Source organism: Zingiber officinale, chromosome 1B (assembly GCF_018446385.1).
Source record: "Zingiber officinale cultivar Zhangliang chromosome 1B, Zo_v1.1, whole genome shotgun sequence".
Taxonomy (NCBI): domain Eukaryota; kingdom Viridiplantae; phylum Streptophyta; class Magnoliopsida; order Zingiberales; family Zingiberaceae; genus Zingiber; species Zingiber officinale.
In genome coordinates, this window is record NC_055986.1 from 50,341,557 (window position 1) to 50,485,735 (window position 144,179).

Genomic DNA, 144,179 nt, shown 5'->3' on the forward strand with positions numbered 1-144,179 from the left:
AGAGAGTACATTGAATGTTTAATTTCCTTATGAGGCTTTGTCTAGAAGTGGTTGATGTTCCAATAACCAAGAAGGTCTAGTGCTTCGCCACAACCTGGAATCCAAATATTGAAATAAAATGTTTAATTGACTAACTGATAAAACGTTAAATTGAAATTAGATAATGCTTTAAAAAGTTTTTTCAAATATTTTTTTTGGAAATTTCTTAACAAATAGTTACTCAAATTTTTTTCCCTTCTTGGAAAATCCTCAAACTTTTTTTGCAGATTTATTTAACTTAAAAAAATCTTTTGTAAATTTGTTTAACTTAGGATTTTTTTTAACGGGTAAAACTTAGGATTTTTTTTACTTATTCTATAAACTTTGCTTTACCAAACTTTATTTTTACGATGCACATTTTTTTAAAAATTCTTTTTGCTTGAAATTTTCTTACTTAGAAATTTTTTCTGCAACACTTAAAAATGTCTAAAAATTAGTGCCAAAACTTTATATATATATCAAAATAATTTTCAAAAATTTTTCTAAAGTTCTCCAAAATTATTACCCTTAGATTTTTCTTTGTACCCCATTTTTATGTGATCAAAGGGGGAGAAGGAAAATATTAAGTCTAGGGGGAGGTAGATTTCAAATTAAATAATTCTTTTAATTTTTGTAATTTATTACATAATTATTGTTTTAACTTTATGTCTGTTTACCTTAACTTAACTTAGGTTGCTCACATCAAAAAGGAGGAGATTGTTGGAACCCCAAGGTTATTTTGATGTGATTAAACAAATTAAGTTAGGTCCTGTGGTGTTTTAACCTTGTGTCTAAGTGTGTAGGAGCTTAGGAGCACAAGAAGTCGAGCAAAAGATGCAGCTAGCAAGAAGGATGACACGGGAGAGAGCCAACGGGCTCGGTGCGCCTGAGGTACGAGGTGCTGCAGAAGAGTACGCGGGCGGACGAGAAGGAAGAGCGTGACATTTCCGAGGGACGAGATGTCGGAGCGGAAGGTTGCTCGAGAAGGCTAGAAATTGGATTCGGGTGAGCCCTATTCCGGATGGCCGAGATCACCCAAGCGAGCGGAGACGGAGTGGAATATCTGGACCAAGGCGAGCAAAACTGGAGTAGAGGGCCCGAATTGGAAAAAGTCAACCATGTTGACTTTAAGGCTTCGAGCGCCCGGACCCAATCCGGGGGCTCGGACCAGTCCGGGTGCCCGGAACGATTCTGGGCGCCCGGAGCGATTCCGGATGCCCGAAACCCGATTCTATCCAAATCACATTTGACCGCGATCCGTTGTAGAGGGGATAATGTTTTATCCCCCTCCAGGCGCCTGGAACCCTTCCAGGTGTCCCAACCAAGGCTGTAAGCATAGCCTTCGTCCAAGAAGACAAGTGCAACAAGCAATTTCATTTACAACACTTATGCACGTCCCTTTGTTAGTTTAGCTTCATCTATCTATGCTTTCACTATTGTAAGAGGCTTCTCTGCTTGAAGGAGTATTTAAAGCACTTCACTTCCTTGGATTAACAACCTCCCCGGTTGTAACCAAGTAAATCTCTTGAGCCTCTGTTTTTTGTTTATTCTAATTTTATTTATGCAATTATTCATTTAAGTTCGAGAAGGGTATTTTCTGTTTTATTTTGTGTTGGGATATTCAACCCCCTTCTAGCCGGCCAACCGGGGACCAACATCCTCAACCCATAGGATTTTTTTCTTGATGTCCTTAACCTGCTAATACTTCTACTCAGTCCCTCAGACCAGGGCTTCCTTGCCTAGCTACAACTAGAGTTTTTCACCTGCCTAGTATCACTAGGACTTTTACCTTGCCTAAGCTCACTTAGGACTTTCCTGCACATTCAATCATATATATTAGAACCACAATAACCCTTAAATTTTAACCCTTTGTTATTATCAAAACTTGAGTTTGATCATCTGGTACTTCCTGCACCAACAATTTCCTTGCTCTAGAGGTAGACGGATAGATTCGGTGGCTCTTGGATGAGATTCTAGAGTTTCCCCTAATGGGAGAACCCTTCCCCCAAGGAGCGGGGCGGAGCCCTAAACCCAAGATATCTCAAAAAAGGGATAAAATCCCCTTTTATAGTTGGAGGACACGCACCCGACTCCATGCCACACGGTCGTGCCTAAGAGGTATGACCATGGCGTGTATACCATAGGAAGGTTGAACTACTGGCTTATGGAAATCTCTAGAAATGGAGGCATAGCTGTGACTTTGGGAAGTTCTAAAAAGGAGTCTTGGCCATGCCTCTCAAGCATGGTCAAACCATGGGAGAGTCTAGATTGAAGCACAGTCATGTCCTTGAGACACAGCCTTGGTGTTGGTCATGTTTGAGTGAGACACAGCTGTGCCTTTAGGTATGGTCGTGCCATGTATCTTTCTTGCACAACTCTGGTTGGATCTTGGGAGAGACAATCATGTCTCATGAGACATGCCCATGTTAGCTAATAAAACATGGTCATGCCAAGGGTCACAACCATGTTTTGCTATTTTTCCTCTAAAGCTGCTCTAATATTCATTTTTACTCCATTTTCACTCTAAAATACATCCTATCGATGACAATACATAAAGAGAAGTTCTTCAAATCAAATGAGTAGCTATGCTGATATAATAGAAAAATAGGGTGCAATAATATAAATCATGCTCTTAAAGTACAAGTAAATATGCGTCAAACAATGCATAAAAATATATATAATCTATGCACATCAAATAGTTGGCCCTTTCAGCTCTTCCTCTAACTTAATTCTTATTGTCAGGTTGCTTTGGCTATTGGACACGAATGGAACTTTGATCCCTCTCTCAGATCGCTTTATTTCCGATCGTTCGACTAATACCGAAGACGGAGACATGACTCATGGCTTTGTGAAGCCATCTTGACAACCGCTTGGCATGAATATGGATAGAGGCAAGGTTCGTGAGGGTCGCTTGGTTGATGCCTTTTCCACTCCATGTTATCCATTAGGTATAACTAGAGTAAATTTATTTTTCATAAGATTTTATTTTATGATCATGTCTCATGGATGTATTCTCATATGTATATGGTGTGTGTGATATAATAGAATAATTTATTATTAATTTTTTATTTTCCACTATGGATGTTTATGAAACATGTTTTAGCACATATCCACATTGGGCTCCAACACTCGCTTCATTAACAAATATATTGATCAAACATCAAAACTCAAATCGAGTTAATCTGGTCAATCTTGATCAAAGGTCGATTGCACCAATAGTTCTTAGGAGATAGAACTGAGTAGTTTAGATTTAGAGATAGAGCTGAGCTAGAGTATTAGGAAGGTAGTTGAGTTAGAGATCTTGGGAGACAATAAGAAGAATGAAATGGGAAACTGAGTCGGATGGTCTAGAAGTTGAGCTATTGAGTGACTCAGGAGGTTAAGTCAGAAGCCCAACAGGCTAGACCATTGAACAACTAGAGATGCTAAGTTAGAAAGTTAAACATGCGCTCTACTAAGGACAATTGAGGCTTGTGATACACATAGTTTCTTTAAAACATCCTATTTCCGATAGTGCTTAGAGGTTAAGTGGACGTTTGATTACGTGAGCAACCAAGCACTAGTTCTTTATGTTGAATCAAACATTATATTCAAATATTATCATCAGAAAGCATAGAAAGAACAGAGATGGACAGAGAAAGATCATGGACGAGAAGTTGCCTACTTATGGATTATTGTTTGCTCGGGAAGAGCCTCTATTTATGGACTCAAAGTCAAGGAAGCCATTAATCTTACCTCTTAATGATCATTATTTAGCATTAATCTCAGCTTGCTAGATTAATGGTTGTCCATTCAATCATCAAATCACTTATGCGTTTGTGACAAGCAGCAAGAAATTGTTAGTTAGAGCCCTAGAGCCAATCATTTGATGATTGTTGTATGGAATCGTTGTATCATATTCTTATATATATAAAGACATTTATTTATGGTTATTATGCTTACTTGTATTGGTGCCAAATAACTAAGTATAATAGTGTCCTTGAGTAAAAGGTTCTTACCTATATCAATTAGTTAGTTGAATCGATAGTGAGATGATATAGGGAACACTACTCTTAATCATTCCTAGTCAAGTATTAGCATTCAGGGACAATGTTAATGCGACGAGACTAGCATGTAGGTCAACTCGATGACTTGATCTCACAAGTCATGGATATAGAGATATCAAGTTGACACATGAGTATGCATTGGAGAATGTATACTGAATGACCCGCCATGAGAAAGTATCATGGATCGTTATATGAGTGTCATATACTTTCTCATGTGGCTATTAGTATGACTATTAGTCCTTGGACCTGAAGTCACCATGGTTCCCTACATAAGGAGTTATATACTTTGGCTTCGTCAAACGTCACCCGTAACTGGGTGGACTATAAAGGCGATTACTGGGTATGTAACAAATTATGCGGAGGGATGTGAGTAATGCAGATGGGATCTATCTCTCCTATATGACGGGAGAGACATCGATATTCTTGATAGAGTGAGACCACTAAGTGCATGACCATGCCCAAATGAGTCAATATGAGATGTTGAGCTCATTTGATTAAGTTAGACTACTTGAGATTCAAGATTTAGATTGATTAGAGGATGACACGGTCTATGCCTCACATTGATCAATCTAGATGTCAAGGATAGAAGGACACTTGTCATATATTGTGAAGAGTCACAATTAGTAGTCATAAGGTGATGTTGGATCTCAACATTCTTATAACTTGGGTAGTAATGATGTGTTGCTAGATACCGCTCATTACTTATGCTTCTAAATAGGTTTAGGAGCATTGCCAATGTTATAAGAACCTATAGGGTCACACACAAAGGGTAATTAGATGGAGATTAGGTTTATTTGATGAACTTAAATGATTAGGTCCATGTGACGAACCAAATTGGATTAACAGTAATCCAAATTAGGCTAATTGAGTTGGACTCAATTTGGTTCGTGTGTTAGATGAGTCTAATTTGGACTTAAACTCATTGAGTCAATTTAATTCAATGAATAGAGATTCATTAAATTAAAATTGACTTGAACCAATGGTTAGATTTGATCAACCATGGGAGAGAAGTGGTCAAGTTTGACTTGACTTGAGAGGAAGATGAAGAGTCAAGTTTGACTTGACCATTTGCCACCTCATTGGTGAGTTGGCAAAGAGTCGACCAATGATGATGCTCCACATCATCATGATTGCTTAAGTGGGATGTCACCTCATGGGAGTTACCAAGAGTTGTGACTCTTGGTATTCCATGGAGGTTATTAACCTCTTAATGTGACCGGTCACAATTCATTCAAGAGAGGAGTTTTTCATTTTGTGTGTAACTCTCATCTTCTTCCTCAAGCTCTCTCCTCTCCCTCTCTTCCTCCATTGCCGAGAGCCACAAAGGGTGCTAGCACACTCTAGTGTCTTTTATCCATCTCCTTATTCGTGTGGATACACATAGAGGAGTGTCTACTTTGATATTCTCGAGATCCGGCATCATTTGGACGAGCGGGATTAAGCGAAGGGCATTGCTTCAAAGGTATACCTTCTGATCTTGTAGATCTAATGTAGATCTAGGAGTAGAGAAACTCGTACACGAATTTTAAACTTCGCACGGATCCGGTGGCATGGGATTCAGGGTTTCCGCAACGCAAAAAGACGATTTTTGTGGCCCGAAATTCCCAATAGAAAATTGTTACAAGCAACAAGAAAATAATCCTGAGTGATAAAATGATAGATTTTTTTGCCTCAATTGGTCTAACATCTAATAAGAATAAATTGTATTCACACACGAGTCAATTAAGTTTCATACAATCCAAACCTTAGATTTGTAACCCCTTTACAATTTGTGATTCAATATAAATTCGTCATGTTGTCATAAGACTCCCAATGTGAAACTATTCTCTCATTAATATTGAAACCAAATTTATCAATTTTCCTTTCAATATGGGATTATTCTCCCAATCATGGAGTTAATTTCATTCATTATTCTCTTTCAATGTGGGACTATCATATTGGAGCTAATTTCCCATTTCCTTTTTCCAACAAATCTGTAGTCAATAGATCCATAAAATTCTTATTCGAATTTACATAATATATTATTCCATTAGAGGTATCCTCATAGCATTTTGTCTCCCATAAATGTGCCAAGCATGCAATATATATATTGTTTCCAGTGAACCCCTATTTATACCAATAAACTAAACTTCAAACTATGGATACGACTGCTTCTTTTTTATTTTAATCTATTCAAATCATTTCGGTTGACACTAAAATAATATTTTTACCAAATATTTAATAGAAAAGAAGAGAAATATTTTTCATAATTTTATAATTTTATAATTTTATAATTAAATAAAAAACATTCAAATTATTTTCAACGAGGCCTCTCTAATGTTGATATCACTCAAACCTTTGGGAGCACGAATTTTCATGACTATAATTTATAGTCTAAAGGATGGATCAATTTATTCCTAGGTGGGATTCTATAGATCCCACCTATTATACAGATGAGATCCATAAAATTCTACCTATAAACGACCCCTGATCCATGAATAAATCAAGGGTTACGGTCCATAAGATATGGACTGAATTTTTGAAGTTTTAAATGTCAAGCCGCATTAAATTATTTTCGCTAATATCACCTTCAATCGTTAGAACTTTAAATAATTTTTTTTATTCCCATTATGCTCATCAAAAGTAAATAAATTACTTTTCTCTTCACTAAAAAAAAAAAAAACTTTCCAACAACTATTTTTGTATGGATCCTACATATAGCTGTCAATTTAGGTTGTACTTGATAGATCAGATGCGAGCGATAGAGGGGGGTAAATATTGCTTCTTTTAAAACTTTACTTTTCTTTTTAAAATACAAAGTTAAGCAGCGGAAATTAGAAAGAGACACGTTTGTTTACTTCGTTCAGAGCCTAACTCGACTCCTACTTGAAGGTCCGCGGTCCTTGACCGCACCGATGGACAAAGCACTATAACTCTTCTTTTCGAAATCCTTCGAAAAGAAGTAGATCATACAATGAAACAAGATCGTAACACCCTACTATCTTGCTTAAATAAAATTACAATGCAAGCTTAATTTAAATTATACCGACAAGTAAATTGCATATGAGGCTTAGGTCGGCACTTCTGGATGATGTAGCTTGCTGGGCTGATGAAGACGAGTCGTTTGCAGAATAGAATTTTTTATCAGAAAAATTGTCTCCCGACCACAGACTTCGAGCTGCATTTTATAGGCCTTGGGCGTTCGGTCGACCGAACCCGCTCCTTCCTTCCTTCCTGGCTAGAGTCTAACGCTGGCTCGATCTTTGACATTAACTGATCTTTAATGGTTCGGTCGATCGATCATGCCTTCCGGTCGACCGAACAAGCTTTTTCCTTGTTCGTTGCCAAGATCTTTATTTATTGCACCATTAATGTTGATTGGATTGGTCGACCGATCCTCTGGTTCGGTCGACCGATCAGCCTTTTTCCTTTTTCTACTGATCGATGCTGATGATCTGTTCTGTGCTGAGTCACCATGGTTCGGTCGACCGATCTTACTGCTCGGTCAACCGATCAAGCTTTGATCGGGCTCGAACTCTATTTTGGTTCGATCTGAATACTGAACTGAACTTGGCTGGTTCGGTCGACTGATACTCTGGTTCGATCGACCGATCGTGTAGTACCTGCAGGACAGTGTTAGGCAAAACATCCTGCAAAACAGAGATTAGCACAGTAACAATATAATGCAAGAGTAATATTAAAAAACAGTAGAACTGTCTTGATCTCAACTTGGAAACCTTCCCGGTTTCTTCAGTTGGATCAGCGACCTAAGGTTGTTCCCTTCGGGAACCCGACCTCACTGTCGCTCCTCCAGTTTGTTTACCTCAACTTACCTGCTAAACTTTGATCCTCCAAATCTAGTTTGGACTTTTCACTCAGCCTTGATCGGCTTGCCAGAACTTTTCCCTTGATCTTAGGTCCTCCAGACCTCTTGATCACACTGCCAAGCGTCTGGTCCCCTTGACCCACTTGGACTTTCACCTGGGTTCCACGATCTGCTAAGATTTTTCCTGCCTAGCCTCCAACTAGGTCTTTCCCGGTTGAGTAAACATCCTGCACACTCAGTCAACTTGTTAGATCATAACAAGACTTAACTTGGACATTTGACAACATCAAAACTTAGGTTTGATTCTGGTGCAACTTGCTCCAGCAATCTCCCCCTTTTTGATGTTTGACAACTAAGGTTCAGAGTTAAGTAAAAAAATATGCAACAATTAAATAAACATGCAATTTAACTTTTAATTCTCCCCTTGAGTTGAATAGCTCCCCCTGAATTCACTATCTCTCCCCCTTTGACACACATCAAAAATAGGGGAAGACCAACAATCCAAAAGAGTTGAAATGTATAACCATTTCAACTAAGTGCTAAAAAATTACATGAAAATGAAAAGGTAATTTTGATATTCGAAAATATTTTAAAAATTTTACTAAGTTAAAAAAGCTATAAATAATTTTGAAAAGAATAATTTTCCTAAGTTAAACAAATACTTTGAAAAAGAAATTTTTTTACTAAAATAATATTAAAGAAACCAAATTTTGAAAAATATTCCTAAGTAAAATATTTTAAAGAGAGTAAATTTTACCAGTAAAATAATTTGACTAAGTTAAAATTTCAAAAACCAACTTTCAATGTAAAATGTTTATAAAAAGAATTTGAAAAAGATTTTCAAAAATAATTTTTAACACTTTTAAAAGTCGAAAAATATGAAAGAATTTTACTAAGTGTAAAAATATAAATATTTTGAAAAATAAAAATTAGGATTTTAAAAAATTTTGAAAAATGGATAGTTCAAGGCTCCCCCTAGAATTGATAACAACCTAAAAGTCCAAGCATGGGCAAAAAGACTAAAAATGTCCTTATGATGAAATGCCCAACTTTTGTACACAGCTAACTACCACAAGATAGTAGCAATAGACTCAGGTTGGTCAATTTGAGTATTTAGTACTAACTAGGTTTTTACTAACTATTTAACCCAAATTGATTCATGTATGTTGTTTAAAGCTCAGATTTATAGCGATACACTGACATAAGCATATGAAATCTAGGGCTAAGACCTAAGCATCTCACCCATTCTAAGTTATCAAACAAGGGATCCTATTGTGCTTGTGAGATATTGGCTCCTAGATCTATAAGATCATGCAATTCTACGGTAGTACCTAAGCTACTCCAGAAAAAGAAAATATCTTTGAAATAGTTTTGAAACCATACTTTGAAGGAGGGATTTTTACAAAAATAATTTTGAAAAAATAAACTAAGTAATAATTTTCAAAATGAAAGAAAAACTATTCTATAAAATTTACCAAAAGACATTACTAACTAAACATTACTTAAGATAAACTTAGTCATAATCCAAGTCAATAGATACAATGTCATAAGCAACAGATCCTAAAATCACTCATCCTCATCCCCATCATCTCGATAATAGTCAAACATCCTCCACTGCTCCTTCTCTAAAGCATCAGTATGATCCATCATCTCTTGACAAAAATTTGCAATTTACCCCTGAAGAGAGCTGTACTGATCATCCATTTTTGTTTCCAAGGAGTTAAATCAACTAAAAATATCATCTCGCAGACGGGTAAAGAAGTTACTAGTTGGAGGAGGAGGAGCATATGAACTGCTCTGAGAAAAATCAAAGTAGGGTGTCATGGCAAATCCTGGATCAATATATACTGGAGGAGGTACAGTAACTGGGATCGGATCATCTTCAGCAATAGGATCTTCGACAGCCGGTGGAATGTAGTGTGGATGAGTCCGTTTATACACAAGACCCTCGTTGCTAATCTTAATCCCAGCCAAGGACAACTGTCTAACCCCGGCAAGATCAAAATCTGATAACTCAATCAACTCACCCCGATGAACCCCCACACCCAGAGAAGCAATATAGGCAGTAAGAACATGACACTGGATCATATGAACTTTATTCGAGGTGCTATACCCCGAATAATAGATAATGGACCGAAACACCCAGTAGCCTATGTCAAACTCTAGTCTATGTTGTAATGCATACATCAGAAAAAGATGGACTGATCGTAAAACACCCTGATCTCTAGATGACAGGGGATGAATGCAGGAGACAACCATCTTATAAAAAGCATTGTCTTTCAGACTAAGTGGTACAGTAGACATCTTTTTAGGACGTGGTCCCTCAAAGAAGTCAGCATACATAATATCAAGAGTAAGATGTGCAAATGGAGCAGGTAATTGATATGGAATAGAAGCACTGAAAAAGATACGATTAATTGAGGGTCGTATCCGTAAAAACCTAAGAAACATATCCAGATCAAAGAGCATCTCTCTAGTGATGACCCTAGTCCTATAGTGATGAGGATCAAGCTCGCACAAGTTGTGGTAAAATTCTGAACAGAGAATAGGATTGTATGCATGTCTACAAAAAATAATGTTATTAAGTTGATAGTGTTGATTGATCTCTATGGCTTCAGGACAAAAGGTTTGATAGAATTGGAGATCTAGACAACGAGTACCTATCACCTTAAATTTTTTATATGGAAAAGATTGCCTTAACTCTTCAGTAGAAAATCTAGGGTCCTGACTGGGATTAAGAGAGCTAGCCTCTCGTTGCGCAATAGCTCTACTTTTTTCACTATATATAAAAAAATAGCAATAAATAATTGTGCATAAGTATTTTAACAGAATTAAAATAAAGAAATGGTTACCAAGGCATTGTCGGGCTGTTGGACAAACTGAAACATGCGTCTAATGCAAGGAGGAAAGCAAAGGAATTTGGGGAATGAGGCTTTCGGCTTGCCGAAACCTGTATTTATAGAGGTTGATCGGTTGACCGATAAGGGGTTCGGTCGACCGATAAGGGGTTCGGTCGACCGATCCCTTAAATTCCACGTCCTTTTGATCAGTGAGCAAATGTTCGGTCGACTGATAAATCGGGTCGGTCGACCGATAAATTAACTTTGGCACATATACAAGGTAGGTGGAGAGTAGTTGAACGGATGAGAATTTATTTGTTCGGTCGACCGATTAATTTATAACAATTTAGGTATCGTTGACCTGTTCAACATTGGTTCGGTCGACCGATAATTTTGTTCGGTCGACGGAACACAATTTTTTTTTATATTTTAATTATGTTTAAAAGGAATTAAGTTTTAGTCGTTTTTAATTAAGTCATTAAGTTTTTAGAAAATAATTTTTAATAAGTTCAAAGATAATTTTTAATAAGTTTAAAAATATTTTTTAATAAGTTTTAATAAAGTTTAAAAAAGTTTTTAATTAAGTTTTAAAATAAGTTTTGATAAAGTTTCCTTTTAAAAAAAAATTAATTAAGTTTTAATAAAGTTTAAAAAAGTTTTTTTTAAAATAAGTTTTTAAAATGTTTAAAAAAAATTTTAATTAAGTTTTAAAATAAGTTTTAATAAATTTATTTAAAAAAGTTTTAAATTAATTTTTAAAATAAGTTTTAATAAAGTTTTAAAAAAGTTTTAAATTAAGTTTTAAAATAAGTTTTAATAAAGTTTAAAAAAGTTTTTAATTAAGTTTTAAAATAATTTTTCTAAAATAATTTTTAATATGTTTTAAAAATAATTTTTAATAAGTTTTTTTAAAAATAATTTTTAATAAGTTTTAAAAATAATTTTTAATAAGTTTTTTTTAAAAAAAAATAAATTTTTTTAATAAGTTTTTTTTAAAATAAATTTTTAATAAGTTTTTTTTAAAATAAATTTTTAATAAGTTTTTTTAAAATAATTAGGTTTGGAATTTAATTAGGTTTTAAATTTAATTAGGTTAATTAGGTTTGAAAAAGGTTATTGAACCCGTGTTAGATTCAAACTTAGCTTTGGGTTAATCAAGCAGGCTTCATAAGGATAAGTTTTCAGTTCAGTGGCAAGACGTATGACCTTCTTGTGTATCAACGGTGGACCACTTGCTGAAGACTTTCCAAACTGTTCCCGCCCAAAAAACTTAATACTAAATTTTGGTCTAACTAGCCCATGTTTGACTGGGGTAGCTTCGATCAGATCCACTAAGTCTAGTGCACCAGGTAGAATTCCATATTCAGCCTAGACATGCCTTCGACAAATTTTTCTTGACGTACTATCATCCCAATCCATTCCGATGTTATGTTGTAGGGTTTGGGAAACCTTTTTCAACTAACCATTCTAAGCAGAAAATAAACTTAATCCTAAGTGTTGAGTTTGGTTAATCAAGTTGGTTGTATTATTTTTCTACTTGCTCCCCCTGAGTCATAGCTTAGATAAGGTCTATCTAAGTAATGAATATGACTCTTGGGGATTAAGTATAGGTTTGGTTCAATTTGTTTGGTTAAAAGTTTTGTTTGAACCCATGCTTGGACTTGACTTCTAGTATTTTGACTGATTAAGGATAAGTATGATTTGTTTGTTTGTTTGGGTTTATAACCGAGTCCTGATTTGTTGTACACGGCTCGTTGCGATCCAAGTACCATATTTAGACACTTGGATCCCAATTTAAACCTTTCCAACATTTTCTTGAGTCGCTCGACTTGACCTTTCAAATCAGAATTTTCTTTCTCAAGTTTTTCAACTTGAGTTGAAATTCCAATTTGAACTTGGTTAGTCGAGTCACTCAAGTTAACTTGTTGCTTAAGGTGGTCTATTTCCTTAAGTAACAAGTTATTTTGTTTTTATGATTTTGCTAATTTTTTAAATAAACACTTAACTACTTTAAGCAAATTAGACTTAGAATAAATCGTTACCATATTTGGATCCTCTGATCCGTGACTTTTTTCGGAATCGAGGTCGATCTCGGACTCGTACTCTTCGTCGGACTCGGAGTCGGAATCTTCGTTTCTTGCCATAAATGCAAGATGGCTCGAGTGCTTCATTTGCTCCGTGTCGGATTCGTCGGAAGAAGTCTCGTCCCATGTCGCTTGAAGAGCCTTCTTTCGTCTTGTTGATTTGGGTTTTTCTTCCTTCCGGTTCAGGCAATCGATTTTGAAATGTCCTTTTTTGTTGCACCCGTAACAAATCACTTCAGATTTGTTTTGGGTCTGGTTGAGTGGAGTCTTCTTGATATTTCTTTTGAACTTCTTCTTTGTCAGAAGTCTCCGCACCATGTTCACCAACTCTTCATTTGTTGAGTCAGAGTCTGTCTCGCCTTTAGACTCGATCTTGGTTTTTGATTTTGTCTCCTTGCTTTGACCTGCAAACAACGCTACACCTTTCTCGACATGGCTTATGTTAGACTGTTCGTGTAATTCCAATTCGCAAAATAACTCATCTAACTTAAGAATTGAAAGATCTTTGGAAACTTTGTACGCATCTACAATTGATGCCCACAAAGCGTTCCTCGGAAAAGCATTCAGAGCATACCTTATCGTGTCGCGGTTTTCCAGGTTGTTTCCGATCAGGTGGAGGCCGTTAAGTATGTCCTTCAGTCGAGCATGTAATTGCGAGGCCGTTTCTCCAGGAAACATTTTTATATTAAATAAATTATTTAAAAGTAGGTCCCGTTTATTTACCTTCGAGTTATCGGTTCCTTCGTGTAGTTTGACTAGAGAGTCCCACAATTCTTTAGCGTTGTCGTAGGGACCGACTCGATTCAATTCCTCCATTGTAAGCCCGCACTGAATGGTGTTGATCGCCTTGTAGTTCAGTTGCGCCTTCTTGATCATTGGGTGAGTCCAATCTTTAGGTTCAAGAGGCGTTCCATCTTTTGTCAGGGGAGTGTAGCCTTTCAAGATTGTGAACCAGAGCTCGATATCGGATTTCAAATAACACTCCATTCTATTCTTCTAATAACTGAAATTCTCTCCTTTGAATAGTGGAGGTCGGACAGTACTGTATCCTTCTTGATACGAATTCGACATCCTTGCAAGACAAAAATTTAAAAGAAAAATATTTCCAAGACTTTCGTCTTAGGGTTAGCAGTGCTTGAAAGAATAATAGAAAAAAAATATTAAAAGAAAATAATATTAAAGAAAAGAAGAAGTTTTTAAAAATGCTTTAAAAAATGGTTAAGTTATTTCAGAGGTAACGAAGCTTTGATACCAATTGATAAATCGGATGCGAGCGATAGAGGGGGGGGGTGAATATCGCTTCTTTTAAAACTTTACTTTTCTTTTAAAATACAAAGTTAAGCAGCGGAAATTAGAAAGAGACACGTTTGTTTACTTCATTCGGAGTCTAGCTCGACTCCTACTCGAATGCCCGTGGTCCTTGACCGCACTGATGGATAAAGCACTATAACTCTTCTTTCCGAAATCCTTCGGAAAGAAGTAGATCGTACAATTGAGCAAGATAGTAACACCCTATTATCTTGCTTAAATGAAATTACAATGCAAGCTTAATTTAAATTATATCGACAAGTAAATTGCAGATGAGGCTTAGGTCGGCACTTTCAGATGATGTAGCTTGCTGGGCTGATGAAGACGAGCCGTTTGCAGAACAAAATTTTTGATCAGAAAAATTGTCTCCCGGCCATAGACTTAGAGCTCCATTTTATAGGCCTTGGGCGTTCGGTCGACCGAACCCGCTCCTTCCTTCCTTCCTGGCTAGAGTCTGACGTTAGCTCGATCTCTGACATTAACTGACCTTTAATGGTTCGGTCGACCGATCATGCCTTCCGGTCGACCGAACAAGCTTTTTCCTTGTTCGTTGCAATCTGTCGAGATCTTTATTTATTGCACCATTAATGTTGATTGGATCGGTCGACCGATCAACCTTTTTCCTTTTTCTGTTGATTGATGCTGATGATCTATTCTGTGCTGAGTCACTATGGTTTGATCGACCGATCTTACTGCTCGGTCGACCGATCAAGCTTTGATCGGGCTCAGACTCTGTTTTGGTTCGATCTGAATACTGAACTGAACTTGGCTGGTTTGGTCGACTGATACTCTGGTTCGGTCGACCGATCATGCAATACCTGCAGGACAGTGTTAGGCAAAACATCCTGCAAAACAGAGATAAGCACAGTAACAGTATAATGCAAGAGTAATATTAAAAGATAGTAGAACTGTCTTGATCTCAATTTTGAAACCTTCCCGGTTTCTTCAGTTGAATCAACGACCTAAGGTTGTTCCCTTCGGGAACCCGACCTCACTGTCGCTCCTCCAGTTTTTTTACCTCAACCTACCTAACAACTTTGATCCTCTAGATTTAGTTTGGACTTTTCACTCAGCCTTGATCGGCTCGCCAGGACTTTTCCCTTGATCTTAGGTCCTCCAGACCTCTTGATCACATTGCCAAGCGTTTGGTCCCCTTGACCCACTTGGACTTTCGCTTGGGTTCCACGATCTGCTAAGATTTTTCCTGCCTAGCCTCCAACTAGGTCTTTCCCGGTTGAGTAAACATCCTGCACACTCAGTCAACTTGTTAGATCACAACAAGACTTAACTTGGACCTTTGACAACATCAAAACTTAGGTTTGATTCTGGTGCAACTTGCACCAACAGTACCCATCAGGTTGGCCCGTTTCGCCAAATAATTTAAGCAGGTTGGATTGAAATTTTATCAACCCAAGTTCACCATGGGTTGACCCGCTTAGGCCCGTGGCCCACGCGGGTCGGTCCACGACGAGCTTGGGTTAGCCTACGGGTTAAGAAACATATATAACCTAAGTTTTATACCAATTTATTATCTTTTTTTTATTATAATTATGAAATAAAAATACTACCTTTCATCCAACATAAGTACTAGTTTATGTTCATTTATATTCAAAATACATGTTTATGTATACATTTGATTGATGAAACCTTTCCGAAGTAAAATATTGAAGATATGAAATAATTTTTTTATTTTTTTAAAAAAATTTGATGGGTCTGCGGGTTGGCCCGTCAAACCCGCAGTCCGCTTTAGATTGGGTTGGGTTGGAAATTTCCTAACCCGCCAAGTTGACAGATCGATCCACCCCATCCTACCAAATGATCGACCCGCCATGAACCGACCCACCCCGCCACGAATTGGTCCGTCTGACCCTCTAATCCTACACTACCAAATCACACCTCTTTATTTACTATTTTTTTTTCATATAATATCTCTATGACCCCATTTTGAGAGAAAAAATAACTTTTAAATTTCACTATTATTTTTAAAATAAAAATCTCAAACCTAATACTCATAATGCTTCGAACTTTTTTATTCATACTTTTTGGTTTTCTGAACTTCGCCAAAAACTGAGTTGCCCTAAGAGTATAGTAATGGATAATGTAAACAAAAGAGTATAAAGTTAGAGAATTTTATCCTTTTACTTGACAAACATACCTTGATAAACTAATAGAAACCTACGAAGATTGTGACCATAGTCTCCAAAAAAATAAAAAAAATAAAAAAATAGGGAGTATTCAACCATCCAGTCATTAATCTCATCGATTATGACCATTATTCTAAACTATCAATCATTTATCTAAAAAATGATCACGTGGCAGTCAACAAAAATTGTTATCATATACTCCAAGAAATCAGGGATCATGGCGGGATCGTATATAGGTCTTAAAGCATGTCTAGTTACAGTCGATAATTGCATGTGTTGTTGGATATTAATGTCAATGTTAATTAATCTAACAGTCAATGTTCGATGAGTCAGCAGGTCGATAAATTGATGGCTTGAATTGGTGGAGGCGTGGAGCTCCAAGTGTTGACATGAATCTTTTCTCATTTATATTCTCGAACATCCTTTAAAGGATGAAGGATTAGTATTAAATGGCCAGAAAATTTTTTCCAAGAGGTGATAAAACGTATACTGCATGAAAAGGATTGGAATATCAAATTGTTCTTCCCTAAGCACTTGAAATATCACAACGACAACATATTATGTTTCATAGCGGTCAATTCAACTTGATGATTATGAATGCAAATGATATTTCTTGGTAACAATTGATATTGACCATGGATGCCTACTCAGTTGAGTTGAGACAATTGACAACAACAATTGAGGTATGGTGGTGAGCCAGCTTGGCAAAACCCTGAACCTCTACAATAATTGGAGCATCTCTCGTCGGTACACAATGGAAATGGGCTACATGCGACTATCTTCCCTTGCACAGCCCCTGCCATCTCTTCACCATGGAAAAAAAAAACACAAGTACATAAATGTTAGTAACCATGTTTAACTCTTGTCAAGTCGATAAATACTCTAAAACTTATTCTTACAATAAGATCCTTGACTTGAAAATCCATTTTTATGAAATAAGTTTACGTATATAATCACCTGCAGGTATCAAAACAAAGAGAAGCGCGAGGAGGAGAGATGCAATGATTAGCTTGGAGGAATTGGCTCGAGACATTTTGGTGAACACCCTTAGCTCAGATGCTTTGATCTAGTCTATGGATTTATAGACTCGATTAATTTGTAGGTCAATTGATCTAAAGGTATTAATTAATTTTGTTTCCAAATATAATTTGTACATGGAAATAAAAGATTAAAATATCACTTAATTTTCAGCATATAGTTATGATATGTATTTAATTTTTTTACTTTTATGCAAATTTTAATTTGAACATAAGAGAAATTTAATAGGATAATTTTAACTTAAATTTTATAAAAAATTATTTTTCATTTTTAAGTAAGTTATAAATGAAAAATCATCTTGTTAATTTATAATTTTATATTAATGTGATAAATTAAAATTGAATTACTTTAAAAAATATTATTCTCTATTATGATTTTTTTTTAAGACTTATAGTTGCATTACTTTTATCTAATTAAACTAACATAAAATGTGTAATATGTCTAAATATTTAAGAAAAATTGCCTAATAACAAGTTATATATTTACAATGGCAGCTATAAAAATAACATGGCTAAAATATTATTCAAAAGAGTATGATATTATTTAAAAGTAACATATTTAAACATCTTAAAATATTTGTTTTTGATATATATATATATATATATATATCAGACAGAAAAAAATTAATTTCTCTCGTTAATTTTAAAATAATTTAACCAATAAATTTTTACTCAATTTAACTTATTTATATATTTCGTATGTATGAAAGGGGCATAAAAATTTGTATGTATAATTCTTAAATATTATAAATAATTATTTGATAGTTTTGAAGTTGATTTTTTTTTATTATTATTTTCATGTGAAATGGCTCTAAAATAAAATGAACTTTAAGAATAAACAGTGACAAAGCTAAAAATTTCATATTGAGGAGACGAAAGATGTGTATCTTGTTAGTCAATCTTTCACAATAAAGATTGCTCGTTGGAGATTACAGAAAAAGTTGCTGAATTAAAATAAACTCAAAATTTAACTTTAGACCTGTTGAAATAATCAAAGTTAATAATATCATGCTATCAAGCAGGGAAGGATGAGTTGCTTGGATGACTAGGTTGCCTGGAAGACTTGGCCGAGACCCAAGGCCAAGATGTATGCCGAGACACGAGGCAGAGATGTCTATCGAGACACTAGGCGAAGATGCCTACCGAGACACAAGGTCGAGATGTCTACCAAGACATGAGGTCGAGATGTTCATTGCGACATGAAAGGACGATTCCAAGGCCTGCTTTTGACGCAATTTCTTTAAAATATATTTGTTCCCCCGACAATGCTTTAAGGTTACAATGGACGTTGTTTCCCACGATACAATGAGAAGACCATGTCAACAACCGAACACTGGTTGTTTGTGATGAACTGAGAGAGTATCCAAACACTATCATGGGTAGTTGCCAAGCAAGTGCATGAAATAGAAGAAAGATGGGGAACCTTGCCCTCAAGGTTATGACCTCCTCTTATAGGGCTTCTATGCCTTTGTTGCATTGAATGACTTGAGTAATGATCATTCATTGTCTCTAGCCATTCGATCATCAATAATGATAGTTCCAAATCGATGATTATAAATTCTCCATTAATCATTGATAATGCATCAGTTAGTAAATAAAAAGATTTAAATAGTAAAATATCGGTTGATTCACTTAGGTAAAATTTGCCCCAATCAGTTTGACATTCGATGCGTGTAGGTCATGCTCGTACATGAATCAACTTAATTCAATACAATCCAAGTCCTTGATTTACACCCCCTATGGGACCACACATAAGAGAGAGTTTCTCTCCATATATTTGCTCTGAATATCAATGCTTGTGAATTAATATATATAGCCAATAAGCTTTGAAACTCCTAATATGAGACTAAAGTCTTAATCACAATGGAGCTATTTTTTTCTCTCCACCTTTATTTTGTTCATTTATATCCAACAATCCTCTACATGAATAGAAACAAGGTATGTGATAATATTCAATAGTTGTATCTAGTATAGGATATGTTGGTTTTATCCTTAGAACCTTCTCTTAAAAAGATTTATTTGCTTACTGCATGATAGTAGATACAATATCCTTAAACTATTTTGTCATCTATGTAAGCATTGACATACCTCACCTAGGACTCTCCCTGATAATGTGTTCATTCCTGGTCATGAACACACATAGTTCTGTGAGAGGTGCTAAGAATTGTGCCTCTAATTTTTTTTGAAACGGCCCTACTTCTTTCCTACATAGGTAATCCCCTAGAAGTATTCCATATTACTCTACTAGATCATTAAAAGTTGTATACTTAACCTCCATCCTTTCATTGAATAGTTCTCACACTTAATCAGTATAGTTAGGTTCTCCCATTAAACATTTTCCATCGGCATCAAACCTATCTCTCACGATGAGCTTGCAAAGAGCAGTTTGTCGTCGACCTCTGTTTTCCTATTCACCCTTTCTTCTCTGACATGAGTCATTACTTTTGCATTTCCCTTTGTCAACTTACTCCCAATTCCATGCAGATTTTGTGTGGGTTCGTTCTCCTTTGTGAAGTGTGTGACGTCCCTTGGACTCCCTGTCTATTCCACTACTTCTTCACCCATCGTCGCCATAACGAGGGTCTTTTCCGTCTCCAAGCCTGTTCTCATACTACCTTCTTTACTCCCCTCTCGTCCTCAAAATCATAACAAAAGGATAAATATTTTTTCCTGTGTTTCCCCATCGTCGTGGAGTGGTCTACCCAGTGGCAATCACCCTTCTTTTGGCGCCCTATATGGGGGACTATCGGACAGACCCTAACTTTTTGGAGGCATCCGCGCAACTGGAAGGTTGGCGCTTCAAGTTGCTCATGCTTCTGACGGAAGATGTGCTATTTCTGTTTAGGTTGAGTCACATGTCTTCAAAGCTACCGCATTCTCTAGGTAAGGATTACCCTGCCCTGTCCTACCTTTGCCATCTTATTCTAATTATGGCGCTCTCTTGCAGCGAATACTCTGACTCGATCATCCTTGACTAGACCTCTCCCACTAAGCGACTTGGAAATAAACCGCTGAGGATGCATAATTTTGGATAGGCGGGGTCTTTCGCATTCTACTCCACCCGCTCTAAGTGCAACTGTCCCAACTGTTTCTTATCCTGCCGCTCAGGCAACCCCGCATGTCTGTTCTATTCCTAAACCTATAAGGCACACTCCTCCAATTCCTCCTGCTCGTTGGCCCCTGACTCCATCAGAGGAGTCAGACTTGGATGAACAGCCGCTTTCTCGGCGGCCTAAACGTAGATCTGCAGAGTCGCGTCTGGTAGCCGAGGGCCCCAGTTTGACTCAAATGCCCAGGTTGGCTCCTCTCCTGCTCTGGCTTACCGAGTCCCGGTCAGCTCTACCGCTCCTTCAGAAGGCCAACTCGGGAACCCTTGAGGTAAAAACCCGATTGTTAAAGAAGAGATTACTACAGAGAGACCCTCTGCACCAGCATCCCAAGCTGCCCCAGCTTCTCAAGCCAGGCCTTTCTCCTCCACAGAGCGACCTTCTGAGCCAGCATCCCAGTCTACCCTAACTGCCCAGGCCAGGCCTTCTATGCTAGCCTCCCATGCTACCCTAGCTGCCCAGGCCGAGGCTTCTTTCTCCCGACCATCTACCTCTACTCAACCTGACCCCAGCAAGACCACTACTGGGCCATCGCAATCTCAGCCTTCTTGCCATCGCCATTTTCGATCCACTAAGCCCTCAGAATGGGGATTGTGTCGTCACCCAACTACAAAGGATAGCACTATCCTACTGCGGGGACAACTAGCGACTCATTAGGAGGAGAGTTTGCATCAAATGTATACTTTTCACCCATCGGCTTGTTAGGATGTATACTAAAAGCCTAGCTTTTGGTATAAACATTTATCTAGAAATAAGAATTATATTGGTCAAATGTCTACATTTATGATAAATGTAGTTGTTCAATTAATTTATATTGTTGATAACATGGTGTGTGGTGTCACACACAGAAGATCATGTTATCAGTACCTTATAAATTATAAACAGTAGCTCACGACCAAGATGGAAAGGAACAAACCATTGGAAGGTCGTAGTGTAATTAGGTATTAGTTTATCTTAACTATATAATTACACTAGTACACTTAGAGTGTATTGAGTAGGACCATTAGAGGTCGTTTCTTTTATATTGACTTTATAAAGGAACAAAGACCTCAGTTATTATGGAAGTGTGTGATCTTAATCCTAATATAATAACAAGCACATATATTTGATATTTATTTCTTTAATTTATCAATGGGTGAGATTTAGTTCGATAAATCAATAAGCCTGATAAGTTGGGAAATGATATCAATTATAGTGTGTGTTGCTGATTATAGAAGGAAACTGTGTCCTAATAATCTAGGTTGAGAATGTCCCCAAGAGGAGCTCATAAGGACTGTCATGTTAAACCCTACAGGTGGACTTAGTCCGACATGACAATAAGGTTGAGTGGTACTACTCTTGGACTAAGATATTAATTAAATGAGTTGTCAGTAACTCACTTAATTAGTGGACATTCGACATCTTAAACACAGGGAGACTAACACACTCATAATAAGAAGGAGCCCAAAAATGTAATTTGGGATTGGTGTGGTAGTTCAATAATAGTTCTCTAGTGGAATGAATTATTATTGATAAAATTAAGTTGTGTGTTCGGGGCGAACGCGGGATGCTTAATTTTATCGTGAGACCAAAACTAATTCCTCCTCTCGGTCCATATCGTAGTCTCTTAATTATAGAGTACTATACCCACATATACCCACCTTCTTACCCATCCTATAGGGGCCAGCCAAGCTAGCTTGGAGACTAAGCTAGGGCCGGCCATGGCTTGGTTCATGGGTGAATTCATGTGGCCGGCCTTAGCTTGAACTCAAGCTTTGGTGGCCGACCCTATTAAAATAAAAAAGAATTTTAATTTTAAAAATTTTTCTTATGTGGATAACATGATTTAAAAGAGAGTTTAAAATTTTAAATCTTTCCTTTTATAAGATTCTACAAAAGATTAAGAGAAGAGCTAAATCTCTTTCCTTATTTGTAGATTAAAAGGTTGATTTTAATTTTGGTAAAAACTTTTCTTTTAATCATGTTCATGATTTAAAAGAAAGTTTAAAAATTAAAAAATTCTCTTTTATTAGTTTCTACAAAAGATTAAGAAAAGATTTAATATCTTTCCTTATTTGTAGATTGAAAGGAGATTTTAATTTTTAGAGATAACTTTCCTTTTTGGAAATTATCCATATGTTTAAGAGAAAGATTTTAATTTATAAAATTTCCTTTTTATTAACCAATCATGAAGGGATAAAAATTATTGGAGAAATTTTTAAATTTCCGGAAACAAATTAGGAAGTTTTAATTCTTGTTTTAATTAAAACTCTCCTTGTTTTGGGGAAAGAGGTGGCCGGCCATTGATATTATGAAAAGAAAATTATTTTTAATTAAATAATTTTTCCTTTTTCATGGCAAAGGAATTAAGGAAGTTTTTATTAAAATTTCCTTATTTGCCAAGACCAAGGATTATAAAAGAGGGGGTAGAGGTGCCTTCATGGTGAACGACTCTATTCTTTTTTTTCCTCTCTTTTCTTCCTAGGTGTGGCCAGCCCCTAGAGGTTCCCCTTCCCCTTCTCTCTTCTCCTTCTTGTGGCCGAGACTTCATCACCTCTTGGAGACATAGAAGTGGCCGGATCTAGCTTGGAGAAAAGGAGAGAAAGGAGGCTTGTTTCTTGCATCCCTTGGAGCTTGGTTGGTGGAAAAAGTTCTTCATCCTTTGGAAGTTTTTGCTTGGCCGAAACTTGAAGGAAGGAAGAAGAAGGTGCCTTGGTGGTTCTCATCTCGAAAGATCATTACCCACACAATGTCCGAGGTTAGAAGAGGAATACGATAGAAGATCAAGAGGTCATTAAAAGTTCACAAAGAAAGGTATAACTAGTAATTGTTTTCCGCATCATACTAGTTTTATTTCTTTGTAAAAATACCAAATACAAGAGGCATGTGATTCTAGGTTTCGAATTAGTTTTTGATGTTGTGTTCATTTGTTTTCTTTTAGAACTTGTGCTTCGATTGTTCTTTTTTGTTAACCTAGAGTTATTTAAGGAAATTAAATATTAACTTTCCTTAAGAGGCTTTGTTTAGGCGGTGGTGGTTGCTCCCATATCCAAGAAGGTCATGTGCCTCATCATGCAGTCCTGGAAGCCAAATTTGGAAATTAATATTTAATCAACTTTGTGACCTAGGTGATTTGGATCGAACGTGTTAAGTTCCGTAGGAGATCCAAGTCTAAACCTAAAAGAACAAATAAATTAAACTTAGGATCAAACGTGTTATGTTCCGCAGGTGATCCAAGTTTAATTTAAAAGAACACATGGTAGCTAGGAAAAGGTTCAGACCTTTGTACAAAATTTTTGTACAGTGGAACCGATAGGTTTTCCGAGTAGCAACCAACAATTGGTATCAGAGCTTGGGTTTTGCCTCTGTGTATTTGGTATTAGTTTAATTATGCACATGTCATACATAATTTAGGCAGGATAATAGTAGGATGTGCTAACTTTGTGGATGCAGGATCCAACTATTATGACTTATAGATATTGTGTGTGTGATTGGACCCTTGAACATGTTAAGGGCATTTTATTGTGTGTGCATGATTGTATTATAAAATACAACAGGAGCTGTATTTAGTTTTATTTGGATTTATTTTTTTTGATCTAGTTACATGTACATTCCTTTTATGGAATATAGGATCGATGGATGTAAATTTTATTTTATGTTCGATCTAGTTTACATGTACATTCCTTCGAGGAATATAGGATCGAAAAATGTAAAATTCTATTTATGTCGTGGATCGAATCTTGCAAGGCGTGGAACCTTTTGAGGACCAGAGGCGCAGCGGAACAAGGAGTAAGATGGATGCGACAACTAGACCCGGTGGTGGTGGCCAAACATGGCAGTAGCTAGGGTTGGCGACACACGGAGGACAACAATAGATAAAAGCCATAATAGTTAAAAATTAGTTTTTCTATTTATTGCTTTTTATGCTGTGTTGTGTGTGCTTGTTAGTATGCATGCTAAGTAGGCTAGCATAGTCAAAATTCCTCACTTTAAATAACTAAGTGGGAGAGGGATTTATTTTTTAAATAAATTCCATGGTCTCCATTACTGGTTTATAAGTGATGCAACATGCTTGCGCGTTGGCTCTGAGTGCCTTCCTCCATATCGGATGAGCTTGTTTGCGGATCACTAGCTTAAACTTCCATTTTGGATGACTATAGGAAGTTAATTAAGAGCGTGTGATCTTCCCATCGGAAGGGGCACAATCTTATTAATGGACTTAGTGTCAAGTAATGGTATACACTTAGGCACGTCTAATAGTATCCTCCCCATCGGAGTTACTGCTATTATTTGTGTGACCGAAGAAAACCAACTATTAATTTGTCAAATAAATAGGTTGACAAGATAATAAAATTAAAAACTCCTCTTACAAATGTTTGATTTTGTATACGTCCACACTATCGTGGCATACAAAATTCAACGGTGTTTGAGGTAATTTTATTTTGTCATAAAGATTTATTGACAAGATAATTAATGGGTAAAACCCTCCTCTTACAAATGTTTAAATTTTGTATACGTCCACACTATCGTGGCATGCAAAATTCACGATGTTTGAGGTGTTGGTGAATTTAAATAATATTGTTTGAGGAATCAATATTATTTTAAATTCAAAAAGTTTTGACCAAATATTTGATCAAAGACAGATCAACTATTAATTTTATTCGTCATAAAGTAAAGTTGACGAGATAATAAAATTAATGGATAAAATCTCCTCTTTGATTTTGTATACGTCCACACTATCGTGGCATACAAAATTCATGGGGATTTTAAAGAATTGATCTTGACCAAATATTTTTGTGATTCTTAGGATTTAAAATATTTGTCAATCCCCTAGTTGTTATACTATAGAAAAGACTTAGTAGTCCTAATTGTAATGATTAGAAATAGGACTTGGACATTAAGGTTGACTGTCTTCTTAGAACTAAGAACAATATAGGTGTATTTAATTCATTAGTTGAAACATGTTTAGTGGTGTTATCTACCAGAACCTGGAGTGTGGATACAGATGCCATTAATCATGTCCGCAATTCATTGCAGGGTTCCAGGAAACCCGACAACTAAATCCACATGGGCACTGCTGTAAAAGTGGCAGCTGTTGCAGTGGGAGATGTTTATCCTTTGATAAGAATAAAACATGGATTTTTGAGTAATTGTCTTTACGTACCAAGTTTAGAAAGAACTAGTTTTCAGTTTCTAAACTATTCAAAGAACTTGATATTCTGCCTCTTTTAATAAAGTTGTTATCAAGAAAAAGAGGGAAGTTATCTGTTCTGGTACGTTGGTTGACAATTTATAAATCCAATAACTCTCACGATGCAACAAATGGAAATTTGTAACACATCTTCTAACTTTAAGAGAAAGCAACCTTCGGAAATGAACCAATTATATCTTTGGCATCTAAGGCTAGGTTATATTAACTTGAGTAGGATTCATTGGTAGCTGATGAACTTTTGGGTTCATTGGTAGTGGAAATATTTCCAACCTGCGAGTCTTACTTGGAAGGAAAAATAACCGAGAAGCTTTTAAGTATAAGGGGTATGGAGCCAAAGATACATTAGAATTGGTTCATTCTGATTTGTGCGATCCTATGACTATCCAGACAAGAGGTAGTATCGAATATTTCGTCTATTTTATAGACAACTATTCAAGATACAAATACATTTACTTAATGTGTCGCAAGACTAAGTGCTTTGATTAGTTCAAAGAGTACAAGGCTAATGCGGAGAAACGTTAAAGTAAAAGTATCAAGTCACTATGGTAAGATCGTAGTGGCAAGTACCTCTTGGGACAATTTAGGAGTCACTTATCAAAAGTAGGGATTCAATCCCAATTAACTGCACCTGGTACACCCCAACAGAATGGTGTAGTAGAAAGAAGGTATAGGACTCTTATGAAAATAATTAGATTGATGATGAGTTATTCAGAAAATTACCAAGTTCGTTTTAAAGATATACTCTGAAAAAGAAAGTGAACATAGTATCTTCCAAAGTCAGAACTCTCTACTTATATAGAATTGCTGAATAGGTGTAAGCCTATTTTGAAGCATATTCGGATTCAGGTAGTCCAGCACATATGTTGAAGAGAGACAATGATAAGTTGGATAGGAATTCACTTGTTTATGGGTTATCCTAGAGAAACGAAAGTAGATTTATAGTCTTAAAAATCAGAAGGTCATTGTTAGCATCAATGACTGATTTTTAGAAGAGGACTATATAATGAACTACACACCCATAAGTAAATTTGTTCTTAATAAAAGACACGTCTAATCTAGTACCAACTGTACAAGATGAAATATCACAAGAAACTGCAACACGTATCACAATTGATACACAATTATAGACAGTGCATCATCGTAGTGAGAGGATTGTCAAACAACCTAAAAGATTCATGTTTTGGAAAAATCTTTGGACTTGATCCCAAATGAACATGAGCCTGATCCCGGACATATGATGAAGCACTCCAAGATAAAGATGCAGCATCTTGGCAAAGAGCAATGAATACAGAATATATGTATTCTAATCAAATCTAGAAGCTTGTAGAACCACCAGATGGTGTAAAAGTCATTGGGTGAAAATAGGTCTACAATAGGAAAAGATGGATAGACAGGAAGGTGGAAAACTTCAAAGCAAGGCTTGATGAAAAAGGAAACTTTTTCACTGGTAGCCATGCTTAAGTCTATCCAGATTCTTTTATCTATTTGGCAAGTGGATGTCAAGACAACATTCCTTAATGGAAGTCTTGAAGAAAGCATCCATATAAAGCAACCAGAAGGGTTCATTGCAAAGGGCAAAGAGCATCTTGTGTGCAAGCTCAATCAGTCTATGGACTGAGGCAAAGCTTCAAGGTCTTGGAACATCCGGTTTATCAAAGTAATTCAGACCTATGGATTTATTTAGTAACTGGATAAGTTTTGTGTATACAAAAAGTGTGATGGAAACGTGGTGGTATTTCTTGTACTATACGTAGATAACATTTTTGGTAGTTGGAAACAATATCAAAGTGTTATCAGGAGTAAGGGTATGGTTGTCCAAACAATTCGATATGAAGGACTTGGGAGAATGTATATGTTCTTGGGATCAAAGTAATAAGGAATCACAAGAAAAGAATATTTTACTTATCCCAAGCTTCATATATCGGAAAAAAAAATCCTTGCTCATTTTAAGCATGTAGAACTCCAAGAAAGGTTTCTTACCTTTTGGGCTTGGAGTAGCTTTATCTAAAGAGATGTCTCTGAAGACATCAAAGGAGATAGAGGAAATGAAGGCAGTTCTTTATGCTTCGGCTGTCGGAAGCCTAATATATGCTATGCACGAGATCAGAAATCTGTTTTGCCAAGGGCATAGTTAGCAGATATCAAAGTAACCCTGGACAAGGACATTGGACTGCAGTAAAGCATATATTGAAGTACCTTAGAGGCACTTGAGATTATATGCTAGCTTACAAGGCAGTTAATTTGGTCCCTGTGGGTTGCACGGATTTTGACTTCCAATCGGATAGGGACAATAGTAAGTCAACCTCGGGGTTTTGTGTTTACTTTAGGAGGTAAAGTCATAACTATGGAAGAGTGATAAGCATAGGTGTTTTTCTGGACTCCACCATAGAAGCTGAGTATATGGCAAGCCTCTGAGGTAGTCATAAAAGCTGAATTACTCAATAACCTCAAGATAGACTTAGATATGATTTCTGGTTTGTTCAAAGATTATTACAATTTATTGTAATAATAGTGGTGCAGTAGCAAACTCGAAGAAACCATGAGTCTATAAGGCAAGTAAACACAATAGAGCGCAAGTACCACCCAATACGAGAAATCGTATAAACGAGGAGAAGTTGTTGCTGCCTAGATTGCATCAGATGATGACCTATAGATCTTTTCACTAAGGCCCTTAAGGCAAGAGCTTTTGATGGGCATGTTGAAGGGTTGTGATTCAGATGTATGGCAGCAGATATGGCAGCTTAGTCTTTTAGTATAAGTGGGAGATTGTTAGGATGTATACTAAAAGCCTAGCTTTTGGTATAAACATTTATCTAGAAATAAGAATCACATTGGTCAAATTTCTACATTTATGATAAATGTAGTTGTTCAATTAATTTATATTGTAGATAAAATGGTGTGTGGTGTCACACACAGAGGATCATGTTATCAGTACCTTATAAATTATAAACAGTAGCTCACGACCAAGATAGAAAGGAACAAACTATTGGAAGGTCGTAGTATAATTAGGTATTAGTTTATCTTAACTATATAATTACACTAGTACACTTAGAGTGTATTGAGTAGGACCATTAGAGGTCATTTCTTTTATACTGACTTTATAAAGGAACAAAAACCTCAATTATTATGGAAGTGTGTGCTCTTAATCCTAATATAATAACAAGCACATATATTTGATATTTATTTCTTTAATTTATCAATGGGTGAGATTTAGTTCGATAAATCAATAAGCCCGATAAGTTGGGAAATGATATCACTTATAGTGTGTGTTGTTGATTATAGAAGGAAACTGTGTCCTAGTAATCTAGATTGAGAATGTCCCCAAGAGGAGCTCATAAGGATTGTCATGTTAAACCCTACAGGTGGACTTAGTCCGACATGACGATAAGGTTGAGTGGTACTGCTCTTGGACTAAGATATTAATTAAATGAGTTGTCAGTAACTCACTTAATTAGTGGACATTCGACATCTTAAACACAGGGAGACTAACACACTCATAATAAGAAGGAGCCCAAAAATATAATTTGGGATTGGTGCGGTAGTTCAATAATAGTTCTCTAGTGGAATGAATTATTATTGATAAAATTAAGTTGTGTGTTCGGGGCGAACGCGGGATGCTTAATTTTATCGGGAGACCAAAACCAATTCCTCATCTTGGTCCCTATCGTAGCCTCTTAATTATAGAGTACTATACCCACCTATACCCACCTTCTTACCCATTCTATAGGGGTCGGTCAAGCTAGCTAGGAGGCCAAGCTAGGGCCGGCCATGGCTTGGTTCATGGGTGAATTCATGTGGCCAGCCCTAGCTTGAACTCAAGCTTAGGTGGCCGGCCCTATTAAAATAAAAAAGAATTTTAATTTTAAAATTTTTTCTTATGTGGATAACATAATTTAAAAGAGAGTTTAAAAATTTAAATATTTCCTTTTATAAGATTCTACAAAAGATTAAGAGAAGAGCTAAATTTCTTTCCTTATTTGTAGATTAAAAGGTTGATTTTAATTTTGGTAAAAACTTTCCTTTTAATCATGTTCATGATTTAAAAGAAAGTTTAAAAATTAAAAAATTCTCTTTTAGTAGTTTCTATAAAAGATTAAGAAAAGATTTAATATCTTTCCTTATTTGTAAATTGAAAGGAGATTTTAATTTTTAGAGATAACTTTCCTTTTTGGAAATTATCCACATGTTTAAGAGAAAGATTTTAATTTATAAAATTTCCTTTTTATTAACCAATCATGAAGGGATAAAAATTATTGGAGAAATTTTTAAATTTCCGAAAACAAATTAGGAAGTTTTAATTCTTGTTTTAATTAAAACTCTCCTTGTTTTGGGGAAAGAGGTGGCCGGCCATTGATATTATGAAAAGAAAATTATTTTTAATTAAATAATTTTTCCTTTTTCATGGAAAAGGAATTAAGGAAGTTTTTATTAAAATTTCCTTATTTTCCAAGACCAAGGATTATAAAAGAGGGGGTAGAGGTGCCTTCATGGTGAACGACTCTATTCTTTTTCTTCCTCTCTTTTCTTCCTAGGTGTGGCCGGCCCCTAGAGGTTCCCCTTCCCCTTCTCTCTTCTCCTTCTTGTGGCTGAGACTTCATCACCTCTTGGAGACATAGAAGTGGTCGGATCTAGCTTGGAGAAAAGGAGAGAAAGGAGGCTTGTTTCTTGCATCCCTTGGAGCTTGGTTGGTGGAAAAAGTTCTTCATCCTTTGGAAGTTTTTGCTTGGCCGAAACTTGAAGGAAGGAAGAAGAAGGTGCCTTGGTGGTTCTCATCTCGGAAGATCATTGCCCACACAATGTCCGAGGTTAGAAGAGGAATACGGTAGAAGATCAAGAGGTCATTAAAAGTTCACAAAGAAAGGTATAACTAGTAATTATTTTCCGCATCATACTAGTTTTATTTCTTTGTAAAAATACCAAATACAAGAGGCATGTGATTCTAGGTTTCGAATTAGTTTTCGATGTTGTGTTCTTTTGTTTTCTTTTCAAACTTGTGCTTCGATTGTTCTTTTTGGTTAACCTAGAGTTATTTAAGGAAATTAAATATTAACTTTTCTTAAGAGGCTTTGTCTAGGCGGTGGTGGTTCCCATATCCAAGAAGGTCATGTGCCTCGCCATGCAGTCCTGGAAGCCAAATTTGGAAATTAATATTTAATCAACTTTGTGACCTAGGTGATTTGGATCGAACGTGTTAAGTTCCGCAGGAGATCCAAGTCTAAACCTAAAAGAACAAATAAATTAAACTTAGGATCAAACGTGTTAAGTACCGCAGGCGATCCAAGTTTAATTTAAAAGAACACATGGTAGCTCGGAAAAGGTTCAGACCTTTGTACAAAATTTTTGTACAGTGGAACCGATAGGTTTTCCGAGTAGCAACCAACACGGCTCAGTTGGACCGATTCTCTGAAAGAGTTCCATCGGTAAGCCTTCACTCTCTCCTATTGGTCCTCTTTCTTTTATTCTAACTACATGCTTATCTGCACAAGCATTTGCCAAGTCTCTACTACTGAATCATATGCTCTCCCACATACATCAGTAGAATAAGATCTTAAAGGATCGTGCTGCCGACCTGGAATCTCAATTATCTGACCCTTCCTCGATTGTATTCCAGTTAAAAGCAGAAGTAGAGACTTTAATAAAAGCAAATGCATCCCAAGAATAGCTACTAAGTGAAGCCTTGATGGAGGCTAACCGGCTGTGGGATGATAAGAAGAGACTGGAGACTCTGCACCAGTCAGCTGAGGCTAAATGCCAAGAGGAGCTGACCCTTAAGGAGAAGGCCCAATCAGAGTTGACCCACTAAATTGTAGCCCTGGAGGACTTCAAGCTTATACATAAGCACGAGATGGATCACCTGACCCAGGAGCTGAACTCTAATGACATGCTCCTTATAGACCATAGAAGGGATCTAGAGTCTCGAGCAACAGAGCTGGGCTCCTTGCAGGCAGAGCTGTCTCAAGCCTAGTCTACCCTATCTAGCTCCGTTATTGCCTTAGAGACTTATAAGTCCAAGGAGAGTGATCGTCTATAAGTGAGTCAGGAAGAATACTTATGTTCTTCAGAGTTTGGCTCTCAAGTGGGGGATCGCTTCGTCCGGTCTCTTGCCTATGGTGAAGTAGGAGCGATCTAACAACTCAAGGAGGGAGGGTATCTGCCCCCGATCCTCCTAAGGACTTTCTAGATCATCATCGGATCCTCAAAGAAATGCTCGACGATGTGTTTTCTGAATTTAAATAACCCTTTCTATTGTATATGGCACATATGCCCGACGTACTTATAAAAGTTAATTTTCGCTATCCTTGCTACTACTCCCTTTTGGATTTTATGTCTTTTCCTTAGTCCTTACTCAATGGAGCTTGAGCTATTTAACACTAACACGGGGACCTGAGTAGGTCTTAAAGAAGATTCAACCATATTCTAGGCCGAGTTATCCCGACCAGGCATTTTATGTCCGAACAAGTCATGTTGTCTCGATCTCAAATCTTACAAAGGAGTGATCTGCTTAGGTATGATAAGGCTGGAGGTAGTAAGCACTCCATGGACGGTCCAACCTCCTACCTCGAGCGTCTTGTAGGTAGTAGGCACCTGACGCTAACCTTTTAATGACTTTATAAGGCTCGCCCCACAGAGGTGCTAACTTGGTTACCTCTCCTACAGGGTTCATCCTTTTCCACACTAAGTCCTCCTCTCCGAAGAACTGGGGAATCACCCTCCTATCGTAATTTTGACACATCTGCTACCGATATACAATTAATCAGGCAGCTGCTCATTCTCAAGTTTCACTGATAAAGTCCAGTTCTGAAAGTCGTCGCTCAGCATTTTTCGTGTCATACAGTAATCTTCTGATAGATGGCACCCCAACTTCTATGGGCACAACTGCTTCACTATCGTAGACCAAGTGAAATAGGGTGAGTTTGATGCTTTCTCGTGGAGTCGTGCGGTATGCCTAAAGGATCCTAGTGTTGGGTGCTATTTGGAATTCCATTCTGTTTCCCTTGTTCAAAAATTTGTACAAGAACAGAATTTTTCCTAGCAGCTCATGTGCTTTACAGAAGTTAAACTTGGATTGCAAATGAAACTCAACATTATTAATCCAAGATGTTCTTTAGAAGTTAAACCTGGATTGGAAATGGAACTTAACATTTTTACTCCAAGTTCAACCCATGTGTTCTTCAGAAGTTAAATCATATTACAGAAGTTGATTAAATATCTATTTCAAAGATTGGCTTCCAGGTTAAACATGGCAAGGCACTCGACCTTCTTGGGTATGGGATCATCCACCACTTCCTAGATAAAGCCTTTCAAAGAAATTGAATATTTAAACTTCTTACAGTAACCTTAGGTTTAACTATAGAGACCACAATAGAAACACAAAATCGATAGCCTCTTGTGTTGGTATTTCAAGATCTATACAAAGAAAAACTAAACTAGTTCACCGCGGAAACAATTAATTAGTTATACCTTTCTTTGTATCTTAAAGACCTCTTGATCTTCTGTTGTATTCCTCTCCTCCTCTTGGACGTCGTGTGGGTGACGATCTACCAAGACAACACCACCTGAACCACTTCTATGCCTCCAAGACTTTCGATCACCAAGGGATGCTAGAATAGGGAGCCTCCTTCTCTTCTTCTTCTTCTCCAAGAAATCGGCCACAAGGAGGTGAAGCCTTGATGTGCCATTGGCCTTAAGGGAAGAAAGCAAAGGGAGAAGAGGAGAAAGAGGGTCGGCCACCAAGGAAAATAGAAGAGGGAACTTTAGGTTGTGTTACTAGAGAGTATCCCCTCCTCCTGTTTTATAATCATTGCTAGCGGCTAATAAGGAAAGTTTTTAATAAAATTTCCTTTTATTTGCTATTGTAGATGGTTACAAAAAAGGAAAGATTTTAACAAAATTAAAATCTCTCTTTTAAACCATTGTAAATAGCTATAAAAAGAAATATTATAACAATATTTTATTTTAAACAAAATCTTCCTTTTATTCCTATAATGGTTGGTTTCAAAAAAAGGAAAGATTTTAACAAAATTAAAATCTCTCTTTTAACCATTGTAGATAACTATAAAAAAAGGAAAGATTTTAACAAAATTAAAATATCTCTTTTAACCATTGTAGATAACTACAAAAAATAAAATATTTTAACAAAATTAAAATCTCTCTTTTAACCATTGTAGATAACTACAAAAAAAGGAAAGATTTTAACAAAATTAAAATCTCTCTTTTAACCATTGTAGATAACTACAAAAAAGGAAAGATTTTAACAAAATTAAAATCTATCTTTTAATCCATTGTAGAAAGCTATAAAAGGAAAGATTTTAACAAAATTTTATTTTCAACAAAACTTCCTTTTCTCTTATTGTATGGTCGGCCCCAAGCTTGGGCACCAAGCATGGCTTAGCCGGCCCACATCTTGGGCACCAAGAGGGCTTGGCCGGCCCCTTGCTTGGGCACCAAGCAAGGATTGTAAAGGATCGGTGGCCGGCTAGAAGGGGGGTTGGATAGTTAGGTCACCCCCAAATCACGTTTCTTCTCCTACAAGTTAGTGCGCAAGCGGAAATACAACTAACTAATGAAAACAATAAAGAAAGAATACCAAATCGCTAAAAAGCTCGATGTAACATGGTCCGGAGATTGCTTGCTCCTACTCCACGACGTATCCTTGAGGTGGACGAACCCTTGATCCTTCGGTGGATCAATCCCTAGCAATCTCTGGCTAGAGCTTTCTCCTTCTCGGTGGAGCAAACCTCTCACAAAGGATCTCTTCCTCTTTACAATGATGAAGTTTAGGTTTTGGGAGGAAGAGAGTAGACTTAGAAGCTTTGGACAATTTCTAAGGAGTTATTCAACAAGCATGAGTAACCTCCTTCAAGCCCCAAAGCTTCCCATAAATAAGAGGAGAGAGTTGATCATCATATCGACTCATCTCGGCACCAGTCGACTGGCAAAACCATCAGTCGACTGGTGCTACCGTTGGAGGTAGCCAATGGCTACTTCGTAGCACTAACGGTTGGCCAACGGTCATTTACCAGTCGACTGCTAGTTTTAGCAGTCGACTGGTCGCTGCTGACTGAGCGAACAAAATGCTTCTATTCACTACCAGTCAACTGCTAAAACATGCAGTCGATTGATGTAGTTGACTGCTAAAAGTTGCAACCGACTAGACTGCACCTTGTTACACACTCACACTCATCCTCTCCGGAGTCACCCTTGAAGTCCTCTTCCTTGGCCTTTGTCCCTCTGATGCACCCGATCTCACGGCTCTTCTCTATGACATCCTTCACGTTGCCTTGAAGTCCGCTTCCCTCGACTCCACTCTGTTGCTCCTCGTCCGGCGGTCCCTCGGATGTCTTCCATACCATTCTTCACCCACTCAAGGATCTGAGCCCTAGGATCAGCTTCCCAAGCTTAGCTGCACCAAGCTTCTCATGTGTGTTTCACCAAGTCCTGCAAGACCCAAACACACATATCAAACACATATGAAAGTCTAACTTAAACTCTTTGACACACACATCAAAACCATGATCATATCGATCAAGCATAGGTCGATTTCACCAACAAGGATGTGGTCGGCCTCTCATTTGGGTAAGAAGTAAAATCGCTTTATAGAGGCTATAATAGGGACCGAGAGGAGGAATTGGTTTTGGCCTCCCGATGAGCTTGAGCTTCCTGTGTTTGACCCGAACACCCAACTCAAGTTCATCAATAATAACTCATACCACTAAAGAGTTATTATTGAACTACCGCATCAATCTCATATTACATTATGGGCGCCTTCTTATCATTAGTGTGTTAATCTCCCTGTGTTTAAAATATCGAATGCTCATTAATTAAATGAGTTACTGATAACTCACTTAATTAATATCTAGCTCTAAGAGTAGTACCACCCAACTTTATTGTCATGTCAAACTAAGTCCACCTGCAGGATTTACATAACAATCCTTATGAGCTCCTCAAGGGGGCATCATCAACCTAGATAACTAGGACACAGTTTCCTTCTATAATCAACAACACATCATATAAATAATATTATTTCCCAACTTATCAGGCCTATTGATTTAACAAAATAAATCTCACCCATTGATAAATTAAAGAAATAAATACTAAGTATATGTATTTGTTATTATATCGGGATTAAGAGTACGCACATCCATAATAACAGAGGTTATGTTCTTTTATGCAGTTAGCATAAAAAGAACAACCTCAAATGGTCCTGCTCAATACATACATAGTGTACTAGTGTCATTTTATAGTCAAGATAAACTAGTATCAAATTACACTACAACCATTCCAATGGTTTGTCCCAATCCATTTTGGTTGTGAGCTACTATTTATAATTTATAAGGAACTGATAACATGATCTTCTGTGTGACACCACACACCATGTTATCTACAATATAAATTAAATGGGCAACTGCATTTTCCTAAATGCAGATATTTGACCCATGTGATTCTCATTTCAAAATAAATATTCATACAAAAAGCTAGGCTTTTAGTATACATCCTAACAGCTAGGTAGCTCTTCCACCCAATCGTCACCTACATAGTCTAGCTTGACCTTTAGACCCCGAACTATCTCTCTGTTGGTGACCTCCGTCTGCCCATTACTTTGAGGATAAGCCATGGACGTGAAGGCCTGAGTTATTCCAAATCCTTGACACCATTCCTGGATCTTGCGTCCTTAGAGCTATCTTCTATTTTCTGAGACCAGCTTGTAGGATGTTCTTCCATATAAATTGAATAATGACTCCCTCAGTAATCCTAGCTAGGGCTTCTGCTTCCACCCTTTTGGATAAGTATTCCACTATTACAAGCAAGAATTGTCTCTGACCTGGTGTTAATGGGAATGGTCCTATAATGTCCATGCCCCATTGATCAAAGGGTCATGAGGCTATTGAGGTCTTCACCATATCGGTCAGCCAATGGGTCAGGTTCAGATTCTTTTTGCAAGATAAGTAGGTATTCACCAATCGTTGGGCGTCTCTCTGCAGAGTGGGCCAAAAGTACCTGGCCAGCAATACTTTTTGAACTAGCATCCTTCCTCTAACATGGCTACCGCAGCACCCCTGATGTATTTCTTGCAAGGCATACTCCACCTTATCCGTACTTAAGCATTTGAGCAATGGTCTAGAAAATGCCCACTTGTACAGTTGATCCCAGATCAGAGTGTATATGTGAGCTCTTCTCCTGATCAATCTAGCTTCTTCAAGATCGGGAGGTAGGACACCTTGTTGAAGATAAATGATAATTGAGGCTCTCCAATCGATCAGCTCTTCTATATTGTTCTGTAGGTCTATCTGAGCTATTAGGAAGCTTTGGGCTATCAACTTATCCAACACCCAAGTGACTAAAGAGCTGGCCATTTTTGCTAGTTCATCCGCCCTTTGGTTATTTGCCCAGGGAATCTTAGTTACTGTGACTTCCTTGAAACTCTCCTTCATTTTCTCATATGCTTCCCTAAATAGTTGTAGCTTGTCACTGTTAACCTCAAAGTTGCCCGCTACTTACTGAGCTACCAATTGGGAATCGGAATAAATGACTACCCGGGCGGCTCCAACATGCCGAGCTGCTTGTAGCCCTGCCAATAGCACCTCATACTCCGCCTCATTATTAGTGGCTCTGAAATTTAGCCTAACGGCCAGTTGCATGATATCTTCCTGAGGGAATATTAGAAATATCCTTACTCCACTTCCATGCTGGGTGGATGACCCATCTACATAGACCTTCCAAGTTTCTTCAGAATCAGGTTGATGGACCTCCATCAAGAAATCTGCCAAGGCTTGTGCTTTAATCGTCGTTCGGGGTTGATACTGTATGTCATATTCTTCCAGCTCAGTGTTGGAATGTATACTAAAAGCCTAGCTTTTGTAAACATTTATTTTGAAATAAAGAATCACATTGGTCAAAAATATCTACATTTATGTTAAATGTAGTTGTTCAATTAATTTATATCGTAGATAACATAGTATGTGGTGTCACGCACAGAAGATCATATTATCAGTTCTTTATAAATTATAAACAGTTGCTCACGACTAAGATGGAAAGGAACAAATCGTCGGTAAAATCTTAGTGTGATTAGGGATTAGTTTATCTTGACTGATAAATTACACTAGTACACTCTAAGTGTATTGAGTAGGACCATTTTAGGTAAGTTCTTTTTATACTGACTTGATAAAAGAACTAGACCTTAGTTATTATGGAAGTGTGTGTTCTTAATCCTAATATAATAACAAACATATATATTTAGTATTTATTTCTTTGACTTATCAATGGGTGAGATTTAGCTCGATAAATCAATAAGCCCGATAAGTTGGGAAATGATATTACTTATAGTGTGTGTTGTTGATTATAGAAGGAAACTGTGTCCTAGTAATCTAGGTTGAGAATGACCCCAAGAGGAGCTCATAAGGATTGCCATGTTAAACCCTGCAGGTGGACTTAGTCCGACATGACGATGAGGTTGAGTTGTACTACTCTTGGACTAAGATATTAATTAAGTGAGTTGTCAGTAACTCATTTAATTAGTGGGCATTCGACATCTTAAACACAGGGAGACTAACACACTCATAATAAGAAGGAGCCCAAAATATAATTTGGGATTGGTGCGGTAGTTCAATAATAATTCTTTAGTGGTATGAATTATTATTGATGAAATTAAGTTGTGTGTTCGGGGCAAACACGGGAAGCTTATTTTCGTCGGGAGACCAAAACCAATTCCTCCTCTCAGTCCCTATCGTAGCCTCTTGTATGTAGAGAATTATACCCACCTATACCCACCTTCTTACCCACTCTTTGGTGGCCGGCCAATCTAGCTTGGAACCCAAGCTAGGGCCGGCCAAGACCCAAGGATTGAGTCAAGATTAGTGGTCGGCCCTAGCTTAGAGTCCAAGCTAGGTATGGGCGGCCTCATATAATATAAAAAGTGATTTTATTTAAATTTTTTTTTATGTGGATAACATGGTTTTAAAAGAGAGTTTAAAATTTAAATATTTCCTTTTATAGCTTTCTACAAAAGATTAAGAAAAGATTTGAAATCTTTCCTTATTTGTAGATTGAAAGGTGGATTTTAATTTTAAAAAAACTTTCCTTTTTTGTAACCATGTTCATGATTTAAAAGAGAGTTTAAAAATTAAATATTTCTTTTATAAGTTTCTACAAAAGATTAAGAAAAGATTTGATATCTTTCCTTATTTGTAGATTGAAAGGAGATTTTAATTTTTAGAGATAACTTTCCTTTTGGAAATCATCCACATGTTTAAAAGAAAGATTTTAATTTATAAAATTTCCTTTTTACAAGCCACCATGAAGGGAAAAATTATTGGATAAATTTTTTATAAATTTCTAGAAACAAATTAGGAAGTTTTAATTCTTGTGTTAATTAAAACTCTTCTTGTTTTGGAAGCTTTTGGAGTGGCCGACCATATGGTTTAAGAAAAGGATTTTAATTTTAATTAATTAAATTTTTCTTTTTCATGGAAAAGGAATTAAGGAAGTTTTTATTTAAATTTTCTTATTTGCCAAGGCCAAGGATTATAAAAGAGAAGGTAGAGGTGTCTTCAAGGAGAACGACTCGATTTTATTTCTTCCTCTCTTTTTCTTCCTTGGTGTGGCCGGCCCTAGAGCCTCTTCTCCTTCTCTTCTCTTCCTCCTTTGTGGCCAGTGGCATCAACACAAGAGAAATCCATGGTGGCCGGTTCTAGCTAAGAGAAGAAGGAGAGAAAGGAGACTTTGTTTCTAGCATCCCTTGAAGCTTGGTGGTGGTGGCCGAACCTCACATCTCTTGGAGTTTTTGTGGTGGCTGAAACTTGCTTGGAGAAGAAGGGCTTGGGTAGTTCTCATCTCAGAAGATCGTTGCCCACACAATGTCTGAGATTAGAAGAGGAATACGGTAGAAGATCAAGAGATTATTTTTACTTACAAAGAAAGGTATAACTAGTAATTATTTTCCGCATCATACTAGTTTTCTTTGTATAGTTATTTTTGGAAATACCAAACACAAGAGACATATGATTCTAGAGTTTTCAGATTTGTTTCGAATTTGTGTTTCTTTTGTTTTATTTTTCAAATTTGTGATTCGATTGTTCTTTTTGGTTAAACCTAGAGTTATATAAGGAAATTAAATTTTAGCTTTCCTTAAAAGGCTTTGTCTAGGCGGTGGTAGATGCTCCCATACCTAAGAAGGCCATGTGCCTCGCCATACAGTCCTGGAAGCCAATTTTAAAAATTAATATTTAATTAAATTTATAACATAGGTTGATTTGGATCAATAGTGTTAAGTTCTGCTTGCGATCCAAGTCTAAACCATTAAGAACAAATAAGTTAAATTTGGAATCAATAATGTTAAGTTCCGTTTGTGATTCCTAATTTAACTTCTAAAGAACACAATAGGTTGTTTAGGAAAAGGTTCGACACTTGTATAAAATTTTTGTACAATGGAACCGGTACGATTCTCCTAGGATCAACCAACACTCAGTTGTGCATTTGATGAGACAGCCGACCATCTCTTGTTGGCGCAGCGGGCCCGGTAAGAGGACGCAGCGTTTGTAAAGAAAACAAAAGTCTTTCTCTATTTTTCCAACTAAGATTAGTAGCACCATCACAATAATTATAATCTCAAAAATAAACAACTAATAAAAAGAAGAGACAAACAAATTTGACTTGGTTACAACCTAGGTAGTTGTTAATCCAAGGTGGTTGCAAAGTTCTACTAGAAAAATCTCCTTCTCTGTAGGTGGAGAAGCCTCTTACACTCTTTGAAAAGCTTAGAAAAGACTAGAAAATGATTACAGTAGTTGTTCTCAAATTTTTATTCTATTTTCTAGCTCCAGGAACCTTTTTATAGCTCCTGAAAATCCTATCCTAAGCTTGAGGGTACATCCAAGGTGGATGGAGGGCGCCTCCAGCAAGGCAGCAGCGGATAAGGCTTTATCCGCTGCCAACGGTTAGTTTGACTAGCCTAAGGCTCCTTCCATAACCTTGGAAGGCGCCTTTGCACTATTCATCGAAGGCATCTTCCACAGAAGGCGCGCAGGCGCCTTTAACAGCCTTTGAAGGCGCCTCCAGCAGCACTTACAGCTCCATTTTGCTCCTTTGCTGCTGCAATTTCCTATGTGATTTTGGCCACCGGAATAGGGCTCACCCGAATCCAATTTCCGGCCTTCTCCTCGAGCAGGCTTTCGCTCCGGCTTCTCGTCCCTCGAACGTCGCATATGTTCTTCTTGTCCACAGGTATACTCTTCTACAACCCTTTCATCCCTCGGATACACCGAGCCCGTCGACTCCCTTCCCGTACCATCTTTCTCGCTAGCTGTGTCTTCTGCTCGACTTCCTATGCTCCTAAGTTCCTACACACTTAGACACAGGGATTAAAACAAAACAAAATCCAACCTAACTTAGTTGATCATATCAAAATAACCACGGGGTCCAACAATCTCCCCCTTTTGATGTGCATCAACTCAAATTCAAGTTAGGGTAATAACAAATAGTAATAAAAGAATTTACAAATAAAATATTTTAAATAAAAAGTTTGCAATAAAGAAATTGTAAACTGACTTATAATAGAGTTAGCAAAAAAATTTTAAAATTTTGATAAAATTCTAACTCCCCCTAGTCCCCTAAACTTGTACTTATTCCTCCCCCTTTGATCACATCAAAAAATATGAAAATTTAAGTTTTTTTTTTAAAAACTTGATTTGATAAAAAAAAAGTAACAAAATTTTAAAATAATTTCTAATTTATGGAGTTTTCTGAAAATTGACAAACATTGAAAGCAATTATCTTAATAGTTTCATAAGCTTATCAGTTTGTCAATTAAATATTTAATTCAATAATCGGCTTCCAGGCTATGGTGAGGTACTAGGCCTTCTTGGTTATTGGATCATCAACCAATTCTAGATAAAGCCTTTTTAAAGAATTTAAATATTTAATCTTTCTGGAAGTCTTAGAAAAAAATGTTTAATCTAAGTAAGACTTTGGAACCCAATATAGGTTCCTTATTATTGGGTTAACTAAGAATTTGGGGGGTACATATTCTCTGGAAATTTTTCTAAGTTGTCCTTGGTGATGTCTAATATACCAATTTATTCTACTATAAATTCTAAGTTTTGATTTTTGAAAGTTATTTGGTTTCAAACATGCATGGCCATTTTTTAATTTTTCGATTTCTATTTTTAATTTTCTAATTTTAGATTATCATACAATTCTAGATGGCATGTCTTTGCTATGTTCAATTTTAACTCAGGATTTTCCTTTTCTAGTTTCACTAGATCTTTAGTAAGACTTTTAATCAAATTAAAGGATTGCTTGGGAGATAGAGCACGTACCTCACTTACCTCAATTTCTAATTCTCCCCCTTCATTGTTGCTTTCTTCTAATGATCCTCCCCCTTCATCTATGCTCATTTCTGAGCTGGTCTCATCTTCTTCTTGATGGATTGCCATTAGGGCTAGTCCGGCGTATGCTTCAATTTCAGATTCGGAGGATGATGACTCGTCCCACGTGGCTTTGAGGTTATGTTTGGGCCGAGCTGGCTTCTTATTCTTTTCCTTGTCTTTGTTCTTCAGTTTTAGGCAGTCATCTTTGATGTGCCCTTTTTCATTGCAATTATAGCATCGGACAGTCCTTTTATTTCGAAGACACTTTCTCGTCTGTGATTTAAATTTATTAGACTTAATAAATTTATTGAACTTTCTTACCATAAGAGTCGCTTCGACTTCATCAATGAATGCTTCAGAGTCTTGATCTTCCGTCTTTGCTTTTAGGGCAACATTGAAATTTGTCTTTTCTATTTCTTTAGGATCTGCAATTCGAGATTCGTGAAGTTAAAAAGTGGAAAACAAGTTCTCTAGCGTACTTTCCTCAAGATCCTTAGAGATTCAGTATGCATCTACTAAGGATGCTCATTTTGAAGTTCTTGAGAAAGCGTTGAGCGTATACCGGATTGAGTTTCGATTTTTTACCGATTTTTTGAGATTGTTCAACTGAGTAATTAGTTCCTTGATTCGTGCTTAGAGTTGCGCTACCTTTTCTCCATTATTCATCCTCAGGTTTGTTAATTGGGTTCAGAGAATGTCTCGCCTTACTAAATTCACTTCTGAGATGCCTTTGAGGAATTCTAGAAACTTCTCCCAGAGATCTTTGGCAGAGTCATAGCTATCAATTTGATTGACCTCCTAGGGCAGAAGGACTCTGAGTAGATGGAATTCTGCTTTATCATTCACCATAAAGTCCACTTGCTCCTTCTTCGTCCACTAATATTCTTCTTTCTTGGCTCTGTGCTAATCTGAAGGTGCTACAAAATCGTATTTCATAATTAACAAAATTTTGAAATCTGTTTTCAAAAATACCTCCATCCGGCATTTCCATTGTACGAAGTCTCCCTCGAATTTTGGTGGGTGAATGCTTGCACCTGCCATTGTCTTGATCTTGATGCTTCAGTCGGCGGTTAGTCCTTCTGAGGTGGTTGGGCTTTGATATCACTTGTTGGCGCAGAGGGGCCGGTAAGAGGGCATAGCATCTGTAAAGAAAACAAAAACCTTTCTCTGTTTTTCCAACTAAGATTAGTAGCACTATCACAATAATTATAATATCAAAAATGAAAAACTAATAAAAAGAAGAGGCAAATAGATTTAACTTGGTTACAACCTAGGTGGTTGTTAATCCAAGGCAGTTGTAAAGCTCTACTAGAAAAATCTCCTTCTCTGTAGGCGGAGAAGCCTCTTACACTCTTTGAAAAGCTTAGAAAAGACTAAGAAATGATTACAGTAGTTGTTCTCAAGTTATTGATCTATTTCCTAACTCCAGAGGCCTTTTTATAGCTCCTGAAAATCCTATCCTAAGCTTGAGGGTGCCTCCAAGGTGGATGGAGGGCGTCTCCAGCAAGGCAGCAGTGGATAAGGCTTTATCCGCTACCAACGATTAGTTTGACTGGACGAAGGTGCCTTCCAAATCCTTGGAAGGCATCTTTGCACTATTCATCGAAGGAACCTTCCATGGTTGGAAGGCGCCTTCCACAGAAGGCGTGGAGGCACCTTCAACAGCCTTTGAAGGCGCCTCTAGCAGCACTTACAGCTCCATTTTGCTCCTCTACTGCTACAATTTCCTAGATAATTTCGGCCATCAGAATAGGGCTCACCCGAACCCAATTTCTGACCTTCTCCTCGAGCAAGCTTCTGCTCCAGCTTCTCATCCCTCGAACATCACATACGTTTTTCTCATCCACCGGTGTACTCTTCCATGGCTCTTTCGTCCCTCGGATGCACCAAGCCCATCGACTCCCTTCCCGTGTCATCCTTCTCACTAGCTGCGTCTTCCGCTCGACTTCCTGTGCTCCTAAGCTCCTGCACACTTAGACATAGGGATTAAAACAAAATAGGACTCAACCTAACTTGGTTGATCACATCAAAATAACCATGGGGTCCAACATCTCTATGTTAGTAAGGGCCTTCCCCATGGTACTATCGGTCAGGACCATGATCGGGTGTGCTAAGAAATAAGGCCGCAAGCGACGGTCCATGAGAACCAATCTGTAAATTAACTTCTCCAGGACCGTATACTGAGACTCAGCCCCTTTCAATAGATGACTGAAGAAATACACTGGCTGTTGTACATCATCCTGTTCTTTCACCAACACCGCCCCCACGGCCCTAGGGGTAGCTGATAGATAGACCCAGAACGCCTCCCCCGTAATAGGTTTAAACACTGATGGCAAGGTCTCCAGGTGCTTTTTCAACTCTTTGAAGGCTTGGTTGCATTCTTCATCCCATTGAAACTTGGTCGCTCTTCTGATTACCTTGAAGAAAGGTAGTGCTCGATCTATAGACTGAGATATAAACCTGGACAACGCAGTTATTCTGCCCACCAACTTCTGTGCTTCTTTCAGATTCTAAGGCACTTTCATGTCTTGAAGTGCTTGAACCTTCTCGGGGTTAGCCTCAATTCGCCGCTCAATAACGAGGTATCCCAGGAATCCCCCCCCCAGCTCCAAACAGGTACTTCAATGGGTTTAATTTTAGCCCATATTGTCGTAGCATGCCGCAAGTCTCCTCTATGTCTGAAATCAAATTTATGGCCAAGGTGGATTTGATGAAGATGTCATCCACATAGACCTCCACGTTCCGTCCTATCTGCTCTAAAAAGATCTTATCCATCATTCTCTGGTAGGTAACTCCTGTATTTCGTAATCCAAAAGGTATGATGGTGTAACAAAAAGTACCATCTATGTGATTAAGCTAACTTTCTCCTGATCTTCCAGCACCAGAGAGATTTGATGGTATCCCTGATAAGCGTCGAGCATGCAGATTCTTTCGCAACCCGAGGTTGAGTTTACCATCTGATCAATACTGGATAGCGGGAAACAGTCCTTAGGGCTAGCGCAGTTGAGGTCTCAGAAGTCAATGCAGACTCTCCACTTGTTTTTGGGTTTGGACACCAGGACCACATTAGAGAACTAAGGCGGAATTTTTACTTCTCTAATGAACTGTTTTCAAGAGCTGATCCATCTCATCTTGGTTGATCTTATTTTGATCAACCAAGAAGTTCCGCTTCTTTTGCTTGACCGACCGAGAATCAGGTAGAAGATGTAATTTGTTGCATCTACCTCGGGCTTAACTCCGGGTAGCTCCTCGGGGGACCAAGTGAAGACGTCCCTATTGCGTGTCAAGCATTTGACCAGATCTATCTTGATCTTGATCACAGGTCGCTAAATATTCCTGTGAGGTTTTCTGGACGCTTAGGATAGAGTTGGACCTCCTCCCAAGGGATGGGTTCCTCTACTATAGGTAGAGGTTCCTCTTGGATGACATGGATCCTGCCATCCTGGGTTCTTTGAGCCTTACGAGCCTCCACTTTCACCATATCGATGTAACACCTACGAGAAATCAGTTGCTCTCCTCTGAATTCCCCGACCTGATCTCCCACAAGAAATTTAATCTTCTGATGAAAGGTGGAGGTTGTCACCCGGAACTCGTGCAATGCTGGTCTTCCCAGGATGATGTTGTAGGAGGATGGCGAATCCACCAGAATGAAAGTGCTTCTTCACGTCCTCAATAGGCGCTTGCTACCTAGAGAAATTGCTAGCTTAATTTGACCCATGGGTCTTACTTCATTGTCGGTGAAGCCGTATAGTGAAGTGTTCATGGGCTAGAGCTCATTGGCATCAATTTGCATGTCCTCGAATGCATTCCTGAACAACACATTGACAGAGCTTCTGGTATCAACAAAAACCTTGTCCACACAACTGTTTGCTATAACGACTTTGATTATTATGACATCATCATGAGGGTGCTTCAACCCCTCCAGGTCTTGTGGCCCAAAACTGATATAGGCCCGGCAGCTTGCTCCCAACTGCATCCTACAATGTATATCTCCAAGTGACACTCATGAGAATTTCGAGCCCTGGCGGAATCTCCATCTGTGGGCCCCCAAGATATCATGTCAATCTCTCGGATGGCTACATTTCCCCTGTTCTCCTCCTCCAGGGATTCCCTTGGCTCCTTGCCCCAGCCTGGCTGCTGGCTTCCTTGACCTGCATTGTCGAGTGGGGATTTACCTGACTGACCTACCGCGGCCTACTGGCCCACCAGCAATCTCTGAAGTTGGGGTGCGATCTCAGGTGGAGGTAGGCCCAGTTCAACCGCGCGTCGGGAATCACGGGCGAGCTAGATGCAATCCCTGGTGGCATGAGTATGGGATTGGTGGTAAGTGCAATAGCGAGGTCCCCACTGACCGGGTCTTGGGGCTTGGACAACTTCTACCCTTTTGGCCATCCGAGAGTCCTGCCTGGGTGGGAATCCCGGTCGGGAATCTCTGGCGCGTAGAAGAGTTTTAGCCGGCGATTGGGGCGACCTCTTCTCCAGTTTATTGGTAGGAGCAGACGCCTTGTCCGCTTTTCGTCGAGCCACCTGGGTTTTTTCTACGTTGATGTAACTGGCGACCTTCCTAGCATCTCATCTAAGTTCTTCACAAGCTCTCGGATGAGGACTTGGAAGAACTTCCTTCTACCAGACCATGGGAAAAGGCGCTCATAAGTATTTTAGAGGTAGCGGGCAGGATGTTCTGGGCTATCTGGTTGAAGCATTTGATATAGCCTCTCAAGGGATCGGTAGACCCTTACTTGAGGACAAAGACACAATGGTTTGTCATCTGGTACTACCTGCTACTCATAAAATGGTGCAGGAAAACAGTCTTGAAGTCATGGAAGTAGGTGATGGACCCATTCAGCAGTCCATCCAACCATTTTTGTGCCAAGCCAGATAGAATGTTTAAGAACACTCAGCACTTGATGGCGTCGCTGTATTGGTGCAGCCGCGCAGCGTTCTTAAACTTTCGAAGATCCTCCGGATTCTTTCTACCGTCATACTCTCTAATAGCTGGGGGCTTGTACCCTTTCGGTAGCTTCTCCTCGAGTACCCTTAGAGAGAAGGGCACTTGCTCCTCAGACTCCCCCGGGGCTCCTCCCTAAGGATTATGACTTTCCCTTTCTTTGAATCTCTAGGTGGGGAGCTCTCCGCAATGGAGACCTGTGGTTACTCTTTCTTATTGTAACAGTCCAGACCCTTGTGGTAATAGTCTGGGCCAGGCTCCCGATAGAAGGCTTGAGGGAAATCCTCAGGCTGTTTTCTCTTAGATCACCTATCCGAGACACGAGTCGGGTCCTTGGAAATTGCATGTTGGGACTTTCGAGCCGCAAAAATCGCTTTTTGGGTTGCGAAAACCTTGAAGTCTTGTCACAGATCCGTACGAAGATAAATAAAATTCATGTGATGATTGTTGTATGGACTCGATGTATCATATTCCTATATATTTATAAAGGTATTTCTTTATGGTTATTATATTTACTTGTATTGGTGCCAAATAACTAAGTATAATAACGTCCTTCAGTAGAAGGTTCTTATCTATATCAATCGATTGGTTGAATCGATAATGACACTCATATAACGATCCATGATACTTTCTCATGGCGGGTCATTCAATATATATTCTCCAATGCATACCCATGTGTCAACTTGATATCTCTATATCCATGACTTGTGAGATCAAGTCATTGAGTTGACCTACATGCTAGTCTCATCTTATTAACATTATCCCTGAATGTTAATACTTGACTAGGAATGATTAAGAGTAGTGTTCTCTATCATCTCATTATCGGTTCAACCAATCGATTGATATAGATAAGAACCTTCTACTCAAGGACGTTATTATACTTAGTTATTTGACACTAATACAAGTAAGTATAATAACCATAAAGAAATGCCTTTATAAATATATAGGAATATGATACATCGAATCCATACAACAATCATCACATGATTGGCTCTAGGGCTCTCGCTAACAATCTCCCATTAGCACTAGTGCCAATCAGTGTAGGGTCTAATACCCAATGACCTAGTGTGACCATCATGTTTTCTCTGTGCCAAAGCCTTGGTCAAGGGTTCAGCGATGTTAGCCTCTGTGGGTACTCTGCAAATTTTCACATCTTCTCTATCGATGATCTCTCGAATGAGATGGAAGCGTCATAGTATGTGTTTGGTCCGCTAGTGTGAGCGAGGTTCCTTATCCTGTGCAATTGCTCCATTGTTGTCATAATAGAGCTCTATAAGATCAGCTATGCTAGGAATCACCCCAAGCTCAATAATGAACTTGCGGATCCAAACAGCCTCCTTTGCTGCTTCTGATGCAGCAATATACTCGGCCTCTGTTGTATAATCAGCAACTGTGTCCTGCTTCGAAATCTTCCAGCTCACAACACCACCATTCAAACAAAACAAGAAACCCAGACTGTGATCGATAATCATCCTGGTCAGTTTGGAAGCTGGCATCACTATAACCCTTTACAGCTAGCTCGCCATCGCCTCCAAATATCAAAAAAATATTCCTTAGTCCTTCTCAAGTACTTAAGGATATTCTTAACCGCTATACAATGACGCTCACCTAGATCTGACTGGTATTTGCTCGTCATGCTGAAAGCATACGAAACATCAGGACGAGTACATAGCATGGCGTACATGATAGATCCTATGGCTAAAGCATAAGGGATCTTATCCATGCGGTCTCTCTCCTCCCTAGAAGAGGGACTTTGAGTCTTCGAAAGACTCACACCATGTGACATCGGCAAAAATCCTTTCTTGAAATTCTGCATGGCAACCCGTAGTAATACCGTGTCAATATATGTACTTTGACATAGGCCAAGTAATCTCTTAGATCTATCTCTATATATCTTTATGCCTAGAATACAGGCTGCTTCACCTAAGTCCTTCGTTGAGAAACAATTCCCCAGCCAAGTCTTTACAGACTGCAACAAAGGGATGTCATTTCCAATGAGTAGTATGTCATCCACATGCAATACATGGAAGACAACTATGCTCCCAACAACCTTCTTGTAGACACAGGGTTCATCTTCATTTTTGATGAAACCAAACTGTTTGATTGCATCATTGAATCGAATATTCCAGCTTCGAGAAGCTTGCTTTAGTCCATAAATGGACTTATGCAGCTTGCATACTCTGCCAGTATGCAGTGGATCTACAAAACCCTCAGGTTGTGTCATGTACACATCCTCGAGCAAGTTTCCATTCATAAATGCGGTTTTGACATCCATCTGCCAGATCTCATAATCGTGGTATGCTGCAATAGCAAGCATGAACCGAATGGACTTAAGCATCGTTACTGGAGAAAAGGTTTCATTATAGTCAATACCATAAATTTGCTTGAAACTTTTAGCTACCAAACGACCCTTATAGGTATGCAAATGTCCATCCATGCAAGTCTTTCTCTTAAAGACCCACTTACACCCAATAGGTTTGACGCCTTCAGGTGGATCAACCATAGTCCATACTCTGTTAGTGTACATGGATTTCATCTCGGATCTCATGGCCTCTAGCCAATTCTCATAATATGGTCTCATCATAGCTTCCTGATAGGAGGTAGGCTCATTCTCAACGAGCATAACGTCGTCATGGTCAGGCAAGAGAAATGAGTATCTCTCAGGCTGACGACGTACCCTATCAGACCTGCGAAGAGGTAGGTCTACTTGAACTGGTTGTTGTTCCTCAACTCCTTATGGAACAATCTCATCATCCACAACACTTTGTGGTTCCAGTTCAACTTCCATCAAGGCTTCAGTGCTATGGTCCATATCTTGAACTTCTTCAAGATCGAACGTACTCCCACTAGTTTTTCTAGAAACAAAGTCCTTTTCTAGAAATACCCCAGTCTTAGCTACAAACACTTTGTGGTGACTAGGAATGTAGAAGTAATATCCCTTCGTTTCCTTGGGATATCCTATAAAATAGCACTTATCAGATTTGGGTCCTAGTTTGTCCGAGACTTGACGTCTAACGTAAACCTCACAACCCCAAATCCTCATAAAAGACATCTGGGGATCTCTCCTAGTCCATATCTTATATGGTGTCTTTATCACAGCTTTGGATGCAACACGGTTAAGTGTGAAGGCTACTGTTTTAGAGCATATCCCCAAAAAGATATAGGAAGATCTGTGTAACTCATCATAGATCGTACTATATCTAATAGGGTACGATTCCTCATTTCGGATACACCATTCCACTGTGGTGTTCCAGGAGGAGTGAGTTGGGATAGAATCCCACACTCAGATAGATAGTCATAAAAGTCATGACTAAGATATTCACCACCTCGATCTGATCGAAGTATCTTAATACTCTTGCCTAGCTGGTTTTGTACTTCATTCTTGAATTCTTTGAACTTTTCAAAGGATTGTGACTTATGCGTCATCAGATACACATAATCATATCTATTGAAGTCATCAGTAAATGTAATGAAGTACCTATAACCACCTCTGGCAGTGACATTGAAAGGGTCACATACATCACTATGTATAAGTCCTAAAAAGTCAGTTGCTCTTTCGCTGTGTCCACTAAAGGGAGTCTTGGTCATCTTGCCCAGTAGGCATGACTCGCATGTCTCATATGATTCAAAATCAAATGAGTCCAGCAAACAATCTTTATGGAGCTGGGATAAACGATTATCATTTATATGACCTAAGCAACAATGCTAGAGATAGGTTCGGTTCATTTCATTTGACTTGAACATTTTGGTACTTATGTTATAGATGGGGTTCTCTAAGTCTAAAATATAGAGTCCGTTCATCAGAGGTGCACTACAATAGAACATATCGTTTAAATAAACGAAACAACATTTGTTCTTTATTATAAACGAAAAGCCTTTCTTGTCTAAACAAGAAACTGAAATGATGTTCTTTGTGAGAGCAGGCACATAACAACATTCATCTAATTCTAGTACAAGCCCAGAGGGCAGAGATAGAAAGTAAGTTCTTACAGCAACAGCAGCAATCCGGGCTCCATTGCCTACTCGTAGGCCCACCTCGCCCTTCGTCAATGCCCTGCTATTTCTCAGTGCCTTCACATTAGTACAAGTGTGAGAAGCACACCCGGTATCTAATACCCACGATGAAGAAATAGAAAGATTGACTTCTATAACATATATACCTGAAGTAGAAATCTCATTTCTCTTCTTCTTAAGATCTTCCAAGAATCTTTTGCAGTTCCTCTTCCAATGCCCGGTCTGACCGCAGTGGAAGCAGGTAGCATCCTTGGCAACACCTCCTTTAGGTTTCATTACCTTGCCTTTACCCTTGGCCTGGGACTTTCCCTTACTTTTAGGCTTGCCCTTGCCTTTATGCTTTTGCACCATCAAAATGGAGTTGGGCTTTACCTTCTTAAGGTTGAGCTCAGCAGCTCAGGCAGTAGCTTATCAATTTCGTTCATGTTGTAATTCATGACAAATTGACTGTAACTTTCTGGCAAGGATTGCAAGATCAACTCAGTGGCCAATTCTTGGCCAAGTGGGAATCCCAACCTCTGTAGGTTCTCTATGTACCCAATCATCTTGAGTACATATGGACCTACGGGAGTCCCATCTTGCATCTTGCACTGAAACAGTGCCTTAGAGATCTCGAATCTCTCATGCCTTGCTTGTCCTTGATATAGTTGACGAAAATGTTCAACCATATCATAAGCAGTCATCAACTCGTGTTGCTTCTGAAGCTCAAAGTTCATGGTTGCGAGCATGAGGCATGACACATCTAATGCATCATCTTGATGCTTCTTATAAGCATCTCGGTCAGCTCGCATGGCAGTGGAAGGAAGTGCCTCGGGAATGAGTTGTTCCAGGACGTACAGTTTTCTTTCTTCTGTGAGAACGATTCTCAGATTCTTGTATCAATCCAGGAAAGTATCTCCATTGATCTTGTCCTTGTCAAGGACAGAACGCAAGGAGAAAGTGTTCATGTTTGTCGACATGGCAATCTACAATATAAATAAAGCAGAGAGTAAATATCATATTCCATTTATCATTTAATTAGGCATTTAACTAAATGATGCTCCCACTGAATTATAGAACTTTTGTAAAATCAAGTCATGGATGTGGTCAAACCACACTACTAGATTCATACTAATGGGCTATAATTCACGCGGGACAAGATCCACATCATACTACGCCTTGAGTTAGCTTTGACTAAATCGCCCAAGACTTAGTATGATCAGTAGATAACTACTATCAATTACATCTCTATGCAACTCTTGTTTATAGGATCAAGATCCTCATTTATATTAAAACTTTAGTTAGCTTTGGCTAAATCACCCAAGATTTAGTATAAATGTGGTTTTTATCCTATCTTCCAACCGTTGAAAAAATACCTATAGTTATACTCGATCAAATTGAGTTAACTAGTTATACTCAATCTAATTGAGTTTGTACTCACCCAACCTTTGATAGGCGGGACCAAGATTGTCCCTCCGTACCCTACCAAGATAATATGCATTACTCTACTTTGGCAGATTCAACAACAACAAATGATCAAGGTAGTGATGGATATCAAAACTTGGTAGGCATTTTGAGTTGTCTTGATTAAGATCTAATCTAATCATGAATGTGTATCATATACGCATTAAGGCACTAATTACCCTACATTAGCATGCATCACATACACACAAGCAATCATATATACTGATTAATTAAATTGTGATGAGGTCATGGCCCTACTACGATCTTCTCAAGCCAATGAAAAGATTGGACGGTCAATCTAGGGTCAACGGCTTCTTCAAGCGCCTCCCTTTGACCGCTATGTGTTGAAATCACCCTCCTCATAACTCCTTCTTGAGTAGACCTTCCACCGCTTTATTTTGTACATTACAAATATGAAACTCGAGTTACATTCGAGTCTAAAATCTATTTACAACAGGAACATAAGAAATGAGGCACGACGCGTAAGTCGCATATCATATACAGTACGCACAACACAAAAAATAGCGTGCAGGTCATATTATGAATTACAGCACAATTTTATCCAATCAAATTTGGAATTTTTGGGCCATGACCATCACAATATCATACATAATTCTAAATGATGTATTTTACATAAATTTCTATAATTTTACTACTATTTTATCAATTTTATGAGTCACAACTTCCCGGCGGTCCCGATTAACAATTTTCGGGCGCGATCGCGAGACAATGCCCCTTGCGGGGTTAGGGGCAGCACCCCTACTCGCGAAATGAATATCACGAGTGTCCCATCTTGATCTAACAGCGCCTTAAGCCGCTGTCCCAAAACAATTTGGCCGAGATCTTGCAATTTCGGAAGATTTTTTCTTGGTAGTTGAAGCCTACAAGTGTCCAAGTACTTGTTGCTTCGCCTCTACGAGAAAATTACTCACAAAATCCATAAAAATAGTAAACTTACAGAAACTTACATATCTGAAACATTTTCAAAAAAACAAATACAAAACATGTGCACGCTTCGCACGTGACTCTGATACCACTGTTGGGACTTTCGAGCTGCAAAAATCGCTTTTTGCGTTACGGAAACCTCGAAGTCTTGCCACAGATCCGTGCGAAGATAAATAAAATTCATGTACATGTTTGTTCATCCTAGATCTACCTTAGATCTACATGATAAGAGTGTTACCCTTGTCGCGATGCCCTTCGCTTATCCCGCTCGTCCAAACGGTTGCCGGATCTCGTAGAGTGTCAAGTGTACACTCCCCTACATGTATCCACACGGACAAAAGGTGGAGAAAAACCACTTAGAGTGTGCTAGCACCCTTGAATGGTTTCGGCAATGGAGGAGAGGGAGAGAACAAGAGAAGAGAAGAGGAAGAAGAAGAAGTTACAACAAGCACAAAAATTGCACTAATGTGGCCGGCCACATAAAGGAGGGTTTTTAACCTCCATGTAATACCAAGAGTCATGGCTCTTGGTCTTCCTCATGAGGTGGCACACTATGATGTAGCCTTGATGATGTGGAACACCATCATTGGCCGGCCCCATGCCAAGTCACAATGAGGTGGCATTTGGTCAAGTCAAACTTGACTCTTCATCTTCCCTCTAAAGTCAAGTCAAACTTGACCTTTTTATCTCTCATAGTTGATCAAATCTAACCATTGATTAAAGTCAATTTAATTTAATGAATCTCTATTCATTGGTTTAAATTGACTCAATGAATAATAATCTAAATTAGACTCATTCTACACATGAATCAAATTGAGTCTAACTCAATTAGTCTAATTTGAATTACTCTTAATCTAATTTGGTTCATCACATGAACCTAATCCTTTTGGTCCATCATATGAACCTAATCTCCATCTAATTGCCCTTTGTATGTGACCCTATAGGTTCTTGTAACGTTGGCAATGCTCCTAAACTCATTTAGAAACATAAGTAATGAGTGGTATCTAGCAACACATCATTGCAGGCATCTTTACGACCGTGAAGCAGTGGTTTTTTTTTTGGATGCTGCTTGCCTCTTGGCCTCCTTGAACATTTCATATTCTCCTAATGTCATGGTGACATTGATTCTTCCGGTATCCTCCATCTTCACGTTCCAGAATAGGTGAAGAAGATTCCCACAAACAGCGCCAAATTAATCCTGTTCAGAATCTGAGTCAAACAAAGGTCGTATGAGCTGTTACTGGTGTCGACAAAGAGACGATTAGGACACCCTTATCATACATGCCCAAGAGAACAGACCCTCACATGGTGTTGACGAACGGCGATCACTGAGCCGGCGGTAAATTGGTACTTGAAGTTCTGCGCACACCCAGATAAGCATATGGAACGTTAGAGACTAGACACCAGGGAAAAAGTCTCCGACACAGACCCTCTGACGCTCAAGTCAGGTACTTTTTCACCGGAAGAACAATATACGAAGGAAAAAGAACTGTAAAAGATAAGTGAGAATGTGCAAGAGATCGTACTTGCTTAAGGGAGAGGACCTCCCATTTTATATGACCGTGCATACCTTTGAAGACTGACCGATGTCAGAGAATATCAGGTGTCAGGATCTGTCGGGTGATGGAGAATGCGTGGCACCCTTCCATGGACCGAAAGAAGGTTCAATTTGCAGATGATCGCAGACCATTGGAATATTCCCTGACATACTGCTGTTATTCTCTAACAGCTAATTACGATTCCCTGACATTGTTATCATTTAGCGCCTTCTATCTCGTCCGGGTTTGACTAGTGACAGTTCGGGATGATCCATCAAGTATAACACCTGGCTTGAGTCTTGATGAAAGAGACGGGCAGTGGCGAGAGCCTCATCTTCCCTTTTGGATTGCCCAAGAGCTGGTCAGGAGTTGGCCTACTGAGAGTACTAAGTCTAGATATATAACCCAAGTTGAGAAACCTCGACCAGTCAGGTTAGGTCAGACATTACCCCCAGTCATACCCCATGTCTCAGATCTTGGATCCTGATCTGTAAGCACCTGACCGGGAATCATGCGGTTGATGGCGTCTGGCGGTCTCACTTTTTCTTTCTCTAACTGTTGACTATCACACCCCCTTGACTTTTGACTATCACGTCCCCTTGACTTTTGACTGTCACGTCCCCTTGACTTTTGACTGTCACATCCCTTTGATTTCTGAATGTCTGATCTTATCAGACCCTACCATTATGCATCGTATCAATGCTGATTAAATCATCTTGAATTAATTAAATTTTCACATGTCTACAAGAGGTTACTCCTGATATATTTTGTTTGTCTGTTGTATTATATCAATTAGAATCTGAGCAGAAGTTTTGATTAGGCTTTATACCTCCTTTTTTTCAACTAACCTCTAAGTTTTGTGAGTCCTTTCTTAGCGGTCATGCTATCCAATTCCCAAGTTAAAAATGCCTCCATAGCTCTTCACCGCGTCCACTGCACATCGACCTGCACATTTACGATTTGCTTTGATAATCCAAATTCTTCTATTCTTTTAGCAGCATCAACAACTTCTCCTTTCCAAAGTTCATGGACTTCGTCATGTACATTTTTCAACAAAATATTTGCATCAACTCAGTAATATCGCTTACACTTGAAAATTATTGATTGTTTAAATTTAACAGGTTAATTAACTTTTGTACATTATCTATTTAACTCACATATTATTTTTCATATATCTTTATAATTACATCTATTTATTTTGTAGCTATTTTAAGTCATCTTATTTATCTAATTTTCTATTTGTTTTATCATTAGTTTGCTCCTATTTTCATTCATCTAATTTTTTTATCTATCTCCTTATTAGTTTGCCCATATTTTAATTGTCATTTCAATTTTTTGATAAACTAGTATGCATAATATTATTATATGTGCATAAAATATTTCGAGAGAGCCAGAGAGGTACTTTAAATTAAGAGAATATGGCTTTTTTTAAAATCCAGATATCTAACTCTGGACTGATTAGATTTATCCCATGAATATTTCTCATATGTCATCAAGATAAATTTAAGAAGCGTAGTAGCCCAACAATCACAGTTATATTTTCTAGATTTAATCACGCTTGACAAATGTCTTTATTGAAAAATGACCGTGTCACTAGTGTCTTGCCACTTGCATAGTACCAGGGTGAAAATATGTAATAAAAAACGATAGAGAGGGAAAATTTATTCTTTTAAACTATTATCAATCAGAATGAATAACGATTTTAAAGATAAAAATAACGTGTAAGAAAAACATAAGTCTAGAGGATAGGGTGCGATGGTAAAACATAAAGAAGATTATTATATAACAGGGTCCTGAATAATGATCCATGTCTAGTACGTTAGGTATGCAACTTTGAATTAGAAAATCTCAAAAATGTAAAAATTTTTTAATTCCAAAATTAGTAAAAAAATCTAGCCAAAAATATCCTTCGATATTTATACGTTAGGATAAAAATATCCTTAAAATTTTTATAATGAATATCTATATATATATATATAAAGTTTTGATATCCTGCGCGTCCGCACAGTGCGCGACTATGCGCGCGCGCAGGATATCACTCGTTTTTTTTTTATTTTTGAATTAAAAAAATAAATAAAATATTTTTTGTAAATTTTATTTTTAGGGTTTAGGCTTTGAGTTATAGTTTTTAAGCTATTTTTTTTTAGATTTTATCTATAGGGTTCAGGCTTTCCAATTATGTTATAATGTTTGGTTTAAAAAAAATTAAAATAAAATAAATTTAAGTATTTATTGAGTATTGTAATATATTGAGGGGATATATTAATGTATTAGAAATTTATATAAAGAAATGTTTATTTTTTTAATAAATAAAATATTTTTAAAAAATTTTATTTCTAGGGTTAAGGCTTTGGGTTATAGTTTTTAAGTTTTTTTTTTAGATTTTATCTGTAGGGTTCAGTCTTCCCAATTAGGTTATAGTGTTTGGTTTAAAAAATTTTAAAATAAAATAAATTTAAGTATTTATTGAGTATTGTAACATGTTGAGGGGATATATTAATGTATTAGAAATTTATATAAGGGAATATTTATTTTTTTAATTTAAAATATTCAAAAAAATAAAAAATAAACCCATTGATATCCTCTGCGCGTGCAGTCGTGCACTATGCGGACGCGCAGGATATCAATCCTCGATATATATATATATATATATATATATATAAGTAAAGCAAAACGTAATGTGTAAAGAAAAAAAGCAAAGTAAATAAAAACAACCTAATGTTAAAATATATATATAAATTCAGAAAAAAAAATTATAATTGATTTTGTAACAAAGAATAATACAATAAAATATTAAATTAAGTTATATATTAAAATCTTCAAATAAATAAATTATCAAATTATATTTTATTTCCTATAACTAAAATTATACATGATGACTCCAACTAAATGCACCCTAAATGATTAACTAAGATTATTAAAAATAATCCAACTAAGCACACCCGAAGGTGTAGCAAAACCCCACCTGCAGTCCTTACTTAATGGTCGATATGTGGTATTGATTGGTTGATTGTATAGTTAACCATTTCTTCATTTTTGTATTGTGTGTGGAAATTACAATAATGAATCCATTTATTTCTACAGCATCTTCATTTTAATTTTTCTTAACCTAGAAGGGTATTTTGAATTAAATTGCTCCATGAGATCAATGGGAACTTAGATATATTGAAGATTAATGTTTTTCCATAAATGAATGTACAAGACATATGCATGAATATCTAGAATAAATAGGATTCATGACTAAGATTCATGAACTAGTAATCAAAGCATGTATTTCATTTAATTTTAGATACATGTATGTTGCAAGTAGATAGAACTAGTTGAAGCATAGACTAGTATAAATAGGAGAAGTCTTGTACCCATTGTCAGTAGAGTTTTTTCTTAACAAGTATAATTCCAACGACTAAAAGCATAAGTCTTGAAATACCCAACAAGATAAGCTTGAACTTGACATATGACTCATTGCTCTACTATTCGTCCCAAATCGGTGTCGTGCCTAGCCTGACTAGAGTTGGACTGTGCAAGACAAGACCCATTCTTTGCCTAGCTCAACTGACTCTTCAGGGTTTCTATCAACAACTTGATGATGTTGAACCAAACAAATTTAAATGTCTACATTGTATTCATAGAATGATAAATAACACTAAAAAGACAAACTCGAAGAGGATGATAAAGAAGTTTAGTTATTTACATTATGCTACAAACTTGTACATTTATCTCGCAACAAATATCACCCACACTGTAAGAACACCTTTTTTCGACAGTCTTTTTTTTCAATTTTTTGAAAACTTGTCATGTTGATTTCTTCATTACATCCTTAGAAATCTGGAGTAAGAGATGGCGACTGAGCATGTATCATTGCCACACCAATGGAGAAAGCCTGTAGGTATGAAAGAGAAGGGTGGAAGTTGATGACATATAGACCATAATTCATGTCTATTATCTTGATAGTCGATTCAGTTCTCTTTGATCCCTGAAAATTGCAAAACAATTGCTTGCTAAGCATTCAGTGAGAGCGTGAAATGTTGTATACTATATGTTGGCCATCTAGCTCTAGCTACCAGTAAGAATAGAGATGTAAGAGCTACCTCCGTAAATAGATCGACCGACTTGTTATGATCCTGCAGCTCCTCTTTTAATGAAGATGAAGAGTTCTTGGTGATGCTGCTGCAAGAAAGTACTTGTATAGAGCATCCAACATCCCAACCACCACAGTCACATTGCCCCCCAGTTCGCCATCTCGTTATGATACCTGATGGACCTCTGCTTTGGATATTTTGGCCACCGTGGAGGTCGGCTGGAACTAAGACAGTTAAATTTTTAGAAGATTTATCTCTACTTATCGACCGACTTCCATTGCTGGTTTCCTGAGAAACTAAGGGAGCCGAGGAAGCATCAACTTCATTTGCATTTGATGTGCCGAGAAATTTAAGACCCCAACCACCAACTGCTGCCTCCCGATCGCAACCTCGTCGATGATCACTTAGAACAACAGCAGCCAACTCATGTTCAGGTGTGCAATCATTTTGAACTTGATCAGGCAGTTTGTTTTCATCATAGCTTCTGAAAAAGGAACTCAATTCATTGAGACTGCAGATGGAATTATTCTTCAATGCTTGGCTTGGATTAAGTATGTTCGTCACCCTCTTACCCAACTCCTTGGCTTTCAGGATGAAGGAACCTGAACTTCTCGTTCCGAGTAAACTTTTTGCATTAGCATTGTATAGAACAAACTCAGTCTCCCTTGTTCTTGATCCATCTGTGCCAAAGGTTAAAAGGTTGGATACTTTCATTTTTCCAAGGATTTCCGATGCATCAGAAACACATTTTTCTGATTTGAAGTTGTTAACTGATCTTGAATGAAACGAGTAGATGTAGTCCTTTCCTTTAGCCTTAGAAGATTCAATTTTCCAGGGCCTGGAAAGGTATACTTCTGAGAAGTCATCACCTACTGTAAATACAAAATAAGGTGTGCCACTCTTCCATTGATATCGAATCTGTCCTTTCATCATAGAATCGTTTGCGGTGGTTAGCATAGACTCGCATGGATCATATCTCTGGCTTGAATCGACATCGGAGACGGGAGTTTTCTCAGAAATTTTCATCACAGAATTAGATTTTTCAAGGATTGTTTTTCTCCTGAATTGTGTCAGCACTGACCTGCAAATAAGAGCTGGACTAGCTGCAGCTAACGCTGAGGCAGTTCTAATCTGACTTTTATCATTGTCAGAATGAGTGTCCATGGTTCCTCTTCTTCCAAGTGTTCCAACTACAGAACCAAATGAAGAATCTACCAGTAGAGTATTGATCACGATAGGCATAGACAATGAGGAACTCATGAAGGTCCTTGCTCCTATGATTGTCACAATCGAATTAAACGACCGTTGAACCTCAGGCCTGAGGACTACATTCAGTGGCCTAGACAACGAGTCGTACACTTCGATGGGTTCTCTAAGATTATTCATATGTTTTGCTCTTCTGCGAGGTTCTAAGGCTTCGAATAAATACTTCATGAGTGTCAAATTGACGGAAGGTAAAAGGAGTCGCTTGAAAGTTTAGTGAGCTCTAAAGAGAGATCTGTGACCTCCATTATCACAGCCAAAGTATCTGCATCAGTTATAAGCAAAGGGAGGGGAAGCTTGAAAAAAAAAAACTCCTATTTTCTTGCAAGTGAAAGAATTTCATGCTCATAATGAAGAATGCTGGAACATCAATGCAGCATGAGAACATTAATATCAAATATATAAAGGGTAGTCAGGTCAGGAAACTCCTCTCAATACCAGATCTCAGAAAAGGATCTATTATATGCAGTATTATCCTACTTTGCAAGACATTATTTTCAAAATTCAAACATGTAACCTCTACGTCACATAGTAATAATTTTACCGTTACGCCAAGGCTTCTCTTCATTGATGCCAAATATATACAATACCAAAATTGTATCCAGACTCATACAAGGATTCCGATGGGATGGAACTCCCACGTAGACTAAAAACACACAAAGAAGATTTTTATTAAATTGGAAGATGATTTATATTTACACTACATCAATTTAAAAAGAACAATCAAATGAAAATGAGGCAATAAGACAATGTAATTGGACTGCTACCCAAACAGTTGTGCCTTCTAAACTAAAAACATACCAAAATTTCTTAACCCTCCAAAATAAAGAATAACTTTTCAACTTTGCTGTGTCCTTAAAAGCTTATTCTCCTAAGGAGATCTTATCAAAATTAATCATTACATGTCAAAACTTAGGATATAACTAAATTCTTTATTGGCAATCTAATTAGTCTGTTACCCAAACTATCGCGCCTTCAAAATTAAAAACATACCAAAAAATAATTACCAACATTACCTTTTCCTTAAAAGCCAATTTCATAAAGAGATCTTTTACCAAAATTAATCATTACAAATCAAAACTTAGCATAGTAGATTCTTTATTTGCATTAGTGTCCTCCATCGAGGACAACACGATGTTAGAGAAGCTTTCAATACGTCTCCCTACAAGTTTTAGCATCATCAACTAGGTTGTCATTTCTTTACTTGCATTAGAAACAATATCATCACTAGCGGTCAGAACAAACTTTGGCATATGAGATTGTAGTCACATTAGGCATTTTCAGTATCTCGAGAACCAAAGAAGTTGAAAATTCCAACCAAATGGATGTTCAAAATTGGATACTGCTTCAATCCCAGGTGATTTCTCCAAGAGTTAAGATAACTGCGTTAAAGAAAACAATTACATTCCTTATTAGGTAGCTAATAGGTATTTGTACTTGTACCTAGACAAGAAGATACGCGAGTTGCAAAACATTGTTTGTCGAGAGAATAACTTCTCCATATAAATTTTTGGATTATTCCTGAACTTATCAATATAGCATTTACCCTTTCTTCTAGCATACCGTTCTTGCATTCCAAAATGCCATTAGATTGTAGTGAGTAGGGGCTATTGTTGGTGAATGATGTCTGACTCAAAGAAAAATTCATTGAATGATGCCCCATATAATCTCTTCTATCACTACGAATTATTTTAATCATTTTGCTAAGATAATTTTCAACCTTATTCTTTTAGTGCTTAAACACTTCAAGTGTCACTTAACGATATAAAGGTGATGCAATACTTCTTTCCACCTCTCATTTGAACAAACTTCATGTCACATGTGGAAGTATGAATCCGTTCAAGAGATGTAGTGCTCCTTTCTATTGAAGAAAAAGGAAACTTTGCTATTTTAGCTTCCATAGAAGTCTCACACTTGTATCTTGTGTCAAACTTAATTTCGGCAATAAATCTAATTTCGATAATTTGCACAAATTATAACTGATATATCCTAAATGGTCATGTCGTAAATCATAAGACTCAATCAAGTAAAAGTTGGAATTTTATTATTCATGGGGAAATCTTCATTAAGGGGTTACATTTGTTTGAAACAATCCTTTTTCAAGGTATCGTTTCACTATAAAGTTACCATTCTTTGTAAGTATCAACTTGTCAACTCAGAATACCAACTTCATGTCGCTCTTCACAAGCTAAACTATGAGGTCTTCTAGTTTCATCTCTGTCATTGTTCTTGAGATAATCCTTGAAGTCCTATATTAGTGATAGCTTCTAGATTATCATAACCTCTTGAAGGGATTTACAAGTATTTATAATTTAGGCATGAATCCCTTGCAAAGTTGCTTTTGGGAATATGATATGAGTAGGTTATGTATGGTTCTAAACATTATTTGATGCACATCTAATTGTATTTGAATATAATCTATGTTTGTTGCACCATATTTCATTATTTATGTCACTCCATTCTATTCATTTAGAGATCTACTCTTTACTTTTTTTTAATTGACTGAACGCAATTTGAAGCGAAAATGGAGCAAAGGCTCACATTGAAGTACTTAGAGAAAATCAGCAACCTAGGTCATGCCATATGGCACGACCATGTGCCTCCCACAGCAGTGCACATGGGCAGGTCGTGCCCCTCTCCACAGAGTTCACATGGCTGTGTCATGCCTAGAGTCACTACCGTGTCTTTACAAGCAGAGAACTACACGACTTGACTGCACTCCCCGGCCATGCCAAATGGCACAACCATGTGGTAGAGAACATGAGGGGACATATCCCCTCCCCTATATAAGGAGATTTTATCCCCTTAGGTTATATCCTTGGTTTGGGGCCCCGCCCATTTCCTTTGGAAAGGGTTTTCCCCTCTAAGGGAATTTCTAGAGCATCCATCTTGGTTGATCCGTATCATCTGTCTTCCTTCAGAGCAAAGGAGAACCTCCAACAACATCAGACTTCATGGATAAGCATTTCTCTTCTCTTTATTTTGTATTGGTTATGTCTCCCTTCGTAATGGACTAGATTCTCTGATTCTTATGATGTATTCTAATGTGATGTTGATGTATAAACTATGTATATGTCATTTCTTTGTTCAATGAAATGTTTATGCTATGTTCTATATGTATTTTGCCTTGTACGTATTTGATGAAATGTGTGTATGGTATATGCATATATATTGTGGTGGATTGGTCACTTTGTAATGGAGAAATGATAGATTGTATGACAATGGATCCTTGTGACAAGAGCCTTTAAGTGGATTTTCTAGAATGATCCTCTTGCTAGGACATCAATCCTCTACAAAGGAATATCTACTTGGAGTTTAGAGGGGTTCTCCCAAATTAATGTTAAGAAGTGACTTGTGTAATCTAGAAATGTATAATCGGGGAGCCCTATGACAGAGGGTTACCTTGAACTGGAGTTTCTAGGTTACGTCTTCTACTTAGTTGCATTAATCTATCGTTAGGAAGTAAATCAAATAACTCTAGAATTGTATACCCCTTGAGCCTAAAGATAATCTTGTAACCAGACTTTCTAAAATTGCTTCTTTACTTAATGGTGTTAAAACTTAGGTAAAATCCCGATGCGATCTTCACAGGATTGTGCTGAACTTTAGTTAGAAATCTTATAAAGTGTAGGCATGAAGGTAACAAGATGAACAATACATAAGGATATTAACTAGCATCATAAGAAACCGAACTCCTAGAATCACTTCCCACCAAACCAATTTCTCTTTCCTAATCCCTCTCACTTCTCTCTCTTTCCTTTCTCTTTATTTCTCTTCCTTCTCTTTCTTGCTTACAAGCGTTCGTGACTAACCAACCTTATGATTGCCTAGATAATTTACCGTGTGAACCCAACTAGTGCTTAATCAACAACCCTATGGGATCCCTCTCACTTGCGGTCACACATCAAGTTTTTGGTGTTGTTGTCGAGGACTTTTTCAATTAATATTAGTTGATTAGAATTTGAGTTACTCTAGACATTTTTCTTTTTGTTTATAAACTCTACATTGTCTTTCTTATTTTACTTCTACATTTTTCTTTCTTGCAATTTAAATTATGCACTTTGTTTTCTAATAGTCTTGTTTTGTAGGCGATTGTGGTAGTTTCCATAAACCTACTAATTGTTTCTACATGATATAATGGGTTTTGGTCTAGCCAATTGTCAAATACAAATACACCTTTAAGGGCTTTTGTCGCGCCCATTGTTGGAAGAGTGAGATCTCCCATTGTACAACCTTCGATTGATGTAAAAAAATTTGAATTTGACCTAGAATTGATTGCTCTGATACAAAAGAATCAATTTGGAGGAGCACCCGAGGAGGACACATATCCACATCTATTTGATTCCATCTATTATTGTAGTACCATAATCTTAAATGGTGTTTCCAGAGATGCAATAAGGCTATGGGGATTCCCTTTCTCTCTAAAGGATAAAGCTAAGGCTTTGTGGTATTCTCTTCCATCAAAAAGCATAACAACATGGGAAGAGCTAGAGACAAGTTTCTTGAATGAGTATTTTCTACCAAGCAAAATAGCTGAACTAAGGAAGCAAATCATGAGTTTTGCACAGATGGATGAGAATCATTGTACACTGCTTGGGAGAGATTTCAAGGACTATTGCATAAGTTCCCTTATTATGGCTTGGAAGAATTGCTGACAATCCACATATTCTATGTAGGGATATCTTTCTCAAATAAGACTCTATTAGATTTAGTTTCTAGTGGTTCTTTGATAAAAAAAAAAAAAACCTAGAAGAAGCATATGACTTTATCGATGATTTGCACAAAACCTTCATGATATGTTAGATAACATCTGGATGTCATATTCTAAAGGAATTCTAGAAGTGTAAATCATGAATATCAATGTGAACGCTAAACAAGAATCTTTGCAACCACTCAGGAATGTTGAAAAATAAATAGAAGATGTCATCAAGCTACAAAATGAGAGGTTCATTCAATTAGAGGCTAAGATGGAGAGATTGTCTTCCCAATCCATTAGACCTCAACTACAACTCTCACAACTTCAGGAGAATTCTTTTTACTATAGCAAATCTGAGTCACAATTTGACAAGCCTTCTCCATTATCAACAAAAGAATCAGATAATCTAAACCTCACCATTCCAACTAGGGTCTACAAGCAACCGATACCATTTCCTCAAAGATTATTCAAAGAGACGCTTCAATAACAAACCATGATCGGCACATTCGAACTGATCAGGAGGAATTTTGATAAATCATTTAAGCACCCTGAGATGTTGGAAACCAAATATGCACAAGTTGCTTATTCTTCTAGAGCTCCATACATTCTACAAATGCAACCCAAGGAGAAATATATTGAATATTGCTATGCCTTAGGGAACTTTAATATAAACATGGGGAATGAAGTCGTGGATCCATAACTAGAAGAAATTGAAAGTTTGGTTGAGGTGGCGTTTGTTGATAATAATTTGTTGGAGTGTATACTGAAAGTCTAATCTTTGTAAACATTCATTATGAATAAAGAATCACATTTGGTCAAATTGTCTACATTTGTTTGTAGTTGTTCATATAATTTATATTGTAGATAACATAGTATGTGGTGTCACATGCAGAAGATGATGTTATCAGTACCTTATAAATTATAAACAGTAGCTCACGACTAAAATGGAAAGGAACAAACCATTAGAAGGTCGTAGTGTAATTAGGTATTAGTTTATCTTGACTATATAATTACACTAGTACACTCAGAGTGTATTGAGTAGGACCATTAGAGGTCGTTTCTATTATACTGACTTTATAAAGGAACAAAGACCTCAGTTATTATGGAAGTGTGTGCTCTTAATCCTAATATAATAACAAGCACATATGTTTGATATTTATTTCTTTAATTTATCAATGGGTGAGATTTAGTTCGATGAATCAATAAACCCGATAAGTTGGGAAATGATATCACTTATAGTGTGTGTTGTTGATTATAGAAGGAAACTGTGTCCTAGAGATACTAGGTTGATAATGTCCTCAAGAGGAGCTCATAAAGATTGTCATGTTAAACCCTGCAGTTAGTCCGACATGATAATAAGGTTGAGTGGTACTACTCTTGGACTTAGATATTAATTAAATGAGTTGTCGTAACTCACTTAATTAGTGGACATCGATATCTTAAACAGGAGACTAACACACTTATAATAAGAAGGGCCCAAAATATAATTTGGGATTAGTGCGGTAGTTCAATGATAGTTCTCTAGTGAAATGAATTATCATTGATAAAATTAAGTTGTGTGTTCGGGCGAACACGGATGCTTAATTTTATCGGAGACCAAAACCAATTCCTCCTCTTGGTCCCTATCGTAGCCTCTTATTTGTAGAGTTCTATACCCACCTATACCCACCTTCATACCCACTCAGGGGCCAAGCTAGCTTGGGAGCAGCTAAGTATAATTTGGGTGGCCCTAGCTTGAACCCAAGCTAGTGGGGGCCGGCCAAATTAAATTAAAAAGGAATTTTAATTTTAATTTTTATTATGTGGAAGAAATAATTTATTAAATAGAATTTAAATTAAAATATCTCTCTTATAAAAAATCTACAAAAGATTAAAGAAAGAGATTAGATCTCTTTCCTTATTTGTAGATTGGTGAGATATTTTATTTTCTCTTTAAAATTATTCACATGTTAATAAAATTAAAATTATAGAAATTTCCTTTTATTAACCATGAAGAGATTTCTAAAGAGAAATTTTATTTTTTAAAATTTCCGGAAACAAATTAGGAAGTTTTATTTTGTTGATTGAAACCCTCCTAATTTGCTTTTTTGATTGTGGCCGGCCATCACAAGTTGATTGGGAAATTTTATTTTATTTTTCTCAATTAATTCATGTCAAGGAAAATTAAGGAAATTTTATTGTAATTAAATTTCCTAATTTGCCTAGGCCAAGGAATATAAAAGAAGGGGTGAGGGTGCATTCAAGAGACACAACATCTATTATTCCTCTCCCTCTTTTGGTTCCTTGGTGTGGCCGGCCATCCTCTCCATCTCTTCCTCTTGTGGTGGCCGAACCCTTCTCTTCCATTGGAGCTCTTGTGGTGGTCGGATACTACTCGGAGAAGAAGAAGAAGAAGGAGAGAGAGCTAGCATCTCTTGGAGCTTGGTTAGTATTTTGGTTTTTCTCCTTGGTGAAGTTTTCCTTTGTGACCGAACCTTGCTTGGAGGAGAAGAAGGTGGTTGGTGGTTTCTCATCTCGGTAGATCATTGCCCACACAACGTCCGAGATTAGAAGAGGAATACGGTAGAAGATCAAGAGGTTTTTCTACAAGGTATAACTAGTAATTTTTCTTTCCGCATCATGCTAGTTATTTATGGAAATAATACCAAATACAAGAGGCTTACGTTCTAGAATTTTGAATATGTTTTTCGAAGTTGTGTTCTTTTGTTTTTTCTTTTCCTTGTGATTTGATTGTTCTTTTTGGTTAACCTAAAGTTATTTTAGGAAATTAAATATTATCTTTCTATAAAAGGTTTTGTCTAGTCGGTGGTGGTTGCTCCCATATCCAAGAAGGCCATGTGCCACGTCAGGACTGGGAACCAATTATGGAAATTAATATTTAATGGAATTAATAACTTAAGGAGACTTGGTCGAACGTGTTAAGTTCCGCAGGAAGTCAAAACTTAAAGAACAAATAGATTAAGTTTTGGATCAAACGTGTTAAGTTCCGCGATCAAAATTTAATTTAAAAGAACACATGGTAGCTACGAAAAGGTTCAGACCTTTGTACAAAATTTTTGTACAGTGGAACCTATAGGTTTTCCGAGTAGCAACCATCAATTGGTATCAGAGCTAGGATTTTGCCTCTGTTTATTTGGTATTTAGTTTAATTATGCACATGTCATACATAATTTAGGCAGGTTAATAGTAGGATGTGCTAACTTTGTGGTTGCAGGATCTAACTATTATGGCTTTTAGTTATTATGTGTGTGATTGGACCCTTGGACATGTCAAGGACATTTATATGTGTGTGCATGATTGTATTAAAATACAGCAGGAGCTGTATTTAGTTTTATTAGGATTTTATTTTTGATCTAGATACATGTACATTCCTTTTATGGAATATAGGATCAAAATGTAAAAATTCTATTTATGTCATGGATCGAATCTTGCAAGCGTGGAACCTTCTAAGGACCAAAGGCGCAGCGGAAGAGCAAGATGGATGCGATGACTAGACCCGATGGCGGTGGCCAAATATGGCAGCAGTTAGGATGACAACACACTGAGGACAACTAGAGATAAAAGCCATAATAGTTGAAATTAGATTTTCTATTTATTGCTTTTATATTGTGTTAGTGCATGTTAGTTTACAAGTAAAGTAGGCTAGCATAGTTAAAATTCCTCATTTATAAATAACTAAGTGGGAGAGGAATTTTAAATAAATCCCATGGTCTCCATTATTGGTTTGTAAGTGATGCAAACAAGCTTGCGTTGGCTCTGAGTGCCTTCCTCCATAACGGATGAGCTTGTTTGCGGATCACTAGAATATACTTCCATTTATGGATGACTATAGGAAGTTAATTAAGAGCGTGTGATCTTCCCCAACGGAAGGGGCATAATCTTATTAATGGACTTAGTGTCAAGTAATGGTATACACTTAGACACATCCAATAGTATCCTCCCCAACGGAGTCACCGCTATTATTCGTGTGACCAAATAATACCAACTATTAATTTTATTTGTCAAAAGTTAGGTTGACAAGATAATAAAATTAATGGGTTAAAACCCTCCTTTTACAAATGTTGAATTTGTATACGTCCACACTAACGTGGCATACAAAATTCACGGTGTTATGAGGTGTTGGTTAATTTAAAATAGTATTGTTTGAGGAATCAATATTATTCTAATTTAGAGTTCTGACCAAAAGTTATTTGTGATTCTTAGGATGACTTTCAACCCACTGTCCATCATACTTCAACAAAATAGACTTACTGGACCTAATTACATAGATTGGAAAAGGAACCTGGACATTGTTCTGACTGCTGAAAGCTATAAATTTGTACTGACTGAACCTTGTCCTGATGCACCCACTGGTGAATCTACCCAAGAGGAGATTGAATATCATAAGAGATGGGTAAAGGCAGATGAGATGGCGCGGTGTTATATTTGGCTTCAATGTCAAATGTATTGCAACATCAACATCAAGATTTACCTACAGACTATGATATTATGAACAATCTCAAGGAGCTCTTTGGTCATCGGGATAGGCAAGAAGCTATGAGAAAGATAATGACACCACCATGCAAGAGGGTACAAGGGATCATATCCTAAAGATGATGGCTTATCCGAACGATACCGATCCTTGGAGGAGAAATTGATGGAAACCCGGATCGATATGATCCTCCAACGCTACCTAGAAGTTTTGAGCAGTTCCCTTGAACTATAATATGAATAAAAGGATTTATTCATTAGGGGAACTACTGACGGAACTGCGGCAGAAGGATTATTTCGTCACAATTCTCAAATTCACTTTTTGAAAATGGTTCTACTTCTAAACCGAAAGGAAGAAGAAGAAGAAACAAGTTGCTCAGAAACAAAGTGAATAAATCTCGAGTACGGATTTAAAGCTGGAGTGAAGAAGCAGAAGGGCAAGTGCTTCATCTATAAGCAGGCAGAAGGCGGGCTGTCCTCGTAGGAACCAAAACAAAGGTATATCTCATGCTCTAGTTGTTGAAACATGTTTAGCGATGTTATCTACCAGACCTGGTGTGTAGATACGGAGCCATTGATCATGTCTGCAATTCCTTGCAGGGGTTCCAGAAACCCGGCGACTATTTGATAGAGAATGCTACTAAGGTGGCAGCTGTTGCAGTGGGAGACGTCTACTTATCTTTTAGTAGAAATAAAAATTTGATTTTAAGAAATTGTCTTTATGTACCCAGTTTTAGAAAGAATTTAATTTCAGTTTCTAAACTGTTTTTAGATGGATATTCAGTTTCTTTCAGTAACGATGTAGTTATTAAAAGAAATAAAGTGATTATCTGTTCTGGTGCATTAGTTGGCAATTTGTATACATTAAATCCAATTTCTTCCACAAAGCAAAACATGGAAATTTATAACTCATCTTCTAATTCTAAAAAGAGAAAAGAACCTTCGAAAATGAACCAAGCATATCTTTGACATCTAAGGCTTGGTCATATTAACTTAAGTAGGATTCAGAGGCTTATAGCCGATGGACTTTTGAGTTCATTAGAGTTGGAAAATTTTCCAACTTGTGAATCCTGCTTAGAAGGTAAAATGACCAAAAGGCCATTCAAGGCCAAGGGGTATAGAGCCAAAGAAGTGTTAGAATTGGTTCACTCTGATTTGTGTGGTCCTATGTCTGTCCAGGCAAGAGGAGGTTTTGAATATTTTGTCTCTTTCATAGATGATTATTCAAGATACGGATATATTTACCTAATGCGCCGCAAGTCCGAGTGCTTTGATAAGTTCAAAGAATACAAGGCTGATGTGGAAAAACGATTAGGTAAAAGTATCAAAACACTACGATCTGATCGTGGTGGCGAATACCTCTTAGGAGAGTTTAGGAATTACTTATCAGAAGCTGGGATTCAATCCCAATTGTCTGCACCTGGAACACCCCAACAGAATGGTGTAGCAGAACGAAGGAATAGAACTCTTATGGAGATGGTTAGATCGATGATGAGTTATTCAGAATTACCAAATTCATTTTGGGGATATGCTCTGGAAATGACAGCGCACATTCTGAACTTATTACCTTCTAAATCAGTTTCTTCTACTCCCATAGAATTGTGGAATGGGCGAAAACCCAGCCTAAGACATATTCGATTTGGGGTAGTCCAACACATGTGCTAAAACCGGATCTTGATAAGTTAGAATCTCGTACAGAAGTTCGCGTGTTTGTAGGATATCCCAAAGGAACGAAAGGTGGTTTATTTTATAGTCCTAAAGACCAGAAGGTCATTGTTAGCACCAATGCCCAGTTTTTAGAAGAAGACTATATAATGGATCACAAGCCCAGTAGTAAAGTTGTTTTAGAATAACTTAGAAAGGACATGTCTACTTCAGTACCAACAGTATAAAATGAAGTACCACAAGAGACTACAACACTTGTCACACAAGATACACAACCACAGACAGTGCCTCGTCGTAGTGGGAGGGTTGTAAGGCAGCCTGAAAGATTCATGTTTTTGGGAGAGTCTTCGGACTTGATCCCGGGTAAACATGAACCTGATCCACGAACATATGACGAAGCACTCCAAGATATAGATGCAGCATCTTGACAAAAGGCAATGAATTCTGAAATAGAGTCTATGTACTCTAATAAAGTCTGGGAGCTTAGAACCACCCGATGGTGTAAAAGCCGTTGGATGCAAGTGGATCTACAAAAGGAAAAGAGGAGACGGGAAGGTAGAAACCTTCAAAGCTAGGCTTGTAGCGAAGGGTACTCAGAAGAGGGAATCGATTATGAAACCTTTTCACCGGTGACCATGCTTAAGTCTATCCGGATACTCTTATCCATTCCTTGCTCATATGGATTATGAGATTTGGCAAATGGATGTCAAGACAGCTTTCCTTAATGGAAGTCTTGAAGAAACATCCATATAAAGCAACCGAAGGATTTATTGAAAAAGGCAAAGAGCATCTAGTGTGCAAGCTCAATCGGTCCATTTATGGATTAAAGCAAGCTTCAAGATCTTGGAACATCCGGTTTAATGAAGTAATCCAGTCATATGGATTTATTCAAAGTTCGGATGAGTCTTGTGTATATAAGAAGTGTAACGGAAACGTGGTGGTATTTCTTGTACTATACGTAGATGATATTTTGTTAATTGGCAACAATGTCAAGGTATTATCAGACGTAAGGGTATGGTTGTCCAAACAATTTGATATGAAGGACTTAGGAGATTGTGCACACATTCTTGGGATCAAAGTTATAAGGGATCGTAAGAAAAGAATGTTGTGTCTATCCCAAGCTTTATATATAGATACAATCCTTACTCGTTTTAGCATGCAGGATTCCAAGAAAGGTTTCTTACCTTTTAGACATGGAGTAGCTCTATCTAAAGAGATGTCTCCAAAGACATCGAAAGAGATAGAGGACATGAAAGCAGTTCCTTATGCTTGGTGTAGGAAGCCTAATGTATGCAATGCTTTGTACGAGACACGATATCCGCTTTTAGTGGGCATGGTCGTGAGATATTAGAGTAACCTCGACAAGGACATTGGAAAGCATATATTAAAGTACGAGAAGGACTAGAGATTATATGCTAGTTTACCAAGAAGATGATCTACTCCCTGTGGACGGATTTTGATTTCCAATCGGATAGGGATAACATAAGTCTACATCGGGCTATGTGTTTACTTTAGGAGGTGGAGCCATTTCATGGAGGAGTGTTGCGTTTTGGACTCAACCATGGAAGTTAGTATGTAGCAACCTCGAGGCTAAAGAAGCAGTATGGCTCAGAACTTTCTAATGGACTTAGATGTGATTCTGGTTTGCCCAAAATCATCACAATTTATTGTGATAATAGCGATGAGATTACAAACTCGAAGGAACCACGAGCTCATAAGGTAAGTAAACATATAGAGCGCAGTACCACCGATACGAGATAGTGGAGCGAGGAGAAGTTGTCATCGCCAAGATTGCATGAGGCCGATCCTTTCACTAAGGCCCTTCCAAAAGCTTTCGATCGGCATGTGGAGGGAATGAGAATCAGATGTATGGTAGAAGATATGGCAGCTTAGTCATTAGTATAAGTGGGAGATTGTTGGAGTGTATACTGAAAGCCTAAGCTTTGTAAACATTCATTATGAATAAAGAATCACATTTGGTCAAATTGTCTACATTTGTTTGTAGTTGTTCATATAATTTATATTGTAGATAATATAGTATGTGGTGTCACGTGCAGAAGATGATGTTATCAGTACCTTATAAATTATAAACAGTAGCTCACGACTAAAATGGAAAGGAACAAACCATTAGAAGGTCGTAGTGTAATTAGGTATTAGTTTATCTTGACTATATAATTACACTAGTACACTCAGAGTGTATTGAGTAGGACCATTAGAGGTCGTTTCTTTTATACTGACTTTATAAAGGAACAAAGACCTCAGTTATTATGGAAGTGTGTGCTCTTAATCCTAATATAATAACAAGCACATATGTTTGATATTTATTTCTTTAATTTATCAATGGGTGAGATTTAGTTCGATGAATCAATAAACCCGATAAGTTGGGAAATGATATCACTTATAGTGTGTGTTGTTGATTATAGAAGGAAACTGTGTCCTAGAGATACTAGGTTGATAATGTCCTCAAGAGGAGCTCATAAAGATTGTCATGTTAAACCCTGCAGGTGGACTTAGTCCGACATGATAATAAGGTTGAGTGGTACTACTCTTGGACTTAGATATTAATTAAATGAGTTGTCAGTAACTCACTTAATTAGTGGACATACGATATCTTAAACACAGGGAGACTAACACACTCATAATAAGAAGGAGCCCAAAAATGTAATTTGCGATTGGTGCGGTAGTTCAATGATAGTTCTCTAGTGAAATGAATTATCATTGATAAAATTAAGTTGTGTGTTCGGGGCGAACACGGGATGCTTAATTTTATCGGGAGACCAAAACCAATTCCTCCTCTTGGTCCCTATCGTAGCCTCTTATTTGTAGAGTTCTATACCCACCTATACCCACCTTCTATACCCACCCAATAGGGGCCGACCAAGCTAGCTAGGGCCGGCCTAGGTATGAATTTGGGTGGCTGGCCCTAGCTTGAACCCAAGCTAGTGGGGGCCGGCCAAATTAAATTAAAAAGGAATTTTAATTTTAATTTTTATTATGTGGAAGAAATAATTTATTAAAGAAATTTAAATTAAAATATCTCTCTTATAAAAAATCTACAAAAGATTAAAGAAAGAGATTAGATCTCTTTCCTTATTTGTAGATTGATGAGATATTTTATTTTCTCTTTAAAATTATTCACATGTTAATAAAATTAAAATTATAGAAATTTCCTTTTATTAACCATGAAGAGATTTCTAAAGAGAAATTTTATTTTTTAAAATTTCCGGAAACAAATTAGGAAGTTTTAATTTGTTGATTGAAACTCTCCTAATTTGCTCTTTTGATTGTGGCCGGCCATCACAAGTTGATTGGGAAATTTTATTTTATTTTTCTCAATTAATTCATGTCAAGGAAAATTAAGGAAATTTTATTGTAATTAAATTTCCTAATTTGCCTAGGCCAAGGAATATAAAAGAAGGGGTGAGGGTGCATTCAAGAGACACAACATCTATTATTCCTCTCCCTCTTTTGGTTCCTTGGTGTGGCCGGCCATCCTCTCCATCTCTTCCTCTTGTGGTGGCCGAACCCTTCTCTTCCATTGGAGCTCTTGTGGTGGCCGGATACTACTCGGAGAAGAAGAAGAAGAAGGAGAGAGAGCTAGCATCTCTTGGAGCTTGGTTAGTATTTTGGTTTTTCTCCTTGGTGAAGTTTTCCTTTGTTGCCGAACCTTGCTTGGAGGAGAAGAAGGTGGTTGGTGGTTTCTCATCTCGGTAGATCATTGCCCACACAACGTCCGAGGTTAGAAGAGAAATACGGTAGAAGATCAAGAGGTTTTTCTACAAGGTATAACTAGTAATTTTTCTTTCCGCATCATGCTAGTTATTTATGGAAATAATACCAAATACAAGAGGCTTACGTTCTAGAATTTTGAATATGTTTTTCGAAGTTGTGTTCTTTTATTTTTTCTTTTCCTTGTGATTTGATTGTTCTTTTTGGTTAACCTAAAGTTATTTTAGGAAATTAAATATTATCTTTCTATAAAAGATTTTGTCTAGTCGGTGGTGGTTGCTCCCATATCCAAGAAGGCCATGTGCCTCGCCACGTCAGTACTGGGAACCAATTATGGAAATTAATATTTAATGGAATTAATAACTTAAGGAGACTTGGGTCGAACGTGTTAAGTTCCGCAGGAGATCCAAGTCAAAACTTAAAAGAACAAATAGATTAAGTTTTGGATCAAACGTGTTAAGTTCCGCAGGCGATCCAAAATTTAATTTAAAAGAACACATGGTAGCTAGGAAAAGGTTCAGACCTTTGTACAAAATTTTTGTACAGTGGAACCTATAGGTTTTCCGAGTAGCAACCATCATAATTGTGGCGAAGATGATCATTATGAGGCTTTATATAATATTGATCCTGATGATGGAGTATTTTATCCTACTTTTGATAGTATGGTGGATGGAAATGTAGGGACTTGTATTGAAGAAGCAATGCCCCAAAAATCACTCCATTTATCTGTACAACCACTCAATACTATAGATATTGCAGGAATTGAATTTGATAACATTGGAAGTGTAGGGACTTGGTCCCAAGAATCACATACTTTAGTGGCGGAACGTCTTGAAGAGGTAGCTAACAAGAAGGAGCCCAAATTCTCATTACCAGAACCTCAAAAAATCACTTTTAAAGAAATAATGGTAGTAGGCAAGGTACCTACCTCAACTTGTAGGATCCCACTACAATAGTGGATGTTGCAACCAAATCGTCTGCAACCACCTGGAAATACTTTCAAGGAAACAAAGATGGAGGGAGCGATACTAGACCATTTTGATCTAAAGATGAAGGCTCTCTCCATTATATGGGTCATTGGAAGAAAAGTCCAGAAGTATCTTACTCTAGCCACAACGATATTTAGATAAGCCCAATAAGAGGTCGAGCTAAAGACTTAAAACAAGTATTTATTGGGAGGCAACCCAAGTTATTTCTTATTTTTATTTAAATTTTTCTTTATCCTTACCCTAACTCTCTACTTAGTTTTTTTGTCTAATATTCTTTATATAGGATTCAAAGATTAGGAGGAGTGCGACTACTCGATGGAGAAGTTAATGACTTGGGCATTTGCATGCATCATTTGGTAACTTCTTGGGATCATTTGGTAACTTCTCTTACTTTAAATCTCCTCTGCATTATTTCTAGTTTTCATTGGAACAATAAAAAATTTAAGTCTAGGGGGATGTGTAGGGTTTAGATTAGTTTTTGTCATATTTCTTTTTGTATAATAAAATATTTCTAGTTGCCTCATACATCATATTATGATTATTTGCCTTTAATCAAAATACTAGCATGTTTATTCTAGATTTCATGTGGCTTATTGTTACTTATGGTGAAAGTATATCTAGTGATCTATCTTTTTCTATCAATGTTAAGCATGAAGTGAGCAATATTTTTACTGTAAGAATTTAAGTATTAGCCTTGTTTTAGGATCTTCCTACACTTTACCTACCTTTGATGGTAGATAACTTTGAAAATATTTATAATTCATAGAACTTGATTAATACTAGTATTTTTGTGGTGACCTCTTAATTATATTTTAGTTACTAGATGATCTCAGATCATGACAACTTACTTCAAAAAATCAAAATCCCTATATTTATATTTATATATTTGTATTTGTGTTAGTGCTTCATCTTTAAAGCACTAAAAATAAAAATCATTTCAATAAGGGGTAAATAATAGTTATTGTGAGTGGAAACTAACAATTTACCGAGACTGAGTTTGGTTACTAGGGAAATAAATATTATATTTCTCTTGATTCCGAGCACTCCTTTGAGACCTTGTGTAATTTGAGATATATGAACCATGCGTGTGGCAAGTAAGTGTCTATCACTGGGAGTATAAAGAACACGGTCATATAATAACTTGACTAGGCTTAGATATTGAAAACTTGAAAAATTTAGGGTACTATGGTACTGAGCATGGAGAACTATTACATAGGTCATATTCAAACTATTCTTGTATCTTGCTTACTAATAAAATCATTTGAGAGGATTAGACTGATTCGCTAGAGAATATGATGCACTATTAGCCACATGAGTCTAGATTACAGTTTTTACTTAAGAACAAGTAAAGATTTAAGTTTGAGGTGTGATGTGCATAGGTTATGTATGTTTCTAAATATTATTTCATGCACATCTTCTTGTATTTCATGAATATAATCTATATTTATTGCACCCTATTTTATTATTTATGTCATACTTTTATTTTATTCATTCAAATATATGCTCTTTGCTTATTTTTATTGTTAGGACACAATTTAGAGTAAAACTGGAGTAAAGGCACACATTAAAGCACATAGAGAAAATTAGCAACCCAGGACATGCCATATGGCAGAGTCGTGTGCCTCTCACAACAATGCGCATGGGCAGGCGTAGTCATGCCCAGAGGCGCGGTCGTACCTAGAGGCATGGTCATGCTCAGAGGCACGACCGTGTCACTCTCCACTGAGTTCAACATGTCCGTGTCATACCTAGAAGCACGGTCATGTCTCTACTAGTAAAGAACCACACGGCTTGTCATGCTAAAAGGCATGACCATGCCTCTTTCTCCCAACGACCCACATGGCCATGTTTTGCCTAGAGGCACGATTGTGTCTCTACGAATAGAGAACCACATGGTCAATTGTGCCAAAAAGGCATGGTCATGTGTCTTTTCTCCAGTGACCCACACAACTCGATCGTGCCTTGAGGCACAGCCAAGCCACCTTCTTTCGTTGGCTACATGCCTCGGGCATGCCAAATGGCATGGCTGTGTCAAGGAGAACACGAGGGGGCAACCCCTCCCCTATCTAAGAGGATTTTCTCCTTTTAGATCATATCCTTGGTTTGAGGCTTCGTTCTCTTCATTTAGGAAGGGTTTTCTCCTATAGAGGAAATCCTAGAGCCTCCATCTTCGCCAATTCCCACCATTCGTCCTCCTCCAGAGCAAGGAGCACCTCCAACAATGCTGAACTTCATGGATAAGTATTTATCTTCTCTTTATTTCATATATTAAGTTGTAGGATACTATTTCTTTGTGTCTTGGTTGTGTCTTCCTTCACAATCGAGTAGATTATCTAATTCTTAGGATATAGGGAGTATTTATGATGTGATGTTGATGTATGAACAATGTATATGCTATTTCTTTGTCCAATGAAGTCTTTATGCTATGTTCTATGTATGTTTTGTCTTGTACATGTTTGACGAAATGTGTGTATAGTGTATGCATATGTATTGTGGTGGATTGGTCACCTTGTAGAGAAGTGCTAGATTGAATGACCATGGAGTCCTATGATAGGAGGTAACCCTTTAAGCGGACTTTCTAAAGTGATCCTCTTATTAGGAGACCAATTCTCTACAAACGAATATGTACTTAGAGTTTAGAGAGTTTTTCCTAAATTAATGTTAAGAAGTGACTTGTGAAATCTAGAAATGTATAGCCAGGGTGCCCTGTGACAAAGGGTAACCCTTTAACCAAACTTTTTAGGTTACTTCTTCTACTTAGTTACATTAATCTATCATTAGAAAGTAAATCAGATTTCTCTAGAATTGTATATTCGGGGATCCTCAGGGTAATCCTTTAATCAAATTTTCTAGAGTTGTTTTTTTACTTAATGGTATTAGAACTTGGGTAAAGTCCCTGGTGCGATCTTCGTGGGGTTGTGTCAAACAGAAGGTAACCCTTTAACCAAACTTTTTAAGTTACCTCTTCTACTTAGTTGCATTAATCTATCATTAGAAAGTAAATCAGATTTCTCTAGAATTGTATATTCGGAGATCCTCAGGGTAATCCTTTAATCAAATTTTCTAGAGTTATTTTTTTACTTAATGGTATTAGAACTTGGGTAAAGTCCCTGGTGTGATCTTCGTAGGGTTGTGCCAAACTTTAGTTAGTATATAAGGGCATTAACTAGCATCATAATGAAACCGAACTCCTAGAATCACTTCCTCTAAACCAATTTCTTTTTCCTAATCCATCTCGCTTCTCTCTCTTTCTCTTCCTTCTCTTTCTTGCTTATAAGCATCCATGGCCATCCAACCTTCTGATTGTCTAGATAATTTGCTATACAAAACTAAATAATACTTAATCAATAGTCTATAAGGGATCGATATTTTTAGTATCTAATGACGTAGCCGTGCACTTGTTATCACACATCAGAATACAATTAAAGTCCCATATTAGAAATACATGGAAAAGATCATGAGTTTAAAAGATGAAAGATATCTCTATTGGTATGAGATCTTTTGAGTCTAAAAATAAAACCATAAGGACTTAAGCCAAAGTGGACAATATCATACTGTTACGCTTCCACAAGTGCACGGATTCGTCGTCAATAATAAAGAATCTCGATACCACGAGGACTAGTTATAAACACTAGTGATGACACACTTAGGATTAACTACACTAGCGATGGTTGAAAGTAATCTAAGAAAAGAGATTAGAAAGTGGAAATGAGAACTAGCAACGAGAAGAAATCAACCTAGTTAATAAAGAGTTCTAGGAGTTCGATTTCATTGTGGTGATATTGATGTATCACATACTATCCTATACTCATTGTACATCAGCATGCATTCGCCGAAAGCTAAAGTAACTATCCTTAAGCACCAAACAAAGACGATCCCTATGAAATCCTATTACGGTTAACCTCTGTCACTAGGGTGACTCGGTAGATCACAAGGATACAACTCTAATTGATGTTATCAAAGATAGAATTAAGGAGCTTAGTTTGGTCTCTTACTTCCTTGTGAAGGAGTCGCCTCTCCTTTCAAGGAAGTACCCTAGATGTCCGTGAACGGGTTACCCATGTCACTAGGGCCCTCGGGTGTATGATATAAGGTATTCCTTCTACGAGGTTGGCAAGTCCTACACAATCAATCAACACGACAAAGCGATCGAGTAGTCGAAACAAAGCAAGCGAAATCATCCAATGAATATAAGCATAATATGAGTCTTACATCAAAACCAATCCACAATTACTCCCTCATCCTAGAACAAGGACTCTACTCCATAGACGCCGGAGAAAAACCCGAAGACATGATGTATTTAAACATACAAATTCTTAAACACAAAGAGAGAAAGAAGAAGTATGCTTATCCAATGACGACGAGTGATCTTCGGATCCAATCCTTTTCTTCTGGAGTTGATGTGGTGATGAAAGATCGTTGGATTGATGTCCTGGACGGCGTGGAACGACACCAGAGTGATTCTCCTATTGACGGCTCGCCTCTCGGCTCTCTCCCCCCGAAAAAGGGTTAAAACCCCTTTTATAGGCTAGGGCGCGGCGTGGCAGCACGACCGTGCAAGGATATCACAACCATGCCCTTTCTTGGCTCTGGGTGCGCTGCACGACCGTGCCAATTGGCACGGCCTTGTGATGCTGGGGCTCGGCTCTAGGGACACGGCCGTGCAGTGTTACATGGCCGTGTACTGCCTGGTCTCGGTCATGGGGGGCACGGTCGTGCAAGGTTGCACGGTCGTTCCTTGCTTGACTGTTGACTGTGAGGCACGATCGTGCGGGGTTGCACGACCGTGCTCAGATCCCTCTCTGGATTGGCCACACGATCATGTCCACCCCCTAGGGTTTTCTCCATCTGGCTTCACTCACCAAGACTCAGTATTCGGTTACCCAGGGATCATGTCCTCCAGACCTATTGAATCCACTTGGCTTCCATGATCTATTGAGATTTCCCTTGACTACTCAGTATTCGGCTACCCAGGGATCAGGTCCTCCAGACATATCGAATCCACCTAGCTTCCACGATCTACCGAGATTTCCCTTACCTAGTCTACAACTAGGACTTCCCATGATCAAGGTCCATGAAACATAATTAAATATATTGGTCGGATATTAAAACCTTGGAGGTCGATTGTACCAATACGCTTAAGGTTAGTAATATTTACCGTACTACTCCTGTCAGTAGCGATTTAAATGACTTGTATGATAATCTAGATAATCACGAAAATACCCCTAGTATGGTTCCTTCTTATGACAATTTAGATTTGAATGATTTAGTAAAGTTCAAAAATTCAATTTAAATTAAGAAGTTAGAATTAAATAAAAATCTAAATTTATGAAGTCAATCAAGACTTTGATCAGATCAACAGTAACTTTGACTTGATCAAATACAACATTGACTGAATCAACTTAAATAAATTAATTAATAAAATCTTAAAAATTTAGAAATAATAATAATTTAATTAATTTAAATATTAAGATAAATTCAATTTTAAATGATAAAAATGATGAAATCAATATAAATCTAGATAAAATTAATATATTTCTTAATAAAATATTTTATAATTTAGATCTAAAAATTTCTACCCAAAAGAAAATTTTAGATACTAAAGATAATATCTCAAACAAAGATAATCTAGTAAATTAAAAATTAAAAATTTAAATTTTAAGGATAATTCTATAAATAAAAATATTCTAATAACTTCAACTAAATTAATCAATAATATAAACTTAAAAAGCAAAGAAAATATAAATATAAGGATGAATTTAAACACTAAGGTAAAATCAAAACAAAATCATACAAATTCAAAAATATAAATTAATAAAAACTTAAATATTAAAAAAAATCTTTCCAATAAAGACAATTTAACAAACTTAATTAATTAAAAATTAAAAACTTAAACTAAACTTAAATTTAAATTATTCAAACATTAATTAAACCTTAATTAGGACTTAATTATCTTAATTAAACTTAATAAAACAAAATTTATATGATTCAGGGGAGACACCAAATTAATTTACATCTCTAAAATATATTCTACTCGTATGGATAGTTAGGATTAGACTAAAAAAATAATTTGACGCTTGTTCAACCAAGTACCAGGGTGGGGCAAGAAGTATTTTAGGAAAACTTGGACTAGGAAGTTAAGCTGGGTAAGTCGTACCCTATTTGGTCTACATAACTAAGTGATACTAACTGAAACTACTTGTCACATCGTAGACTAGTCATACCAAGATTTATTAATAGAAAAATTAAATGTCCAATTTCTTCAAAATATTGTGTCTAGAAATAGTCATTATTCTGATATCCAAAAAGACCCCTATGCCTCGCCACAGCTTAGAACTTATTTTTGAAATGTACATTTAATTGACTAATAGTTAAACCTGAATATAAATCAAAAGATCAAAAAATCAAATGATATTCAAATTAAAATTTTAATATAATTCATCTCACAAAACTATAAAATTACTTTGATTGAAAACTCAGATCGAGTGAGATGAAAAAAAGATAAAAACTTAAAATTAAAATTTAATTAAACTCAGACTTAAATTAATATTTAATTAAACTTAAGTAAAACTAACTAAGAATAAGTAAAATTTAGATTAAAAATTTTTTTAAAACAATTTTTAAAATTAAATTAAAATATAAAATTATTTAAAAGCCAAATTAAAATTATTTTAAAATCCTCTTATAATCACATTAAAAATATTTTTTAAAATTATTTTAAAAATATTTCAAAATTCATTTAAAAGATATTTTAAAAATTCTTTTATTTGATTTTTTAAAAATCATTTTAAAAATCAATTTAAAATTCTCCTAAAAAATAATTTTAAAAATCTTTAAAAAATAATTTTAAAAATCCTTTTATAAATCATTTAAAAAATACTTTTAAAAATATTTTAAAAATCACTTTAAAAGGTTTTAAAATTTTTTTTTTAAAAATGTTTTTAAAAATATTTTTAAAAGTTTATAAAAATGTTTAAAAATGATTTTTAAAAGTTTATAAAAATGTTTAAAAATTATTTTTAAAACCAATTTAAAATTATTTTATAAAATCTTTTAAATTATTTATAAAAATCATTTAAAAAAAATCTTTCAAAAATCTTTTAAAAATTATGTAAAAAATATTTTTAAATATTTTGAAAAATCTTTTATAAATTGTCAAAAAAATTAATTAACTCAATGCTAATTAAAAATTTACTTTAATTAAAAATTTAAGCTAATTTACTCTAATTAAAAATTCAATTTAATTAAAAATTTAGCTTAATTAAAGATTCAATTTAATTACAAATTAACGTTAACAAAAAAATCAATTTAATTAAAAATATAACATTTACCCAATTTAAGTAAAACGTTAAACTAAATTCTTTCAATTAAAATTTAACATAAATTTAACTTTAATTAATAATCTAACCTTATTAACAATTAAGGTTAACATTAATTGAATATTTAATTTAACCTTAATTAATACCTTAATTTAAATTAAATTAATTTAATTTAACTAAGTCAATTTAACTCAACCAAATTGCTTTGTCAATTAACATAATATTTAAAAAGGTTAACTACAACCTTAATTAAAACTTTAACTTTACTCTAACTCTCTCTAAATTTATCTTAGTCTTAACTTAACTTAAACTTAATTTAATCTTAATTTAAATGAATTAATCGTTTATCTCAATTTAACCTATCTTTAATTAAATACCTTAATACAATTTTAACTTTATCAAACTTGCAACCTAATTAACTTAATTCAACTTTAATCATTAAGGAAATAATTAATCCCTCTAAACTCATAAACCTATCATATTTACAAATTTAATAATTACAAATATGTTTTTCTATCTGAAAAGTAAGACACTAGGTTAAGGGGGAGGAAGTGCTTTGAAAATATGTTGAGCAAGTTAATTAACACGTCTTAAATAAACTCAATCCCTAGTGTCAAATTAAGGGGGAGTGTCAACTAAAGGGGAGATAATATTTAGAAAAAGAATTTACTTACAAAAGAATTTTCAAAATTTAAACTTGTCAATAATTTTCTAAATTTCCTTATTGAAAATTACTTTGAAAATAGCTTTAAAAATATTTTTAAAATTACTTAAAAACTAATTTAAAAATACTTTGATTTTTTTTAAAAAAAATATTACTTTAAATATCTTGAAAAATAATGTGCAAATGTTTTGAAAATTTACTTTGAAAACTTTTGAAAAATTGCTTGAAACATTCCTTTGAAAACTTTTAAAACTCTCCATGAAATAGGCATAAAAAATCATTATTGCATCTACTAACTTACGTCATTTACTTTTGGTTTAACTTATTTGCATATATTTTTTGATGAATGTCAAAGGGGGAGAGCAAAAGTTTAAGATAAGAAAAATCATAACCTAAAAATAATGTTAAGAGAACAACATAATTTTTCATACATTCTAGTGTTGTTTTTGTTTTTGTAAATTTTTCTAACTTTAACCTAGGTTGTCAATACATTAAAAAAAGGAGAGATTATTGGTGTACTTAATTAGCGCCAATGTTCAAATTTAGGTTTTGATAAATGATAAATGGATTAAAGTTAGGTGTTATGTTTGTCTAACCTCTTTACTAAATGTGTAAAAATTGATGGATCTAGAGGACTTGACACAAGTTGAAGCTTAGTTCAGTGTGAGGATCTGACAATTAGCACGAAGTCCTAATGTATGATTATGACAGGAAGTCCAGTTAGGATGTTCGATTCTAAATGATTAGCTGAAGTCTAGATGTGCAATTCTTGTAACGACCCAATTTTCCTTATTTTGAGTTCTGAATATCCTTAAAAATATTTGGAAATGCTTTTAAAATATTCTAGAGATTTTTAGAAATTTTTAGAGTATTTTTATGCAAATTTTGGAGTCCGTTTGGTATTTTTACCGAGTGGAGAAAGTTTAAAAAAAAAAAAAAAAGGAAAAATAAAATAAATAACCAAATGCAAGGGCTGGGATTCGAACCCAGCTTCTCTGGCCCAAGCAGCAAACGGCCAACCAACCGAGCTGAGCTCGTTTTGTTAACTAAGTATGTGAACGAATATATTTGAGTTATAGATAGATTCGGATCACTCAAGTTATTAAAGGAGGTTAATTTCTTCCCGAACCCTAAAAACCGCAAATCACTTTCCCCTCCTCACCACGCGACGCCGCCTTCTCCTCTCGGGCGAAAAAGGGGCGACGGCGCTAGGGCTCGTTTCCGGCGGCCGGCGAGGACTTCTTTCCGGGAGTTGTTCGCGGATTCGTGGTCTCCTCGTCAAGGAGAACACGCGGATAGGAAGGGATCGCCGAAACCTTCACCTCATCCGAACCCTAGGTCTCTTTCTCCGGTTGTAAGTCCAAGAACCCATTGTAAGTGCTTCTCACCTGCGGTAGGAGTAGCTTTCGGGGTTTTCGTTTGCGTTTTGTTGTTGTGAAATGAACAACAGTAGCGTTTTTCCTCAGTGTATGTAGTTTCGGATCTTGTTCCTTGATCTGGCAAATAGGTTTAAGTTTTGGTTTCAGTCCTTGATGTTTTATTTAGTGCACGAACAGAAGGTTTGAGGGTTTCCCTTGATACCACAGCATGTTAATTAGGTGTGTTTACCTTACACATCAAGCATGTTTAAGTAGATATATTCTAGTTTAAGCCTGTTGTGTTACCACTGGAATTATACTATCTTGCATTACCTGGAATATTATTGTCGATAGAATTGGCTAACCTCATGTATTAGTACTGAATTAGAAATGCTAGTGCTGATGTATTAGTGCTTTGTTTGGATGCCATCATCCTCAGATGTTTTCTATTGGAAGCATATTTTAGTTCAATAGAAACTGGTTTTAGTGATGAATGCAGTAGGTTCGAACTTTAGTCTTCCTAGCAATTCAATCATGTTAAAGCATGCAAATTGATCATAATTGGTTATGGATAGTTTCGCAGTAGAAAACTGATTACTTGAGATGTGATATACATTGAGTTGATTCAGCTATGTCTCATGAGGCTATATTTTTGGGTTATTTCTAGAGTTCTTACCTTTACATCTGTTAGGTATGAAAAGTTGGTATTGGAGTTAGTTCTGTAGCTTAATGTGAAACAGGGATATGCTTAAATTGCTTAAACCCTTAATGTGAACGTGGCATGTGTTTGAGCTGCTAAATGAGTTGCTTAAATTGCCTCTAATAAATGCCAAGGCATTTTTATTAGAAGAAGTATTTAAAGAAAGATACAAAGAAAAGTATTTTACTTTTAAAAGGCAAGTACCGGACATAATGTCCAAGGGATGGGCTCCAAGTTGCCCCTAGACATAAGGTCTAGAAGTGTCTTAATGGTTTTGGGATTAGCTACCTCAATTCTCATTAAGAAAGGCGCGCAAAGTGCCGGGCCCAAGTTAAGTTGAATATTATTTTGAAAGTATACGAGTATTAATTTGGAAACAAATAGAACAAGTTCTTTTATCTAAGTTGCAAATTTTAGCAAATTAAATTGCTGTTTCCTTTAGAGATGCATGATGTAGTTCTATTTGCTATTTTCATGTTGAGCATGTATTTCCCTATTTTCTTTTATGCTTATGCATTCCGTATCGGATTTTGTGAGTAGAAAGCACTTACTAAGCTTTTAGCTTATAGATACTACTTTTTCCTCCTACTGCAGATATGGATAAAAATAAAGGAAAGGCTAAAGTGGCCTAGAAGAAGGCGACAAGGAGACATTGATGGTGTGTGTGTGGTGACGGATATGGAAGCTTGGGATCTAGCTAATAAATTGCTGCAAGTTAATTTATTTAGTTTTCTTCTTAAATAACTAGGAGAATTTAGAGAAATACAAATTCTGTTACTCTTTCTGTTTTGCTGTTATGAAGTGTTTAAATGTTTTGTTTTTGTTTCTGTTGGATTTCTGGAATCATTCGGATGGTTAAATGCATGGTTAAATGTTTTATGGAAGAAAATGCATATGAGAATTCGGTTTTCATTGTAAAGTAGCCTCAGGTGATTGCTGGTATGTTTATGAGTTTGCTCTATGTAGGAAATCGCCATGTATGCTATTCCGTTGATTGTGGTTAGATGTAAGATTTGTAGGAGTATATGCTAAATATTAGTAGGTATTTACAGATATAACATGTGTAAGTTGCTTTAAATTTTTAATATGAGTAAGTGATGGAATTATGAATACTATAACATGCGTGAGCTTCCATTGGTGATAAATACAGCATGGTAAAGGTTTTGGCAGGTTTTAGTAATTGCTTAGCATGTTGGTATTATTATAACATGCGTGAGTTTCCATTGGTGATAAATACAGCATGGTAAAGGTTTTGCAGGTTTTGGTAATTGCTTAGCATGTTGGTATTATTATAACATGCGTGAGTTTCCATTGGTGATAAATACAGCATGGTAAAGGTTTTGCAGATTTTGGTAATTGCTTAGCATGTTAGTATTATTATATGAGTTTTGTCCTATGGAAGCATTGAGTATAATGTTCAGTAGTTTGAAACATGCGAACAGTAAGTTTAAATTGCAGAATGAAAACTATTTTCCTTTAATAGATGCAAGTTAGGAAAGTTGTAGCAAGCAGTGAGAGTGTTTAAGTTACATGTGTCTGTATGCTATGCTTGTTGTCTCATTTAATTGCATGTTTGATCCTGTGAAAAGATAAACAAGAAAGAAAATAAAAGTATCAAGGAATTTTATGCTGCTATTTAGAGGCATGTTCTGATATATGATATGTTTTCCAATAGTTTAAAATATCTCTGGTCTTGCAGTAGGTAGTATAGTAGTTAGTAGAATCAGTAGCGGTCACCCTCAGAGTAGTAGTAAGGAGGGTGGTTGTTACAGTTGGTATCAAAGCAGGTCCATATTCCCGCAACACACACACATCAGCATCATCCTTGCCGTCTTCAAGTAAGAAAGTATTTAAGTTCTTTCTTTATTGCTTTCCTTTATTTACATTATTATTTGCAGTATGGATTGATAGTTATAAGTGAATGAGTAAGATAAGAGTTTTATTCTTTTAGCTATTTCCTTTCTTAATATATAAATTGGTATGTTTAGAAAGAGTAGAGAAATCATCAAAATTTCTTATTTGTTTAACTAGATGTCGAGAAGAGGACGTCCCCGTACCGCTCGTACTGAGGACCAAGTTCAGGAGGAAGAGAGGCCAGGCTCAACTGAGCCCAATCTTTCTGAAGTTGTTGCCCAACTTCAGAAACAAGTAGCTGAGCAGCAGCAAGTAATTGCCAATCTGATGGCAAATCAACAACCAGTCCCTCCTACTCCTCAAACAGTAACTGTGGAGACTCCAGTGGTAACTGAGGTTCCACCAGCTGCCAAGGAGTCGCCACAACACCCAGAGACAAGAAGCTTACCTTATACAGTGGCTGAAACTAAAACCGGAAGGCTGAGCCCTGGGATGCCCAGGCTTGGTTCAAGACACTGGAGAGCACCATGGAGCTTCTTGACTGGCCAAAAGTCGAGAAGGTCAAGTGTGCCTCCTTCTGCCTGACTGGAGACGCACGCATGTGGTGGGAGAGAGTCAAAAGCAAGAGGGCAGTCAATCAGATGAGATGGATTGATTTTGAGACAGAGTTCTACGACGAGTTCTTTCGCCAAAAGATCACCAACAAGCACTACGAGGAGTTTATGGAGTTCAGACAGGGGGATCTGACAGTGGAGGAAGCAGTTCTAGCTCGTCTCTGCCCAGAACTAGTAAGTACAGAGAAGGAGCGAGTCAGACTAATGCTCAGAATGCTGAAGCCTGTGATATCACTTAATGTGAGCAGTGGGACTCATCAACCCCTGACTGGAGAAGAGTTGGTGAGTAGAGCCTTAGTAGCTGAGCACTACCTGAGCAGCATGAAGGCACAAAGAGAGCAACACAAGCCAATCAAGATGGAGACCAAGACTGGGGGAAATCAGAAACCCCAGTCAAATAATCAGAACTGGAAAGGCAAGGGCACTAAAAGAAAGCGGTGGAATTCGAGAAGGGAGGACCGGAAATCAAACAGACTAAGCTCCTTCCCCCTAAATGTGGGAGAACACATCCAGGAGCCTCTGGCAAGACTGGATGTTATTCTTGTGGTCAAGAAGGACACATGGCCAAGCAAGTTCAAAGCACCCCAGCCACAGCCAATACAATATGGAGCTAAGCCTCAACTACATTATATGCCTGCAACTCTGGAAGGACCTCGGATCGATCGAGGAAGGTTGGAAGCTCCACCGGTTCCACCAATGCCGAGTATTCTCCTTACTAAAGAGGAAGTCGCTAGTGCCTCGTAATAGTCAAGTAGTTATTTTTCGGATATAGCTCTGACTATTTGATCTTGGGCGACCCATTCTTTTCGTATCCATACCTTTTGCCAAAGAATTACAGGTACCTCTGAAGCATGAATTCCAAGTTCACAACCCTACCTTCTGGGGAAGTCATGGAATCTAGTCTGTACCAGTCAGAATTTCAGACCGAGAGCTATGTGTTGATCTGGTAGTCCTCGCTATGCAGGATTTCGATATCATTTTGGGTATGGATTTCCTCAGCAAGTACAGTGCTTCAGTGGACTGCCGCAGAAGAAAAGTGATCTTTAGTCCAGAAGGTGAACCATCCTTTGAATTTACAGGAGTACCAAAGAGGAAGACCCAGAAATTCCTCTCTTCTCTCACAGCTCACCAGATGTTAGCTAAAGGGTGTGCTGGTTTTCTTGCATTCATTGTGAGTACAAAGGAAGAAGAAAGACCTAAGCAGGAGGAAGTTCGGGTAGTCTGTGAGTATCCAGAGGTATTCCCAGAAGAGCTACCTGGACTACCTCCCAACAGAGAAGTGGAGTTTGAGATTCTTGGTACCGGTCCAATTTCAAAAGCTCCATATCGCATGTCTCCAGCAGAGCTAAAAGAGTTACAAGAGCAACTTCAGGAGCTACTTGATAAGGGTTTCATACGCCCTAGTCACTCACCATGGGGAGCTCCTGTGTTGTTTGTCAAGAAGAAGGATGGATCTATGCGGATGTGCATAGATTATAGAGCTCTAAATCAAGTGACCATCAAGAACAGGTATCCACTACCCAGGATCGATGATTTATTTGATCAATTGAAAGGGGCAACAGTGTTCTCCAAGATAGATCTGCGCTCTGGGTACCATCAGTTGAAAGTGAAGGAGAGTGATATACCCAGAACTGCTTTCAGGACCAGATATGGGCACTATGAATTCGTGGTCATGCCTTTCGGTGTGACTAATGCACCTGCAGTCTTCATGGACTTGATGAATAGAGTGTTCAGAGAATACCTCGACAAGTTCGTCATTGTGTTCATAGACGACATTCTAGTCTATTCCAGAACTTCAGAGGAGCATGACACGCACTTGAGAATAGTTCTGCAGACCCTTCAACAAAAGCAACTCTATGCTAAATTCTCAAAGTGCGAGTTCTGGTTGGAACAGGTGGCATTTCTAGGTCACATTGTTTCAAAAGAAGGTATTCAGGTAGATCCAGCCAAAGTAGAAGCGGTCAGCAACTGGAAGAGACCCAAGAATGTCAGGGAGATCAGAAGCTTCCTTGGTTTAGCTGGGTACTACAGGAAATTTGTGGATGACTTTTCCAGGATAGCCTCTCCACTTACAGCCCTCACCAGGAAGAACAAGAAGTTTGAATGGTCAGATAAATGTGAGCAGAGTTTTCAAGAACTCAAGAGGAGACTGACCAGTGCTCCTATACTGACTGTTCCAGAGGGTGACAAGAGTTTTGACATCTACAGTGATGCTTCCAAGATGGGCTTAGGAGCTGTACTCATGCAGGAAGGAAAAGTTATAGCTTATGCTTCGAGACAACTCAAAGACTACGAGAAGAACTACCCCACTCATGATCTAGAGCTGGCAGCTGTAGTCTTTGCACTGAAACTCTGGCGACACTACTTGTATGGAGTCCAGTGCAGAATCTTCACAGACCATCAGAGTCTTAAGTACTTCTTCACTCAGAAGGACTTAAACATGAGACATCGCAGGTGGCTAGAGTTGGTCAAAGATTATGACTGTGAAATCCTCTACCACCCAGGTAAAGCTAATAAAGTGGCAGATGCATTAAGCAGAAAGTCCAGTGCATCCTTGATGTCCTTATCATCATTAGCCCTGCCACTACAGAAAGAGTTGTCAGATTTCGGACTTGAAATTATTTATGGGCAACTCTTTGCATTGACCCTAGAGTCAACCCTGCTTGAGGATATACAGAAAAAGCAAAGTGAGGATCCAGATATCCAAAAGATCAAGCAAGGAATACAAGAAGAAGGAAATTCAGAATTTCGAGTATCAGACAGTGGAATTCTTTATCAGGGAAATCGTCTTTGTGTTCCCAATGATGAAGAGCTGAGAAGGAGAATTTTAGAAGAGGCCCATAGTACGCCATACTCTATGCATCCTGGTTCTACCAAGATGTACCAAGACGTGAAACAGAAGTTCTGGTGGTCTGGACTCAAAAGAGATGTAGCTAAATATGTCAGTACCTGCCTAACATGTCAGAGGGTCAAAGCAGAACACCAGAGACCAGGAGGAGTTTTACAACCTCTTCCAATACCAGAGTGGAAGTGGGAAGACATATCCATGGACTTCATAACAGGTCTCCCAAGAACCACAAATGGATATGATGCGATATGGGTGATAGTAGACAGATTGACCAAGTCTGCTCATTTTCTAGCCATCAAAGTGTCTCACTCTATAGAGCAGTTAGCACAGCTGTATGTTAAAGAGGTGATCAGACTTCACGGAGTTCCCAAATCTATTATTTCTGATAGAGATGGGCGCTTCACCTCTCACTTTTGGGAGTGTGTACAGACTGCACTAGGCACCAAGCTCAAGTTCAGCACAGCCTTCCATCCTCAGACTGATGGACAGACAGAGCGAGTAAATCAGATCCTAGAAGATATGCTCAGGGCTTGTGCATTAGATTTTAAAGGCAGTTGGTGCAAGTATCTGTGCTTAGCTGAGTTTGCCTACAACAATAGCTATCAGGCTACCATCAAGATGGCACCATATGAGGCGTTGTATGGCAGAAAGTGCAGATCACCTATATGCTGGCAAGAAGCAGGTGAAAGAAAAGAAATGGAAGTAGAGCTGGGTATTCAGACAGAGCTGATAGATGAGACCACTCAGGCCATCCAGAAGATCAGACAAAGAATTGAGATTGCCCAGAGCAGACAGAAGAGTTATGCTGACACACGCCGTAGGCCATTGGAATTTCAAGTAGGAGATTCAGTTTTCCTCAAGGTCGCTCCTATGAAGGGAGTGATGAGATTTGGCAAGAAGGGCAAATTAAGTCCTCGTTATGTAGGACCTTACCTGATCATAGAGAGGATTGGGAAAGTAGCTTACAGACTGGACTTACCACAAGACATGTCAGCAATACACAATGTGTTTCATGTCTCCATGTTAAAGAAGTGCCTCCATGACCCTAGCCAAGTGATTGAGCCTCAGTCAGTGCAGATCCAAGAGGATCTTAGTTATGAGAGTAGACCTACACAGATAGTGGATAGAGCAGTCAAGAGGCTAAGGAACAAAGAAGTGCCACTGGTGAAGGTCGTCTGGCAGAACCAGAAGCACGAGGAAGTCACTTGGGAACGAGAGGACAGTATGAGGCAGAAATATCCAGAACTATTCTAAGTTCGAGGACGAACTTTTTATAAGGTATGGGGAGTTGTAACGACCCAATTTTCCTTATTTTGAGTTCTGAATATCCTTAAAAATATTTGGAAATGCTTTTAAAATATTCTAGAGATTTTTAGAAATTTTTAGAGTATTTTTATGCAAATTTTGGAGTCCGTTTGGTATTTTTACCGAGTGGAGAAAGTTAAAAAAAAAAAAAAAAAGGAAAAATAAAATAAATAACCAAATGCAAGGGCTGGGATTCGAACCCAGCTTCTCTGGCCCAAGCAGCAAACGGCCAACCAACCGAGCTGAGCTCGTTTTGTTAACTAAGTATGTGAACGAATATATTTGAGTTATAGATAGATTCGGATCACTCAAGTTATTAAAGGAGGTTAATTTCTTCCCGAACCCTAAAAACCGCAAATCACTTTCCCCTCCTCACCACGCGACGCCGCCTTCTCCTCTCGGGCGAAAAAGGGGCGACGGCGCTAGGGCTCGTTTCCGGCGGCCGGCATGGATTCGTGGTCTCCTCGTCAAGGAGAACACGCGGATAGGAAGGGATCGCCGAAACCTTCACCTCATCCGAACCCTAGGTCTCTTTCTCCGGTTGTAAGTCCAAGAACCCATTGTAAGTGCTTCTCACCTGCGGTAGGAGTAGCTTTCGGGGTTTTCGTTTGCGTTTTGTTGTTGTGAAATGAACAACAGTAGCGTTTTTCCTCAGTGTATGTAGTTTCGGATCTTGTTCCTTGATCTGGCAAATAGGTTTAAGTTTTGGTTTCAGTCCTTGATGTTTTATTTAGTGCACGAACAGAAGGTTTGAGGGTTTCCCTTGATACCACAGCATGTTAATTAGGTGTGTTTACCTTACACATCAAGCATGTTTAAGTAGATATATTCTAGTTTAAGCCTGTTGTGTTACCATTGGAATTATACTATCTTGCATTACCTGGAATATTATTGTCGATAGAATTGGCTAACCTCATGTATTAGTACTGAATTAGAAATGCTAGTGCTGATGTATTAGTGCTTTGTTTGGATGCCATCATCCTCAGATGTTTTCTATTGGAAGCAGATTTTAGTTCAATAGAAACTGGTTTTAGTGATGAATGCAGTAGGTTCGAACTTTAGTCCTCCTAGCAATTCAATCATGTTAAAGCATGCAAATTGATCATAATTGGTTATGGATAGTTTCGCAGTAGAAAACTGATTACTTGAGATGTGATATACATTGAGTTGATTCAGCTATGTCTCATGAGGCTATATTTTTGGGTTATTTCTAGAGTTCTTACCTTTACATCTGTTAGGTATGAAAAGTTGGTATTGGAGTTAGTTCTGTAGCTTAATGTGAAACAGGGATATGCTTAAATTGCTTAAACCCTTAATGTGAACGTGGCATGTGTTTGAGCTGCTAAATGAGTTGCTTAAATTGCCTCTAATAAATGCCAAGGCATTTTTATTAGAAGAAGTATTTAAAGAAAGATATAAAGAAAAGTATTTTACTTTTAAAAGGCAAGTACCGGACATAATTGTTGGTGCAACCTTAGGTCAAGGTTGACCTGGTTGACCCGACTCGAGTTGACTTGACTCGAGTTGTATTTTGATGTTTGACTTGGGAAGATTGTTGATGCAACCTTAGGTCAAGGTTGACCTAGTTGAGTTGCATGTTGATGTTTGACACTCGTGAGAGAGTTCTATTCTTGATGTGGGACAAGAATAGATGTTTGGGAGATTATTGGTGCAACCGTAGGTCAAGGTTGACCTGGTTGACCTGATTCGGGAAAAGTCCAAGTATGGAGACTTGGCACGGAAAAGTCCAAGCAGGGAGCTTGGCACTGGAAAAGTCCAAGTATGGAGACTTGGCACGGGAAAGTCCAAGCAGGGAGCTTGGCACGCGAAAAGTCCAAGTATGGAGACTTGGCACAGGAAAGTCCAAACAGGAGTTTGCACGGGGAGAAATCCTAGTGAGTGAAGCTAGGTGAAGGTGAAAGTCCCGGTGAGTGAAGCCAGCATCGAAATCCTGGTGAGTGAAGCGGTGAAAATCCTAGTGAGTGAAGCTAGGTGAATGAGAAAGTCCTAACGGGATGTTAGGCGGTGTGGAAAGTCCCGGTGAGTGAAGCAGGCGGTGTGGAGAGTCCCGGTGAGTGAAGCCGGGCGGTGGGAAAGTCCTAAGCGGGATGTTAGGCGGTGTGGAAATCTGGTGAGTGAAGCCGGGTGAAAGTCCCTGGTGAGTGAAGCCGAGCAGGAAAATCCGATGGATCGGGGATGATCGGACATCCGGTGTTGAGGAAAGTCCAAGTAGGTCAAAGGATTGACCGGACATGGCGAGTCGAAGTCAAGGGAGTGACCGGATGCTAGGAATTAAGTACCAACAGTCGAGGTTGACCGAATGTTGGTTTGGGAGACTTGGGACTTGGTTTGGGCAAAAACCAAGCTCTGGATCGGTCTGCAGACCGACACTGATCGGTCCAGTGACCGATCAGGATGATGCCTGATCCGTCTCCACGACCGATCAGGAGATCTGGCGATAACTGATCGGTCTCCACGACCGATCGAGACGGCCGGGAGAGGTGGGATCGGCGTGGACCGATCCGGTGTACCGATCGGTCCACGACCGATCAGAAACGCGAAAAGTTGGGCAACTTTGATGAAGCGATCGATGGTCCGGGACCGTCGATGGGTTCCCGATCGGTCCACGCATCGATCAGGCACTAGCCGCTGCAACGCAACGCCAGATTTCTTCTCCGGCTTCGCTTCGCGGTATAAAAGGATTGAGGCATCTTCGCGAGAACCTCTTCCTCTCCCGTTCTAAGTCTTCTTTGTGCTTGAGCTTTGTTGAGCTCCTCAGAAGCTTCGCGTGAGTTTCATTCTACGACTGGGTCAGCTGCTGCTGCTCGCTCTCCAGTCGACGAGAAGGCAAGCGTGCTTGTTTTACATTCATATTGCTCTTGCTTCTTGCTGTATTTCTTGTACACTTATCTTGCTGTTGCAAGAGACTTTGTGGTGAGGTTTCTCCACCCACAAGGAGTATATTATTAGCCGGTTCTCCGGGGACTCATCCACCGACGGATTGATAGGGCTCGTCCACCTCACGGACACGCCGAGGAGTAGGAGTTCATCTCCGAACCTCGTTACATCCTTGCGTTTGAGGTTTGCTTTCTTCTCCTTAGTTTCTTTCTTGTATTTCCGCTGCGCTAACTCGACATTGTAGAAAGAAACGAACGAATTGGGGTCGGCTATTCACACCCCCCTCTCTAGCCGTACGAAGGATCCTAACAAGTGGTATCAGAGCGAGGCCGCTCTTCATCGGATCAACACCCGTGGGAGCAAAGCTAGAGATGGATCAATTCGGAGAAGACATCACGATTCCACCCTTCTACAACGACAACTTCACATATTGGAAGGTAAGGATGATGTATTTTCTTAGGACTAATATGTTGAACTGGTTTTGTGTACAAGAAGGGTTTTCTCCTCCAATGGATAAAGAAGGAGAGCCTCTAGAGAAGAACAAGTGGACAAAGGAACAAGTCCACCAATCCACGATCAACAATGAGGTAACTAAAACAATTGAATTTTCATTACCTACTAATATTTTGTGTAAGATAGGTAAATACAACAATGCCAAGGAATTGTGGGATAATTTGGCCAAGTATCATGAGGAGAGCTCCACTTCAAGCCATGAAGAGGAGCCTAGTGAGCCAAGTAGCTCACATCATGGAGGGAGTGAATTGGGAGTTGAGGGCTACTCAACATCCAAGGAAGAAGAGGAGGAGAGTTCCTCTTGCTCAAGTTCGGAGCAAGAAGAAGAAGTGTCCACCTCCGGAAGGGATGAAGGAGAGAGTCATCCATCCCAAACCCTAGGTAACTCAAGCATTTTAGTTTCAAATAAATTACATATATTATGCTTTGAGTGTAGGGAGTATGGACATTACAAGAGCAAATGTCCAAAGAGAGTTAGGAAGACTCCACCGGCACCAAAGGTCAAGGTAGCCGGAGTCCCGACACGCAAGGGCAAGGAGCACGTGGTGTGCTTCCAATGCAAGCGAAGGGGACATTATCGGAGTCATTGTCCGAGGGGGAGGCAACCTCACAAGGGCAAGAGACCGGGCACATCGATAGGGGGAGCTAAGGCAAACCCTAAGGTAACCTCTAAGGTTCATTTTTGCAATTCTAATAAAATGCATGCTAGGAGTTTTATTGCAATTGCAAATAATGATAAGCATGATAATCTTAGGAATCAATATATGTGCTTAGGTGCCAAACATGTGAGCCTAGATAAGGATAACACTAGGAAGGCTAACCCTAGGATCAACCCATCTAAGGCTAAGGATAACCTAGGTAGGAATCCTAAATCAACTAGACATATGCCTAGGAATACCTCAAGGAAGAGTGATAAATCAAAAATTGAGGTATTAGAGAAGGAGAATCAAGTCTTGAGGTCAAGACTTGATAATTTAGAAAAGGCTCTTAAAAACATGGAGAAGTCATCTCTAGGGTTTAAGAGTCAAAAACCCAAGTCCAAGGACAAGAAAGGTTTGGGTCACAAACCTAAGTCCCAAATGGTCAAGCCCACTTATCATAATGTTCCATTCGATTATGGAACAAAACCTAGGGCTAGGAAGACCACTACCAAGGTCACAAGGGGAGTCACCTCTATAGTTGACCTTGATGAGACCCAAATGACCAAGGCTTTAAAGCCTAAGAGGGTCATTAGGAGGGTTGCTAGGGAAGTCATCCCTAGTGAATATTTAGTGAACCCAATGAGCTCACATAGATATTGGGTTCCTAGGAGCATCTTCTCTATCCCATAGATGGGTTAGAGAGTGTCAACTCCAATAAGAAGGGTAGTTAACCCAACTTTGAGGAAATTGACACTCAAGGAGCATTTTCAAGGTTTTTGAGAACCTTTGAAAATGAAATGGAATAATCTTTATCATTCACTCCTTGGAAGAGTAAAGTGTGCCAAAGTGAGAATATATTAATCTTACTTTAGATTGACACAATTTGGAAAAACCTAGAAAAATATCAAATTGGGATTTTGATATTCTCTTAGGTAATCAAGGCAATCCGGGCCTTAATTTAGAAGTGCTACTCTTGTAATGGTATAAATCAAACAAGAGATCAAGAGATGCCAATTTAGGTTTTGACATTTTCTTGGAGCACTTTGGGCAATCTAGGGTTAGATTTTAAGTTAGCTAAGGCTAAGGATACTTAGATAGGTAATCTAGGTATTTCATTTGTGCTAACTTACCATGATTGTTTGCCATATGCCATGTCATGACATCATATTTAAGTTATGATCACTTGAAATGTCATGATAATGCTTAGGTTATCTATATGTCATGCTCTAGTCAAGTTTCTTACTTTATGCCATGACATCATGACTTTGGCACATGTTTTCCATTTATGATATCATTTATGCCATGTCATCATCTCTTGCATTAATAATCAATGAATTTGATTTAAGGATAAAAACACATTTTGATATTGAGATCAAAGTGTAGTTTAGCAAATGCATGAGAACTTAGTCTAAGATAACCTAAACCCATATCTCACATCAAATTGACTTGAATGTGGTTTGATACACCTTAGATGTGTGTGAGATATTAGGATCATGAGTTAGGATCAAGGTGCATAGTCCTTGTACCTAGATGACCCTAATTCAAGAAAGGAGGGATCATAGGGAAAGCTTGTGTACAAGTCATGTACATTTAGCCCTAAGATTATGGTCCTAAATTCAAATGGTTTTAAAAGCATTTTAAAATTGATTTGAAAAACCTTGATGAAGCTTTCCTAGTGATAGCATTCTTCATTGAGCAAGATGATACAAAGTTGAGTTAAAACTTGAACTATTTCAAAGTTTTTGAACTTTGTATCAAGATTTGAAAATGGAAACTATTTTCATAGAAAATTATTTTTCCATGATAGTGTATGATATGAGGAATGTATCCTCAAAATTTCACAATTTTTCGAATTTTCTGGAATTTATTAGGGGTTTCTGAATTTGGGAGGAAAATCGAAATCTCTGATTTCAGATCTGGATCGGTCACCGGAAGGGCTGGATCGGTCACTGGACCGATCCAGAGTCCTGTGGATCGGTCCGGTGACCGATCCGGTGAGGTCTGATAGCGTGCCAATGTGCTGAAATTCGACTGCATGTCTGAAATTTCGGCTGAAAGTTGGTTTTTAGATTTATAAAGGTTTGAAACTCTCCAAGACATTGTTGGTGCAATGGTCAGGGGAGTTGGCCTTTAGGGGAGTTTTAACTATTAGTCAAGGGGAGTTTTTACTCCTTGAGGATTAGTGATATGGGATTATCACTAAGTGGATTGTTGAGCTTAGTATCAAGGGGAAAATAAGAGTTTCAATGAAAGGTATGGGACTTTCATTAGGAAGAAACTCTTGACCTTGATACCCTCCTTATTCTTTTTGATGTGTGTCAAAAAGGGGAGAGTGTTCATTGGAGAATTATTAGAGAACCCAAGTTAGGTTATCGGTTTAACCTAAGCTAGGGAAGATTGTCAAGGAATGTTCGAGGAAGAACATTGGAATTCTTTTTGATGTGTGTCAAAAAGGGGGAGAATTATTGGAGAACCCAAGTTAGGTTATCAGGTTAACCTAAGGGGAGAATGTCCAAAGAATGTTCAAGGAAAGAACATTGGACATGGGAAGATGGTTGGAAAACCTAAGTTAGGTTATCGGGTTAACCTAACTTGATTATGAGTTTTGTCAAACATCAAAAAGGGGGAGATTGTTGGTGTAACCTTAGGTCAAGGTTGACCCGACTCGAGTTGACTTGACTCGAGTTGTATTTTGATGTTTGACTTGGGAAGATTGTTGATGCAACCTTAGGTCAAGGTTGACCTAGTTGAGTTGCATGTTGATGTTTGACACTCGTGAGAGAGTTCTATTCTTGATGTGGGACAAGAATCCATGTCTGGGAGATTCTTGGTGCAACCGTAGGTCAAGGTTGACCTGATTCGGGGAAAAAGTCCAAGTATGGAGACTTGGCAACGGAAACGTACAAGCAGGGCTCTTGGCACTGGAAAAGTCCAAGTATGGAGACTTGGCACGGAGAAGTCCAAGCAGGGCAGGCGAAAAGTCCAAGTATGGAGACTTGGCGGGGAAAGTCCAAACAGGGAGTTTGGCACGGGAGAAATCCTAGTGAGTGAAGCTAGGTGAAGGTGAAAGTCACGGTGAGTGAAGCGGGCAGTATTGGGAAATCGTGAGTGAAGCGGTGAAAATCCTAGTGAGTGAAGCTAGGTGAATGAGAAAGTCCTAACTGGATGTTAGGCGGTGTGGAAAGTCCCGGTGAGTGAAGCCGAGGCGGTGTGGAGAGTCCCGTGAGTGAAGCGGTGGGAAAGTCCTAAGGATGTTAGGCAGTGGAAATCTGGTGAGTGAAGTCGGTGAAAGTCACGGTGAGTGAAGCCGGGCAGGGAAAATCCGGATGGATCGGGGATGATCGGACATCCGGTGTTGAGGAAAGTCCAAGTAGGTCAAAGGATTGACCGGACACTTGGGAATTCTAGCAGTCGAGGGAGTGACCGGATGCTAGAATTAAGTACCAACAGTCGAGGTTGACCGAATGTTGGTTTGGGAGACTTGGGACTTGGTTTGGGCAAAACCAAGCTGGATCGATCGGCCCGCATCGATGATACGTTAGTGTATCCGATCGTGCGGTGACCGATCGATAACAAGGCAAAGAAGCTTCGATCGGTTCGGGACCGATCGGCGATAACTGATCGGTCTCCGACCGATCGAGACGCCGGAGAGGTGGGATCGGTGCGGACCGATCCGGTGTGGCTTGATCGGTCCACGCACCGATCAGAAACCGAAAGTTGGGCAACTTTACTGAATGAAGCCGATCGGTCCGGGACCGATCGATGGGTTCTCGATCGGTCCACGCATCGTCAGGGCACTAGCTGCAACGCAACGGCCAGATTTCTTCTCCGCCGCTTCGTCGGTATAAAAGGATTGAGGGCATCTTACGAGAACTCCTCCTCTCCCCAAGTCGTGCTTGAGCTTTGTTGAGCTCCTCCGAAGCTTCGCGTGAGTTTCATTCTACGACTGGGTCAGCTGCTGCTGCTCGCTCTTCCGTGAAGTTGCTGCTTCGTCAACGGAAACCAGTCGAAGGCAAGCTAGCGTTTGTTTTTACATTCATATTGCTCTTGCTTCTTGCTGTATTTCTTGTACACTTATCTTGCTGTTGCAAGATACTTTGTGGTGAGGTTTCTCCACCCACAAGGAGTATATTATTAGCCGGTTCTCCGGGGACTCATCCACCGACGGATTGATAGGGCTCGTCCACCTCACGGACACGCCGAGGAGTAGGAGTTCATCTCCGAACCTCGTTACATCCTTGCGTTTGAGGTTTGCTTTCTTCTCCTTAGTTTCTTTCTTGTATTTCCGCTGCGCTAACTCGACATTGTAGAAAGAAACGAACGAATTGGGGTCGGCTATTCACACCCCCCTCTCTAGCCGTACGAAGGATCCTAACAATAATGTCCAAGGGATGGGCTCCAAGTTGCCCCTAGACATAAGGTCTAGAAGTGTCTTAATGGTTTTGGGATTAGCTACCTCAATTCTCATTAAGAAAGGCGCGCAAAGTGGTACAATGCCGGGCCCAAGTTAAGTTGAATATTATTTTGAAAGTATACGAGTATTAATTTGGAAACAAATAGAACAAGTTCTTTTATCTAAGTTGCAAATTTTAGCAAATTAAATTGCTGTTTCCTTTAGAGATGCATGATGTAGTTCTATTTGCTATTTTCATGTTGAGCATGTATTTCCCTGTTTTCTTTTATGCTTATGCATTCCGTATCGGATTTTGTGAGTAGAAAGCACTTACTAAGCTTTTAGCTTATAGATACTACTTTTTCCTCCTACTGCAGATATGGATAAAAATAAAGGAAAGGCTAAAGTGGCCTAGAAGAAGGCGACAAGGAGACATTGATGGTGTGTGTGTGGTGACGGATATGGAAGCTTGGGATCTAGCTAATAAATTGCTGCAAGTTAATTTATTTAGTTTTCTTCTTAAATAACTAGGAGAATTTAGAAATACAAATTCGTTACTCTTTCTGTTTTGCTGTTATGAAGTGTTTAAATGTTTTGTTTTGTTTCGTTGGATTTCGGAATCATTCGGATGGTTAAATGCATGGTTAAATGTTTTATGGAAGAAAATGCATATGAGAATTTGGTTTTCATTGTAAAGTAGCCTCGGTGATTCTTTGGTATGTTTATGAGTTTGCTCTATGTAGGAAATCGCCATGTATGCTATTCCGTTGATTGTGGTTAGATGTAAGATTTGTAGGAGTATATGCTAAATATTAGTAGGTATTTACAGATATAACATGTGTAAGTTGCTTTAAATTTTTAATATGAGTAAGTGATGGAATTATGAATACTATAACATGCGTGAGCTTCCATTGGTGATAAATACAGCATGGTAAAGGTTTTGCAGATTTTGGTAATTGCTTAGCATGTTGGTATTATTATAACATGCGTGAGCTTCCATTGGTGATAAATACAGCATGGTAAAGGTTTTGCAGATTTTGGTAATTGCTTAGCATGTTGGTATTATTATAACATGCGTGAGCTTCCATTGGTGATAAATACAGCATGGTAAAGGTTTTGCAGATTTTGGTAATTGCTTAGCATGTTAGTATTATTATATGAGTTTTGTCCTATGGAAGCATTGAGTATAATGTTCAGTAGTTTGAAACATGCGAACAGTAAGTTTAAATTGCAGAATGAAAACTATTTTCCTTTAATAGATGCAAGTTAGGAAAGTTGTAGCAAGCAGTGAGAGTGTTTAAGTTACATGTGTCTGTATGCTATGCTTGTTGTCTCATTTAATTGCATGTTTGATCCTGTGAAAAGATAAACAAGAAAGAAAATAAAAGTATCAAGGAATTTTATGCTGCTATTTAGAGGCATGTTCTGATATATGATATGTTTTCCAATAGTTTAAAATATCTCTGGTCTTGCAGTAGGTAGTATAGTAGTTAGTAGAATCAGTAGCGGTCACCCTCAGAGTAGTAGTAAGGAGGGTGGTTGTTACAATTCTAGTAGGAAGACCTGGTGGGCCAAGAAGAAGTCAAGTGACTGCAAATGGTAAGTGAAGGTAAGTTACTGAAGGAGAAAAATCTGATCAGAATGAGTCATGGTGGGATTATAGGCACGGTTTAGCTTAGAGTCATTTAAGAAGTCTAAGCTGAGATAGACCATGACTAGATCCTGGTCTTAAAAAGATAAGATCTAAGTTATAAATTGATCATATTTTTTTGATGTGCTAACTCCGTTGTAGGATAATTTTTATTGCTTGGACTAACGTGTTTTTGTAGGAAATCAAAATTGCAAGTTAGCTGAAAAAGGGTCTCTAGGCGCCCGGACTGAGTCCAGGTGCTTGGATTGGCATGAACCTAGGCACCCAAGAAGATGAGTTGGCGCATGTTGATTGTCTATCACACGTCAGAGTCCAAGCGTTCGGACCAGTGTAGGCGCCTAGAGATGGATGATTTTTTAGAGATAAAGTTTTGACTAGGCATGGACACATCAGTGATCCAAGCGCCCATACTGGGTCCAAGCATCAGGACATGGATAAGTCAGCGACGAAGCAGGATCGGATAGGCCTCGATCCAGGCACCCGAGGGTGGTCTAGGTGCCCGAAAATGACTATAAAAGAACATTCGACCAGCAGCCACAAAAAACTTCAACACGAGCTCCAACGATCATTTTGTGACTTTGTCTTCACGTTGCAGCTTCACTATTGCTCTACTACACCTGCCTACATTGTTGCTCTACTACAATGCTATGACACCGACTCCAAGCTTCAACTTCCATTTACTACAAGTTGGTATATTTTAATTTAAGTTGCAATTATCCATTACTTATTATTGAATAGAGGAAGTGTAGGATTATTACAATTCCTTCAATTATTTATATTTGGATTATTCTTCATGTGGTTCTGGAAGAGAATTTAATGGATTACCTATTGATAGATCCAAGGGACCTGAGTCTTGGAGTAAGAGTCGTCGAAGACTCTAAACCAAGTAACTTACAGCATTGTGTGTGTTTGTTTTTCATTTTTATTATTTCCGCTACCCACTTGATTTCAATTCAAAAGAAAAGATTTTAAAATACACGTGATTTACTTCTTTCTCACATGCCAACAGTCCTATCGATACTAAGTCTCAAAATCTATTATTGTAGTAGAGGTATGTTTGGGAGGAGGGTCATAAGGTTGAATTTAAAAAAATTTGGAATAACTGATGCACGTATAGAGACATGTTATACAAGTGCAGACAAAGGGGCACTAGGACATCTGAGATCCCTGATGCAGTTTGGGAGGCTTAGAGAGTCATTTGGTCTCCCCAACATTAAGATTCTAATTCATCGATTGCTCGAGGCAATCACAATTCATAGCCTACTAGGCCGAGCATCAAATCCACAAAGCATATTGTTGGATCCCATTCTATTATGAAGCATGTCTCTGACTTGGTAAATTTAAATATAAATTTTTTTTATATATGTTATTTTATTAGTTTTAATGTACTTGCATTCTCTATACAAAGGCTGCTGAATTACAAAGACCTGTTAATTGTTGGGAGGTATTTAACAAGATCCATAAGAAGGAGGATGAGTCATTTGTCAATCAATGTTCCTCAATAATTAACATAAGAATATTAACTTTTGTGAATATATTTGTAGACTTTATATGGAGGTTAATAAAATCATTATTTTGACACAAGAAGCAATGCCCACTAGAGTTACATAGACGTCTTAGCCTAATGCAGAAGGAGAGGGATCACAACCTCTTTCCACTGATAAGGTTAATGACATTTATTATGATGTCGTTGGTGGAAGGAAGAAGACCTCCCTCTACAGACTTGGCTCAAAGCCAAAGTTGCCTTTGATCGAATGAGGGCCCTAGGCATCAGGGGAAGTGCTAATTCCTCCTCCTCATATAGTGAGGTATAAGAATTGCCAATGGAAAATCAGGATTTGTGATTCCCCCATTGAGTAATCATTTTAACGTATGTTATCGTTTATCTTAGTTTTTAATTTTTCTTTGTGTTTTAATCAAAAATATTGCTATTACTTTTTTTTTTTAAATTATATGTATCTCTAATTGTATTATAATTTTTGATGTTGCATATTTCTATTACTATATCCAAATATCCAAAATATAAAGTGAAGTATATTTTTTTATTTTGTATTAAATTTTCATCAAGGATTTCTTGTATGGATGATATAAACTTTGTACCCAAATTTTAGATATACTATGCAATAGATCTTATAAGTTTTTGATGTTATTTTTTATTTTTTGCCCGAGGGCGTAGCGCAGACTGTGGGTGCATGACATCTTTGGCGTAATGGCCAGAGGTTGATTATCAGGAATTGACGATCTGGGATTTACCCCACCATGCGCCTATGGCCTATGTACCTGCATGTACCTCTCTCCATATTCGTAGGGCTGACATTAGCGAGGAATTGTATGTGTGTGTATGAATTGTATTGGTTAAATTGATATGTATATTTGTTTATGTGATTTTGTATTGTGAGCTTATTGATATGTATTGTATTGTGAGTTTGTTATGAAAATCATTGTTTATGATAATTATATTTGATTATATTTGGATGTAAACAAGAAAAATGGATGAAAATGGGCAGTTGCTTTAAAATTTTTTTTAACAAAAATTAGCTAATATTCGCCGCCAATATATCGACAAATTCCGTTTATCGCTAATACATCTCCGTTGCAAATTAGCGACCGATATTAACTTATCGTTGCTAATTACCGATGAATTTATATAAACTCCATCGCTAATTTATTTATGGAATCTAAATTCCGTTCAAGCTAATTAACAATAGATTTATTTAAATCTGTTGCTAAGTAGCTTAATAGAATATAACATCGGAATATATAAATCTATCGCTATTTTTAGCATCGGAATATACAAATCTATTGCTAATCAACGATTGCATTGTATATTCTGTTGTAAAAATATCAACGATGGAATATATTCCGTTGTTAATCTATCATGGATCTGTCGCTATATATAATTAGTGACAGAATAAGTCCATCACTACACTCAGGATTTTTTGTAGTGGGTGACAGTGTCGACACGGTGCTCATGGCTCACAATCTGGATAGGTCATTCGAGCCGGCTCCGCCATTGCAAATATGTATCATATTTTTGTAGCATTTTTTTAACTTAGTAAACTTACTTTTCAGTATGAAATATTCAGATACCATTCACTTATTTATACAACTACAAATTATTTCTTTCTTAGATAAGCTCCCTTTCCTCAAAGCAATTTTGAGCATGCGCACGTATAGGAAAGAAACTACTGTATTGTCATCAGAAAAATAAGTAATTAAAAAGGAGGAGAAAAGAGAATAAAAAAATAAACAGTCAGAACAGAAAATAAAAATCCTTCCTTCCGAACTTCAAATTGGTGATAATTAACACTGTAAAGCAGGGGGGAAAATAACAAAAAGGCTTACCTTCTTGACTGGAGAGTCATCGCGCAGACCTGAGAAACAAAATTTCTCTCATTCTTCATCAAATAATGCATATTCATTCCTTTTTTGCAGCTGTGTTAGGAGAAACAGGGGAAAGAAATGAAGAAGAAGATGATGAAGAGAAGAAGGTGCCAAAGGGCCAAAGAGGGAGAAGCCGACGAAGGACAGCCGTGTCGCAGTGCACGCGGGGATTTGTATGTATTCTTCCGCCGCTGGCTGGCTGGCTGGCTGCTGCTCTGCTCGCCTTTTTGTCTCTCTCAGCATGTGAGTCTGACACCTGGAGCAGAATAAAGGAAAAGTTCTTGTGCAATTTCCTGCCCATTTCTTGCTTTCTTTTCTTCGGTTAGCTTTTTCGCTTTCTTTTTTGGTGCAACGTCAACGCATTATTCCTCTCAAAGATTTCATCATATCTTGTTCTGTTGACTCAGTATCCAAATTATTAGCACTAACACTTGTAAATTTATTACAATAACAATACTTCCATGACAAATTTAAACTCTTATCCATCCACTCCTAGATTTTATATGATGTTAAAATGTGAGGTATATATGATTCTCCGGTGTCCTTTGGAATCTACTTTAGGCTTCAAAATGACATTTAGCTAAGACATGTGATGGCGATGAATATGGCGGGCCACTTGATTAATTTGGGAGCAGTTGTTTTGCCTTCACACCTCACCACCGCATCCCTGGCGACACAAGAGAGCTGCCATTAAAGAAGAATTAAAGACGAAATATGTCTTTGTCGAATTTTGTTTCAGTGCAGATATATGGATCTGAGGAAAATCCAAGGATGGATTTCTAAGAAGGGAATGAAACGAAAGAATAATTTATTCCACTGCATGTATAATCTTATTTTCACTTAAAATGCGCCTCTAATTATTATTTTGGGCAAAAAAATAAAAAGAGCATCTTCAATTTACAAATCTAATGAGCGTACATTTTTTTTTTTAAAAAATAGATGCCCCTGTTATAATTTTATTTCAAAATTAATCTTATTGGATAATTCCTATAATATGTTAAAAGTACTCGATAACTGCTACATGTAAAAGTTTTGAAATTTAAGACTTATTCAAAAATTGATGACTTAGAGTTTATTTCACCATACGTCTGACGTCTATGTATCTGCATGTACCTCTCTCCATATCCGTGCACTAGGGGATCATTAATATAACGGATCTATATTTTTGAAATTTAAGATTTATGTTTAAAATTTTTGAATATTGTTATATAATAATAGTTTCTACAACTATTTTATCTCCTTGATGGGTAGCAGATATGTGAATACAGACTATCAGGATGAGTTTTCATGTATACTTCCTCGATTTACCTGGGTGATCGGTGAAAAAATTCCATGGAGTCGAGCTGGTTATCCTAGGTTCTACGTTACTTGATTAATTATTTTTTTCTACAACTATTTTAGAGTTATTTTGATGAAGTTTAAATAATTTTGACCAAATTGATAAATAGCATTTTGATATAAGAGTGTTCAGATATCTTAAACCCTAAATAATAATCCTAAACTTACACTAAACACATAATAGCAGCTATTGCTAGCTGCTGCACATTATAACAATTACTGGTAGCTTCATATAGTATAAATCTTTAATCCTAAACTCATCTTAAACATGTTGTAGCAACTACTAGATAGTTTATATACATTGTAACAATTACCTAGTAGTTTTTGCACGTTGTAATAGCTACTGCGTAAATTCTACACAGTATAAATCTTAAATCTTAAATTCACCCTAAACATGTTGTAGCAACTACTGGATAACTTCTACACTTTTGTAGCAACTATCTGGTAGCTACTATAATCAAGTGTTCGTCTTTGTTGCGATGAGAGTTATACTTTGTTGCGTAAACACGAACTCCCGACTACAACTTTGTCCTCATTGGATCTCAGTATGATCAAGTGTTCGCGCCTCTTTTGGTATCCACACGAGCAAGTCTTTCGTCTGTCTCATGAACTCATGAAGTGGAGAAGAAACCAACCAGGGTTGTGCTAGCAACCATAAGGGAGGTTTTGGCCATGGTGGAAGAAGAAGAAAAATAAGAGCAAGAACACAAAAGTATCCTCATGAAAATGAATAAAAAACTCTTTTGTACTCATTCAGAAAATTATCTTAATGTCAATTGTCTTAATTGATATTAATATTTGTCTTAATCCAATGCATGATCAATTTAAAATTAACTCCCTTCTGCTCTTCATCTAATGCATGATCAATGAGCCTAATTTAGATTAGACTTAATCCAATGATCCATCATTGTTTGGCATGACCGATCGGCTGTATGGTTTAAAGTCTCTGGTCATCTATTTAACGTGATCGATCGACTATATGGTTTAAAATCTCCAATCGTCTGTTTAACATGACCGATCGACTGTATGATTTAAAGTCCCTGGTCATCTTTTTAATGTGACTAATTGACTAGGATAATTCTGCCTGCACTTTTTATAAATATATTGAGCAAAATACAAGAGTAAGTTACATGCGTACTTGTCAAGCTCTATAAGGTTGTAGATGATTGGCACTCTAAGGTCTATCTAATCTTTGACCTTTAGCATCTTCTAGATAGTAAGAACTAGAGACAAGCTTTTATACCACCGTGAATGGTCCTCCCCATTATAGATCTAGTTTATTAACATCCCCAACTAGCTTAATGTGCTTCCAGACAAGATCACCTACGTGGAAAAATCTAGGAATAACCCTTCTGTTATAATTTTGCCTCATCCTTTGACGGTATGATATAAGTTGAGCTGCTACCTTATCTCGAATTTCTTCTATCAAGTTGAGTACCATAAGATGTCGGTCGACATTATCTTCATCATATAAATGCATGTGATCTGATTCTATCCCTATTTTGACCGGTGTCACTGCTTCACCACCATACACTAAGTGGAAAGGAGTTATACCTGTTGATTCTCGAGGAGTTGTGTGATATGCCCATAATATACTGGGTAACTCATCTACCCAGCTCCCCCCAACATAATCTAATTTAGTCTTAAGCCCTCTGATAATTCCTCTATTTGTTACTTTGGCTTGTTTGTTACTTTATGGATAAGTTACAGAAGTAAAATCCTGTATAATACCATATCCTAAGCACCATTCTCAAATTCTTCTACCCTAGAATTTCCTTCCATTATCAGAAACCATCTTATGAGGAATGTTGAATCTGCAAATAATATGCTGCCATAAAAAATTGATAACTGCTTGCTCAGTAATCTTAGCTAGTGGTTCATGTTGGATCGAAAAGCGCCAGAGGGGGGTGAATAGCGCTCGTGGCTTTCACTCATTTCGATTTCGTAAAGAAGGCAAGTAACGCAGCGGAAATAAAACAATCAACACGCGAACACAAGTGATTTACTTGGTTCGGAGCCTTGGGCGACTCCTACTCTAAGGCCCACGATCGTTGATCGCTTTCTGTGGACAACAACTATATCTCGCAAAACTATTACAATCTAAGTACAATTAAAAGCAGTAATAATTATACCGACAACAAGAAATGTTAAATAAGAAGCTTCAGGTCATCGGGATGTTGCTGCAGCAGTTCTGGAACGTCTCTTTGTTGGGTTTTTCAGGACGCAAAAACCGCTTTTTGCGTTGCGGAAACCCCGAAACCCCAGCCACCGGATCCGTGCGAAGAATAAAATTTCAAAAAACATTCACGTACGAGTTTCTAAGCCTAGATCTACAAGATAAGATCTTTACCCTTGATGCGAAGCCCTTCGCTTAATCCCGCTCATCCAAAGTTCGCCGGATCTCAAGAGTATCAAGGTAGATTCTCCTCTATGTGTATTCACACAAGCAAGAGATGGAGAGAAACCACTAGGATGTGCTAGCACCCTTGATGGTCTCGGTAAAGATGAGGAGAGAGAGAGAGAGAGGTTGAGAGCTTGAGGAAGAAGAAGGAATGAATGAGAATCAATTCTCACTTGTAACTCCACCAAAAGTGGCCGGTCACCTTCAAGTGAGGAGTTATATACTCCATGGAATTTCAAGAGTCAAAAACTCTTGATCTCCCTCATGAGGTGGCACACCATGAAGTGGTCTTGATGATGTGGCATATCATCATTAGTCAACTTAATGTCAACTCACCAATGAGGTGGCAAATGGTCAAGTCAAACTTGACCCATCATCTTCCTCTCAAGTTAAGTCAAACTTGACCACTTCTCTCCCTTGGTTAATCTAATCTAACCATTGGTTCAAGTCAATTTTAATTTAGTGAATCTCTATTCATTGAATTAAATTAATTAAATGAGTCTAAGTCCAAATTAGACTCACTTAACACATGAACCAAATTGAGTCCAACTCAATTAGCTCAATTTGGATTACCCTTAATCCAATTAGGTTCATCACATGAACCTAATCCTTTAGGTTCATCAAATGAACCTAATCTCCATCTAATTGCCCTTTGTGTGTGACCCTATAGGTTCTTATAATGTTGGCAATGCTCCTAAACCAATTTAGAAGCATAAGTACTGAACGGTATCTAGAAACACATCATTACTACCCAAGTTATAAGAATGTTGAGATCCAACATTACCTTGTGACTACTAATTGTGACTCCTCACAATATATGACATTGTCCTTCTATCCTAGACATCTAGATTGATCAATGTGAGGCATAGACCGTGTCATCCTCTAATCAATCTAAATCTTGAACTCCAAGTAGACTCACTCAATCAAATGAGCTCAATATCTCATATTGACTCATTTGGGCATGGCCATGCACTTCGTTGTCTCACTCTATCAAGAATATCGATGTCACTCCCGTCATATAGGAGGGATAGATCCCATCTACATCACTCACATCCCTCCGCATAATTTGTTACATACTCAGTAATCACCTTTATAGTCCACCCATTTGTTTGACGAAGCCAAAGTACGTAACTCCTTATGTAGGGAACCATGGTGACTTCAGGTCCAAGGACTAATAGTCATACTAATAGCCACATGAGAAAGTATATGACACTCATATAATGATCCATGATACTTTCTCATGGCGGGTCATTCAGTATACATTCTCCAATGCATACCCATGTGTCAACTTGATATCTCCATATCCATGACTTGTGAGATCAAGTCATCGAGTTGACCTACATGCTAGTCTCGTTGCATTAATATTGTCCCTGAATGTTAATACTCTACTAGGAATGATTAAGAGTAATGTTCCCTATATCATCTCACTATTGATTCAACCAATCGATTGATATAGGTAAGAATCTTCTACTCAAGGACGCTATTATACTTAGTTATTTGGCACCAATACAAGTAAGTATAATAACAAAAAAAAACAAATTCCTTTATTTATATACAAGAATATGATACAACGAGTCCATACAACAATCATCAAATGATTGGCTCTAGGGCTCTAACTAACAATCTCCCACTAGCACTAGTGCCAATCAGTGTAAGCACTAAGCCTCAATGACCTAGTGTAACCATCATGCTTTCTCTGTGCCAAAGCCTTGGTCAAGGGATCTGCGATGTTAGCCTCTGTAGGTACTCTGCAAATCTTCACATCTCCTCTCTCGATAATATCTCGAATGAGATGGAAGCGCCGTAGTATGTGTTTAGTCCGCTGGTGTGAGCGAGGTTCCTTAGCCTGTGCAATTGCTCCATTGTTGTCATAATAGAGCTCAATAGGGTCAGCGATGCTAGGAACCACCCCAAGTTCAGTGATGAACTTGCAGATCCAAACTGCCTCCTTTGCTGCTTCTGATGCAGCAATATACTCTGCCTCTATCGTAGAATCAGCTACTGTGTCCTGCTTCGAACTATTCCAGCTCACAACACCACCATTTATGCAAAACATGAACCCTGACTGCGATCGATAATCATCCTGGTCGGTCTAGAAGCTGGCATCACTGTAACCCTTTACAGCTAGCTCATCATCGCCTCCATATATCAAGAAATATTCTTTAGTCCTTCTCAAGTACTTAAGAATATTCTTGACCGCTATCCAGTGACTTTCACCTGGATCTGACTGGTATTTGCTCGTCATGCTCAAAGCATACGAGACATCAGGACGAGTACATAACATGGCGTACATGATAGATCCTATAGCTGAGGCATAAGGGATCTGATCCATGTGGTCTCTCTCCTCTCTAAAAGATGGACCTTGAGTCTTCGAAAGACTCACGCCATGTAACATCGGCAGAAATCCCTTCTTGGAGTTCTGCATGGCAAACCGTAGGAGTACCTTGTCAATATATGTACTCTGACTTAGGCCAAGCAACCTCTTAGATCTATCTCTATAGATCTGTATGCCTAGAATGCGGGATGCTTCACCTAAGTCCTTCATTGAGAGACAAGTCTCTAGCCAAGTCTTGACAGACTGAAACAAAGGGATGTATTTCCCAATGAGCAGTATATCATCCACATACAATATGAGAAAGACAACTATGCCCCCTTCAACCTTCTTGTAGACACAAGGTTTATTTTCATTCTTGATGAAACCAAACTGTTTGATTGCATCATCGAATCAAATATTCCAGCTCCGAGAAGCTTGCTTTAGTCCATAAATGGACCTATGCAGCTTGCATACTCTGCTAGTATGCTGTGGATCTACAAAACCCTCAGGTTGTGTCATGTACACATCCTCGAGCAAGTTTCCATTCAGAAACGCGATTTTGACATCCATCTGCCATATCTCATAGTTATGGTATGCTGCAATAGCAAACATGATCCGAATGGACTTAAACATCGCTACTGGAGAAAAGGTTTCATCATAGTCAATATCATGAATTTGCTTGAAACCTTTAGCTACCAAGCGACTCTTATAGATAAGTCCATCCATGTCAGTCTTTCTCTTAAAGACCCACTTACACCCGATGGGTTTGATCCCTTCAGGTGGATCAACTAAAGTCCATACTTGGTTAGTGTACATGGATTCCATCTCGGATCTCATGGCCTGTAGCCATTTCTCAGAATCTGGTCTCATCACAACTTCTTGATAGGAGGTGGGCTCATCCTCTATGAGCACAACGTCATCATGGTCAGACAAGAGAAATGAATATCTCTCAGGCTGACGACGTACCCTATCAGACCTGCGAAGAGGTGTGTCTACTTGAACTGGTTGTTGTTCCTCAACTCCTTGTGGAAAAACATCATCCACAACACTTTGTGGTTCCAGTTCAACTTCCATCGAGGCTTCAGTGCTATTGTTCGCATCTTGAATTTCTTCAAGATCAAACGTACTCCCACTAGTCTTTCTAGAAACAAAATCCCTTTCTAGAAATACCCCAGTCTTAGCCACAACTACCTTGTGTTGACTAGGAATGTAGAAGTAATATCCCTTAGTTTCCTTGGGATATCCGATAAAATAGCACTTGTCGGATTTGGGTCCCAATTTGTCTGAGACTTGACGTCTAACGTAAGACTTACAACCCCAAATCCTCATAAAAGACACCTGGGCATCTCCCCCAGTCCATATCCTATATGGTGTCCTTATTACAACCTTAGATGGAACTCGGTTGAATATGAAGGCTGCTGTGCCTAGAGCATAGCCCCAAAAATACATAGGAAGATCTGTGTGACTCATTATAGATCGTACCATATCTAATAAGGTACGATTCCTCCTTTTGGATACACCATTCCACTATGGTGTTTCAGGAGGAGTGAGTTGAGATAGAATCTCACACTCAGCTAGATAGTCACGAAACTCATGGCTAAGGTATTCACCACCTCGATCTGATCGAAGTATCTTAATACTCTTGCCAAGCTGGTTTTGTACTTCATTCTTGAATTCTTTGAACTTTTCAAAGGATTCGGACTTATGTGTCATCAAATACACATAGCCATATCTACTGAAGTCAGCAGTAAATGTAATGAAATACCTATAACCACCTCTAACAGTGACATTGAAAGGGCCACATACATCACTATGTATAAGACCTAACAAGTCAATCACTCTCTCACTGTGTCCACTAAAGAGAGTCTTGGTCATCTTGCCTAGTAGGCATGACTTGCATGTCTCATATGATTCAAAATCAAATGACTCTAGCAAACCATCTTTATGGAGCTGGGATAAGCGCTTGTCATTTATATGACCTAAGCGACAATGCCAGAGATAGGTTTGGTTCATGTCATTTGACTTGAACCTCTTGATACTTATGTTATAGATAGGGCTCTCAAGGTCTAGAATATAGAGTCCGTTCATCAGAGGTGCACTACAATAGAACATATCATTTAAATAAACTGAACAATATTTGTTCTTTATTATAAATGAAAACCCTTTCTTGTCCAAACAAGAAACTGATATAATGTTCTTAGTTAAAGAAGACACATAACAACAATCATCCAACTCTAATAAAGCCCAGAGGACAGAGATAGAAAATAAGTCCCTACAGCAACAGCAGCAACCCGTGCTCCATTGCCTACGCATAGGTCCACCTCGCCTTTCGTCAATGCCCTGCTATTTCTCAGCGTCTGCACATTAGTATAAATGTGAGAAGCACATCCGGTATCTAATACCCATGATGAAGAAATAGATAGATTGACTTCTATAACATATATACCTGAAGTGGAAGTCTCACTTCTCTTCTTCTTAAGATCTTCCAGGTAGACTTTGCAGTTCCTCTTCCAGTGCCCGGTCTGACCGCAGTGGAAGCAGGTAGCATCCATGGCGACTCCTCCTTTAGGCTTCAGTGCTTTGCCTTTGCCCTTGGCTTGGGACTTTCCCTTGCCTTTAGGCTTGCCCTTGCCCTTGCCCTTGCCCTTGTGTTTCTGAACCATCAGAATAGAGTTGGGCTTAACCTTCTTAAGGTTGAGCTCAGCAGTTCGTAACATACTAAGCAGTTCGGGCAGTGGCTTGTCAATTTCGTTCATGTTGTAGTTCATGACAAACTGACTGTAGCTCTCTGGCAAAGACTGCAAGATCAGGTCAGTGGCAAGCTCTTGGCCAAGTGGGAATCCCAACCTCTGTAGATTCTCTATGTACCCAATCATCTTGAGTACATATGGACCTACGGGAGCCCCATCTGACATCTTGCACTAAAATAGTGCCCTTGAGATCTCAAATCTCTCATGCCGTGCTTGTCCTTGATATAGTTGATGAAGATGTTCAACCATATCATAAGCACCCATTAACTCATGTTGCTTCTGAAGCTCAGAGTTCATGGTTGCAAGCATAAGACATGACACATCTAATGCGTCATCTTGATGCTTCTTATAAGCATCTTTGTCAACTCGTGGGGAATTGGCAGGAGGAGCCTCCAGAATGGGCTGCTCCAGAACGTACAGTTTACGTTCTTGGGTGAGAACTATTCTCAGATTTCTGTACCAGTCCAGGAAATTTGCTCCGTTGAGCTTGTCCTTGTCAAGGACAGAACGCAGAGAGAAGGTGTTCGTGTTTGACGTCATGGTAATCTACAATAGAAAAATGCAGAAAATAAATAAACATCATATTCTAGTAATCACTTAATTAGGCCTTTAATTAAATGATGCTCTCACTGAATATAATTCATGTGAGACAAGATCCACATCATACTACGCCTTGAGTTAGCTTTGGCTAAATCGCCCAAGACTTAGTATGATCGGTAGGTAACTAATTTACCAATTACATCTCTATGCAACTCTTGTTTATAGGATCAAGATCTGCATTTATATTAAAACTCGAGTTAGCTTTGGCTAATACACCCAAGAGTTAATATAAACGTGATTTTATCCTATCTTCCAACTATTGGATAAATGCCTACAGTTAAACTTGATTTAACTAGTTATACTCAATCTAATTGAGTTTTACTCACCCATGAGTTGATAGGCGGGACCAAGATTGTCCCTCCGTACCCTACCAAGATAATATGTGTTGCTCTGCTTTGGCAGATTCAACAACTACATGTGATCGAGGTAATGATAGGTATCATGACATGGTAGGCATTACGAGTTGTCATGATTAACATCTAATCTAATCGACGAGGTGTATCATATACTCGATTTAGATATAATCTAATCGTTAGGGCGCATCATGTACTCGATTCATCGAATCGAATCGTTAAGGCGCTAATTAATTACTTATTCTAGCCTGCATCACATATACACACACAAGTAATTAATTAAATATTTTGTGATTAGTCATGACCCTACTACAATCTTCTCAAGCCAATGAGAAGATCAGATGGTCAACCTAAGGTCAACAGCTTCTCAAGCTCCTTCCTTTTGACCACCTTGTGTTGCTCGCGCCCTCCTCGTAACTCCGTCTCGAGTGGACCTTCCACCGCTCCATTTTTGTACATTACAATGGTGAAACTCGAGTTACATTCGAGTCTAAACTAATTTACAACAAGAATAAATAAATAGAAAGGCACGACGCGCAGGTCGCGTATCAAATATACAACACACACAATCACACGACGACACGCAGGTCGTATTATGAATTACAACACAATTTCCAATTTAATTGGGTCTTTTGGGTCATGACCATCACAAAATAATACATAATTATAAATTATGCAATTTCTATAAATTTATATATTTTTATTACAATTTTTATAATTTTTATGAATAAAAATTCTCGGCGGTCCCGTTTAGCGTTTTTCGGGCGCAATCGCGGAACGAATCCCCTTGCGGGGTTAGGCGAAGCACCCCTACCTGCGATATAACCATCGTGAGTGTTCCTTAGCGATCCTACAGCACCTTAGCCCACTGTCCCAAAAAGATTTGGGGCGAAACCTTGCCGTTTCGAAAAGATCTTCTCGGTAGTTGAAGCCTACAAGTGTCTAAACACTTGTGCTTCGCTTCTACGAGAAAAATACCCATAAAAACTATAAAAATCATAATTTTACAGAAAGTTACAGATCTGTAATTTTCATAAAAATACAAATTAAAACTCGTACGCGCTTCGCACGTGGCTCTGATACCACTGTTGGGTTTTTTGGGCCGCAAAAACCGCTTTTTGCGTTGCAGAAACCCTGAAACCCCAGCCACCGGATCCGTGCGAAAAATAAAATTTCAAAAAACATTCACGTACGAGTTTCTAAGCCTAGATCTACAAGATAAGATCTTTACCCTTGATGCGAAGCCCTTCACTTAATCCCGCTCGTCCAAAGTTCGCCGGATCTCAAGAGTATCAAGGTAGATACTCCTCTATGTGTATCCACACAAGCAAGAGATGGAGAGAAACCACTAGGATGTGCTAGCACCCTTGATGGTCTCGGCAAAGATGAGGAGAGGGAGAGAGGTTGAGAGCTTGAGGAAGAAGAATGAATGAATGAGAATCAATTCTCACTTGTAACTCCACCAAAAGTGGTCGGCCACCTTCAAGTGAGGAGTTATATACTCCATGGAATTTCAAGAGTCAAAAACTCTTGATCTCCCTCATGAGGTGACACACCATGAAGTGGTCTTGATGATGTGGCATATCATCATTAGTCCACTTAATGCCAACTCACCAATGAGGTGACAAATGGTCAAGTCAAACTTGACCCTTCATCTTCCTCTCAAGTCAAGTCAAACTTGACTACTTCTCTCCCTTCGTTGATCTAATCTAACCATTGGTTCAAGTCAATTTTAATTTAATAAATCTCTATTCATTGAATTAAATTAATTAAATGAGTCTAAGTCCAAATTAGACTCACTTAACACATGAACCAAATTGAGTCCAACTCAATTAGCTCAATTTGGATTACCCTTAATCCAATTAGGTTCATCACATGAACCTAATCCTTTAGGTTCATCAAATGAACATAATCTCCATCTAATTGCCCTTTGTGTGTGACCCTATAGGTTCTTATAACGTTGGCAATGCTCCTAAACCAATTTAGAAGTATAAGTAATGAGCGGTATCTAGCAACACATCATTACTATCCAAGTTATAAGAATGTTGAGATCCAACATCACCTTGTGACTACTAATTGTGATTCCTCACAATATATGACATTGTCCTTCTATCCTAGATATCTAGATTGATCAATGTGAGGCATAGACCGTGTCATCCTCTAATCAATCTAAATCTTGAACTCTAAGTAGACTCACTCAATTAAATGAACTCAATATCTCATATTGACTCATTTGGGCATGGCCATGCACTTCGTTGTCTCACTCTATCAAGAATATCGATGTCACTCCCGTCATATAGGAGGGATAGATCCCATCTACATCACTCACATCCCTCCGCATAATTTGTTACATACCCAGTAATCACCTTTATAGTCCACCCAGTTACGGGTGACGTTTGACGAAGCCAAAGTACGTAACTCCTTATGTAGGGAACCATGGTGACTTCAAGTCCAAGGACTAATAGTCATACTAATAGCCACATGAGAAAGTATATGACACTCATATAACGATCCATGATACTTTCTCAGGGTGGGTCATTCAGTATACATTCTCCAATGCATACCCATGTGTCAACTTGATATCTCCATATCCATGACTTGTGAGATCAAGTCATCGAGTTGACCTACATGCTAGTCTCGTTGCATTAATATTGTCCCTGAATGTTAATACTCGACTAGGAATGATTAAGAGTAATGTTCCCTATATCATCTCACTATCGATTCAACCAATCGATTGATATAGGTAAGAACCTTCTACTCAAGGACGCTATTATACTTAGTTATTTGACACTAATACAAGTAAGTATAATAACAAAAAAAAAAACAAATGTCTTTATTTATATACAAGAATATGATACAACGAGTCCATACAACAATTATCAAATGATTGGCTCTAGGGTTCTAACTAACACTCTTGAGCAGCATACGGAAGAAGGATCGCTTGTTTTGTTGATTTTTGATGGAGCTGCTCGAACTCCTCTTTTATACAGTGCTGGAGGAGCCTCCATTACCATCCAAGGCGCCTCCAATCCTCCCAAGTCAGCCGCATGGATCAGCATCGAACTGGTCGCACCTCATCCACTTGAAGGCGGCTTCAAGCCACTCCAAGGCACCTCCACGCCGTGGTCCAAGGCTCCTTCTGTCCCCATGAAGGTGCCTCCAGCTCCTCTTGATAGCTGGCTTCGACTTCCACCCGAGGTGCCTCCAAGCTCCATGGAGACGCCTCGGACACTGTTCATCCGAGGCTAAACTTGTTCCTTTTGTACCTGCAAGATATGTTAGTCCCAAAATAACATCGTACCCTGCAAGACAAAGTTAGAACAGATGTAAACATGATAAATTAAATGTATGACAGTCATCGGACTATCTGGGTATGATTTCAGATTTCCAACCGAAAACCCTAGGTCAACCCGACGCCTACTGTTCCCTCTGCGGGGAACGCGTCCTCACCTACTCCCCTCAGGAGAGATTACCTGGTGTCAGTCCGGTCCTCCAGACAGACTGGACTTTCTGCCTAGGGTTACCACCCCCTAGGGTTTTTCTCCACCTAGGGTTATCACCCCCTAGGACCTAGGGTTATCGCGCCCTAGGGTTTTCCTTCACCTAGGGTTACCACCCCCTAGGACCTAAGGCTACCGCCCCTTAGGGTTTTCTACCACCTAGGGTTACCACCCCCTAGGGTTTTTCACCTGGCTAACCACAGTTAGGACTTTCCTGCAATCTCATTTAAACACATTAGATAACAAGGAATCTTAACTTTGAATCCCTTTGTCATTATCAAAACTTAGGTTTGATTGTCGGATGCTTCCCGCACCAACAATCTCCCCCTTTTTTATTATGGCAACAAAAATTCAAAGTTAAGTAAAACAAGATGCACAAAATTAAGATAAGCATGCTATAGACAGTGCATGCATGATTTAAGCTAAAACATAGTGTGTAAGGCTCCCCCTTAATGAGAGCTCTATTTTTCTTATCACTTAATTTTGAATTTATCTTACTCTCCCCCTTTGCCATTTATCAAAAAAAACTTTGTTGGAGGAAAGAGACAAGATGAAAGGTCTAAGTTTTTAAAACTAATAAATTACGTTTTCAACCAAAAAGTTGTACTTTAAAATGACATTTCATATAGGTTTTACTTGAAAATTACTTTAGTGTTGAAGAGCTCTTTTTACTTATCCAGAATTTGTGCAAAGTTGGGTTTAATTTTGAAAAATTGAAACAAGCGATTTTCGAAAGGCAAGTTTCGAAAATAGTAGGCTAAGTTTTGAAAAAGAGAGATTTTGAAAGGCTTTGTTGAAAAAGTTAATTTTGAAGTTAATTTTGAATGTTGGGTTAACTTGAGATCTTAATTTTTGAAATAAATTAAAAAAGTTAATTTTGAGGAAGGTTATAGAAGTCAAAAAGACATTTTTAATAATTTGAAAATCCTTAGAAGCAAGGGAGGAGCAGTAAGCTTAAAACCCTAATGTCCAAGCATGAGTTGAGTTAAATAGATTGTAAATTAATCAATTTCCTTTAGCAGAGTATCAGAGTCTTAAAGTGCAAGCTGAGTTAATTTGAAATTTTAATATCCTCCACCAACTGTCTAACCTTTAGCTACTGGCTGAATACCTTGAGGGCAACAGTTTTCACTTGGTTAGTCAAGTTAAGTTCGTAATCCAGTTAGTTTTGACTAGGGATGGATCATTTAAATTGATTAATGTAACGTTAGTTTTTAACACCCAGACTCACTATGATGCACAGAGATAAGCATTCTGGAGTCCAGGCTGTACCCTATGCATCTCACGCCAGTCTAAGTTTCTTTCAAACATAAACAAGTTATGCCTAGTGTGTTTGTGAGATGCTCTGGCTGGAGCTAGGGGAGCATGATATCTAAGAGGAATATACTAGGCTAAGTCCAAATTTTGAAAGACTAATAAGATTGAGATTCTGAAAACATTATTTTTCCTAGAATTTTAAAAGATAATTTAAAATTAAGCAATTTTGTAGATAAAAGGATTTAAAATTAGATGTAGGAAATTTGTTTGAAAAACAAGATCTATTCTACCCAACACATATTAAGCAAAATAGAAGAACATAAAAAGACTGGTAAGTAGAAATAAACAGAGTAACTGAATTCTTCTAAGCATAAGTACAACTAGACGAGGAAATGAAAGTGTTTGTGTCCAAAATCCAATGCATGAGATGAGAGCGTCAAAGAGTAGGGTCATCAGCTGGAGGGTCGTCAGCTGGAGGCGGTGCAAGGGGTTGCTCGGGTGCAGGCTGTCCCTGGCGACGAATCTCACCCCGGAGAGAAGCGAATCCGACAGCTATCTCGGATTGTAGGGATCGGAGGAAGCGATGACTATCTAGAACAGCCCGTCGCATCTGAATGGACCGAACCTCGAGACGAATGAGTCTGTCCTCGACAAAAAGTGGTGCCGAAGTCGAAGGTCCAGCTGAAGTGGAAGGCCCGGCGGAGGTGGAAGGTAATGGATCTCCGAAAAACTCAATTAAGAAGTTGGGCCACTCCTCTCCCTCGCCCGGGACAATGTCGGGCGGTGCATCCTCAGCCTCTGGATCAATCGAGGCAGCGATTAGCTGTGGTCGACCCCTCCAGGTTAGAATCCCCTCATCGGTGACATGAACACGGGCTAATTTAAGGTTGCACTGCCCAAACTCGTCATATAGGGTAAGAGAGATGACTATCCCTCTGGTAGTGTCTATCCTAAGGGTCAAGAAGATGTAGGTTAAAATATGGCAGTAGGGCATATGGACTACATGAGATGTGACTGTACTAGATGCATAAATAATCACTATGTGAAAAATGACTTTTTACTTCGTTGATTACCTGAAGTAAAAGACCTATTTTTACCGAAGTAGACACGCGTGAAGTAAAAAGATTCATTTTACTTCGGATAAACTCCGAAGTCATAGGCCCAGAAAAATAAAGTCGTATTGGGTTTTTAAAAAGTACATCAGAAAAACGAAGTCGCATCAGAAAAACGGACATATTACGAAGTAAAAAGTGCATTTAACTTCGTCGATTTTTAAAAACACCGAAGTAATTAATCCTTTTCAACTTCATCGTTTAATATTTGTTGTGAAGTAATATACCTACTTTAACTTCGGTTAAAAATGAAGTAATGGATTACTTTTACTTCGACATATATCGTTAATTCCTGAAGTAATTATCGATTAAATTACATTTAGCTCCGTTCTGGATCGAAGTAATAGATAGATACTACTTCGGAATTTTTGGTAATAACCGAAGTAGTTGATACTATTTTACAGCAACAAATTGTATTGCTTCGAAGTTATAAGTAGATTTTACTTCGGATTTTATGAATAAAGTGAAGTATTTTTTCTCTTTTTACTTCATTATTTTTAGACTTCAGTAATTTTGAGCATCACAAAAGGTAACTTCATAAGCCTTGATTTCAGCATATGTTTATACAAAACAAATCTCCCTAAATATGGTCAAAATAAGCCATAAAAAACTAAAAACATGTACTGGTTCATTCACACAACCTGCAATTCACTCCAAGAACGAGTACACAAATTCACTCTATTCAATTCTCACTTCATCATATTATGTCTGCGTATAGTACTGGTTCTTCACACAACCTGCAAACTGTAATTTAGAAATAACCATCATGTTATGTTTTGTAACTGAAAACTTTAAATCAAAACACAGTAAGTTGACAAAAAAAAAATCATGAATTAAATTAACAAAAGCATGATAAGACAAATAAATATATATTTTTATATGCACTCTTATAGTAACAATTTTGTTCGAATTATAACATGTGGGTCACAGAAGCCTAAATAAATTTGGGCCTTACATGCTCATTATTTTACTGGACTAAAAGTTGAGGCATTGTCTATCACAAAAGAATATTTTTAAAAAAATCTGCCTGAAGTAAGCTCAGGTTGTGTGAAGTCCAGCAACACTTGAAGTAAGCTAACTGGAGACCAGCAATACTTGAAGTAAGCTAACTGAAGTAAGCATTATCTATCACAAAAGATAATTTTTGGAATCTTAAAAAAATCTGCCTAAAGTAAGCTCAGGTTGTGTGAAGCTCAGGTTGCTTAACATATCTGTAGCTAACTTTTGCAAAAAATCTGTTATGTTTTATAGGCAATTTCTGGAATCCTAAAAATCAAAGAGAAGTATAACCCAGCAACTTGGATGCTTGAAGTAAGCTCAGTGGCTACAGAAGCCCAATTTGGAATGGATTTTGCAGAATACTCAACCCCCCCATTACTAAGCACATACACACTTTGTATAGACAAATAACTCAAAAAACGTACCCCTATTCACCTTTCCCCTCTTCCCATAGGAAAGTACGCATGTTAGCCCAAAATCAGTTACTAATTTCCCCTAGCTACTAATAGAACTATGCATAATACAGTTTTGTATAAAACCATAAACAGGGTGTCATCTAAGGGCGAGGAAAAAAAAGAAGGAAAGAAGTCATATCAAAGCATGAGAAGAAAGTAGTAGCAGGGCGTGAATGATTTGATTCAGTGTGCAACACTATATCGATTTGATTCAGTATGTGCATTCCTGTTCAAAATGGAAGAAATTCACACACCTTCCTCTCCAACTGTAGATCCTCACATTCAACAATCTCTTTCATGTACCGCATGACACAATATCCACATTCAACACAACCTTGTTGTTTTAGATTGCCCTGATGAATCAAAGTTAATGCAAAGTGAAAAACCAAATATATAAGAACCAAAAATGCATGTTTTCAATAAGACATACCGTCAACTGTTTGAAAGTTGGTCGTTTTGGATTACCCCTCATACAAAGGTACATCCTCACTCCACTACATTGTAAAAATAGAACTTATTTCATTTCATATTTGCTAATCAATCTATTCACAATCTACATAATCTAAAACATACTTGCACACTGTAATTTTCCAAGCGTTATCTCGGTTCTTATTACCCATTGAGTCCAATAAATAAATTGTATCTTTTGTAACGCCCCGCCCCTCCTGCTAAGGTGACGGGGGTTACTTGACGACACTTGCATACTTAACACAGCGGAAGTCTTACTTAGAGAATTTAAAAACCTTTTTCTTACTTAAAAAAAAAATCACAATAGACATAAAAGGTCCACATAGCATACTTATCATATATTTTGGGTCTTAATACCAAACACATACTTAAAGTCATGCAGTCATAAAGTAAAACATCAACATGGCATATTTCTTATTAAATGAAAGCAGGTCATTTCTTTTAGCCAGTCCACTACTGCACACATCCTTCAAGCCCTCCTGCTACTCCCTTAGTACATCCATTCCTTGCCTTTATCTGTGGTACAAGAAAGTAAGCTATGAGCACTCATGGCTCAGTAAGTTCCTTTCCTACTCACAAAAACCGTCAAGCATATTAAAATCACAAGTCATAAGACATAAAGACAAGTGTATCTTGTTAAGAGCATATCATGGCATATTATAACATAACATAAAGTATCATGGCATAACATATCATGATCATCAAACGTATCCTGTCATAACATAACATCATCATAACTAGCATGGCGTAATCATAAAGTATAATCATGGTACATCCCTAAACATATATCATGCAACATATGCAACATTTCTTTTGAAAACTTATACAATACATACTTAAACATAATCTCAACATGATTTGGGGCCCCGGCTTGTACCACATACATAAATGCGCGCGCCCTATGTAGGTCCAAGGTAGCAAGTCTTGAACCCTACAAGGCATGCATACTAGGCCCGTTTCTTAGTCCATCGACCTAGGGGCACTTAGGAGCCCATCCCTAACGAGGCCCGTTTCTTAGTCCATCGACCCCGGGGCGCTTATGGAGCTCACCCTTGGTACAAGCCATACATAAAGTAAAGTAGCATGACTTAACTTACATATCATAGTTCTTATCATTTCATGCATATCATATTTCTTAACATATCATAAAACATGCATATTTGGGCACACAGCACATGCATGAATCATAACATACATCATGAACATATCACTTATCTTAAAGCATGCATATTTGGGCACACAGCACATGCATGAATCATAACATACATCATGAACATATCACTTATCTTAAAGCATGCATATTTGGGCACACAGCACATGCATGAATCATAGGTTTGCATAACGAACGTATCATTTTATCATGTCATAAAGTAAGCATGTTTGAGCACATAGTACATACATACATGGGTCATAAGCATACATGAAGAGCATAACACATATCCTATAAAGACATAATCATTCATGGAATCATTAAATATCATCCCTTCATAGCATGTGAGGTATATCTAGTCACTAAACCCATATGGCCGAAAGTCATGAAAGGACCACATGATCTCTAGACAACATAAAAATTTTCATGATATCTTCACATACTAACATAAGAAAGATCATAAGCATGTTAACCTAAATTTTTAAGCCCTCCTAGGTTTCCAATTATTTCATGGCCGAAACCTTTCATGAAGAGGAATCAAGTTCTAAGCAACATGTAAACATGTAAACCCTACACTCATATCATATTATATTTCATAGGGAACTACTTAAGCACATCTAGTTTGGGTTCTAAGTTCCCTAAGCTCCTAATCATATCATGGCCGAACCCTAGCTTATCTCATCCTAGGTTACAAGTAGCATAGAGGTGTTGAACCTTAAGCCAACATGTTATACATTTTCATGAGGAACAACATAAGCATGTTTGTTTAAAATTTCAAACTTCCTAGACCCCTTAATTCAAGGTGGCCGAACCTAACAATCATGGAATTAGGTTTTTAGTGGCATAAGAGTATGAAACCACAACTACATTCCATAGCATACATCACAAGAACATCATAAGCATATATAAGTTGTGTTCTAATTTCTCTAAGCCTTTAAACTTGTAGGGGCCGAAACATGTAAATCATGGAACTAGATTTTTAGTGACATGAGAGCATGAGAACCACAACTACATTTCATAGCATATATCTCAAGGACATCATAAGCATGTATAAGTTGGATTCAAATTTCTCTAGACCCTTTAAACTTGTAGTGGCCGAAACTTAACAAGCATGAAACTAAGTTTCTAGTGGCACAAGAGCATGGAAACCCTACACAATTTTAATGGCTTCATAACAAGGAACAACATGAGTAAACTTAGTTAATAAAAAACCTACACATACTAGCTTTAAAACCTAATGTGGCCGAAAGTTACATGTATTCAAAATTCTATATAACAAGCAACCATAAAACATCAACTAGTTTCAAATTATATTATCAAGAAGGTCATGAGCCTCTTAGCCTTGGTTTCAACTTTCCTAGACTTCAACTCTCATCATAACCGAACCCTCATAAGCATGAAATAAAATTCATAACTAACATACAATCATAGCATAACATTTTAGCTTCATGTCTTGTCTTAGGAAAAATCTTAGCATGCTTGGTCTTAGGTTTAAAACTCTCCTAGGCCTTTACTCCTTACTTGGCTGAATATTCATGATCATGTAAATGGAGTTTCAAACAACATACAAGTAAGAGGAAAGTTAACAACCTCATTATCATAGGGTACATAACAAAAAGAATAAGAAAACATGCTTAGTTTGAGTCTTGAACTTACCTAGTCTTCTTGTTCATGCTTGGCCGAAACATGTAAATCATGAAACTAATTTTTCATTAATTATTCTAGCATGGAAACCTTAGATTAACTTTTTACATAAAATACAATTCACAAGAAAGGTAGTAAGCGTATCTAATTACAACTTTCTTAAACTCTTCTTCTTCTTTTGGCCGAATTTTCTTAAGGCAAGTCCTAGGTTTTTAAGCGATCTAACTCCATGAAAAACCATACAAACTATTGTACCACAGGTGAGGGGAAGCTTACCTAATGTTCACTTGTTAATCCTTAAGAAATGGTACCCTTGGTGAAGAGGAAGTAGGGAGCTTCTTCTTCTAGCTCTCCTTTTGATTTCTCTTGCTTGGAAAGGTACACCTTGAAGGCTCCTTCTTGTAGTTTAGTTTTCTCTTAGGGAGAAACCTAAACTTGGCTTGTGGAGATGAGGGAGGAGGATGTTAGTCTCGGCAAAGGGTGAGGGAGAAGGGGAAAAAAAATGAAATCCTTTAGTTCCTTTCCTTTTTATGCTAAGTGAGTGGAAGTTACAAAGATGAACTTTGCTTCCCTTCCTCCTTAATGCATACATGTATATATATTTTTTTTTTAATGAAAAGATGTCCTCATTCCTTTCCCCTTAACTCTTCTCTTCACTATCCTCTTTAAACTCCACGAAAATAGAGAGGAAAAGGGAGGAAGACAACTTGTCTTTTGCTACTCTTTTTCTTAACCAAGAGGTATACAAGAGGAAGAAAGCTCATTGGTTTTTCTCTTGTTCCCTTACTAAATTATATCTTTACTTTTAACTACAATTTCTATCATTTCCCTTTCACATATTATTCACTATCCTAGTGGTTAACATACATAATTTTGTTTCTATCCTTTGTGGGAGGTTCAAGGTTCAAACCTTCACCTCTTCTTTTATTTCTCTTATTTCTTTTTCTTTGATTCTTCTTCTTTTATGTTCTAAAGAAAATAACACCCATATACTTATCTTATAATTTTGTGGGTGTTACAGTACCCCATACCTCATAGAAAGTTCGTCCTCGAACTTAAAATAGCTCCGGATACTTTTGTTTCATATCATCTTCTCGTTCCCACGTGGCTTCTTCGTGTTGTTGATTTTGCCATAGGACCTTTACTAAGGGTACTTCTTTGTTCCTTAGTCTTTTGACATCTCGATCCAATATCTGAATTGGTCGGCTCTCGTAGGTTAGGTCCTCTTGCACTTGTATTGTCTGTGGTTCGATCACTTTGCCCGTGTTCGGAATACATTTCTTTAGCATCGAAACGTGGAACACGTTATGAATAGCTGACATCTCTTGAGGCAACTCTATTTCATATGCTACCTTGCCGATTCTTTTCAGAACCTGGTATGGTCCCACATAGCGCGGGCTTAGCTTTCCCTTCTTACCGAACCTCATTACTCCCTTCATGGGAGCTACCTTGAGGAATACTGAGTCTCCGACACTGAATTCCAATGGCCTTCGTCGCTTATCTGCATAATTCTTCTGTCGACTCTGAGCAGTTTCTATTCTTTGGCGGATATTCTGTATAACACGGGTAGTGTTATCGATAAGCTCCGTTTGAAATCCCATCTCTTTCTTTTCCCCGCCTTCATACCAACATATGGGTGATCTGCATTTTCTACCATACAGAGCCTCGTAGGGTGCCATCCCAATAGTAGCCTGGTAGCTATTGTTATAAGCAAATTCTACTAAGCATAAATATCGGCACCAACTTCCTTTGAATTCCAAGGCACAAGCCTGTAGCATGTCTTCTAACACTTGGTTCACCCTCTCTGTTTGTCCGTCGGTTTGAGGGTGGAAGGCAGTACTGAATAATAGCTTTGTACCAAGAGCCCTTTGAACACATTCCCAAAAATGCGAAACAAAACGACCATCTCTGTCAGAGATGATGGTCTTAGGGACCCCATGTAGTCTAATAATTTCCTTGACATATAATTGAGTCAACTGCTCAATTGAATGAGTCATCTTAATTGCCAGAAAGTGGGCGGATTTAGTTAGTCTATCCACGATTACCCATATAGCGTCATAGCCGTTTGTTGTCTTGGGTAATCCTGAAATAAAGTCCATAGAGATATCCTCCCATTTCCATTCCGGAATTTGGACAGGCTGCAGTAATCCTCCAGGCCTCTGGTGTTCTGCTTTAACCCTTTGACAGGTCAGGCAGACACTGATGTACTGAGCCACATCCCTCTTCATGTCGAACCACCAGAATTTCTTTTTCAAATCTTGGTACATTTTGGTGGATCCCGGATGCATTGCATAAGGCGTTGAATGAGCTTCTTCTAATATCTTCCTTCGCAATTCAGGATCCTCGGGAATACATAATCGGTCTCTGAGGTATAATATTCCGCTGTCCGCAGTACGAAATCCATCATTCTTCCCCTCTAATATTTCTTGTTTAATCTTTTGGAGGTTTTGGTCATTGGTCTGCTTCTCTAATATATTATCGAATAGGGTGGGCGCGATGGTCAGGGTGGAGAGTTGCTCAGACATAGTCTCAACCCCATGACATGAAATGTTTCTCAGTTTCCCGATAGACTCGACCACCGGTTTGCCTTCAGTATTCAATAAAACTTTAGTATGTCGGCTAGAGATAAACGGCTGACCTGTAACAACGGTAGAGGCGTTTGCCGCATCTTCACTAGTGATCGCAAAAACCCTGGCATTCGTCATTGCTGGCGGGGCTTCCAATCTCCCCTGGCCGATTGAAGTCCCTTCTATAGCAGTTTGCATCTGGTGTAGTTGTGAAGGGGCACCCCTGTTCTGGTTGTTCTGCTGGAATGGCGCCTGCATCTGAGTAGGGCAGTCTCTGGCCAAATGTCCTTCCTGTCCACAATTGTAGCATTTTCTTGTACCTTTGTGACACAATCCAGAATGCAGCTTCCCACAAATAGAACACTGGGGGTATTTCGGTTGCTTATTTACTGACCCACTTTTTGCATTGTCCCACTGCTTTCTTTTTCCGGTAGAAGTCCCTTTCCAGCCTGTTTTGGTATCCTGGGGTTTCTGTCCCTCGGCTCGTGTCTGACCTTTATTCTCCTTCATCGCTTTCTGATAATGCTCCGTAATCAGTGCACTGCTGACTAATTCATCTGTAGTCTGCGGCCTATTAACTCCGCCGGCCACGTTCAGTGCTATCTCGGGTCGAAGCATCTTCAACATCAGTCTGACCCTTTCTCTCTCGGTATGCACTAATTCAGGACAAAGGCGTGCTAATCGGTTGAAGCGCTTTACTGCTTCGTTCACTGATAAATCACCTTGCCGGAACTCGATAAACTCGTCGTAATGCCGGTTCGTCACTTGCGTATGAAAGAATTCTTCGAAGAACTCTGTCTCGAAGTCCGTCCAATTCATCAGATTAATTTGCCTCTTCGCTTTAACTCTTTCCCACCACATTCTCGCATCTCCGGAGAAGCAGAAGGATACACATTTGATCTTCTCTGATTCAGGCCAGTACAAAAGTTCCACTGTGCTTTCTACGATCTTGAACCAGGCCTGGGCATCCCACGGCTCGCAAGTACCCGAGAAGTTCTCCGGTTTAAGTCTCAACCACTGAATCAAATAGGTCTCCTGTCGAACCACTGGGGCAGGGGCTACCGGTGGTACTGGTGCAACTAGGGGCACAATGGGCACTGCATTCTGAACTATTGGTGGGGTAGTAGGGGTTCCTTGTTGACCCATCAAAGTCGTGATCATCTGTTGTTGTTCCGTGATCTGGCGTTGAAGGTCGATGACTACCTGAGTCAGATCTGGTGGAGTTACCGTCTCCTCTGCTCGGGTAGTACGTCTCCTAGCCATGCTTATCTTCATTAAACAACAATAAGTTATCGTTATCCCTATTCGCCGTCATAAGGTTATTACTATCCCTATCCTACCATCATGCATACCTATCCTAATTTCAAAGTATAATTAAACATGCAGAATATTAAAGCATCAAAAATAAATTAACTAAATCAAGAGTAAGTAACATGCAAAATATTAAAGCATCAAACATTAAATTAACTAAAACAAAGAATAAGTAAACATGCATAATATTAAAGCATCAAAACATTAAATTAACTAGAACAAAGAATAAGTAAACATGCATAATATTAAAGCATCAAAACTAAATTTTACATTAAGCATATAAAATCTTAGTTGGAGCGGCAGGATAGAGGCTTGACATGTGCGTAGTGGAATGGCTAACCTGGCTCTGATACCAAGATGTAACGCCCCGCCCCTCCTGCTAAGGCGACGGGGGTTACTTGACGACACTTGCATACTTAACACAGCGGAAGCCTTACTTAGAGAATTTAAAAACCTTTTTCTTACTTAAAAAAAAAAATCACAATAGATATAAAAGGTCCACATAGCATACTTATCATATATTTTGGGTCTTAATACCAAACACATACTTAAAGTCATGCAGTCATAAAGTAAAACATCAACATGGCAAATTTCTTATTAAATGAAAGCAGGTCATTTCTTTTAGCCAGTCCACTACTGCACACATCCTTCAAGCCCTCCTGCTACTCCCTTAGTACATCCATTCCTTGCCTTTATCTGTGGTACAAGAAAGTAAGCTATGAGCACTCATGGCTCAGTAAGTTCCTTTCCTACTCACAAAAACTGTCAAGCATATTAAACTCACAAGTCATAAGACATAAAGACAAGTGTATCTTGTTAAGAGCATATCATGGCATATTATAACATAACATAAAGTATCATGGCATAACATATCATGATCATCAAACGTATCCTGTCATAACATAACATCATCATAACTAGCATGGCGTAATCATAAAGTATAATCATGGTACATCCCTAAACATATATCATGCAACATAAGCAACAAGTCTTTTGAAAACTTATACAATACATACTTAAACATAATCTCAACATGATTTGGGGCCCCGGCTTGTACCACATACATAAATGCGCGCATCCTATGTAGGTCCAAGGTAGCAAGACTTGAACCCTACAAGGCATACATACTAGGCCCGTTTCTTAGTCCATCGACCTAGGGGCACTTAGGAGCCCATCCCTAACGAGGCCCATTTCTTAGTCCATCGACCCCGGGGCGCTTATGGAGCCCACCCTTGGTACAAACCATACATAAAGTAAAGTAGCATGACTTAACTTACATATACTAGTTCTTATCATTTCATGCATATCATATTTCTTAACATATCATAAAACATGCATATTTGGGCACACAACACATGCATGAATCATAACATACATCATGAACATATCACTTATCTTAAAGCATGCATATTTGGGCACACAGCACATGCATGAATCATAACATACATCATGAACATATCACTTATCTTAAAGCATGCATATTTGGGCACACAACACATGCATGAATCATAGGCTTGCATAACGAACGTATCATTTTATCATGTCATAAAGTAAGCATGTTTGAGCACATAGTACATACATACATGGGTCATAAGCATACATGAAGAGCATAACACATATCCTATAAAGACATAATCATTCATGGAATCATTAAATATCATCCCTTCATAGCATGTGAGGTATATCTAGTCACTAAACCCATATGGCCGAAAGTCATGAAAGGACCACATGATCTCTAGACAACATAAAAATTTTCATGATATCTTCACATACTAACATAAGAAAGATCATAAGCATGTTAACCTAAATTTTTAAGCCCTCCTAGGTTTCCAATTATTTCATGGCCGAAACCTTTCATGAAGAGGAATCAAGTTCTAAGCAACATGTAAACATGTAAACCCTAAACTCATATCATATTATATTTCATAGGGAACTACTTAAGCACATCTAGTTTGGGTTCTAAGTTCCCTAAGCTCCTAATCATATCATGGCCGAACCCTAGCTTATCTCATCCTAGGTTACAAGTAGCATAGAGGTGTTGAACCTTAAGCCAACATGTTATACATTTTCATGAGGAACAACATAAGCATGTTTGTTTAAAATTTCAAACTTCCTAGACCCCTTAATTCAAGGTGGCCGAACCTAACAATCATGGAATTAGGTTTTTAGTGGCATAAGAGTATGAAACCACAACTACATTCCATAGCATACATCACAAGAACATCATAAGCATATATAAGTTGGGTTCTAATTTCTCTAAGCCTTTAAACTTGTAGGGGCCGAAACATGTAAATCATGGAACTAGATTTTTAGTGACATGAGAGCATGGGAACCACAACTACATTTCATAGCATATATTTCAAGGACATCATAAGCATGTATAAGTTGGATTCAAATTTCTCTAGACCCTTTAAACTTGTAGTGGCCGAAACTTAACAAGCATGAAACTAAGTTTCTAGTGGCACAAGAGCATGGAAACCCTACACAATTTTCATGGCTTCATAACAAGGAACAACATGAGTAAACTTAGTTAAAAAAACCTACACATACTAGCTTTAAAACCTAATGTGGCCGAAAGTTACATATATTCAAAATTCTATATAACAAGCAACCATAAAACATCAACTAGTTTCATATTATATTATCAAGAAGGTCATGAGCCTCTTAGCCTTGGTTTCAACTTTCCTAGACTTCAACTCTCATCATAACCGAACCCTCATAAGCATGAAATAAAATTCATAACTAACATACAATCATGGCATAACATTTTAGCTTCATGTCTTGTCTTAGGAAAAATCTTAGCATGCTTGGTCTTAGGTTTAAAACTCTCCTAGGCCTTTACTCCTTACTTGGCCGAATATTCATGATCATGTAAATGGAGTTTCAAACAACATACAAGTAAGAGGAAAGTTAACAACCTCATTATCATAGGGTACATAACAAAAAGAATACGAAAACATGCTTAGTTTGAGTCTTGAACTTACCTAGTCTTCTTGTTCATGCTTGGCCGAAACATGTAAATCATGAAACTAATTTTTCATTAATTATTCTAGCATGGAAACCTTAGATTAACTTTTTACATAAAATACATATCACAAGAAAGGTAGTAAGCGTATCTAATTACAACTTTCTTAAACTCTTCTTCTTCTTTTGGCCGAATTTTCTTAAGGCAAGTCCTAGGTTTTTAAGCGATCTAACTCCATGAAAAACCATACAAACTATTGTACCACAGGTGAGGGGAAGCTTACCTAATGTTCACTTGTTAATCCTTAAGAAATGGTACCCTTGGTGAAGAGGAAGTAGGGAGCTTCTTCTTCTAGCACTCCTTTCGATTTCTCTTGCTTGGAAAGGTACACCTTGAAGGCTCCTTCTTGTAGTTTAGTTTTCTCTTAGGGAGAAACCTAAACTTGGCTTGTGGAGATGAGGGAGGAGGATGTTAGTCTCGGCAAAGGGTGAGGGAGAAGGGGAAAAAAAATGAAATCCTTTAGTTCCTTTCCTTTTTATGCTAAGTGAGTGGAAGTTACAAAGATGAACTTTGCTTCCCTTCCTCCTTAATGCATACATGTATATATATTTTTTTTTTAATGAAAAGATGTCCTTATTCCTTTCCCCTTAACTCTTCTCTTCACTATCCTCTTTAAACTCCACGAAAATAGAGAGGAAAAGGGAGGAAGACAACTTGTCTTTTGCTACTCTTTTTCTTAACCAATAGGTAAACAAGAGGAAGAAAGCTCATTGGTTTTTCTCTTGTTCCCTTACTAAATTATATCTTTACTTTTAACTATAATTTCTATCATTTCCCTTTCACATATTATTCACTATCCTAGTGGTTAACATACATAATTTTATTTCTATCCTTGGTGGGAGGTTCAAGGTTCAAACCTTCACCTCTTCTTTTATTTCTCTTATTTCTTTTTCTTTGATTCTTCTTCTTTTATGTTCTAAAGCAAATAACACCCATATACTTATCTTATAATTTTGTGGGTGTTACATCTTTGTCCTCGTTTATAACGGTCAAGATCCACGATTGTCAATATATAGCTAAGCTACTATGAATTAGGAATTGAGCAGGGATTAAAAATATACCTAGTGTTGTATGGGATAAGGCATATGCTGTCTCCGTTTGATGCTTTCAACTGATTAGCAATGTGTTGTGAAGAGATACTGCCATCTTGAGCGGCTGGTATTTTGTTGGGATCCACAAACGACACATACTCAATCCTGTTTGTTTCCTTCAAGTACTTGTACAAGTAACTGCATTCAAGTAATAAAAAACATGGTTACTTAAGACATGAACTCATGCAAAGAGAAGAATTGTATATAAGACATAACTTACCCCATGCAAACCAAAATTTGCCTTGACCCTATCTCTCTCATTTCCATACAGTGCATGACATCCTCTCTCAACAACGATGTACTCACATTACGTCCAAACATGGCTTCATTAAATTCGATAGGAATGGTCTCCTCCTCAGTCATCAGTCTAACACCATAAGAATACAAAAACTTGCATGGCATTGGTAGAGCACTTTCAACTTCCTTGAATTTATTTTTCTCATCAGGAACCTCCAAATTAGCAAATGGTGGTGCATGTTTCTCCTTTTTCTGCAATTTTAAATAATTATAGAAAAATATATAACTATAGCAATAGAAAAGTGAACTGAAAATACCTTTCTCATCGGAAATGTCACCAACTCTTTTGGCCAGCCAACCACAGTTCCAACAGCATCTACCATTACTGTTGGTCCCGACTTAAGTGGAATTGGAAGCTCCGCTTCCTCCTGTAAAACAACATCAACAGACACCTTTAAGTTGCCTTCCCCAAGTGGAGCATTGTGCAGCATAACATTTGGGCCTCCGTCAGATACTATCGTGCCATATGCCACCACATTCCCCTTATTCTTCAGAGCCAAATGACATTTTTTCCCCTGAACAATAAGATATTATGTTTTAATATCTAAAGCTAGGAAACAAATTTAATGTACCAAATATAATATAAAACCTCATTGAATGAACTGCCGCATTCAAAAACTTCCACATAATCTTCCAATCTTTGAACTGCCATGTGCGATGACTTGTTAGATGCTACACGTTCAGAAACTCGATCACTTGTTTCTGGCATAAATCGAGCAAGAAGAGCCTTGAGTTTTTCAACTTCAGCTTTCAAACTCTATGTTTCCTCCGCTTGCTCTTTGAAGTTTTCAGCCAAAGCCTTTGACACCAACTCCCTCTTCTTCCTTGGAGTTTTGAAGTAGACTTGGGGCTTCACAAATCCCCCTACACCTCTAACCCTTCCGTAATGTTCTTGGCTCCCTAATGCAGTAGTTAATACGTCATTACTTCGAGAAGATATGAACTCTCCTCTCTTTTTCTTGTCCAACAAATCGTCCTAAAAATATGGAGGTAACATTAAATATCCAATGAAGACACTTTTTTCACTTATTATGAATGAACTTGAAATAAAATTAAAATAATACAATTTTTTCAGCAACTTCAGTAGTCTCTGTATTTGTGATGTTTCCGGATTTGTCCTCGCGGGCCTTACGCCAAAGTAATGACCTATCAACTTCCTCATCCTCCCTGAATATTTTTCTCTGCCTCTACAATTCCAAAAAATGATCATTTAAAACATGACGTACTACATGAAAAGGATAATATAATGTTTCATGGATTACCAATTCAGTCTCCAAGCCAATGTAACCCTTGCAAGACATTTTGTGATGATACTTGCAATGGCTCGTCCGTTCCTTTTGTTTTTCATGAGTGACCTATATCACGTAAAAAAAAAGTAAATTTATAGAAGAATTGCTAGAATTTAAAAACAATAGGATGGAGTATGATGAACTTATTATATATATTCCTGCTGTACAGAACTTCATTTTGTTAATTAAATGCCCTAAATGTTTTAAATCTTGGTGCATATAATAATTTAAATATAACATGATAATATCATCAAGTACCTCCCAAGATGGATGTAGCCTCTCATCGACAAAAGCTTTCCAAATTGCAGATGGGATCTGATACTGCTCCGGTGGTGACCTCAGTTTTTCAGGATTATCTCTATATGGCCAGACAAACCTACTGTTGAGTTTGTTTTTGAAGTCTCTCCATTTCTGGCTTGCTGAACTCATCACTGCCGCCTCGCTTTGAGGTGCTAAGTCGAAGACATTCTGTAACACACAGTAGTAATTGCTATCAGTTTGTATATTGAAAAAATCACAATGAAAAAAAAACATAAGCAATCTCATAAGGAAGTGTATTATTGGATTATACTCACCGATATTTCTTCCCACACTTTCTGTTTCATGTTCTCTGGAATAGTGGGCCATGACTTTATGTTAATTGGCACCATGGATCTAACAATAGAGCCTATGAAAGATTGTAGTGCCTTCCCATTTTCATTGTACACAGGTCATCCCATGTCATCATATTCAATCGTCGACTTTTTTCCCCATCTTGCAGCAGCAATAAGTCTGCACATTGATGTAGGCCCCCGAGTCTTCTTCTGACCAGTAATAGAAGGTTCTTCTATTTCAGTCTCTCCTCGTAGCTCTGCAGCGGCTAACCCATCAGCATCTTGGTGTAGTTCGGTGTCCTCAACTACACGTGGCTCATCATATTTTGCTATTTTTCGCTATTTTTTAGGACGCATTTTTCTTTTCCCTGCATATAGGAAAATAAATGATGAGATAACGGTATATAAAGTCTGCAGTGACAATATAATAAAAGAAGACGTGATACAAATAATAACATTAACACATACGAACAAGTAAAAATAATACTAGTAAAAATAATAAATATTAATGCAGATGACATAAAAGTGGAAAACATCATTTTTTCTTGTTTGTTACAAAGAAACCCTCTTTAGAAGATCTAAAGTATCCTTCACGTGTAGGAATATAATGAATATCAACATTATCAATTGGTCGAGCTTCGGGAATTTTGGTCCAAAGATCCTCTTCTCCCTCGTAACATCTATTTGGAACTGGAAGCACTATTGATCACCCTTTGTTCAGTGGGTCAGCAACATAAAATACTTTTCTAACTTGACTTGCAAGCACAAATTCATCCTTCTGGTGGCTTCGTTTGTTCAGATTAACTAAGGTGAAGCCACATTCATCATTATATTGTATTCCTTTGTCATTTGATACCCATGCGCACTTGAAAAGAGGAACTTGAAATTGATGATAGTCTAGTTCCCATATCTCTTCAATAACTCCATAAAAAGTCACATTCTCTAACACGGGATTCTTATCTTTGGCACTACAAACAAGCATCGTGTTGGCAAGTAGAGAAACACCACTGTTTTGACAAACTTTCTCATCATCCCGCTCTTTTGTTTGGTATAAATTACCATTTATGACATAGCTATCACACTTTAAGACTCGCACACGTGGTCCATGGGCCAGCCATCTCAATGACGATGTCATTCCACCATTGCAACTATCAATTTCAGCAGCCACCTGACATGCATTCCTATTAATTAGTGTGATCAAAACAATGATTAACAAATATTGTATGTTAGCATCTTCTACATCACCTTTGCACGAAACTAGTCAATGAACCTCTTATTATGAGCATCTTGTATCCACCTTGCATCTTTCTGTTTCTTGGGAAACATTGTCTTCAAGAAGGATTTGTGTTCACTGAAGAAGTAAAGTTCTAAAGTTTTATTTTCATGAATACATATGGACTGCCAAGTACATATAATTATTAGTTATGCAGTACACTTACATAATGTAAAGAGATATTTCTTCTGTATTTTCTAGAACAGTCAACTGTTCTTGTTGGAGATCAATTTGTTGGACGATGATTGATGAATTGCTTGCTGAGAATCCAGGAATGCTTGCGTTTGGGTCACGTATGTTGGGTTCGTCGGGCCGCGAAAACCCCTTTTCCGCGTCGCGGAAACCCCGAGTCACCCAAAGCCATGGATCTCGTGCAAAGATTCGTAAACAAAATTTTTCGAAAAACCTTTTTCTTGTACGAGTTTGTAAAAACTTTAGATCTACACTAAAGTTAAGATCATTACCCTTGATGCGCGCCCCACGCGAATCCCGCTCGTCCAAATGGTGCCGGATCTCAAGATCGTCAAGCGTACGGTCCTCTAGAAGTATCCACACGGACACACTAGATGGAGGTGACCAAAAACCAAGGTGTGCTAGCACCTATGTGGTTCGGCCAAGGAAGGAGGAGAGGGAGAGAGCAAGAAGAACTCTAGGAGGAAGAAGAAGGAATGAATGATGGAATAAATTTCAAAATGAAAAATATTCTCCTCATTCAAGTGGCCGGCCACCTTCTCATGTCTAACTCCCATTTCCACATTAAATGCAATTAATGTGGAGCCATTAAAGAGTTGTAACCCCCATGAGGTGGCACTCTAGGATGATGTGGATCAACACTATTGGTCCATATCTTGCCACCTCACTAAATGACATGGCAACAAGTGTAACCTCCTCATTTAATGTGGGCCGGCCACATTAAATGCTATGGAGGCTTGTAACCTCCATGAGGTGGCACACATTGATGATGTGGAGCAATCATATTGGTCCACATCTTGCCAACTCACTAGTGATGTGGCAAAAAGTCAAGTCAAACATGACTTTTTCTCTTCCTCTCAAATCAAGTCAAACTTGATCAAATCTCTCTCATGGTTGATCTAATCCAACCATATGATTCAAGCCAACTTAATATAATGAATCTAATTCATTAAATTAAGTTGATTTAATGAGTCATAATCTAAATTAGACTCATTGAATACATGAATCAACTTGAGTCCAACTCAATTAGCCCAATTTGGATTACTCTTAATCCAATATGATTCATCAAATAAATCTAATCCTCTTGGTTCATCATATGAACCAAATCTCCATCTAATTGTCCTTAGTGTGTGACCCTATAGGTTCTTGTAACGTTGGCAATGCCCTAAACCTATTTAGGAGCATAAGTAATGAGCGGTATCTAGCAACACATCATTACTACCCAAGTTACAAGAATGTCGAGATCCGACATCACCTTGTGACTACTAATTGTGACTCCTCACAATATATGACAAGTGTCCTTCTATCATAGACATCTAGATTGATCAATATGAGGCATAGACCGTGTCATCCTCTAATCAATCTAAATCTTGAACTCCAAGTAGACTCACTCGATCAAATGAGCTCAACATCTAATGTTGACTCATTTGGGCATGGCCATGCACTTAGTGGTCTCACTCTATCAAGAATACCGATGTCACTCCCGTCATATGGGAGGGATAGATCCCATCTACATCACTCACATCCCTCTACATAATTCGTTATATACCCAGTAATCGCCTTTATAGTCCACCCAGTTACGGGTGACGTTTGACGAAACCAAAGTACATAACTCCTTATGTAGGGATCCATGGTGACTTCAGGTCTAAGGACTAATAGTCATACTAATAGCCACATGAGAAAGTATATGACACTCATATAACGATCCATGATACTTTCTCATGGCGGGTCATTCAGTATACATTCTCTAATGCATACCCATGTGTCAGCTTGATATCTCTATATCCATGACTTGTGAGATCAAGTCATCGAGCTAACCTACATGCTAGTCTTATTGTATTAACATTGTCCCTGAATGATAATACTCGACTAGGAATGATTTAGAGTAGTGTTCCCTATATCATCTCACTATCGATTCAACCAATCGATTGATATAGGTAAGAACCTTCTACTCAAGGACGCTATTATACTTAGTCTATTTGGCACTAATATAAATAAGTATAATAACCAAACAAATGCCTTTATTAATATATAAGAATATGATATACATGAGTCCACACAATCATCAAATGATTGGCTCTAGGGCTCTAACTAACAATCTCCCACTAGCACTAGTGCCAATCAGTATAGGCTCTAAGGCCTAAAGACCTAGTGTGACCATCATGCTTCCTCTGTGCCAAAGCCTTGGTCAAGGGATCTGCGATGTTAGCCTCTGTAGGTACTCTGCAAATCTTCACATCTCCTCTATCAATAATCTCTCGAATGAGATGGAAGCGCCGTAGTATGTGCTTGGTCCGCTGGTGTGAGCGAGGTTCCTTCGCCTGTGCTATAGCTCCATTGTTGTCACAATAGAGCTCAACTGGGTCAGCGATGCTAGGAACCACCCCAAGTTCAGTGATGAACTTGCGGATCCAAACTGCCTCCTTTGCTGCCTCTGATGCAGCAATATACTCGGCTTCTGTTGTAGAATCAGCTACTGTATCCTGCTTCGAACTCTTCCAGCTGACAGCACCACCATTAATGCAAAATACGAACCCTGACTGCGATCGGTAATCATCCTGATCGGTCTGAAAGCTGGCATCACTGTAACCCTTTACAGTTAGCTCATCATTGCCTCCATATATCAAGAAATATTCTCTAGTCCTTCGTAAGTACTTAAGAATATTCTTGACCGCTATCCAGTGACTTTCACCTGGATCTGACTGGTATCTGCTCGTCATGCTCAAAGCATACGAGACATCAGGTCGAGTACATAGCATGGCGTACATGATCGATCCTATGGCTGAGGCATAAGGGATCTGATCCATGCGGTCTCTCTCCTCTCTAGAAGAGGGACCTTGAGTCTTCGAAAGACTCACGCCATGTGACATCGGCAGAAATCTGCATGGCAAACCGAAGGAGTACCTTGTCAATGTATGTACTCTGACTTAGGCCAAGCAATCTCTTAGATCTATCTCTATAGATCTGTATCCCTAGAATGCGGGATGCCTCACCTAAGTCCTTCATTGAGAAGCAACTCCCTAGCCAGGTCTTGACAGACTGAAGCATAGGGATGTCCTTCCCAATGAGTAGTATGTCATCCACATACAATATGAGGAAGATAACTATGTCCCCTACAACCTTCTTGTAGACACAAGGCTCATCTTCGTTCTTGATGAAACCAAACTGTTTGATCGCATCATCGAATCGAAGATTCCAGCTCCGAGAAGCTTGCTTTAGTCCATAAATGGACCTATGCAGCTTGCATACTCTACTAGTCTGCTGTGGATCTACAAAACCCTCAGGTTGTGTCATGTACACATCCTCGAGTAGGTTTCCATTCAGAAACGCTGTTTTGACATCCATCTGCCATATCTCATAGTCATGGTAGGCTGCAATAGCAAGCATGATCCGAATGGACTTAAACATCGCTACTGGAGAAAAGGTTTCATCATAGTCAATACCATGAATCTGCTTGAAACCTTTAGCTACCAAGCGACCCTTATAGATAGGCCCATCCATGTCAGTCTTTCTCTTAAAGACCCACTTGCACCCAATGGGTTTTACCACTTCAGGTGGATCAACCAAAGTCCATACTTGGTTGGTGTACATGGATTCCATCTCGGATCTCATGGCTTCTAGCCATTTCTCGGAATCTGGTCTCATCACAGCTTCTTGATAGGTGGTAGGCTCATCCTCTATGAGCACAATGTCATCATGGTCATACAAGAGAAATGAGTATCTCTCAGGCTGACGATGTACCCTATCAGACCTGCGAAGAGGTATGTCTACATGAACCGGTTGTTGTTCCTCAACTCCTTGTGGAACAACATCATCCACAACACTTTGTGGTTCCAGTTCAATTTCCATCTTGGCATTAGTGCTATTGTTCGCATCTTGAACTTCTTCAAGATCAAACGCGCTCCCACTAGTCTTTCTAGAAACAAAGTCCCTTTTTAGAAAGACCCCAGTCTTTGCCACAACTACCTTGTGCTGACTGGGAATGTAGAAGTAATATCCCTTAGTTTCCTTGGGATATCCGATGAAATAGCACTTGTCGGATTTGGGTCCTAATTTGTCTGAGACTTGACGTCGTACGTAAGCCTCACAGCCCCAAATCCTCATGAAAGACACCTGGGCATCTCTCCCAGTCCATATCCTATATGGTGTCTTTATCACGGCCTTTGATGGAACTCGGTTGAGTATGAAAGCTGCCGTGTCTAGAGCATATCCCCATAGATATGTCGGAAGATCTGTGTGACTCATCATAGATCGTACCATATCTAATAGGGTACGATTCCTCCTTTCGGATACACCATTCCACTGTGGTGTTCCAGGAGGAGTGAGTTGGGATAGAATCCCACACTCATCTAGGTAGTCACGAAACTCATGGCTAAGGTATTCTCCACCTCGATCTGATCGAAGTATCTTAATACTCTTGCCAAGCTGGTTCTGTACTTCATTCTTGAATTCTTTGAACTTTTCAAAGGATTCAGACTTATGTGTCATCAAGTACACATAACCATATCTACTGAAGTCATCAGTAAATGTGATGAAGTATCTATAACCGCCTCTAGCAGCAACATTGAAAGGGCCACATACATCACTATGTATGAGTCCTAACAAATCAATTGCTCTCTCGCTGTGCCCACTAAAGGGAGTCTTGGTCATCTTGCCTCGTAGGCATGACTCACATATCTCATATGATTCAAAATCAAATGAGCCCAGCAAACCATCCTTATGGAGCTGGGATAAGCGCTTGTCATTTATATGACCTAAGCGACAGTGCCAGAGATAGGTGTGGTTCATATCGTTCGATTTGAACCTCTTAGTACTAACGTTATAGATAGAGCTCTCAAGGTCTAGAATATAGAGTCCGTTCATCAGAGGTGCACTACAATAGAACATATCGTTTAAATAGACAGAACAACATTTGTTCTTTATTATAAACGAGAATCCTTTCTTGTCCAAACAAGAAATTGATATAATGTTCTTAGTCAATGCAGGCATATAACAACAATCGTCTAACTCTAGTATAAGCCCAGAGGGCAGAGATAGAAAATAAGTCCCTACAGCAACAGCAGCAACCCGTGCTCCATTGCCTACTCGTAGGTCTATCTCGCCCTTTGTCAATGCTCTGCTATTTCTCAGTGCTTGTACATTAGTACAAATGTGCGAAGCACATCCGGTATCTAATACCCACGTCGAAGAAATAGAGAGGTTGACTTCTATAACATTTATACCTGAAGTAGAAATCTTATTTCTCTTCTTGTTAAGATCTTCCAGGTGTCCTGTGAAGTTCCTCTTCCAGTGCCCTGCTTGTCCTTGATATAGTTGACGAAGATGTGCAACCATATCGTAAGCACCCATCAACTCATGTTGCTTCTGAAGCTCAGAGTTCATGGTTGCGAGCATTAGACAGGACACATCTAATGCGTCATCTTGATGCTTCTTGTAAGCATCGGTCAGCTCGCGTGGCGGTGGCAGGAGGAGCCTTCGGAATGGGCTGCTCCAGAACGTACAGTTTACGTTCCTGAGTGAGAACTATTCTCAGGTTCCTGTACCAGTCCAGGAAATTTGCTCCGTTGAGCTTGTCCTTCTTAAGGACAGATCGCAGAGAGAAAGTGTTCGTATTCGACGTCATGGATATTCTACAACATAAATAAATGCAGAAATAAATATCATATTATTTTAAAATCATTTAATTAGGCCTTTAATTAAATGATGCTCCCACTGAATTCTATAATTCTTATGGGACAAGATCCACATCATACTAACCCTTGAGTTAGCTTTGGCTAATACGCCCAAGGCTTAGTATGATCGGTAGGTAACGATTACCAATTACATCTCTATGCAACTCTTGTTTATAGAATCAATATCCGCATTTATATTAAAACTCGAGTTAGCTTTGGCTAATACGCCCGAGAGTTAATATAAACGTGATTTTGTCCTACCTTTCCAACTATTGGAAGAATGCCTATAGTTGACTCGATCCAACCGAGTAACTAGGAATACCCAATCTAATTGAGTTTGTATTCACCCATGCGTTGATAGGCGGGACCAAGATTGCCCCTCCGTACCCTACCAAGATAATATGTATTGCTCTGCTTTGGCAGATTCAACAATACATGTGATCGAGGTAGTGATAGGTATCACGGCACGGTTAGGCATTTAGAGTTGGTTCGATCTAGATCTAATCTAATCGAGAAGGATGCATCTTGTGCACGACTTAGATCTAATCTAATCGCAAGGGTGCATCATGTGCACGACTTAGATCTAATCTAATCGTTAAGGCACTAATTAATTAATTAATTATTAAACATGCATCAGATACATAACAATTAATTAATTAATCT

At 38.0% G+C, this 144,179-nt stretch overlaps 2 protein-coding genes across 7 annotated transcripts in view; both read right to left on the bottom strand.

Moving 5' to 3' along the window:
• Nucleotides 1–58,470: 58,470 nt before the first annotated feature.
• Nucleotides 58,471–106,198, bottom strand: LOC122056361. 6 transcript variants are annotated; one of them, XM_042618319.1, is made up of 4 exons: nt 105,827–106,198; nt 60,719–60,820; nt 58,921–60,409; nt 58,471–58,805 (listed from the first exon to the last, which is right to left on the bottom strand). In XM_042618319.1, exons 3-4 carry the CDS (start codon nt 60,343–60,345, stop codon nt 58,650–58,652), a joined length of 1,581 nt encoding a protein of 526 aa, XP_042474253.1. In that variant the 5' UTR covers nt 60,346–60,409; nt 60,719–60,820; nt 105,827–106,198; the 3' UTR covers nt 58,471–58,649. The 6 variants fall into 6 exon arrangements, with proteins under 6 accessions (XP_042474253.1, XP_042474238.1, XP_042474225.1 ...); XM_042618304.1 differs by having other exon boundaries at nt 58,921–60,416; nt 105,827–106,197; XM_042618291.1 differs by having other exon boundaries at nt 58,921–60,439; nt 105,827–106,197.
• A 30,887-nt stretch (nt 106,199–137,085) lies between these two features.
• Nucleotides 137,086–144,179, bottom strand: part of LOC122038310 — a 12,212-nt gene continuing 5,118 nt past the window's right edge. Inside the window, exon 4 of the mRNA XM_042597998.1 lies at nt 137,086–137,547. Within this exon, the coding sequence (XP_042453932.1) occupies nt 137,086–137,547 (462 nt within the window). The remainder of the gene's footprint in view (nt 137,548–144,179) is intronic.

Coding starts and splice junctions, on each gene's coding strand:
- LOC122056361 (XM_042618313.1), bottom strand. CDS start 60,345: ATGAAGTATTTATTCGAAGCCTTAGAACCTCGCAGAAGAGCAAAACAT. Junction 58,806..58,920: donor CGGTCGATCTATTTACGGAG/GTAGCTCTTACA, acceptor TGCAATTTTCAG/GGATCAAAGAGAACTGAATC.